Below are 144,179 nucleotides of genomic sequence, written 5' to 3' on the forward strand. Positions count from 1 at the left end.
GTGTGAGTGTTCTATCTTTCCTTCTCTTTCTTTTTGTCTTTGGTATAAACAATCCAACCGCTTAAGCATCCAATCACACTGTTGTAATTATTTTAACAAGCTAATCTCTTAAAAACAGTTTTGAAAAGATTAAATTGAGTAAAATTTGGTAGAATCAATTTATCCCATCTTGGTTTGAGAAGAATTGGCCTATCTATTTTAACAATTTTAATATTAAGTAATAAAAGTGAAGTAATAATATTGGCTTCATGAGACTTTTTTATTAAGTGATTTGTGTTAACATTTGATCGCTCTATTTCTATATTATAATGTTTTTCAGAAAGTTATTTTGTAGTGTTATTTAAATTAGGTCATTATCAAAGGTAATAATTTTATAAGATATAAAAAAGACTTTTAAATACATCATTGGTCTTAATTTTCATGAATTTTGTTCACTTTGGTCCTCATTTTTAAAATATTAAAAAATGTCTTAATTTTTGTAAATTATGATCAACTTGGTCCTTTTATCTATGCTGTTTAAATTATTAATGGAAGCTGAACAGTATTTGCCACATGTTATTTCAGCGTTTTTTTTAATTTATTTTAAAAATTTTTAATTTTAGAAAAGTTGTCCATGTGTCAAGTTAGTATTGTGACACGAGTCAGTATCACTGTCACGTGTCAAGTCAGTATTACTACCACGTGCCAAGTTAGTACCCACGTGTCAGTGTGGTAACTAATATTCAATTTAGTCTTAATTTATGTTATTTTTGTTCAATTCAATCATAATTTTGTCCCTCTCCAAATTGACCAAATTTAGTCTTTATATAAAGGGTTAAATATGTTTTTGGTCCCTCAAGTTTCAGTGAATTTTGAAATTAGTCCCTCATCAAAACTTTATACCAATTTAGTCCTTCATCTTTCAAAATGCGTGAATTTAATCCTTTTAACCAAATTTTGTTAAGTTTATATGACGTTTCAAGCATATTTCATGATAGTATTTAAGTTAACATTGAAGCAAAAATGTGTCAAACAGTGTAAATAATTTAAATACTATCATAAAATGTGCTTGAAACGTCAGATAAACTTAACAAAATTTGGTTAAAAGGACTAAATTCATGCATTTTGAAAGATGAAGGACTAAATTGGTCAAAAATTTTGATGAGGGACTAATTCCAAATTTTGCTGAAACTTGAGGGACAAAAACATATTTAACCCTTATATAAATGTTATACTGAAATTGTTATTAAAATTTAAATTTACATTACATATTTCTTTCATTATTTTTAAAGCAAACATAATTATATTATTGGAAAGAAATTATTTGATTTATGTTTGATGTTTGCTATATGTAAAAAATAGGTTTAGAGTTGGTTTAAAAGTAATGAAAATTTTTCTTCTAATTTTAAAAATAATGAAGAACTTTCCTTTTAATTTTAAATATAATGAAGAAATTTCCTTCCTATTTTAAAAATAATGAAGAACTTTCCTTCTAATTTTATAAATAATTAAGAATTTTCCTTATCATTTAAAAAATAATGACAAATTTTCTTTCTTGTTTTAAAAATAATGAATAATTTTTCTTCTAATTTTAAACCAACTTTAATCCTATTTTTTTCATGTAGCAATAAATCTAATAATTTCCTTCCAAAAATACAGTAAAGTATGGTATAAAAATAATAAAATAAATATTTAATATAAATGTGAATTTTAATAAAAATAAAATTTTCAGTATTACATTTATATAAAAATTAAATTTTGTCGATTTGATTGGAAACTAAATTGAACAAAAATAACAAAAATTGAAACTAAATTAAATAAAAGTCATGAAACACTGACACGTGACAATGATATTGATTTGACACGTAATATTTGATTTTGACTTGACACGTAGTTGTGACACTAGTCTGACACGTTCATTGACACTATCATAATAATAATAATTGATAATAATAATGACTTGATACATGAACAACTTTTTAAACTTACAAAATATATTTTAATCACCTTCGTTAATCATTTAAACAACCTATAAAAAAATCAAATTAATTACAATTTACAAAATTTAGAATATTTTTTTAACATTTAAAAAAATAGGATTAAAATAAATAAAATTTACAAAAATTAGAACGATGTATTCAGGCTTAAAAGAAATAGAAAAAAATATGATGGAATGAGAAACGTAATAAAAGGTAATCCACCAAACATTTTAACATAGGCTACCGACAAAGTTGATAGATATTTCACTTATAATAATAATGTTTATATTGTGTTTATATTAAGAAGAGTTTAAAATTATGACTGGAAGGAAATATTATAAATTATTTTATTTTATTTGCTTACGGAAAAAGTAAAAAAATATGCATACAAACACGATAAGAAATAAATAAGATTTGTTAGTATGTTTCAAACCTTAAGGTATCAATCCTATATTAGACAAAAGAAGAACCAAAAAAAAAGAGAAATCCTGTAAATTTCAATAGTTTTTAATATAAAGCGAGCTATTAAGAAATAAAAGGTATTAAAATATCCTATTTAAAAATAAAAATAAAAAATTTTAATTTTAATAAAATAAAAGAGATAAATAGAATGTTTTTACAACATTATTGATACTTGTATATAAACAAAATTTCTAGCAACATTTATTTTTTAATTTTATTCTTTGAATAAAAATTCTTCTAAATTAAAATAATTATTTTATTAATTTTATCTTTCAAGAAACATTTTTTAATTTAATTATTTTATTAAATTTAATAATTTTTAATAATAAAATTACTTATAAAATAAATAAAAATTATTTATAATAAATTATAAAAGTAATTTATATTTATAGTAAAATTACAAACATAAAAAAGTGAACAAACTTACGTGTATATTACATTTGTTTTTCATTGATCTTAATATTAATAATAATAATATATAACATAATATAATATAATGAAAATAAACTTGGTAATATATATATATATATATATATATATATATATATATATATATATATATATAAAACTTATTTTTATTCATCTTTTTTATTAAATTATCTTTTGAATCAGACATAAAAATAAAATGTGATTTAGTTTAACTTTATTTTAATTTAAAAAAGTATGAATCAAATAAAAAATTGTGATCCCTTTTGATGGGTTTCATATTTTTGTATGTTACACTATGAAAGTAAATGCAATATTTATATCTTTTTACTGAAAAATGATACTATTTTTTTAACTCATCATTTATTTCTTGATCTGATTTAGTACAAATCATTAACTAATGTATTTCTTAAAAATCAATAATACACACTGAATTAAGTAAAAAAATAAATGATAAGAGTCAAAATATAAGATTTAAGATTTAGAGTTTAGAATTTATTATAAAGCTTTATTTAGTATTTATTTGTCTTTAACATTTTTCGTCCTGATAAAAAAAAAGAAAATAATATTATAACTCTGATCATAATTTAAGTAAATGAAAACACAGTGTAAAAATCAGAATTTTCTTTCCAATCTATAAATATGATTTTTTTTTTACAGTTTTTCTCTAATACACCAAACCAGAGACTAATTTACATAATACACAAGTTGCAGTGATAAATTTTTATAATACTGCTTTGTTTGCTACTCAAAAGATACAAATGCAATTATATATATTATTTAGATTAAATCCAATAAACTTTTGCATACTATCTATTACTATTTTATTTTTTAATTATTTTTCTTAAATAGTGGATTGTAAAATGGTATATCTAGTGTAAAAAAAAACATTTTTCTTATTATAATACTTCTTTCTCAAACTAATAATCCTGAATACAAATCCTCTTAACACCATTAAACACAGGAACCCTTCTTCTCAACCAATATCGATTCAATTCAATGGGTAAGTAGGGAGAGACAAGGAAGAAGAGAGAAAGAAGCACTGCCATGTTTAAATAGGTTTTTATTAATGGTATAATGTAAAACATGAAAAAAAAGCACTATAATTGGCATGCAATTCTTGATAGAAGATTTACCTTCTTCTTCTTCTTCATACATGTTTGTTTTAAGGAAAAGGTGCATTAGAAGCATGAAGTGTGGGGTTCTTGGACCAAAGCCATATCTTGGAAACAGAGAAGCTCTCACCTTTGGTTGAGTCGCTTATCCTCTTTCCCTTCACATCACCAGATTCAGACAAAACCACTTGCAGATTCAAATCACGAACCACGTACCTATATGAACCCATGGAGTAGCATCTCCTCTCATTCAAGCTACAACTATCTCCACTCTCTAACTCCATCCCATTGTTCCTGAATTTCCCAAGCCTCACAGAAAAAACCCTTTTCCCAACCGATCTTTCACTTTCTGAAAACCCGTTCTCTTCCTCACCCCTCAACCCACTTCCCACAGCCAAGGAATTTGAATTGCCAATACCAACATTAAACAAGATAGGATTTTGGTTTTGATTTTGATTCTCCAGGTAGTTGGAGAGAGAAGCCCTGCAAAGAGGACACGTGGAATTCGAGAGAAGCCACGTGTCAAGACAGGTCATGTGAAAGGCGTGTGTGCACATAGGAAGCAACCTCAGCTTGTCGTCCTCGGAGAACTCGCATAAACACACGGCACAATCAAACGGTTCCTTTGAACCCAGCAAGTCTTGGTAATGGAAAACTGGTAGAGCGTCTATGAGGGCTTGGTCTATACCCGAATCGTGCAAGCGGAAGAGTTGTTGAAGCTGCCTCTGAAGAACACGTGAGCGCGTGGAGTCGTGGAACCTGTTGGAGTTGTAGGTTGATGAAGAGGTTGGTGTTTTCATGAAAAACCATAGAACCAAATGGACAAGTCCATACACGAAGAAGATAACTGCTAGAACAATTATGACCAGCAAAATCAGTGGACTGATTCTGCTCAGAGATGATGGCGTAGTTGATTCTTCAGTGTTACCATCGTTAGGAGCTTGGTATGCTGAAAAAGGAGACTGAGGATATGACTCATACGAGTACTTCACATCACCATTTTTCCTCGTTTCAATCTCAATGTTGCGCATTTTCAATGTAGAATGACAACAATGATGTTTCTGTCCAACACTTCATGTGAATTGTTCAAACTCTTGCTGGCTAGTAGGTTGACTGTAGTAGACTTTAGCACATGAATTTTCATGCTTCTTATAAAGAGAAAAATGAAGGAAGGGATGATAGATGGAAGAGTGTATATTAGCTTTTGATAAAGTCAACAGCCATAACCGCATTATCAGTTCAGTGGTTGGTTGGTGGACATGAAAATTTGTTTAACTTTACTTTTACACCAGAGATCCAAAACAAAAGTATAAGTTAATGGAGTGTATATATATGAACCTCTCTATCTATAAAAACACATTAAAAGTTTATATTCTGAATTATTAAAATAAATTATGTTTACAAGTTTGTGTCCCTCGATAATGCACAAATAAGAGCATCTCCAATGTTGATATGGTGAAGTGAATTGACAGTTTTATGCAGAGATTTCATTTTGACTTGTATGGTAACAAAAACACCAGATGTCTGTAAGGAGAAAAACAGAAAAGAAAGAAAAACAATAGTCAAATGATTAAGATGTTGACTTTTATGTACACTAACAATTGATAAGTTTAAGCTCCAAAGTTGTCTATTTGTAGGGTGTGTCTTCTTTTTCCGAGTATAGAATCATTGCAGATAATAATGACCATTCCACGCCAATCTTGGCATGATAGCTGCAAAGAAAATAAAACAATAAAAAGTGAGAAGGGGATTTTTTATTTATTTTTTCATACATGAATGCTGTCTAAAGATTCAGAGTTTGAATGGACCCGTGAGTCCTAAATGTTTCTGTAGAAATTTGAAAATGTTGGTGGTTGGAGGCAGGAGTTGCAACCTCAGAAATTAAAGTGTAAACCTATGTAGTGTCTTTTCCAACTTGTATCGGCGTGTTTTGTTACATCATAGAAGCATTTGGGCCACATTTAAAAGTTGAAATCATGAATGTTAATTCCTATAAATCATAATAGCAACGGGGTGAGAAGTTCACGAGGCTCTGTGTGTTAACCTTTCACATGTTGGGAGGTGATGGAAACTACAGATATCGTGAAAAGACAAAAGTAAATGGTAGGGTCGTGGATTCTTGCACGCATGGCAACTAATTAAACCTATGATTTTGTCTGTCCAAATTAGGTGTGAAATGCAAATAAATTAATGTCCAGAACCCTTAGTTACCAGCAAGAAGTCAATAACATTGGTTCTGCTCTCAAGCGTTCAGATGTTATTCCCTCAACAAAACTGTGCTCACTTCCTGTTCTCTCCAGCAATCATAATATGATGGAAAAAATAGTCATTTTAATTAATGTATATTGCACTTTTAAGTTCAAAGGGTTTTTGTTATCTTTTGTAATGATTATCTTTTACTTTTTTACTCAATAAAAGACACCACTTTACACATTGTTACACAACTATAAAAGCCATTTTTGAGGTTCTAAATTCTAATATTTGTCATTACAAAGTATTCTCTTTTGACGTACAAAACCTTTCTTAAAAATATTAATATATATAATTTTCAATGAAACATAAAAAAATATTTATCTTCCATTGAAAATTATTTTGCACTCTGATCTAATCTCTTAATACTTCAACAAATTTCTGCGTCATCCTTCAAAAAAAAAGAAATATCAAGCTCATTTGTAGATTTTGGCCAACAGTGAAGCTAATCTACTAGTTGGGCCTACATGTTTTTTTCTCGGTTTCTCACTCTTTCTTTCGTAGATATGATAAAAAAGAATCGTCTTTCTTTTTACCTAATTTTTTTTAATATAATTAAATTAAAAATATTATATTCATTTATTTTTAAAATTTAAGAACCAAAATACATCAAAATTTTGAAAAGGAACGAATTTCAATTATGGGTTAAAATTAAGTGAAAAAAAACATTCTTAAACCTTATTTATTTAGATCCATCACAAAATGCCAAATTTGCCAAGCAGTATTAGCCTGCAACCAGTGCAACCAGTGCAAGGAGGAACCTTCAGTTTTTAGCTTTTGGATTCGTGTGAATGTTATGTTCTTTCTTCTCGTTATGTACTTCCTTTCTTAAGAAACCCTCAAGTTTAGAGTGTGTGTTTGAATTAAAACGTTGAATTTGAATTATTACTCTATATGTTAAGAAGGATTTTAAGAAATTGAAATATATAATATTTGAATTAATTATAATTATTTTTTAAAATATTTTGTTTGAATAAATAATTAAAATATCTTATATTTTAATTTTTTTTTGTTTGAATAAAATAATTGAATTTCTCTTTCAAAATAAAATTTATTTTATAAATAAAATTTACAAAAAAATTAGCTAAATTCAAATATTAAAATAAAATTTAATAATTTTTTTTTCAATATGTATATGTGCATAACATTTATAGAAAGTAAAATGTTGTTAATTTAACTAAGTTCACAAAGCTTGACCTATGCATGTGTGGGTGGTCGAAGCCAGAAAAGTTGACATGATCAAAAGACTCACATAAAAAAAAATCTCACAAGACCAAAAAAGTAACAAAAACTCCAAGGGATAAGACCAACCTATGTCTCTACCTATGCAAATCAGTCTTAAGTAAAAATAGACAAAGTCAGATTAGGATCAAGTCAAGTTGATCAATCATGCTGCGTATAAGTTAAGTTGTGTCTAGATCAAATTAAGGTTGATGGAGTTCGAATTGAGTTAGATACACCTCGTGCTAAGTCAAGTCAACTCGGGTGAAAGTCAAGATAAGTTAACCTAAGTTGAAGGTCGAACTATGTTAGTCTAGGCTGAAGATCGAGTCAAGATGACACAAGCTAAAAGTTGAACCAAGTCGGTCAGAGTTGAAGAATCAAGTCAAATCAAACTGAAAATAAACCAAGCTCAACCGAGAATGGTCAAAGATTGAGATGAGTCAATTCAATTTTAAGGTCAAGCCAAGTCAAACAAGTTGAAAGTTAAATCAAGTTGGTTTGACTGAGGATCAAAACAAGTCAATCTGAGTCAATGAAGGTAAATAATCAAGCTGAGTTGATCCAAGTCAAAGATTAAGTCAAGTTTGTTAGGATCAAAGGTCGAGGCTAGTCATCCCCACTCAAAGAATCGAGTTAGGTCAATATGGGCTAAAAGTCAAGCTAAACTGGTTAGGACCAAAAGTCAATACGAGTCAACTCAGACCAAAAGTTAAAACGGGTGGAAGATCGACCCTAGTTAGTCTAGAACGAAAGTTGACACCTCTAATAAAGAACTAGTTATAAAATTTTATTTTTCTTTTTTCTAATAAATTTCAAATTCTATTATTTTAATTATTTTTAAAATGTCTTATTAATTTTTATAAATTTTAATTTTCTTTTAATTTTCTCATCTAAATAACTTATATTATTTTACAAAATTTCAAATTCACCAAATAAATAAATTACTTTTAAATTGTTTTATCCATACATACCATATATTATTTTACAAAATTTCAAATTCACCAAATAAATAAATTACTTTTAAATTGTTTTATCCATACATACCATTAAAAATCAGAAAGTGAGAAATCTAGATACCAAATGTGTTTCCTTTCGTTGTATATCAACTTGGGTAAAATGGAACTGATAAAAAATAAGGAAAGTTTCTAAACACTCTCATTTCCTTTTTCATTGAAATTGCCAATCCATCACTCAGGCTTGGACTATCAGCAGGAGAAGAATTTATACATTTTAATGCCACTTTCAATAAGTTCATCCTTTCTACACCAGCACCTTGTGAAATAACAAGGACTTGCCAGAAACTCAATCCGTCCGTTCCTCTCTAACCACCTACTTCCCCCATTTAAGCCAGATTGAATTCACTATTTTGAACTACATTTCTTGCCAGCATTCAAAGTGTAGAAAAACATTTTATTACAGTCAAACATATTTCTCAAAGAACTACTATCCCATTCGTCATCAATTGTTTGAGGGATGGAGAATTTACTCTACTTTTTATTGTCATCTTAAAAGAATTGGAGTTGCTATGTTAGTTTAGAGTTACTTTTGAGGAATTTTTTACATTGGTATAATAAATGCACCAACTATTGTTACACGTTTTTAGTAAATGACTTCTTTTTATGACCTTTTAAACCTTAAGTAGCTAAAATGTTATTCAAAAAAGGGACACGATTAAAATGTTGTGTTTTGGCTGTAAATTTTTTTAATAATTATTTTAGTCTTGACTACTTAGTCTATATACTACTGATGTTAAGAAGAAGAAAAGTTAAGCCACTATGCAAATTTGTCAAAACTATCCGTCGGTGTTCATGAATAAAGACTCCACTGACAAGAAGAAACATATTTCCATAATTGGAAGTAATATTTTTAGATAACTATACAAGAGAAAACTGAAATTCTGAACATGTATCTTCAACATAATTTTTTAAAGGTAATGAACTACATAATGTAAAATTCAATGAAAGCTCTAACTAAATATTATATTATAGCTTTTCATGAAATTACTGAGGAATGAGAACTGTAATTTTACAGGCAGAAACAGTGAACATAATCCCTACGTCTTATAATTGAACAAGTAACAATGATGTAATAATGCTTTGATTGGTATTACATGGACCCTTTAAAGGTATGATTGGGATACCATTAAACCCGCTTAAGGATCAGCATGACCAGGAATGTCATCATCACTAGATCCACTGTCTTCTTCACTGATGTCTTCCTCATCTCCACTCTCCTCACCAGCTGTAGAGTTGCTAATGTTTTCCTTCTTAGCATACCGCTCACAATACTCTGTCCCCACAAATAGCAGAGCAATGTTTATACATCTTTTTTCACCATTAAATAGCCCCCCCATTCACCAAAGCATCCTAACTTTACAAATAAATCCCAACATTAAGAAATACATGAAGCAGTCTCGGGTACAAAAAATATCATCGTGTTTAAATAATTTCCAGCCTCTGGTCAAAATATATAGTGATGAACCATTATACGGGTCCGGAGCACAAACACGGTTTTATCACTACAAACCAGAGTCCAGATGTGATTCGCACGGGAGGTTAAGCTATTCAGTCAGAAACCAATTAGTTAGGAAATTTGTATGGAAGATTACACTAAGGGTCCGTTAAGAGCATGCTAATCACAATCGTAGTTGAAATGCAATTGAATTTTGGTTTAGAATCATGATTCTTACCTTTGGATGAAGCAAAAAACAAAAGGTAAGAATTGAATTATAATTCTATTCTAACTAGAATTACACAAATTTAATAAAAAAATTGATCCCCAATTGGCGGTGGCAGTAAAAGGTGATGATGACAACAACGCGGCGAGTAAGCGGTGGTCATGGTGGCAAAAAGTAGTAACAGTGATGAAAATAGTAGTGGTACTAACAGAAATAGGAAACCAATTCCAATGTCCAATTCCCATTCTATGCACAAATCCATGCACCAAACAAACACTGGCAATCAGCAGATAATAGGCATTGCAGTTGGATCACTAAAATAGGGAAACCAATATAACGTGTCTTCAATCATCAGAAAAAGTAGGACAAAACAAACAATTGCTCACCTTTAACTTTCTGGTCATATAACTTTTTATCCTTCATCATTAACGATGCTGCATCGCCATTGAGAGGATCTGAAGCATTTGGATAAAGCAGGAGTTGTGGAAGAAAAACTTCAAAGACATTTAGAAGATCTGAAAAACACAAGAAATCTTGGTCACTTAAAAGAAACAAAAAACATAACAGATTAGCCAGAAAAAGAGAGAGGACATTAATGAAGGAGGATATTCTATATTCATGTTGAATTTTCATTCAGATAACAGAACCTTCACACGATAGATACTTGAAATTTTACTATGAAAGCATATAACTGAATTACCAAACATTGGGCTCCAAGATTGGTTAATGACATCCAAGCATACAGAGCCAGATCTGCAGTTGATGAAATGTGCAAAGCAGAATCAGTCATAATCCACTAGTGCATAAACAATAGCAAGCTGTTTCAGTGACTTGATACTCCTAAGAAATATCTTGTACAAAATCCCAAAACAATGAAACATAAACAGCAGACAGAAATTATTGACATGTATCATGGAACCCAAATATAAAGGTAATAATCCATTGACCCATATTAGTGCAGAAACTACATAGAGCAGGAGAAATATTCACCCAAAAAAATAAAGATTGACTAATAGCATATGAAGTGCTCACAACTCATCGACATTAGGGTGGAATATTTTGTTCACAAAGCCAATAGAAGGGGATTTATATGGGTAAGCATCAGGAAGCTCGACACGAATTTTCCAGACACCACCTTCATAAAGACCTGCAATAATCACGTAAATGTGATAAATCAAGGAACAACCAAATAGCTTAAAGACAAGTAATTGGTCATTGTGCTCACAATCGCATTTAAAGATAAAGAAACCCGTTTCAAGCTAGAAGATGAAGTATGACAAGCAAATATTATGTGGAAAGTTGTGTTGATAGAAATAAAGCAGCTTCTCATCAAACTCTTTTTGTCATCCATTTTTTGTCTTGAGAAAGGAAAAAAAAGGGAAATATTTATTTTTTAAAAATTGAGTGGTAAGTAATTCTTTGTACACATTTACAGTTTCATCAAACAAAAGTGTAGGTTAACCAAAGAATTTTGACAGTACTTTCTTTTGGACCATGAAACTCAACATTGAATTCACTAAGTCCATCGTTTATCGTCTCCACTGTATAATCACTCATCATCCTGAAAAGAAGTAAGGAATATTTGAGAAATATGACTACAAAAAAAAATTGCTGCGAGTAATCAAGCATACATGACCATGTGGATAAAATGCCAAGAGCAATAGTCTTGGAATTTCCGTTCATCCAACAGATATAAGGAACAGTCATCAACATGAATTTACAAATTAATACATGCATACCCTTTCTAATTCTAGACTGATGATAGTATATTAGCATCATTTGACACCATTTGGATAAACTTTTAACAAGTACTTCTAGCAGAAAAAGAAAAACAGAGAGAGAGGAAGAGAAAATGAATGGAATTTCTCTCCTAAGTTAAAATTAACTTCACATATGTCAACTTTTACACAAATGGGGGTATATTTACCTTTTTTCCTCCTACAATTGTTCGTTGGAAAGTTTACTCATACTAGGCTTTTGCGACTTTGTTTTTTTGGGTCCTAATAGAAATGCACATACTTCATAAGCCTCACCAATTATGCAATGCATTTGAAGCATATAAAAGACACTTGATATTGTTGTACAGCACAGGTTACTAAATTAGATGAAGCACATATGCCTTCATTATCAATTTCAACCATGTATTCCATACATAAATGCAGCATATAATTTAAACTTTGTCTACACTCTGTGATCATGTTCCTGTAACCATATCTACCAGTTCATTTGACAACAGCCTATAAGTACCAAGTCGCACCACATAATGCTACAGCATCCTTCAGTGTAACAACTTCTATTTAGGTAACAAAAATATGCATAAATGATAATGCTACCAACATATCATCGTTACTTAGTCAAAGACCTATATTTACTCATTACAGGACCAACAAAGTTGCACTATTTACGCGATGTCAAGAATAACAAGTATCGTATGTTATTAAGACATTTAATTTTTGGGAGGAAGAAAAGGAAAGTAGAGGGAACGGGATCGATTTATAATGAGTTTACTTGACAAAGAACTACATGGTTGCGGTTCAATATAAACCATTTACAAAAAATGTTCCTCTGAAAAATAAAATCATAAAAAAAGCAGTGGTTTAGTTCCCTACCACAGGGAAATAAGATGGTATGACACAAGAAGAGGCACCATGAGGAAAACATAAACTCCCAACAGACCAAGACTAAGTAAGAATGTTCTTTTTCGCTTCTTTTTAATTTCCTCAATTGTTCTTAGTAATTTGCAGATCCCTATTCCCACTAAAAAGGGTGAAGTTTATGTTATGAATACAAATCAGCTTATGCTAAAACGTAATGTGATGGAGAAAATCATAAGCAATTTTTTTCTTTTTAATTTAGATGTTGGATTCTATGCTTGGGATATCATGCTATGATGAATTTGATTGTCACTTCCAGGTGATTTTTCATGACAGAAACAGCCAATTCATAATCCTTCCTTCTATCATGAATGTTAATAAATGGGTAAAACAAATTTCCTATTAAGTATTGCATTTCTAAACTTAACTCCAATGTCTACTTTTTATCACTTAACCCTCTTGTTTGACTGCAACTAAAGCAGTTTTCCAAAATTCACATTAGGCCCCTTCAAATCTGGTTTTCCAGCGTCTTGTTAGCTTCTTGCCGATCAACTAAGAGTTATTTTAACTTGAAAACAAAACTACACGGCTTTAGTGATTAACAAAAACACAAATTATGGTAAGTTAGGAAAGGCCTGTACTTCAACGGATTTGGACAAATTTTAATCCTTTATAAATCTTACAAATTATTATATATAATGGGTGTTTCATTTCAACAAAGTAGTCCAGGTCCTTCTGTGTAATTGAGCTTTAGATTTTAAAGGGGCTTCTCTTTAAGCCAAATAAAACTTACTCAAATCCACCCACATTATGAACGTGGTTTCAAGATAAAATGATACCTCGAGAAAATAACCTACAATGTGCCAAATGTGCTTACTCATCACGTCATACTAACAGTCAAAACAAACTAACCATTATATATTTCAAAGAATTTGACATATACTGCTAGCCACCTACTTAGAGAAAAAATATACAATAAACAATTCAAACAGTTTAAAATAATGTAACCATAAACACTCAATAAAACAGTCCACTTACAATTTCATAACATCCATTTCTCTTCTCTTGCTTGGAGATGACATTTTGATTATACAAATCACTTATTTTAACCTGCTACAGATACAATAAAAAAAGTTTAATATCTGCCAAATGTACATATTTGTTCTCATCTCCACCAAATCAGAAGATACAAAAACAAAACCCAATTTCGATTGCAGTCCATATAAGCTCAATTCATTTGTGTTAAATTTAAAATAGGATAAGGAACTTGATGTATCCCAATATGTTTCTGGTAGTGTCCTACATATCAAACCAAAACATAATTTTGCCAACAAAAGATTCATCATAAGCTGATAAACGATGCAGATAAATGATACAGAGAAGCAGAAAACCCAAGTATAAGAAACTTTGTAATTGTCTTGATGCTGTTGGAGATCTCAAGTTAACTAAAGATAAGGCTAATCTACAATATGTACATAAAGAAGTATGTACATAAATGCAAAAATCAAGATCAAGAAGATCTATATTGATCTATAAAATGAAGCCACATCCGTAAAGAAAAACACCATATATCATACAAAGATAATACTAAACGTGAAGGAGATTATTGAAGATTTTACACCCTATACCATATAAAGATAATACTCAGAGTGAAGGAGGTGTATTCAAGATTCTGGATTATATAAATAGGAATCCTCACCTTGCGGTTCTGTGAGGTTAAACTCACTTCTTAATAGATATTGATCCACAAAAAGAAGCCAAATATGTGAAGAAAGAGACCCTATATCATATGAAGATAGTACAGATTCGAAGAAATTATCTTTTTTAATGAATGTTCAAAATATCATTCGACATCAGAAATTAATTCCATTCACTTACTCTCTTTCGACCTAAAAACTACCTCTCGATTTGGGCCATTCTATAAGAATATAAAATAAAGCAATTAACGTAGTTGACAATTTAGAGATGGTCTTTTAGAAAGAACCAAGAGAGACTTCGAAAAAGAGAGGCTGTATATATGAAGGGAAACAACTTGATTAGGATACATCAATGCGTTTCATTGCATGTCTGATATAGATTTTTAGAGAAATGGTTAGTTTTCAAGTTCTCTATATCACTTGAAAGAATAAGCAATTATTCTTCCTAAAGAAAAGCACAATAGTCATGGATCAAACAGAAAAGGACAAAGTGGACAAGGAAAATTAAACACAAACATAGACATAGTTGTTTAGGTATATACTACACAGCTCTGTTCATCACAGGGCATACATGTAGAACTTTACACTACAGGCAAAGTTACACCAAATTCTTACTCAGTAAAGAGTAATCCTTCAACTACGATGAAGGCAACAAAAAAACCTCTAATTTCAGAAGGACAGGAGAATACTTAAGCTGGTGAAAAATCCCAACCCAATTAGACAACATTACCACCCTTCCAAGTATTGAAGCACAAGGCTACCAGGTCCAAAGGAGAACACCAAGCAACAGTGACTAATGCAAGGGTCTGATGAATGTGCAGGAATAAGCTATACAAAGTGCGTGATACACAATGTGGCACAAGTGCACGCTTCATTTGGCAGGAAGTGCAAATACATGAAAGTCCAAATCTTTTGCAAACGACTGCGTCCATTTCAAAGAAAGGCAAATACCCAAAATTCCTTGTCTTACTTCGATAAACTCCCTAGCCAGCAATTCGGCAACGGAAGGCAAAAATGAGAAAAGGCATATTTGCGTCAATTGAATAAAGCGATACCGACAAAGAAGGTTACAAAAGAAGTATTCTAGATTCCGGTAGAAAGATCTATGGCTGACCCATTTAACCAAAGATAGAGGAAAAACAATGCGTGAACTGCTATTGCTAAGCATGCTTGAATTAGTGCAAAATCAAAGGGAAGAGAGGATAAGAGAGGAAAAGCTGATTGGCATAAAAGAAGTGAAACTATAATTTGGGGGAAATGATGGCTTGCCTGAAACCCTTGTAGCGTTTTGGTGATGGCGTTGTGATCAGAGAGTAATTGAAAAGAAGAGAATTGAGAAAGGAAATGAGGAGGAACACATATATAGGGAGTGGGTGGGTGTGAGGGAGATAGAATGTCGACGTGGCACATAACACGTGTTATATGAAGGTTCGGCAATGTGGCAATTATGTTTCACCATTTTTCTAGTAAGTGCAATTCCTATTAATTACCTAGCTAATTCCAATTTATTACTCTAGGAGCTACAATCACCACTTCAACTGCATTTATTATTAATTTAACATGCTATGCTCAATTTTTCTAACTATGTTACTCTCATTTTTATTCATATATAACTCTCGTCTTGTTGGAAATCACAAATTTTCGTAAAAGTAGATTTTATTTATGACTTTTATTCATGTCCTTAATTAATAATAAATAATGTATTAAATAGTATAATCATTATTTTTCTATTATATATATATATATGACAGGTGAAAAGATATTAATTTTAATAAATATTTATTCTAATTTAAATGTGAATTTTTAAGTATATTTCAACCACCTTATAATGAGAAAACTTAAACTAAAAATCGAGTTTTTTTTTTATAACATTTAAATTCATTAGTAAATATTTTTTAAACATATATATAGTTATAAAATATGTTAGGAATCTAAGTGTGAGTCTAGGTTTCATGTTGAGTAAATATAAGAAAATAGAGCACCATATAAGAACAAAGACCTCAAACTCATTGTTTTAAGGTTTTGAGTTGAGAGTGCTGTCGATATCTTATATGGTTGAACTCAGGTCTCATTAGCATTGTATCTCTCCAATAAACATTCTCCCTCCTTAAACCTAACAAGTCGTATCAGAGTCGATGTCTAGTCTTGGTGACCGGCTAAGACGAATACAATAAGAGAGTGGAGCACTATAAAAGGTTTGAATTGAGAGTAGTGTCAATGTCTTATGTTTTATATGATTGAGCTCATATCTCACTAGTATCGCATCTTCCCATTAAACCCCCTCTCTCTTTAGACCTAACAAAATAAAAAAATAATGTTTTCATAAATATTATAAGTTTTGATGCACAATGGATGGATAAAATGAACTAAATTTAACTCAACTATGAAAAATTATATTGAATAGAAATGTAGTTTGAAGAAACTAAACTAATGACAAATAATTTGTGTAAACTAAAATGAATTGTTTTTAGGGTGATTGTACAACTCCCAATGGTTTTATAAGTAGTAATGTTTTACATAGATATGTCTAATAAAGCTAAGTATTTATAAATAGTTAGTTAATAAAACATGTACTCTATAAATTATTAAAATTAAAAAGTTTAAATTTATTAAATGTGGCAGTTTTAGTAAAAAAGAAGAAGCATAATTTCACATATTTATTTTGAAAAAAAAAACAGTTTAAATTAAATTTGAACTGAATAAAGTAATACCTAAAAGAAACTATAGAAGATCACTTATCATCAAAAATAGATAGATTAGTTAATTGTCACAACCCTTAAGTTTTTTTAATCTGCTTCAATATTAACTTTCATACTTCATTTTCGACCGATTTAATTTTAAATTGCGTATCATATTATTTTTAAAATTTTATCAGCATAATTTAGTTTTAAAAGTTCAATTTTCTAAGAACCGAGTTTTTAAAAATAAAACTAAGAAACATTTCAGTTCATTTAAAAAACATAATTGAAATATTATAGCTGAATTTAGTGCAATTCATTACTAGTTCAATTGAATAGTTTTTTTAACACACAAAACGTGATATACCTTATAAAATTTGAATGCCTATTATATGGAAGATCATTTCAATAATTATGAGATATTTATATACTATAAGATAATAACATTTTCAATTTGATAATGTAATTAACCAAAAATGATAAAAGTTATTTTTTTTTATAAATTTGTCTTTTGCTTGAAAGTATATATATATATATATATATATATATATATATATATATATATATATATATATATATATATATATATATATATTTCCTTCATGTGAGTGTTGTGAATAATTCACATAGATTAAGAAAATTTATTAGCATCATTTGATTGTATTAAATTTATTTTAAAAATCTATTAGAAAAGATGGTTAAAAAGTGTCGCAATATTTGAGTAGGTACTAACACACCCATGTAGTTGTTTGAGATATTTTTCTCTCAAATGCAATAACTAATGAAATAAAAATATGAGACACAGAAGAAAAAGTTGAACGATTAGTCCATCCGTTGACAGTTAGATATAGTATTTAAACAATGAAAAATGCAGATCAAATATTCAAAAAATTATATCTTTTTTTTTTCAGTCTATATATCAGTTTTATTTTGAAAGGGAGTATGACCTTCTTCATCTTCTTCATTCAAAGCAAGACTTTGACGAGATCTGTCATCACTTCTTCAACGTTGCGCCAACAAGATCGAGAGAAAAAAATTGAAATAAGATTTAAACTGAAACTACTCAATCTTAGATAGTTTTGTTAATCATACAACAAAAACGAAGGACGCGTATTTTAATTAATAAAATAAAAAACATCATGATGAAATGAAAATACGGAAGTAATTATTTTTGTGTATACCACGTAAAATAAGATTTATACCTTCAAATCCCATATCTTGTAGCATATTTATTTTCATTTTTCGTTAATTTTGTACTTAAAAAATACATATTTGCAATTTTATGATTGAAATTACATTGAAAATTACAACGCAATGAAGTAGTTTCTCTACTTTCATTTGCATATTAAAGAGGTGAAAAAATAGGAAATAAAAGTCGTTCAATTGAAATAAAAAAGAAAGACAAATAAAATTAGATGAAACTCGCTGTGTTTTTTGTATTAGTATTGGTGAGACCGGCTGCTTTTAAAAACGTATTTCCATAAACCAGTTTCTTTCTCCATCTCCATACATTTTTCTTTTTCATTTTTGTTTAGATTACACAATTCAAAGTCACTTTTTAATTGTTTAACATAAAAACTACTTTTTGTTTCTCAAAAAAACTTAGGAATTACACAAATCAAAGTCCAGAAATATCTTTTGAATTATACAATAAAAAGTCAAATAAATCCTGAACTGTACAACCCGAAAAAGACTAAAAAAAAATATGAATGCAGGAAGAAAATTATGGAGGAGCTGATTATATATAACCATAACGATTAATAATCTTGTGGCAGTCTGTTTCTCCGGAAAGGAACGATTAATCGAGTGTTTATTTTATTATAATCTATATATTAAAAAAGTACATTGGGGTGAACTCAATCGTTGTGTTCTGATAAAACTTTAAAATGTTTGGCAAGGGTTTTGGTCCTCAAATGACCAAATAAGATATCACATGAATATAACTAAAACCAACAAGGAACCACACAGTTACAAAGTTCAACTTTTGCTCCCGGCCACTATAAATTTAACTCGATCGCCATGGATTTTCTCCATAATAAAAGGCAGTTCCAACCATGAGCGCTACTGTAGCACCTTGAACAACCACACGAGCCCTCATTAACTTCTGACCTAACTGAGAATTACCTTGTCTAAAACTGATCAAGCCAGCTGTGAGAACACCAGCAGTAACAAGTGCACCTGATATTAACACAAAAAATTTAACTAACATAAGTTGAATCACCAGGACAAGACAGTCATACAAAGAATAAGCTCCAACCAGCGCCAAACAGAAACACAAACATCAATACACCCCAGATTACAATTTAAATTTGAAATCATCAAATTCCTTGTTTCTTCCTTCGGAAACGCAAACATATAATTTTATCTGCATATTCGCATGCAGAGTGAAAGAGGATTTGTTACAAAGGGAGGCCCTGAATGCTACCATTATGCATCCCATGTTCTTCACATTTTGTCAATCTTTAAAAACAACTCTTTTCCCACTATAAAAGTGAATTCTAAGCTCAAAGTTACAGGAATCAAACACCCAAAATTAGTTGATTCAATTCAAGCATTGCACATAAAGTTCAGAACCAAGGTAAATTTCTTCCATTAACATATAAATCTTCGTGAAGTAATGGCAAGGTAATCTAAATACTGGTAACAGACATATAAGCAGATTCGGCACATCAAGAAACCAATTAAATAAGTAATTCTTAGGTTTTCAAATTATGCCTCACACATACGGCCGTGCAAATTATAATAATAAATCTATAAACTTTGATTTTTTTTCTCATACCCTCCAACTTAAGACCATACCAGTAGCGTATCACTCACATTTTGTCTTTACCCTCTTTTGTTACCGCAGTCCCAAGTCCATACAACAACCCTAGATCATACCACTTTTCCTTCCAAACATGGAAGATAGGCCCCTAATAAAGTCATATACAACAATTTCTCACTCCCCAAGTTCATCCAATATCTATCTAAAACAACAAATAGTTTCCCTAATTATAAACCCTCTGAACCTTTCTCTACATCAATCTCCTTCCAGTGAAAAAAAGGACGGAAAGAAATATTGACGAATGAAAGACGAAACGAATAATAAATGAATATAACAAATGAAAGATGCAGATTATTGCATTTGAAAGCGTAAAATTGAAATGGAGAGGTTTTTACCAATGGGGACAAAAGGGTTCCGGACTCGCTTCTTCCCTTGTTCGAGAAAATCTTCAGACATGTTGAGAAGAAAGGAAATCGAAGTGAAAATTGAGCCCTAATTGAAGAAACAGGAAGAAGGTAGATGACACCGAATCAATGAATATATGGAGATGGATCGTGACCTTGGGGTGTGCTTGGACAAAACAATGCCACATAGCATTTTATTTATTTAGGAATACTCCCTTATTTATTTTATTTTATTTTACTCGCTTTATAAAAATCATTTTAAATTTTTGCTTTACAAACTGTGATCGTTGCATGTTACATAACCGATAAATATATTAACATTAATACTACTAAAAGTAATATTCTTAATAATATTTAACTCTACAATTATTAATGTATTGTACAGTCCATTGGTGCATTGGCCTAAATGACCAAACTCAAGCGACCACATGCCGCTAGTTATGGATAGACTTTATAATAAAGTTGGAGACGACTGGTCCATCGGTCGGATGAATTAAACACATTTAATCATTCAAAGTTACTCATCTATAAAAGATAACTCGTCAGGCCGTGTGACCATCGGTCGATCAAGCAGAAATCCTGGATCAACTAGCCATATTAATTAAAATAAAACAAGTTAGTAATCTCAATTAAGGGATCATTGGGCCGTGATTAAGGAGCCCTAATTATAGGCCCACACCGGAAACTATAAATAAGGACCAAAGTTAGGTTGGTGAGAATATTTAATTCACATTTATTGTAACAGTTATAACTATCAACCGATCGGCCTTAAAACTGACTTATCTTTAGACAGGTACATCGATCGCCTGTTCGACCCTTCGAGGAAGAAGGAAGATTGCATAAATAGGAGAAAAAAGGTAATTTAAGTGTTGACTGTAGGTACTTGATCCCTACACTCGAAACAATTAATAATATCATAGAAATGAGTATTGAGTGGTATTTTTGAAAAGAAAAATAGTAAGAGTAAATTAAGAAAGTGGTAGGATTATTTTGGACAAAATACAAAATGGGTGGTTTGAAATGATAAAAATTTAACAAAATGGACATCTATCAATATTTAAGGATGAATATATGAGTTTCAACGATACTAAATTTGTATATATTGTTAGTAGAGTTTCATATAGTATTATTAGTATATTAGAAAAAATAGTATCAATAGATTTTCTTATATTGTTAGCAGATAGTGAAAAATAAAAGTTATTTTTTGTAATTATTATTAAAATAAGGATTAAATATGTTTTTAATTTTAAATTTAAACATAAAAATATATTTGAGTTTTTAAATTTTAAATAATTTTAACAGTAATCTAAAATTGTTATTTATTTAATTTCAAAGTGTGAAAATCAAAATATTTTAAAATTAAAAAAAATCAATTTTGAATTTAAATTTAAGAATTAAAAAACATATTTAATCCTTAAAATAAAAAGATATTATTAAATTTATAAACAATATAATTAAAAAAAGTTATAAATGATAAAAAGATAAAATTATTTATATTAATAAAAATAAAATTGGTAATATAAACAAAATAAACAATTATTGAACAATTCCAAAATCAATTATTGAACTATTACCAAAAACAGTTATTAATATTTTTTTATAATAATTTCTCTGGAAATTGTTATTTATTCTCTCTAAATCAATGTCACTTCTTCTATCCACCTTTGCAAACAAATAATTAGAAAATAATAAATATATAATTAATTATTTAGAAGTAATATGGTATGGTAAAATTGATAAAAACAGCTGCTAGTGACAAACTATTTTATTAGAAAATAAATTAATTGTAAACTAGTTAGTAAATATACAATTATATACTTATATAGATTTTTTTATTCATAAAAAACTTGCATTTTTTAAATAATAATAATAATAACAATATATTGTTATATAATTATAATTTTAGAATCTTTAAAATAATATTTTTTATTAATATTTTTAATACTTTTATTTATTTTACTAAAGATTGTATTATTTTATTCATTCTAACGATTATCAATCAATTTTTATTTATTTTCTTTTATTTTATTTCACAATTTAAACTAATATTAAAAGAAAATTATTTTTACAATTTCGCTATGTTTAGTTTTCATGTAATCAATCAAACATTCATTACTTCAAATATATGATGGTAAATATTTTTTTAATATAAATTTCATAAAAAAAAAATAACCCGACAAATATTAAATATAATGCATTGATTATTTATTTTGATAAAATTGAAATTTCTAATAATAGATAAAAGAAATTAAAAAATAATAAAATATATTAAAATATAAAATATAATAGTACAAGAAAATTAAGTAAGTTACAAGTAAAAAGTTAATTAAAATACTTTGTAATTTACAAGTTGGAAGTTCTTAAAATAGACTATTTTAAAATACTTATCAAATTTTTTTTTGTAGAATTAGTCATGTTCACTGTTAACCTGTCAAACATATGTTAGATTGGTCCAATAACCTAATATAAAAAACAATTGAAAATTTTAATTTGCCTACCAAAAGACAAAATTGTGAATTTTATTTTTTAAATTTCTCTAAATATATATATATATATATATATATTTAATTATATAAATATTTTTTTGAATATATTTAATTATATAAATATTATTTAAATTTTTAATTTAGTAAATTAACATCATTATTTTCTTTACTTGTTAACTTTTTAAAATATTTAAATATTAATAATTTAAATTATAATGTTATTATAAATTTTAAAAATAATATAATGTAAAATATTAACTTTTAAAAGAATTTTAATTTTAATTTATAATTAAAAAAACAAGAAGTTAATGTATCCTCTCGTCCATCAATTTGTCGGTTTAACGATGGACGAACTTTATAGATAGCTTTAAAATGGAATAAAATGTTATATGCATTGAATTTGTAAAGGAAGAAATATTATTATTGTATATTTTTCAACTAGAGAAAGTGACAATTTTGTATCTCTACAAAGATTGGAAAAAAGTATACCTCATTCTTTTATTTTATATATTAATTAGCCAATATCTGATCTATTATAACTGTTTTTTTCTTCCCCCACGAAAAAACACTTTATACCCACCTCTGTTGAATTTGTGATTTTACTATGTGGCTCATGAATAATTGAGATAAGAAAAAGAATAAGTAAAAGCTATAAAATATGAGATATTTTCATGATACCACCTACTAGAAGACTTGCAGAAATTTACCCTTCCACTTACATTTTTGGTGCATAGTTTTTCTTTATGAACTAAGAGTCATTCTAATCATCATTTGGTAAAATAATAGTACTTTCTAATTAATATCTAGTTTTAAATTTATAGGTTGATTTTTAAAATGATAGATATTTTTTTATATGATTTTTTTAAAAAATAATTTCACAAACTCAATAAATATGCTAAATGAAGAGTTAGATAAATGTGATAGTCAATTATTAACTAATTAACTTGTGAGTATAAACTAGGGAAAATATAACTAATAGTACTTCGTACAACGAAAACATTGATTATTTTAATAGAAATTAGAAATGTTAAAACTAAAATTGATATTTTAGTTGTGTAAGATTAAAACGTTTTAAATTCATTATAATATTTAATATCAGTAAAAATATTTAAAAAATTATTTTATAATATAAAAACAAAATTTTATAAATTTGAGAATTAAAATAAACGATTATTAAATCTTATGTATAAAAAATGCAGATGTATATATATATATATATATATATATATATATATATATATATATATATATATATATATATATATATATATATATATATATATATATATATATATCACTGTAATTACTATTTTACAATATTAAATTAGGTGATACTGACTAATTATATACACTACTTTTAGATGCAGACATCCAACTAAGAATCTACCACGGTTTATGTTTTAGGTTTTTATTTTGTTGTTTAACACACATTACACATTAGTAAAGTTATGGTAACTATTATTCATCATTAACTGAAATTATACATACTAGAAGAAAGAATCACCCCTTTATCTATGTTTTTTTTTTAATAAATAAAAACTTGAATAGTAACATCTCAATTTTAAAAACTTAAAAACTTAACATAATATAATTTTTCACTCTGGTATAACATGAATAGGTTATCTAGTATAAATTATATTAATACAGTTTTATAAACAATATGACTATAATAATATAATATTTATACAAATAAAAAATCAAACATAGCTTTATACATAGGCTAACCACTATACTATAATAGCTCTCCATTATCATACTCCACAAGTGCAACAAAAACATGCAACCACATACGCTCCTACCAAACAAGTGATCTTCACAAAAGAAAGATACATAACACAATATGATGAAGGATTGACCCCAACCAAGGATGGAGGCAAATGCTTAAGAAGACTAAGCATGTTTAGAAAGGAAGTTCACTAATCCTTCATCCCTTTCATTTGTGTTTGCTATTTTTGATTCCCTAAGTTGACTTAGTTGAATCAACTTTAGTTGACTTGTTGACCTTTGACTATGTTTGACTTGTTGACTATAGTTGACTTGACTTAAGCAAACATGCTAATCTATGTTTATTTGCTTTGTAGGTTAATTAGGAGTAAGAAAGCAATGCTAGGTGGCGCATGGTGATTGGGGAGCATAAATGATGTGGAAGAGAGAGTAAAGCAAAGGCATAAAGCATAAAGAAAAAGGCATAAAGCAAGTGTACCTATGTACCTTTGGTCTCCTTTGTTTTTAGCACACTATGACCACTTTCTAGAGACATATGAGACACATTCTTGGTCTCTTTTTGTGCTAGAACGAAATTAGCCTTGCACACACCATAGTTAGCTCTTTTGTCTCTCATTTTTGTAACCTTATTTGACCTAGTTTCTAGAAGCTAGGGTTAGGTTTTTGTAGAGACATCCTTAGGTATCTTTTATTTGCTTAGAGGCCCCTAAACTCTTCTATATAAGGGGTGCTCCTAGACATGTAAAAGGGTTGAACATTTTGAAGTAAAAACACTCTTGTGTCTCAACCATTTGTGAGAGTTTCCTCCTTTGGGAGTGAATACTTTTAAGCCTTATCTTGCATAGCAAGTGGCGGCACACATCCACTCATCTTCAAGGTTGCCATGGCTTCTAGCCTAACCTTGTAGTGGCGTGCTTCTCACATTTTTACCATTTCTTTCCTTTCCATTTTATGTTTTCTACTTCCTTTAATTGTTCTTGGTTTTCTATGGTTTATGTGCCTTCCATTTCCTTTTTATTTTGAATCAATCCATCATCTTCTTCTCTTGAGCTTTGTGAAAGGAACCTTCACATCTAGATAGCTTGCTATCTTAATGTCCAGTGGGGATTTCACTTAGCTTTCTTAATCAACTCACACCATATTCAATAATCTTAAAAGGAAACAAGATAATCCATCATCACAATACAAAAATACAGAAGAATAATAAGCTAATGTTCAAAAGATTGAAAAGATCAAATAATACAGTAATGATCATACAAAATCCATCACTCTATTTCATATAAAGAATTATAACTACAACTCAATTATCCGGATACAAGCATATGTCGAATCCTGGTAAATTGTGCACTTGTGGTGGCATCCAGTGCTCTATAGAGTGGTAGACAATACCACACACAAGGTTAGTCTGTTAACACCTTTTGGTCAAGGTAAAACCCCTAGGTTAGGACATTATACTCCATTCATGCTCATCAGAGCGTCAGGATAACTTCCAACCAAACTCCTAGATCAATGCTTACACTACAACAATCACTACTAATTCTCCTTGAATTAGTATTAACACATCCTCATCTCATATCATATACCAATCATTCATAAAAAAATTACAAAACTTCCAAATTTAAACCAACTAATATCCAATTCAAGTACTAATCCACTCGCTTAGCGAACATGTCATCTCGTTGGGTTAAAAGTACATTCTTGCCAGCGATAGACTACTTGTGCAACGAGTTTATCACTGGAGCTCTAGAGGAAAGTTTTTCCAAATAATTTGCCCAGTGAGTATTGTCCTGTCCAACGAGTTAAGAGTCAGTAAACCCTAGATTTGAAACTCGTCCAACAATAAATGTTCGTCCAGAGGGTATGCATAATTCTGCAGTTCCAAGGGCATTTCTAAACTTTTTCTAGACCTTCACAAATACTAAGCGCATTCATAATCACCACGTTTACACCAAACATCCATAACATTTGACCTCAATTAAAATCCTAAACATCAACATTTCCAAACAACATCGTCTAAAACTTACATTCCTCACCCCTCTTATATTATTCCACATCTCAAATACCACAATCGATCACAACACAACTATATAATTTACAATTTTAACATGTTTATGAATTAAAACAGTAAAATTAGCTTCCTTTACCCTGATATCATGCTTAGACAGTTCAATAAACGTCAAAACACCTCTAACTTCACAGGATGCTCTATCTACAAATCAAAACATTACAAGAATAATTGAGACATACTGTGATGATCATTTATTAGTAGAAACTCATACTCATGGTTACAAAGACGCATGCAAACAGAAAAGAACTCACATGCAATAGAAAATAGAAATAGACCAAAAAAAGGATGGAAACTTAACTTACACGGATGAAAAAAATGATCAGTACAAATTGAATAGCTCGTCGTGAAAATCATTCTTACGATTTTAGTTCTTCAGTCAAATGATCAGGGGGACAGAACTTTAGATAGATGATGTATTTTAAAATAATAAAACTATTTTATAAAGATTCTATTTATATTAAACCTTTTAATATTAAAATAATCGAGTTTCTATATTTTTAAACCACTATCATCACATCTAAAATACTATCTTTTAGAATTTTACATTTATGATTAAAATATATTGTAATAAATTTAAAATTGTTAATTTGACATCAAACTTAATTTTAATTATAGATGAATTAATTAATATAAAAATTTAAATTCATAATAAACTCGTGTCATATGTGTTCATTATATCAAATTTTATTAAAAAGAAAAATGGTGAAACTATACTAAAATTGTGATAATATTATATCACGCACATAAAACAAATATATTATAAAAAGAAAAAAAAGGTCATGATTTCTTTTATGAATCATTTCATATCAACCACATCATATACTATAAAAATCTATAAAAAAACGACAAATTTATTAATATATTGAAATATTTATCATTATTAATCCTATAAAAAATATTTTTTAAAGTCACATGGTGAAACTTAATAGAATATATTATATAGTTGAAGGGTGGTTGGTTGTTGATATTTTTTGTTATTTTGCTGTATATTCTATCAGAGGGTCTGTTGCTTTTGTGGCATCACTCACAGAGATTGAAGAGAAAAAAAAAATAGTACTGTGGCAATAATGGTGGTGTGGTAGGGAAAAGGTGTTACTTGAAAATGTGTTGAATAAAAAGACAACATTTATGGTCAGAAACGGGAAAGGGTGAAATGGGAGTTGGAGGAAGATTACTGGAATGGACTCCATTTGTAGCCATGATAATGGTGGAGTGCCTTGACGTCGGTCTCTCCACTTTAGGTAAAGCCGCCATGAACAGAGGAATGAACCATTTCGTCTTTGTTGTCTACTCCAACGCCCTTGCCACCCTCATTCTCCTCCCTCTCGCTTTCTTCTTCAACAGGTACCTTCTCCTCCATTCACGACTTTAACAACCTTTACCAAGTTACACTCTCATCACGCACTTTTCAAAATCGCCTTAACCTTCAACTTTGCAACTTTGCAGAACCATGAGATTGCCCCTTTCTTTCGCTCTTCTCTGCAAGTTCTTCCTCCTAGCCACTCTTGGGTATGTATGTACGTATGTGTCTATGTAATTACATTTTTACTTATTTTTCCTATTCTTTTGCAAGGAAAGTTTATGGCTTGACAAAATTGTAAGCATGTATGCAGCATAACTGTTATGCAGAATTGTGTTTTCACCGCCATTGACTACAGCTCTCCCACTCTTGGATCCGCCATGAACAATTTGACTCCAGCTATCACTTTTGTGCTAGCTGTCATCTTCGGGTACCCTCTCTTTTAATCAGATTTAATGCATGCTCTATATCTTTATAGTTTGATTCCTATGTGAACATATTTTTTTAAATCTATTATAGTCCCAGAATTGCAAAATTGTAAGGACCTAAACAGATTAAAAAGTGTACATAGAGATATTACAGTGAATAGTTTTTAGGTGTAGAGATTAAAATTTAAAGAACTACAACAATATTGAAGGTGTTTTCCAGAACAGAATGCATTCCAAGACATGGTTTGTAATTGTGTTTGTGACTCGAGTTCAATGAAATATATGTTGTTACTTTTTAGTTGTTGCACTGAACATAAGAACTGGAACTAAGATAGTGAAACCATATTGGATTATTTTACTGGTTTATTCTAGGATGGAGCAGTTGAATATTGGAAGCTCAATAAGCCAGATCAAGGTCACAGGCACAGTGCTATCCATATCTGGAGCATTACTCGTGACCCTTTACAAGGGCATTCCCATCACCAGCTTCCGAATTCAACACTCTCCATCGAAACCATTGTCATCTTTGTTGGCTCAAACCAGTAACTGGGCAATTGGGGGTGCCTTCTTTGCCACTGCTTCTGTCTCTCTTGCACTCTGGAATATTACACAGGTGAGATCGAGGCCTAGTTTGGTTAGATATTTACATCACTAAGCTAAATTGGAGCAAAGGTCTTCAATTTTTTATTTTTTTTCTGATTTGGTTGAACTTGTTTGCAGGCAGCAATTCTTAAAGGATATTCGTCACAGTCAACCATATTAGCCTTCTATTGCCTGTTTGGAACTATCCAAAGTGCAATACTGTCTCTCATTGTAGTCAAGGATTCAAATGACTGGAAAATAAGCCCCGACATTGAGCTCATCTCTATATTATATTCAGTAAGCACATAAAAACACCCCAAAAACTAAAAAACTAAGAAAGCAAGCACACAAAAACAAGCTGCAAACCATTGAGGGTTTATTGCTAAGCTCATTCCTCCTATGTGGAAAACAATATTGCAGGCTATTATAGGAAGTGTGGTGTCTTTTTCAGTAATGACTTGGTGCATAAAAAGGAAAGGACCTATTTTTGTTAGCTTGTTCAAGCCTGTTGGGATTGCCATTGCTGCCTTTTCTAGTGTCATCTTCCTTGGTGAAACGCTTCATATTGGCAGGTAACTCTCATTTCCAAAACTATCCACAGTAATTGCATACAATGGCGGACCTCTACTAGCGTGTGCAGGTGCACCCCTGGTTTTGTTAAAATTATTACTAAGTATCTAAATAAATTTTATTTTGTCTTTCCTAATCTTATATATTTGAATCTATTGGTCTGTTACTTTATGATAGTCCTGTGTGTAGTTAAGAATGTACAGATATACTACTTGACTTGCTTGCTTCCAATGACTTAAGATTGAAGATCCGCCACTGATTTATGATTTAAGATTCGGCATTGCATGTGTAAAATTTGCTTTGCTGACAGTGCTATATATTTGTATGTTGAATTTGTTATGTGTGTTTCCCTTCTTTTAGTGTCCTAGGCGCAGTGATAATCGCCATAGGATTTTACACAGTGATGTGGGCACAATCCAAAGAGGAAAACGAAAAACGCCTCCAAGTTGATGCACAATCATTGCCATCTTCTGAAGCGAGTCCTCTACTGGAGACAATCACGTGAAAGCGGTGTTTTAGCATAACCATTTACTCGTGTATACTAGTTTAGCTTCATCAATGTATTCAGCATACACGAGTGTGGTGAAAGAATCTTTGTCTTTCAGCAGAGTTCTTCACCAATATATATAGTTATTTTCTGCATTACTGCTGTGGTGTATATTACATAGGTGAAAGTAATAAAAACTCTTTACATTTGATCCGTTTCTTCACAAATTAAAACAGGATAGTGTTTCAAAGATAAACTAACTAAGCGTAAGGTAAATCTTGCATACCAATTTTTCGTCCATTTCAAAATGAGGATCAATAGCAGTAAAACGTAAGGAAACAATCTGGCTGAAAGGTAAAAGTCAAAGCCAATACATTTACATAATTGTTATCGGATATATGCATATAATGATGCAAAATCTGAAGAAAACAGTAGTAATGACCTAAAATGGCGAGTAATTACAGCTAAACAAATTGATATCATTTAAAGTGCGTAAGCAAAAGAATGTACCTTACGCCCGCATGTTCTTTGAATCTTGTTATCAATACACAATGGTATTTTATGCCGAAGAAGTAGGCTTAGTGAAAAAATATAGAGGATGCATCCAATTTATAGACGTTTATCTATCAGAGTTTTTAACGTTGAAACTGATGTGAAATTCATTACACATACTAATTGGTAACATTACTTTGATAATATATTGAGTTAGCATTCATAAATGGATCGCATGATAACCATGTAAAGAGAAGAAAAATAACTGAAAATGTATTCCCGTTGCAAACAGAACGGATTGAAAATGTATCTAATTATTTATGTGCTATTCATAAAAAGTATATGCTCTAACAAAACTTGATTCATTTATTTATTATCAAATATATGAACATGTTCATTTTTCTTCTAATAATAAATATTATTTTCTATGTATCACAGCATAGTTCCTTTAACAATAAATATTATTTTGCATGTCTCATAATATATTATTAAGTCTCGTATCTTAAACTCTTAGTTCTAATTATTCTATGTCAATTAAATGCATTTTTTCAAATTAAATAAATATGTGCATAAATAAAAAGAAAATGAATAAGAGGTTTAAAAATAATTATAATGATTACAACTTCAATAACCTAGCATTTGAGTCCACGACTACCTAGATATAAAACTTTTTAACCGAAGACATGGTGAGATAGCTTCAAAACAAAATACAAATCCAACCTCTTTAGTGGAAATAACTATCAATGTTTACTTTTTACGATTCTAGGTTATAATTTCATAAGCTATTATAAAAAATTATCATCTTTTAGTCTTTATACAGTCAAGAAAGATGGAATGCGAGTAAAATATACCCTCCAAGCTATCAATTTATAGCGTTAATACAAGCGTTAACATGTTTGTATTTATGTATTTTTTAAATATTTATGATATTATATTAGTAAATAATGATACTCTAATGTTATTAAGTTAATATACAAAATAAATTTATATTTATCAAAAGTAAAGTGGAATGAATGGAGAAAAGAATAAAAAAGAATTGTTAATGAAGAAAAAAAGAAAGAAAAAAAAATAACTCTTAGGACAGTTTTATAGAAAACATGTAAAAGAATAGTTTACAAAAGTAATAATAAATAATTTATTGCAAAGAATAAAATAGAAATAATAATTATACACACAAAAGAAAAATCTTTTCTATCTTTTTTAGATGTAGTCATAGAAGACGCATATAAATTTTTAATTCAAGATGTTACATTTCAACCCTAAATCCTAAACCTTTAATCCTATCACGTAAAATTCTTTATTCATAACTTTTCAACAATCAACGTCTGAACTCTTATTATATCTTCTAAATACAAATGCCTTTGGTGCAAACCTAAGCATATACAAGATTTTTCAACGACTAAAACAAATAAAATACTTTTCATGTACTTTTGTTCAAGATATTTTTCAAGCACATACCTAATTCAAGTCTATCACCTTCACCCTAGGAACCTTATTTGGTAATAAGTATTATACGTTAAACCTTTCTAAAACTTTGCCTCTTTGGTGACGTAGGTATCTTGATGAAAATCCCAAAATATAAGCTTAGACGACTATTAAAAAATAACATTATACTAGTGAATAAAAATTTAAATTTGTCTAATAAATAAATTTTATCTCCTAATCATATAATTATGTTATCTCTTTATCTTTTATTATTTTTTATTTAATTAAAATGAAAACAAAATTATTTATATTTCAAAGGAAAATAAATAAACAAACATTTTTATCATTGGTATAGGTATTTTGAGATTCAACACTGGTTATTTATATATTAATATTTTTTTAAAATCATATACATTTATTTAATTTAAAGGAATATATATATATATATATATATATATATATATATATATATATATATATATATATATATATATATATATATATATATATATAACCATACATTTGCAACCAGTGCATGTATAAATTAGTGACTCACCAATAGAAAAGAATTTCGTAAGATACATGCCCATTATTAATCAATCGAGAAATTTGCTTCGACATTCTAACACAATTTTCTGTTTGCCTGTTCAACCGTGTCTAGCGTGATCTTCGCAGAAGTATAGCAGCTTTCAATTCACCTTGTTTGGTGCATTTCCCTTCTTCCAGTATTATTGGCGCAGTCAAAATTGCCATTAATTTTACATAGTATTGTAAGGATTCGTAAATGTTGAAAACAATCTTTCAGCAGCTAGGAGTGGAAAAGCAGAAAGAGCCTAGGTCTGCTAGGAAAAACCTGGGGCGGTTAACATTTTGAACCCGCTGAAAGCCGACCTGCATAACCCGCAGACCCGCTGGCCCAGCTGCAAATCTTTGGTTATTCATACTATTCAATATACATTAGTTTTAAAGAACATGCAGAGAACCAAATATGCTCCATGAAATCAAACATGGTGGTCATTAGTTTCACAATACCCAAATGAATTTACTTCTGTAATAGTATATTTATATAGCTTGGCCACACCAGTTCCTTGTCACATGCAACTGGTAATGTGAAAAATGAACATGCTTGTGGAAGCATGTATCGCTGCAAGCTAACACCACTTCCTCTCTTCTCTTTCGTTTTTCAGAAAAGGCGTGGTGCATGCAAGTAGAACATTATTTTTATAGCAACTTAGAAAATACCCCATTGACAATGGAATGGGTCAGCCGTAAAAAGAACATGACAAAAAATTTGAAGAGGTTGGACTTTAAAAGTTAAAGATTCTCTTCGGACTTATTGTCCTGTTACAGAATCTTATCTGAAAAAACTATATTCGTATACTTTGTAGGTAATAATAGAGGATTATTGATTTGAATGAATCATAACATGATACTTATTATCTATCTACAATAAAATGAGCAAATCATTAATGACGAGTGAAACTCATCCCACTTAATTACAGATTCTAAAATAACACGCAATAAATTCAACCAAGAAATTCAAGTGAACAATGACTTTAGAAGAAAACTTAAGCTTATCTTAGAGAAATTATTGTTCGAAACATATCTAAATCATAAGAGTGTCCAAAACTGAGGATAATTTCTTTCTCGGATGATATTTAACAAAAACAAAATCATATGCACAATAGAGGAGATAAGAGACAAAGCATAACTCACCAAACAACTGCACCAATTTCACAACATTATAAATCACTGCGGGTCTGCCCACCTAACCTGCTTTTTGCGAGATAACTGCAGGACAAATCTAAATGGATCGGACCAATTCACATTGCCATCTTTACTTATAGTATGTTTTGCATTCCATTGAGGATGTAAGTTAACAAGAAAAAGCACGTCAAGATAATATATAAGATGCAGAAGCTATAATATTTTTTCTGTTTTAAATGAAGAAAAACCAAACATGCACTATATTGTTTTGGAACTACGCCGCTAATATTTAGTTTTTATTTTGCGTTGCCTGCTCTGGTATATGTCCCACAGGTGAAACTAATGACTCTTTACATCTCTAAGTTCCCTCAAAATTTGAGAAAAACCAATGTATCAGAAGATAATAAATTTTAATGTAAATCCTGCTTACTCTATCTCTCATCCCCTTTCAAAATGCGGAACCACGAGAGTCCCGACAGGTATTAGCAATTGAACAAAATATTACTATCACTACCATTTAGGTCAAGCCTACGCATCTGTATCATTGTTACCAGATTAATGTATATAATTACTTGAGATCATGATGCATAATCTACTACCACATATCATAACTTAAGATCATCAGACATCGCTGCTGGAATACAGTGTGTTGCAAGAATATCAAGAGTAGTTGCTTTTGCAGTCTTTGTGCGAAGGACCACTATCTGCATTCAAGACGGTTAGTTAGTTTAGTTATAAAGCTACTTCCATTTTCACACAAGCACATAAAACGGGGAAGGGTGGCTAGGGAACCTGATCATAATCTAGATCGAATTTTAGATATTCATCATTGCAGCTCTCTACCATAGTGGCCAAGCTCTTCAGGTTTTTCACTGGTTTACCATTGAAAGCGAGGACCTTCATATCAGAAAAAAAAGCGGTAAATAATTGAGTGGTTAAGCCAATATAGCTGTTAGCAAGGAAAGCAAAAAATGGAACATAACCATTAACAACCTGGATGTTAACAATATCTTCATATCCAATGTTGATATCAGCCACGAGCACCTTCAAAGTGTCAAAGAGATAATCTCACTTTCATAAGATCCTTAGGAGAAACAGCAGAAAGAAAAGACCGACAGAAGACATACCTGAGAGACCACAACAAGTTGTTCATCTGGTGATTGTGGCATTGAATGCAGCAATTTATCCAAAAGCTTTACTGGAGCTTCATATTCATAATCCTTTCCATACTGTTCATAGAAGATAAAATGGGATGTAAAAGAATGGCTCCATCCACAAGAAAGTTAGCAAATGCAAGTTGAACAAATGAATTTACTAGTCAGTGCCAGAAGTGAAGTAAATAAAAGAAGGTACAAGGTACTATATACACTCTCAAGTAATGAAACTTTAGAGTGAAACCTATATACTTATAATTTCAAAATTTTACATGTCAATATTACTGAAATAATGACAACTTTCTATTGCAATAAACACAATCACCAGCTCCAACTTTTATACAGCACCACATTCCTTGCACAGAAACTATTACATGGCATGATATTTTTTTACATATTTCTACAAAATCCAAATTATTCTGCATAACATTTTTATAGATATTAAATAATTTTAATTTCTAAGCAACTCAATGTTCTCATCAATCATGATACCGTGTTTCATGCAGCAATAATGAATATTTTCCACTTGGGCATGGATATGCCTCAAGTTCAAATTGCAGATCAGGTTAAGTTTGTCGAGTTCACAAACGTACTAAACCTTCACTTGGAAGAAGAAACTTTGGAAGAGCATCCATATCAATTAAACAATAGTTAAACAAACAGCATCACCCAAGACACCCAATAGCTGATATATATTAAGGCATAGGGATACTGGATTAACCACTGACCTCAGAACGAAGATATGGAACTGAAACTGTTGTAAAAACAAATCCAGCAATTATATAATACGAGGGAGGCTTGCCCTTGCTATGTGATGGAATAAGCCTTCTGTGAGTTTCGAGTTTAATGTCAAATTTTAAAATGTTCGCATTTCGCATTACTTCAATTGCTGCATTATCCCCAGTATATTTCTGTGAGATGAGATAACTGAAGCCAATGCGCTCTCCATGTCGAAATGGAACTGAAAAGAATACCCAAAACCAAGAGTTTACAACATTATGAACTGTTAAACTCAAATCTTTGATATATTATATATTGGCCATAGGAATGGCTTATTATATTAAGCCAAAATTATTGCTAACTAAAACAAAACAAATACAGAAAAAATAGCACACCAATATAGACAGTTACTATGACAAAGGATCTAGAATTCATACAGTAATGTACTATGACTAACAGAGATGGCAAAGTTTTGTTACTACTTGTCTTATCTAAATTGAAATCAGTAACACAAAACCTTAACCACAAAATAAATCTAATCCAAATGGAAAAAGTAGACAGATCTGGAGAGAAATACACTCCATCAATTCTATCCAATATTGAGTTTTGACATTCCTTAAAAAAGGGTCCTAGGAGTTAAGTTCTTTTACCAACGCACGTTTTGTCATAAAAACAACAGTTTATGTAAAAGACAGAAATTTGGTAGCGTGCTGAGGAGCTGAGTGTGACATGTTTAATTCAACTAATGTTGCCCTTGTTCTAAAAGAGGTCATATGTTTAATATAACTACCTTCCTCTATTAGAGTTGCCATCAAATAAGAAATGACAGCTCCACTCAAGATTTTTTTAGTTTTTAATAAACAAATATAAACTACATACTGCACATGATGCATAAAGAAACTTAAAAATGAGCACTCACCTGTTCCATCATTGGCAATATCAATCCCATCAAAACTAAGGATAACATCTGATGGCTTCAAAACCTTGGATTCTGGAGCAGTAGGATCAATCCTTCTAATGCGCACACCTTTCTGGTCAGGTCTCATGCCAGTTGACATTCGCAGATCAGGGTTTTCCATTTTCTGCCACTCAACCCCTAGAATAGGGAACCCTTACAACAGAATGAGAAAGAACCATCTCAGTATATAAAGATTCAATTCTTGAAAAAATTAGCACACAGGTTAGCAACTTGTAAAAGTGAAATCTACATCTTAGTCTGTAGCTAACATATTACCAGTGTAGCCTCCATTCTTCTCGTAATCCCGGATGAAATGCATGATAACTGGTGTTGGAATGACATAACCTATATTCTCCGCATCTTCGTGCTTAAGGGACTGAAATGCAATCCCCACACAGTTTCCTTTATCATTAAATGCAGGTCCTCCAGAATTGCCAGAATTTATAGCAGCATCTATCTGCAAAAGAAACCTTAACGAGGGGAAATCAGGATACATTTAATGAATCACAACTAAAGATAAATTTGGTTTTGGGCTATACAACTTGATTAAATGTTTCTTTAGTGAGCTCCAATCACATGAGGGCTAATTCAATAAATTTGACTATGAAAGTACGGAACTCTCTGGAATAAGCTAAAAAGAGCTTCTTTTGATAAGCTATATAACAAGAAACTTATTGAGCTTTAGGTAAAATGAGCTCCTGGGAATCTTAGGCTATTTTCATAAGCTCAAATAAGCCCTCCCACAAGCCCTTCCAAACAGACATTAAATGATAAAGATGAAGACTAATAATTTCAACCTAACCTGTAAACCTAAAAGCTCTGTAGAACCATGAACATAAGATAGAATCTCAATGCGTGATACAACACCACTGGTCACCGAGATAGTATCTCCACCAATTGGGTAGCCCACAACAGTTACCGCATCTTGAAGTGCCGGCAACTCCCCAAACTGAACAGGTGACATCCCTTGCCAGAACTCATCATCATCCACTGTAAGCATGGCTGCAAGTGTAAAATCAAATATATCAATTAGGAGTATTTAAAATCAAATATATCAATTAGGAGTATTTTAGAAAGTATAACCAAAAGCCTCCTATGTAATATTTTAGAGACCCTGGGACAACAGATAGTTGCTTTTTCATTGATTTTAACATGATTTTATAGTTAACATAGATTCCCAATGTGTTAGCAAACACGCATTATGAGTATACACAACCAAAAGCACTTAACGAGAAAGGTTGACACAATATTTCATAAAATAAATTAGAATATCAACAAATCATTTTCAAATATTGAATTCCAATTTGTTGATCCTTAATGAAGTCATCGTGCAGATAATATATTTGTATACATTACTCTAATCTCATTCATATAATAAGCATGTGCAGTAACAAATATATGTTGGCTCCCTTCACTTATTCACTGCGATTGTGATAGATTTAAAGGAGGGAAAAGAGGAATAACTCAAATAACAGTTATAACCTCTGCAGCTGTATTCTTTTCTTTATAACTATCATGTAAGTGACTATTTTAAATAGTCAGGGGTTAGGAGGAAAAAGGGGTTGTTGATATTCTAGGACCTAAGTGGTTGTAGGAGAGTGAGGATGAAGTCCCTCAATTTTATTCTGGAACACTGTCTTCTACCTCTTTGGCAGAAGCAGTGCTGTTATAATAATTTCAGTCATATTTTGGTCTTTTTTGTTCGATATTACTAGTTGATCTTATCATATTGTCTTATTTTAATTTTAATTTTCATATGCACCCTCTTTCGGAGGCAATCATGACTCAAACCTCACTAGTTATTGTCTAATGATTCCACTCCTCCATTTCCTAATTTTATCCCATTAAAAGTAAATAAAATTACAATTAAATCGAGAAAGCTAAATGATTTTGTTCTCTCCTCCGATAACTTCTCTACCTCCTTCCTGGTAGATAGGTTAAAAATACACTCTGGTCCTTTTTCAAACTTAATCCTTTCAATCAAATAACACTGCTGGAAGTAAAGATGATTTAGTTTGTTCCATTGAATGCCAACTTCCGAAAAAACTACAAATGCACTATGCTCAGACAAGAAGAGAACCAAGCATCGCGAATCACAATCCAATTTAAATACGAGTTCCAATTTGACATACATAAAAAAATATTGCAAACGGAAATAATAAATAAATGAAACAAGTTAACAAGGAGAGTGTGAGGTAAGGAGTTAGTTACCAATATCACATTCGGTTCCAATGGCAAGCACAGTGGCCAAGTACTTAGTATCAGAGCCACGTTTCTTGAGCTTGACCTGTGTGTAGTGTTCCACCGAATGCGCATTAGTCAGAACCCTTCTCCCGCCAATCACAAACCCGCTACTACTCGAGCTGTACTGTCTCTTCCGCTGCCACGGCAGCGAAAAATTCGGTTCCGTGTGGACACAAAACACCTTTACCACGGAGTCCATCTCCGGAATCACCCGCGCTTCCCACCCCTTGTCCACCTCCATCGCCACCAAAGTGGACACTCCGGCGTCGCCGGGAACCGAGAAGTCTCCTTTGTCCAGTGGACGGACAAGGCGGCGCCCCGTCGCAAGAGATAGAGGTTTTTCGGAGTGAACGGGGAGCTTTCTTGGGCGGCCACGGGCGCGGCGAACGCGGGGAGAGGCGGTGTTGTCGATGAGCTCGACGTTGCCGACGGAAAAGACGTCCTCCATTGAGGCAGCGTTGGCGGCGGAATTAGGCGCGACAGCAGCGGTTGCGGTGACGAGGGCAGGGGAGGGAGCGGGGATGGCGAGGTCTAGGGTTTCGGGGGCGGAGCTATTGGGTTTGTGTGCTCTCTTACGTTTGTTACCTGCCATCTCGTATTTGGGAAGTGTTTGTTACTGTTATTTGATATGGGAGAAAGATAGTGTGGATTTGTGCTGAGCAGAGGGAAGTGAACAAAGGAAGCAGAAGCAACAAAATGAAGGCGGAGGAGGGAATCCAAATCAAACAGAACTTCGTTTTATGCGGGTCTTGTCACTTTTCGATTTTTCCCGAGTAATTCACTCATACTAATTTAATATTTATAAGGTTAAAATACTTCCTTCCTTTTTTTCAAAAATCTCAAATAAAATCTAATATTTTTTTTTAATCTCAATTAGGTTTATACTTTTTAAAATGTATAAGAATTAGATTCATTTCGTTAGTACGGTATTAACAATATTAAGGATATATCATGTGTCAGCTCTTTATTTTTTTGAATTTTATTTTTGAAAACTATTCATACCACGTGTCATATTGTATCACATGTCAAGTCAGTAAGATTATATGTGTCAAGTCATTCTTTGAATCTCAATTTGGTCAATATATTTATTATTTTAATTATATTTTAGTCAATTTTTTTTAATTTTTACATCCTCTCTAAATAGAGGTCAAATTTAACTTTTATATAAATTTTATAATGATATTTTTATTAAACATTTTAATAATATTAAGTTTATTTTATATTTTTTAAAAATTTTAAAATATTTATTTTAACTTGTTACAACATTGTTTTAAATTATTTATATACAAATGTTAGAGTTGGTTTAAAAATAATAATTTTATAAATTTAAATATAAAATTTTAAAACAATTTTGTAAAAAGTTAAAATAAATATATTTAAAAAATTTTAAAAAATAGACTGAAATGTAATAAAAATAACAAATATATGGATCAAATTGAGATTCAGACAATGATTTGACACGTGTCACCTTACGGACATGACATGTGACATAATATTGACGTGACATGTGGCATGAATAATTTTCAAAAAAAAATTAAAAAAATAATCAAAAAAATGTGGAGCTGACACGTGGCACATCCTTAACACCATACTACGGAACAGGCCTAATTGTTACACATTTTCAAAAATATGGACCTAATTAAGATTAAAAAAATCTTAGAACCTATTTGAGATTTTTCAATAAAAACATAGACCAATGGAGTATTTTAACCTATTTATAATTATAATTAGAAGTTTAAAACTTAACTTTTCTATAAAAACAAATTAAGTAAAGAATATAAATATAAGAATAAATTGAATAGATTATAGATAGTTATTTTAGGTTTTTTTACCATAGTGGTGCAATATATTTTCAAATATATTAAAATGCACAACTTTGCAAAGAATTATAACTTCACTTTTAATATGTTTGAACTAAAGTACTGCCAGTTTAGTTTCACTTCATCGTTTTAGTTTAAAAATTGTGTGAACTGAGTATGACTTTTTTATAAAAATGTCACTTTCATATTACTTACATATATTTGTAATTTTTTAAAAGATTAAATATGATTTTAGTTTTTGAATTTAAACACAAAATTAGAATTTGTCTTTATTCATAATTTTGATACATTTTAGTTTCAAAACTTTAAAAATAAATGGATATAGTCATTTAAATTTATTTAGGTTAAATTCTTTTTTACAGGTCAAAAGTGTTTCACAGTAACATTTTAATTATTTATGTTAAATGGATCACTAATTTATTGGGCCCATATTGATTTGATTAAGAAAAATAAAAATAAGGTATTTTGTATGGGTTCTCAGCCCAAAATTTTAAATATACAATCCTTGCATGAGGTTTGCTACGAGAGAAGATAATAATCCAGTGAGAGACAAAGAGACAGAAGTTGAGAGTGCTTGTGATGAAAAAAAAAAGTAAAGAACTGAAAAAAAAAATAAAAGAGTAACCAGTTTATCCTATGCAAGTATATGTAGAGAAGCTACCTTAGAGAGAAGGTCTTATTCCATATCTCATATGTTTATTTAAAGTACCCATTGAGGTATGTTATCCACCTTGTTGGTGAATAAAATAATGCTATGTTGATCATTAGAATCTCCAAAAGAACTTGTGGTGTACCCATTAATTTTATTAGTGGAAGATTTTACTGAACTAGGTCTCGTGGGTTTTTCCTCCATATAGAGGTTTTCCCACCTTAAAAAATTTTGGTATTTGCTGGTTCCTTCCTTTTCTGTTTTATACATTTTATTTATTTTTCATAATATTTATTTAGGAAACATTTGATTTGGATTTTGATTCCGCTTGTTTATGTGTTAATTTTGAGATCTTCCCAACAATTTATATGATTTGACATGTTTTTACTTCAATATTAACTTCAAAACGTGTTTGACACGTCAAAAAGATGCAACATAACGTAATTGATCTAAAATGATTATATTTATTTATTTTTAAAGTTTAGAGACCAACATGTATCAAGTATCAAAGTTTCAATCATGGACAAATTTTAATTTCAAGTCAAAGTTCAGGTGCTAAAACCATAATTAGCTCTTTTTAAATAGTTGTCCAATTTAGTATATTTGAAAGCAAATTATACACTAGCTATACTACTATGAAGATTAGAGATATCAAAATAAACCACCTGGCCCGGATCACCACGAATTAGCCACTTAGTGAGTCAACACATCCTAACTCACTTATTAGCGAGCCAAACAAATTTGAACTTGACCTAGCCCACCACGGATTAGTGGGTTAAACGAGTTGACTCACTAACTCAATTAAAAAAATACAATTATTTTTTCTTCCATAAAAAAAAAACTAAATTATAATTAGGATTAAAATATAAACAAACTTCAGTACAATCTAAAAGGATGTTAAACTCTAAATACAAACCAAAATTACAAATTATCAATGTGTTGGCTAACGAAAAACAATTCAACCTGGCCCAAATGCAAAGCCAACACAATAAAAAAATACTTGTATGACCTTTTATTTGAGGGTTGACTCGTCAACCTGACTCACCATGTGTTCAACCCGAGTGAGCCGAGTTCTTGGTGAACCAAGTCAAAAATTAACTCAAATTGAAATTTGTAAAAATAATTTAACCCAACCTGATTCGAATTCGTGATAGACCGAGTTGGCTTACGAATTCTAATCCATTTTGACATCTTTAAGCATTATGAAGAAAAAAATGTAGTTTACTGAAAAATAGGAGATACATTGTTTTGAATTGAAAATATACATTCTCTTACTGATAGTTTCACATTATTAGTTGGAAAAAAATAGATCAATACTACAATTACCACTCACACCCATTCAAGAATTTTTTATATGATATTTTCTATTCATGTCAGCGTTACATATAGGTAAAGTGAAATAGGAGAAAACCATAAAAATGAGATGAGATAAATAGTTAGAAAATAAATAGTTGTTTTAGAGAATTGTGACTAGAGAAACGGTATAGCCCATGTATCCGTAGTTATGGTTATGTCTTCGTCAAATGAGTTTTATTTTATGTGAAAATATTAGGATATTGGTTATTTGTCACAAAATAAAGGTTTAATTACTTGTTTTTTTTTATCCAAAAAGTCAAGTTTGTCCTATAATTTTTTTTTCAATTTAATTTTGATTTTTGAAAAATTGCCTAGATGATAATTGTATTGGTATAATGCTTTAATAGTGTCACATATTAGTGATAGTGTTTGAGTAATGTTTTATTTTCAATTTAGTTTATATATTTAAAAATTTGACACAATTGAATTTTAATTTCATTTTAAGGTAAAATAATGTTGTCATTTTTCAGAAATTAAATCAAAGTAATAACGGCTTTAGTTTGTTTGAAGGAAAAAAGTTTTTACATAAACTTTCTTTAGTTTTTAATAGAAACAAATATTTATATTTTTTTCAACAACAAAATTTTTGACCTCAAAAATTTAAATTTTTTATAAAACAAATAAAAACATGACTTCATTATATCTTCCTTTAACTCAAATAAAATCACGTGTTCTCCCATCTAGACTACTATTTTTAGACTCATGAATTTTTCTATAAATTCATTCACAGACTGTAACGGATTTTAAATTCTAGCCATTTCATTTCTATTATTTCAAAGTTATTTTATGATCTATAATACTGTAATTTGGTATGTTACATGTATCCTTGTTTTACCTTCTTCGTAGAGAGATGGAACTCAACTATCTAGTGGACAGAAGTAACGCATGCAAGAGCAATCCTGAAAGTTCCAAAAATTATAGTTTTAGATGAAGTGACAATTATAACATCTCGTATAACAAAGTTTATAAAATCTTATTCCAATCTTCACATGATTAAAAACTATACATGCTAATAGAATGTCTGATAAACTAACTATTCATTTCTCACTTTAAAAACACACCATCCCTTTCACACTCTCGTTACTCTTTTTTTTAATTATAAAACACATTGGCTTTTCTAATTTAATAACGAAGAATTTGAATGAAGTCAAATAAAAATATATTAATTTACTGTTTAGATATTTTTACAATAGATAGAAAAAAAAAAGTCTACTCATATCTTACTTTTAAATTAGAGGTGAAAAGAGGAGCACTTTACCAATGGAATGGAAATAGAATGTATTCCATTCCATTTTATTTAAATACTTAAATGATAAAAAAGCATCCCCACTCTATTATTCTTTTACTTCATTCATTTTATATTTTGCTACCAATGCAGTTGGGAATGGTCATTATTGCTAGTATTCAAACATAAGCATCATAAAATGCTCGAATAGAATGAACAATACGTTGGTTTATATTTTTCATATTTATTATAAAAGATATTTGACATCAATTTTATTTCAAAATTTTAAAATAATATGATTATAAATTTTTTATTTTATATTATATTTAATTTTGTCAATTTTATCTAATGTGAGACTTTTGATTCACACTTAAATTATTTTTAATCAAATCCAGTAGTATTTGGAGTTAAAAAAAAGAAAAAAAAAGGTAAACGAGAAAAGAAATTGTGTGCACACCGTGTTCCTTGATCCACTTGTGGGATCCCCTTTTATTATTCATGTTGCTTAATGTTTACTTAATCACCCCACCAACCTGTTAATGTCAGTAATAATGTGTAGCCCCTCATCCTTTTCTCACCATAAAGTCACCACAATTGCATAACCCTTTCCTCTGCTCATCTTACTGAACATTGACTTTTTTTTTTGTTTTTTTTTTTATCTTTTACGTTCTATGGATTCTATATAATAAAATATAATTTATCACTAATGTGTAAATTCTCATATTCGTATAACACTGATGAAATACTATTATAAGAACGTATTTCTTTATTGGTTTATTGAGCTTACAAAAACATAGTAAGACACAAAAATACTTCACTATAAATACTCGGGCTTGAGACACTCTTTGTGACAGTTAAGAGCAAACTAACTTAAGAAAATATGCGTTTTTTTTAGTTCAGTGAGCTTTCATGAACCAGAAAACATTGCTAAAAATGCTTCGATTCGATTACTGCTCTGCTACCCCTTTTGCGCAATACAGTATGTAACAGTGAATGTTACCTGAGATTTGAGACACGTGTTTCGTTTGTAACAAATCAAAATTTGAGAACATAAATAGAAAAGTTAATAGTACTTACAGATATTAGTCCCCACGACGATGATGGGTACAGCACAGACATGGTAATGGTGACCACCATGGTTGTTAGCTATAACTTATAAATGCACCTAACCACCTTCACCTTCACCCGCCTCAGGCCTCATCACCCTAATAAAAAGAATTTCAAATCAATCTCTCCACGTGATGAAACAGTGGGTAACAAACTCATTATTCCAAATTAACATGATACATTCACAAATTTATCTTTATGATTCATTATGTCATCTTCATGTTTTAACTGTGAAATTTAATTTTTCCAAAGCCGAAAAATAAGGCAACCGAACATAAAAGATGGTACAAGCGGTCTCAGAAATGAAAGGGACAGCAGAATCATGTGAAGTGCCGCCACATACTACACACACATATTCACTCACTCTCTTTCTCTCTCTTAACTAATCAGTTAAATTCAACAAAAACACACCTTTCGTGAGAACTTGTTGCTGTTGTTCTGTGGTTGGGGTGTTGGGAGCAATTCGAGTTCAATGGCTGCAACAGCTTCAAGGTTCATCAAGTGTGTCACAGTTGGGGATGGAGCTGTAGGCAAAACTAGCATGCTCATTTGCTATACAAGCAACAAATTCCCCACGGTATCAACTCTCTTTTAGTTATGCGTTGTTGATGATATCATGTTATATTTCATGAAATCGATGTTTCTGATTTTCGTGCATTCTGGTTTGGGAGAAGGGAATTCTGTAATTCTCTTTGAAAGAACTAAACTTTTTCATGTGGGTTGTGCCTTAGTATCTTGTTTCGGTTGAATTTCTCTGCCTTTAGTTTTTGGAGTCTAATTTTTCCCTTTTGCCCCCTATGGTTTGTATCTTTGCTTGGGGGGTGTTTGGCTATTATCAGGACTATGTTCCAACAGTGTTTGATAATTTCAGTGCAAATGTGGTTGTTGAAGGCACAACTGTCAATTTAGGTCTCTGGGATACTGCAGGTATGTTTCCACAGACTTGTCAATTTTTGTAGCATATAAATTTTATATGTAGAGTGGTTAGGGGTGTGACAGATGAGAGTGGTTACTCTTGACTATTCAATGTTGCATTGATGAACAAGACTAGTTTTTCTGATCCAGATAAAACCAATTTACATTAAGTTAGAACGAGTCTCACTTTTCTACCTCGATTCTATATGATTAAGATAAACCTAAATTTTATTTTTCAGTTTATGCAGTTTAATTTCTTATTAGCCTGCATGAATTTTGTGATGTGCAATATTAGGGCAAGAGGATTACAACAGGCTTAGGCCTTTGAGCTACAGAGGGGCAGATGTGTTTGTCCTGGCTTTCTCTCTAGTTAGTCATGCAAGCTACGAAAATGTGTTGAAGAAGGTATTATAGGTTCTCAGCTAGTTACTCATTGCTTCTTGAAACTGGATTGGTTATTCAAAGGGTAAAGATACATTTTCAACTTCATTAAATTGTAGTTGAATGGTATTAATGAAGTATTCAGAAAGCTACTAAAACACTTTTACTTAATACTTGTTAACATAACATGTCCATTGATCCAATACTTAACGTGTCTTACTGGTTTCTCTTGCATTTTCTAATTTGTATATACACATTTCAGTGGGTTCCTGAACTGCAGCATTTTGCTCCTGGCATCCCAGTGGTGCTAGTTGGCACCAAATTGGGTAACTCTCAAGAACTGGTCTTGCAATCTGTCTCCATCATCTGTTTTCAGTCTTTTTTGTGATGCCCATTTCGTTCATAAGGCCTCCATAGCTTAATGCAGTTTAGATTTTATCTGTTCAACCACAACCCATCTATATTGCCACCATATTTGATTCAAGAACTATAGGCTATGGCTATAAGCCCAGGCTATATAGATTAGATTCTGCATATGATACTGTATTTATGGTAATCTTGTAGATCTCCGAGAAGATAAGCACTATTTGGCTGAGCATCCTGGCATGGTGGCTGTGACTTCTCAGCAAGTAAATTTCTTACTTAATCAGCCTCCTAAAGAATTCAACACAGTGTTTATTGAAACTTTCTTTAACAGGGTGAGGAATTGCGTAAACTAGTAGGAGCTACATATTATATTGAGTGCAGCTCAAAAACTCAGCAGGTATGTTTATTGTACCAGTTAATGTCTCAAGCAATATAAAGGCAACTTTTTCACACTAAAGAAAATGATCTCAACATTGTTCACCACTGCATTACTGAGTAAAACATACTTCAGACATTCTACTCATTGTGATGGGAAATGCAAGCCTATAACAGCATTTCTTTTAGATAACTTTAATCATAGTATTAATGTATTCAAAATTTGATTCTTGTTAAAGATCAATAATGGCAATGATCCATTTGGTGGCTGGTGAGACAGGCTTAGTTGTTGTGTGTGGAAAAAGTTGAATCAATTATGTTATGGGACCATACCATATATCAGTGGTGGTGACCATAAGTGTTGATTTCTGTACTCTTAAGGAAATTTAGTTCTCTGAAGAGAATATGCGAAAGAAGTGAATTGACCCGAATGATAGGTTTGGAATTGAAATATATGCAATGATCAAGCTATGCTTCAGAAAATAATGTTTGCCACTTTTGCAGATAAATATAGTCTGTTATTTGTGAAACTCTTCTGCAAATGACCCCATTGTCAATGCAATTAATTGCAGAACGTGAAGTCAGTGTTTGATGCTGCTATCAAGGTGGTCATCAAGCCTCCAACAAAACAAGAGAAGAAGAAAAAACCACGTCGAGGGTGTCTTCTGTTAGTACACTTTTTTCACATCATAATAAATCCTGCACGTGAAACTTTCTTACTTGTGAAAAGGCATTCATCATTAAGTGTTTACCACTGTTTACAATCAAAATTTTCCATACATGTGATGCAACTTCAGAAGGTATTCAACTAAACGATCTAATAATAAACATTACAATTTTTTTATTTATATGTTTAGTTTTCAATGAAACATTAGTTATTTTTCTACAAAATTATGTTAAAAAAATTATATCAATGTTGTTATTCTTGTTTGTGTATTATGATGCTTTATTTAATCCATCTCAATGAAATTGCAGAAATGTGATGTGTGGAAGGAATTTAGTTCGTTTTAAATGAGACATTTGATCCAAAGAGTTTTCTTGGGAGGGAGAAGGTCTGTTGTGAATGGAGAAATACTAAGCTTTTGGTGCAAATTCCTTGTATAGATGAATCACAAGAAATTTCAAATTTATTTCTTACTACTAGTGAACAGCATTATTTTTTGTCAATGTTTTATTATTCTATATTTAACTTTAAAGTGGCTAAATTAAAAACGCCAAAACTTAGTTTCAAGTCCATCTAGGTCACGTCAAGTTTAGTTTATTGAAAGCCCAAAACGCAAAATATTTTTTTCGGATCTGATTTTCATTAGTCTCGTCAGGCCCAAAAATTAAACACGAATTGAACTGAAAATGTATTATGGATTATGGATTATATGGACACAGATGAAAGTTGAAATGAATTTGTAGCCAAGTTAATCTGTAGAAAAAGTAATTATATAACTTTTTAAAATTTACTTTTGAAAACATTTGTGAAAAAGATTATAAAATGGTAAATGGAATAAATATATTTCATAATCAATTAGTATAATTATTAAAATGAGATAACTTTATCTATTTTAAATATGTATTTTTTTTCGTGCCGATACTTGTATTTCTCTCGTGTTTCTAATTTGTTCATTTTTTTTCGTTAGAAAGAATTAAAGTACATGAATTATTACTTAATTAATCATATTCATTAATTTAAAATAATTTATTGGTGAAATGGACATGTAAAGACGTGCAACCATAAATTAGAAAAAAGTATAGATGTCATTAAGAAATGTAACAAGTGGCAAAATGACTATGGGTATAGACTATTATATATAGAAACCATTAGTTAAAATTTAAAATAATCAAATTTTGCTTTTAATGAAAGCAATGTAGCACATAGAATTAAACAAGGTGACAAATAGTGAATCATCATCCTTTTTCTATATTTCCTTTTCCAGTATGGTGATTTTGTTTTCTTTAATTTACTCTCATTCGTTACTTTATTATTCTACTATTATCATTACTCATTTTTTTCTATTATACTTTTAATTTTCTTTCTCAGTTGTTTGAGACTTTGTATTATTTTTTATTATTTCTATTATTTGGTAATAATATTGCCAATAGTTTTAGCAGTAATTCATTTACAATTTCTCTAAAAGTATTTCAGCAAAGTTTGTTTAAGTTATTTTTTTTATTTAGCAATTAAAAAAAATATAAATAAGACAATCAATATCTTTTTAATTAGTTTTATAAAAAAAAAATCAACTAAATTTGCGTAACTATAACTTTAAAATATGTATAAACGTATAATGTTTCGATATATTTTCAGTTTGAACCAATTTGGTTAATTGATATATTTTGATGAATTTTTGGATTATGTAAAGTCATTGGACGACTCCTCTCGTCAAGCTAAATTCAATTAATTTAAAAGTGGGAGAGAATTGATCATTTACAAAATTCAATTAATTGAAATAAAATTCTTAGTGGGTTTAGTTGTTGGGTGATCCAATCCTTTATCGAAAGAAATTCTTATAGAAATTCATTTATTTGAAAATGAGAGAGTTTGAGTCGTTTGATGAACCATTTTGCATCGCACACGTCTTTCATATTAAAACTCACAAAAAATGACTCATTGGGCGAATGAGCCTTTGGCTAAGCAGTTTGATTTTTTTTTAAATTTAACATTGTATATTTGAATGTTCTTAAATGTGATGGATGATTAATGGACGTTAGTAATTGAAAATGAAATGTACATGATCCAGAATGTGTGATGATTTGATTGTAGAATGATGTGTTATATAATTTGAACATAGTTAGTTTTAGGAAGTATTATGTTGAGATGATTAAGTTTTGTACTAAAACTGAGGTTTTGAAGAAGACAATCCTAATCTTGTAGACGCTGGACTTACATAAAAGAAAATATTATATGGTGAGCGTCGAAGGAAGTTTCGATAATTTACTTTGCGGTATAAAAAATAATTGCGTCTGTAGATTAGTGGATTTATCCTGTCATATAATATTAATGAGTTTTTTTTTTAGAAAACCTTTTTCTTCTTTATGAACTTAGATTTCTCCAAAAACTTTCCTTTCTCTTCCAAAATTTTGAATCAGCTTTCATTCTTTTTGAAGAATCAACACTACTGAGTAATCTATGCGAAGAATTCTATTAAAACCCTCAATCAATTTATCTTAATAGTGAGTTCAATTATACAATTATACCCATCCTCTGAGAACAATTTGTTTTCCCTTACATGCAAGTCCATATTGAATTTCATGTCGTCTTTTTCGTTCTTAATGAATTCCTATCTGTTTATGACTCGAAAAAATTAAAATTTGCCTTGATCATTGATCGGACCTTTGACTTTGTAGATATTGATTTTGTCACGTGTGACACTGTTTAAGTGAGGAGAGCAAAGTTAGATAAACTTTATCAAGTAAGGGAAGCTAATCTTTTTTAAAATTTTAATGTTTTATAGTTAAATTAAAAAATTGTGATACAAATGGTGTGACTACTTGTTTGCATAAAGTTGAAAATATTTGAGAAGAGTGAGTTTGATAAATAGTATTAGTAGTTTGGTATTTTATGAATAAGGAAGGTTTTGAAAATATGAGTAAACATGTTTGATTTGAACTCTAAAAGTATAAATATATGATGGTGAAAAATTGTTGAAATATAAAAATTAGTTGTGAAAGAAATATTGACAATATGACATTGTATAAAGAGATTAAAGAAGAATTGACCTATAATAAAAGTGAGGAATGAGTGTGACCATGATGATGTTATAATGAAGTTATTGTTGGTATTTGAAAGATGGAATGTATTTGATGTGGTATAGTGATTCTTATAGAACTGATGAATTAATTAGAAACATGAAATCTTATAGTGTGTAAAGAGTAGAGGTGTCAAAGTGAGTCAACCGGCTCACACGAGTTGGCTTACCACGGGTTGAGTTAAAAAATGTCAGCTCAACCTAGCTCACTTTTTTGGAAGCAAATTACAAATATTTTTCTTTTTGCAATTTATTTTATATATTTATTGCATTACAATGATAGTGAATTGACTTAATTTATTTTTTATAATAGTAGAAACAAAATGTTCACCTAATTATCGAAATATTATTATAAAGAAATAGTTAAAGATTAAAGTATCGACGTATATAACTTGACAAACAAATTAATTAAAAATTCAAACTATTCAAATATTATTGAGCGATGTAGGTGTGTTAAGTGAGTCAACCCACCTTCAAACCGGTTCAAACCCGTTTAACCTGTGGGTTAAGTAAGTTGAGTTTAGTTCAACCCACTTTTTTGAAAAAAAAAATGAATTTTTCTCAACCTAACGCGACTCGAACCTTGGTCAGCGGGGGTCAGCTAGGTAGACTCATGGTTTGGAACCTATTTTGACATCTTTAGTAAATAATATAAATGGAAGAATGCTTTGAGTAATGTAGAATTGAATGTGGCACATTGTTTATATTTTTTAAGAAAGTAGTAGGTTTATGTGATTGTTATAATGCTGTGAAATTCCATTTTTTATTTGGAATTGTCTATATGTTACTAAATAGTTTGTATGCCACCAATTATATGTATGATTATATGATTATGTTGAGTTATGCTTGATATTGTATGAATAATTATAAAGATTGTGTGTTTGAATTGTCAAATTAGTTATTTCCAAGGAAAAATGTTGATCTATGATGGATCCAAGTGTGTTGAAAGAAATTTGTTATATGTAACTATCATAACTCTACTAGTGTTTAATTCACATATAGAAAGATAACTACGGCGTGAGAGGCAAAGGAGACTCCATCTGACAGACAGAGATGAATCTCGAAAATATGATTAAATTTTTTAGAAAGATTTTTATTTATATAAAATATAATATTTAATATTAATAAATAATAAATAATAAAGTGAGGAAGTTTTTTAATCTCATAATATGATTATTCTTTTCCAAAATTTATTAAATTTGTTATTTATCTATCTCATTGTTAATAACATTGTTTGAAAGTAGAAAAGAGAGAAGAAAAAAATGAAGTTGAAAATTGGCGTAAGGTTGGTGTGACGTGAAGTTGAGTGGTGAGATTTTCTTCTTATATTAAACCCTGCAATCATGTAACAGCGACAAGGACATTTTAACAAAGACCTAATGCAATTACTAGATTAACTTTTCAACACATAGGACACCTCCAATTATCTTACGTCAACAAGATCGCATTCAATATTTATTAACGCTTTTATACAAGAATGGGTGACGGAAAGTGAAATTATATAATATATAATTGAGGGGTATTCTGGTAAAATAAAACTTCATTTTTTTACGGAACATGGTACTACGTAATTAAACTATATCTTCTAAACTTTAACTCCTTTACTTTCGCTAAATGTTTTAAAGAAAGTTATTTTAAAATAAGTATCATTTCAAATATTTTTGCAAGACTATCTTATTAAAAGCAAATAAACAGATCAATAATTTATAAATCTCAAATATAAATATCATTTTTGAATAATTATGTCAGAACCCGCGTAATGTAAAGTAGAGGGAGTAGTAAAATTCTATTATGCTATAAAATTTGATTATGAGATTACTAAAGTAAATTTTTTTTTTCATAATATTTTCAAAGGGAAAAATAAGTTAAAATTATAAATGATTTATGTAAGATTATTTTTTGTGATTTTTCTGAATGTCGCTATAAATAGTGTGGATATACTTGACCTTAGGCAAATGGTTGAGTGAAAAGGACAAAGATTTGCATTTAGTATATGGAAGGTTCGAGTTTTTATTGTCTTATTAGGATGAGACAACATAAGTTTATCATCTATAAGTGCCGTTTCTCATTAAACCATCACTCTCCTTAAATTAAATTTTACAAAATACATAAATAAAAATAAATGATGTCATCACAATTCACAACGTCTTAAATAGTGTTTTTCTTTTATCTGTTAGATCCTTAAATTTTTTCTTTCTTTTTTTTTTCAAAAGAAGGAGATTAAGCAACTCCGTACAAACTTGAGGTCATGTTTAGTATTTTGTTTTAGGTTTAAATACCTTTTTGGTCCTTATTTTTGTAGTGTTTGTTGCGGATGGTTCTCATTTTCATAGAATGTTTAAAATGGTCTTCATTTTTACCGAATGTTTAGAATGGTCCTCATTTTCGCAATTCGTGTTTTATTTGGTCCTTTTCTGTAACGTCGTTTAAATCATTAACGAAACATTGTACAGGTGGCACGGTTTGTATTAGGGTGTGTTACGTGTACCGTACAGGTGGCTAATTAACGTTAATTTTTTAATTTAGGGAAAATTTTACAATTAGGGAAATTTCTTTATCTTCGTCTTTCTTAAGTTCAGATTTGCAGAAGAAGCAGCTAATACTTGCCATTTCATCATTGGATTACAGTTGCACTCTTCATTTTAATTCTTTAGTTAATCATCATCAACGAGGTAAGTGGGTTCAGGGTTTTCTGGGTTGTGTTTGCTCGTGGGTTAGGGTTTTCGTAATTCTATTTTTGGGTTTGTTTGTCTTTCGATTGTTGTGATGTTCTCCATGGTTTCTAAATTACTTCCATGATTTTGTGTAGTTTGTGTCTGTAGGTGGGGTTCAATGGGGTATTATTTTAGTTGGTTTATTTGTCGGTTGTCGATGTTGGTGTAATGGTTCCCATTATTTTATTTGTAATTGATTGTAGCAGTGGTCCCCCATTGTGTTAAAGTAGGCTTAATAATACATCTTTTTTATCTGTTTAATTTACTTTAGGGCAATGAGTGATATTTATAGGTTCAATGTTATTGTCCACCACGGTGGTGAAGTAGAGGCCCATGACTGCTGAAGTAGAGATTAGGGATGCTAGTGGTCTGAATAGTGATGTTGAAGTGGAAGGTGAAATTGAAGTGGACATCCTTTTCCAAATCATTAATCTGCCTCATTTGTGTCATGATGATGACATCTTTTTCATCAACTCCACCATTTGAAAAAGTTGCAACCCACATTATTAGAACCACCACTCTGTAAATCAATAAACCAAAAATTAAAACCAATTTATTATTAACACAAAAATAAAAATAGATTGTACCCAAAATTTTTTACCAATATTCTTTGGAGTTCTTGCCATCCTCAAAGCAGCCATCTCTCTGCAACTACAAATCGGGGTTAATTCCGTTTCTCGTTGAACCACCAATAGTGCACGAAGTGATACAACACGGTTGCCTCCAACGATTACAACCAGAGGTAAAGGAAGAAGATTGGGACTGTAACATACCTATATAATGGGATTGCAGGAAGAAGAAGATTGCAGCAATACCAATTGGGAATGGAGGAACAAGATTGCCAAAACTCACTAACTGCCCAAACATTCCCTACCAAAATCCTAGCTCACTTATTTATCCCCAAATATCTAATTAAGCCACCTGTACAGTACACGTAATACACTCTAATACAAATCGTGCCACATGTATAATGTTCCGTTAATGATTTAAACGGCGTTACAGAAAAGGACAAAATAAAACACGAATTGCAAAAATAAGGACCATTTTAAACATTCGGTGAAAATGAAGACCATTTTAAACATTATGTGAAAATGAGGACCATTCATAACAAACACTACGAAAATGAGGATAAAAATGTATTTAAGCCTTTGTTTTAATCATACAGTATTGGTATTTTTGTAATGATAATTCTTTTTAAAATATAAACTCTCGTTTTAATTTCGAAGATAATAATTTGTTTTTCAAATTATAATTTACCTCTCGCTTTGCTCTAAATTTCAGAAAGTCATATAATTAACTTAAACTATTAATACACTTTACTTCGAAGTACTAAAATGAAAACATACGTTGTCTTTTAAAACAATCACGTTGCGTCTTCTCTACTTTCTCTTGGCCCATCATCAACCTTCTTTTATTTTGTCTTTACACCAATATTCCTAATCGTGCTTTTGGAGAGGTTAAAATGTATTAATACTTTGATTGTGATTTGGCATTAATTCCTACTCCTTTATAATATTAATTACCTACTTTTGTGGTTATCCAATAGATAAAATAACATACGTATATGGCAAGAGACACAATCACATGGGGCTAGGGGTGGCCCTACAACCCCTATATTTTATAATTTTAACTATGTATACACACACGATACTAAAAAATAATTTATATTTTAAAATTAAACACTGTTTTTTATAAAATATTGTATTTTACTATTATTAGTGTTATCTATTCATCTTTGTCAACATGCAGCTTAATTTTAAATGAGATTTATGGAACGTTTATATCGGTATATATATATATATATATATATATATATATATATATATATATATATATATATATATATATATATATATTATAATATGTTTCTTCTTATTACATATTTCATAGTTAAGAGTTATATATTTGATCATAAAAATTGTTGTTCCATACACATCTAGAATTGGACTAGGCACATTCAACAATTCAACCAGAACAAAAATATCAAACAAAATAGATATTAAACAATCTTTCCGCTGTTACATGCGAAGAAAAACACATAAAGTTGTTTTTCCTAATTTTTATAATAACTAATATTCAAAAATTATCTCATTAATAATTAAATAAATAAATAAATAAAATTAATTAAAATTGATTTTATTCTAATATAATAAATACTTAAAATATATTAATAAAAATAAAATATAATTAATTAATTGGAATTTTGATGTTGTAAATATATTTTTATTTGAAATTTTGATATTTTCAAAACATTTATTTCAAAATTATAATATAATAAACAATTAAATAAATAACATTATAATAATAAATATAATTTAATATTTAATATTTAATTTTAAAAATATATTAATTAATTAAATTTATTTAAATTTTTATTTATTTATCGATTCATCAAATCATTCTCAAACTCTCTTTTCATTTTTCACTATTTTTCTCTTAATGCAAACAATTTCATTTTCACATATTTTTACCTTTAAATCCACTTATTTTCACTCTCTTAAGTTGATCATCAAATCCAAGACATACCCTTTTTTGTTATATCTCCGAAAGTTGAATTTGAGAGGGAGTGATTTAAGGGAATACAGAAGAGAAAGTGAGGTTGTTTGTTTTAAAGGATGAAGATCCAAAAAAAATAAATTTGAAGGTAAAATTTATAAATGATTTGATAGATATAATAAATATAAAAAATGTTTTAATAGATAAACTTGTTAGATTATGGTTTTAGCTCTGTGGTTAAAATTAATATAAAATAAAATGTAATTATTATTATTATTTTTATGATTAAATGTGTTTTTATTCTTTTAATTTTTAGTGAAAATTAAAATTAGTGTTTATTATAAATTTCGGTTTAATTTAGTCCCTTTGTAGATAATTAAATTTAACTCTTTTAACAAAAATTTCTTAAATTTATTTAACATTTGAAAATAACATCCAAACCAAAATACTAATTTGATGATTGAGATCCGCGTTTTGAATATATTCTACAAATTTGACGACTATTTATTTGTTCGATAAATTGATCCCAAAGTCCCTGTCTAAAACTTTGAACGTCTTGAAGCTGAAGATAAAGAAAGGTGATGTTTAATGATTATTTATTATTATATGAAAAAAAATTCAAATACTAAAGGACAAACTAGAGAAGCTTCAGCTCTATTTCTTGAATTCCAAGCTTCTACTGTAATACTTTTTTTTTCTCCTTTTCTTCTCTCCAATACAATATCTCCAGTGCACATATGGGGAAGGAGCACACTGATTTGTTTGAAAAAAAAAAATACACACTAAAAAACTACATGATTAGTTGTGATTTTTATGTTATTTCGAATCTTGATCGAAATATATATCTTATTATAATTTCAAAGTGCTAACAATTTTTCAGAGTTTTTGGCTTGATAAAGTGGAATAAAATTTTCACAGAATCTGATCCGAGTGGATAATTCGCACTTTCAACCTCTTTTGGGATAAGGATGCAATGACAACTAATGTAAAATTTTTGTGATTCTGGTTTCGTGTTCCTTCCTTCTGTTTGCGCAATTGAAGTTGGTAAGAGGGAAGAAAATGAAGAATGGAGAAGCAAATAAAAATGGCACCCACAACGAAAAAGCACCTTTGTGCATATTTTTCCACTTTACCACTTATTTCCCTAACACAGTAAACTCTTGCGACACCATCCTAGTCCCGAAAAAGGACAACTTATGAGAAAGGAAAAAAGAAAAAGGGTAAAGAATCCTTTATCGTGAATCACCTTTTTCGTGTTTTGTATACTTTTAGGCGAAGGGGTGATTGAAATATTTTAACTAGGGTGCTGTTACGAGGCTTTATTACATCAAAATAGAAAATATTTCAATTATTAATAAAATAATAAAGGTACATCTCCATCAAGATATATTTAATGTACACTTTCACATGTTGATTAATCTAGGTCAAATTAATATAATTGTTCATTAACTTTATATTTTGAGTTAATATGCTAATTGTAATACATGTAAACATATCATATGACTATTAAAAGGCTTTCTAAAACTCGTATAATGTGATCACTCATGAAAAATCAATTATCATTTTATTATGATAAAAAAGTTGGACGCTCTAAATCTCTTTTTGAATACCACGGCATTTGGTTAAACCAATGCAATATTTTGATTAAATTAATATAATTGTAAGTTAAAGTCTAAATAAATAAGGTCAAAGTTGGTATGTGCAATTTTATTAAAATCCATTAGAAACACAAAAATATCCAATTTTTATTCTCGTAAGTAATTCAAAGTATTTATCAGGATTGAAAATTTAAGTGAGTCTAAGTCTCACATTGAGTAAAAGTGAGAAAGTTGAACACCATATAAGGATCATAACCCATAAACCCATCACCTTAAGGTTTTGAGTTAAGCGTGGTGTCAATTCTTTATATGTGGGTTGGGCTCATGCTCATTGGTGTTATATCTCCCAGGTGATCCTCTCTAAACAAACTCAGACAAAGGGGTACTCGGTAGTTTGTCAATCCCTTATATGTGGGTTGGACTCATGCTCATTGGTGTTGTATCTCCTAGGTGATCCTCTTTCGAAAGACCCAACAATCAGTATATATTTATATAATACATTACGTAGTTTGATCAAACCATAATAAAAAAGTAATTTTATTTTCGGAGGAAAGTATAATAATTAGTTATGAACTTTAACACTATCCTTTTAAGGATGCAACAAAATAAACAACATGATAGATTACTCAAAATTGAATTTTCATTAGTGCTTCGATACTTAATAATAATGATTATATCATTTTTCTTCTCCTTTATGGATGTTTGGTAAAAGGGACATGTTATTAGTGTAAGAATTAATAGTCGGGGGTTATCAATAGTTTTATTGGATTTTAAAAGTGTCAAAAGAAAAGTTATAGCTAGTAGATACACTATACATTGATAAAGGTACTTAATATTTGTACCTAATCAATGTTTTGATATTTTGATGTACAAAGAAAGTGTTGTTTGAATTGTTATATGAGAGTGTGTCAAAGAGAGTAAGTGAGTTGATATGTGCATAATGTTAAATATAATATTGGGATAAATATTAAGTATTTATAATATTAGTAATTCATCTCGGTACGCTTATGGTTATAATATATTTTGAATGAAGTAGAATATATTAAGATGTAAAAAGTTATATATTAGTGTAAAAATTAGTGCTCTTGGAACAAATGTCGCGACAACTAATAACTTAAACAACATCTAAATGATGTATAAAAAATCTTTACTGCTCACAATCACTTTAATGATAGTATGAATATTCAAGTGAAGGAGTGTGTAGTTTTATTAAGAGTAGCGAGAGAGATTCAAATACTTATCTCTCTAATGGAAGACTTAACTTTCAAACAACATATTAGTCACCTAAGTGAAAAATGTGATGGTGTTGCATTAATTTTGAAACATTGAAGATCATGCAACTAAGTTAGGACACTAAAGCAATGATTGTTACTCAAATGTTGATGAAATATATGTTTCATGTTTTTAGAACTCATTGAAAGTTATGTGACAAGTATAACACTTAAGTGTTGTAATAATATTCAAACAATGGATGCTCAAGCATTGGATTCAAGTATAATCTATATTTTTCTTAAGCAACATGAGACCAACTGATTGAGATGTCTTTTTTTGAGTTTTGAAAAGTAATGTGAATTAAGTGAAAGAAGTTTGTGTTACATGTGAGTGTAATGACAATGTATATGTTGTTAATTATATATAAATTGAGATATATAATGAAATGTATATAGTTGAAAATAATGATGTAAGTTGTTTATGTAATAAATACACACTCTTGATGTGTGATGAGATGTGTGTGCATGTGAAAGAAATATACCTCATGTAATTGTGTGATATTTTTTAAGTATATCATCATTTGTGGATATGTATGTGACCCTTCAATATTAGTGTAATATTGTAATGGATAACTAAGATGATATTAAGAATATCATTTATCATGTAAATGATCTCCTAAATTATATTGATAATCTAATCATTCAAATTAAGATATGATGCGATGAAAAACTAAATAAGATTTATATTTTGTTTAATAACATAGTTTTATATTTTATATAAACCATTCTAATATATAAAATTGAAATCGGTGTTGATTAATGGTATTATTTCTAATATTTTTAGTGTTATTGTCTTATTAGCGAGTCATTTAAAAACATTGTATCATAAACTTCACTATACATTAAAAATGTAATTAAGTATTTTAATATATTATTAACAATATTTTCATCTATATTATTCATTTGGTCGAGATATTATTAAAAATTTATTTTATTCAAATAACAAGAAGGTTCTAATATAATATTATATATATATATATATATATATATATTTTATGATTAAAATTAAATTATCTCACTTATAAATTATAAATGTCTATTTGAAAAATAATGTGATGGTACTATGTAAAAAATATATAATATTACAAATCAATATATAGAATATAAGAAATTGTCAACTTTACTTTACGTGTAAGATACTTTACAAAGTAATTTTTTTTTTCATGCGTGTGGAGGGTTGTGCTCTCTTCTTTCTTTTTCTATTTATATTTTTTTATTGGCTTTTGCTGCTTTCATCATTTTTCCATAAATAGATACTTTTTTTTATCTACACAAACACAATTCAAAATATTTACAATATTATATATAGATATATTCGAGACTTAAAAGTCACAGTAGTAAAATTTGTCTAGTGATCGCATTTTACTATTACTCAATCTTTTAATTCTATTGTATTTTAAGTTCATCAACATAATTTAGTTGTTGTACTTTTGAACACAGTAGTTTTATAGAAACAGACCGTACATAAAAGATTTTTGTTCTCTTGATGCACACTGTGTATACAGTACTAGTGGTTACCAATCTTGGGCGGTTGAATGGTGTTTCTCCTTTCACATTACTATTGCTGCTGCATTTTATTTTCATTCATAGCAAAAATTAAATTAGATTCCTTCCATTCTGCTCATTGCTGTCTTCAACTTTTTAATTCTTCAACCTTGTTCCGACACTGTTCCCAATATTCAACTCCAATTCATTTATTTTTTCAACATTTTCAAACTCCCAACTCTTCAGCTTTTATGAATTTTCACAACCAGCCTTCACTGTTTCCACCATCACAGCGCTCCTCCTTTAATAACCTCAAATCAATTTTTAAAACCTTGTTCACCTAAAACAAAGGACCACTACCACTTTAATTAAGCTTTTTTTAACCCAAACCAAAAGATCTTTTTAAAATCACAGATAAAAAGAAATTTTATTAAAACAATGATAATTAAAAAGAATAAAGAAGTATATTTAAAGTTTTAATAAATCTTAATTAAAAGTTAATATAACCAAACAATCATAGTGTTTTTTTATTGGACAGTGTGGAGTTGTAAACTGCTTAACATAATTTCTTACTATGCACTTAATGATTAAAATTAATGAACATGAGAGAGAAAGACATAATACGAAAGTAGTGTATAGTTTAATACAATCATCAAAATATATTATACTCTGGTTCATAATTGTTCATTAGAAAATTTTAACAAAAAAAATAGAGTGGTCAGAGTATTTTCTTTTTCAAATTTGTCTGACCTTTTACATTCATATTGATAAATTTGGTCTTTTTATTTTTTAATTGTGATTTTAGTAATTCCTTAACCATTATGTTTAATATTTAGTGACATTTTTTTATTGATAGAAAAATTAAATTTACATATTACTTGATATTATTTATATGATACTTAATTACTAGAGTTGCTAAGTTAATACAAGACATTAGGTTTATTTTTTCTTATGCATCATTTATTGTATAAGTAAACAAATTATTCTCGAATGATTAAGACTATGACACGAGTCTTGTTTTCCTTATACTTGGCAGTCATATCATATGCCACTGTCGCAACCAGACGACAACAGGGGAAAATATATATATGTATGAAAAACAAAAACATTGTCGGAAAGTAAAATTGGATGTATATGAAAATCAGAGAAAGAGAAAAACATACGAATACGATTATAATACGATTATACTTAAACTGTGTAACTCGTGGTCACGCGGTGTATACGGCTAGAGAGAGAAAATCGAAAATCTAGTATCTAATAGAAAGTGAAGAAGGAGAGAGGGTCTTGAGTTCATTCTGTGTTCGGGTTTATCTTTTCCTCTCTCAGACTTTGGACTCTGTTTCACTCCACACTCTACACTGCCCTATAACACCACCACTGTCTGCGTTTTCATTAATCTTTTCAAATCATTTTTTTAGTCTATTTAGTTTTTGGTTGGTGTGGGTCATCTGAGTTTTTTGACTTTAAAGTCCCCTTGTTTTGCACCCTCAAACACCGTCAAAAGGTGCTTTTATTTTTCTCTTCTTTTCTTGGAACTGCACAATTATTGTTGTAACTATTGCTTACTCAAAGAGACTCTCTCCTAGTCTCACTCTATCGTTTTCTGCTATTATTGGCCTCATTCCATTTTTTCCCTTTACCTTCACTGTTAGGTAGCTCGTATGACTGTGCTTTTTTAACTTTTTTTTTTTTTTCAGATTTGGGTTTTGATTATTGATATTTGCAGTTTGTTGTAGAAGGTGCGTGAAAGAGAGTTATGGCAGGAGGTGGAGGAGCTCCGGCGCCTAAGATTGATGAGCCACAACCACATCCACCGAAGGATCAGCTACCGAATGTTTCCTACTGCATTACCAGTCCTCCTCCATGGCGTGAGTTTTTTGTTTTTGTTTCTCTGTAATCGTAGATTCGGTTTCTGTGTGCTCTTGCTTTGAACCTGATTCCTCTGTCATCTTTATCGATATGGTATATATTTAAAAGCATGCTTTGTGATTCTGACATTACTTATTTGCGCATGCTGGCTTTTTATCTGCTTATTAAAGTGGCTTTCAGTAAATTCTTTCCTTTTAGGTGTTTTGATGAGAAGAGAAAAAAATTTTCCTTTGGAAAATAGAACTTTTTCTTAAACCGATTGTAAGATTATGTTTGATAAGGATTGTGAATGAAATTAAGGGGAAACCAGAAAAGAAAAAAGATTTATTGACGTTTAATTCACGGTGTTGGTTCAGGGACTTGGGTTCTGGTTTATGAAATTGCAGTCAAAGGTTTTCTTACCTCTGAATCACTTGATTGAAACCAATTCAATGCCCTATTTGGGTGATTCCAAACTTCCATTTGATTGAAATTCTTATAAATTGAACTCTTGATTTTGCCCATCTGAGACACTATTCAAATTCTATATTGGTATTGAGGCTATTCCCAGTTATTTCCAGATCCGGGTTTGTTACTTTATATTTAAAAATCTAATTCTTGCTTCTGCTGTAATAATTTTAGAGTATTTTACTCATAAATAATGTCTGTTTTCAAAATGATCTGTTATCAATTTATTGAATTTCAAAAGTTCATGCAGTCAACATTCAACAACTTTATTAAACAATGTGGATATTATGGACAAATAAATGATGTATTCTGAAATGACGCCTAGTAGTTGATTTTTTTAAAATATACATCACTACTTCCTCGGCTTATGTTATTGAAAATATGGCTAAATGTTGGTGCCAATCTGATGCAGCTGAGGCCATACTTCTTGGGTTTCAACACTATCTTGTGATGCTCGGTACAACTGTGCTAATTCCCACTGCTCTTGTTCCCCAGATGGGAGGTGGCAATGTAAGCTTTAGCAAATTAAATATACTTAAAATAAACAATTCTAAATGGAATAATTTGAAAGTTTTCTCCTAGCCAAAAATCATATTTATAAAAAAATAGAAAATTGAAAGTCCATTTCTTGCAGGAGGAGAAGGCAAAAGTTATTCAAACTCTACTCTTTGTAGCTGGAATTAACACATTGCTGCAAACTCTGTTTGGAACTCGATTGCCTGCAGTAATTGGAGGGTCTTATACTTATGTTGCAACAACCATCTCTATTATTCTTGCTGGCCGTTTCAGTGATGAGCCAGATCCCATAGAGGTCTTGTATTTTATTGGAACGATTTTTTTTTTTAGTTGTGTGGTTGATATACTTGCCAAACAAAGGCTTCCACATGCTTTGTAATCTGTATAGTTTTTGGCAAATTTATTCCAATGAGGGGTGGGTTAATCAATGCATTAGAAACTGTGTTAAAGAGTAAAGTTGGGTTCAGTTCCTGGTGTTTTGTAGAGTACCTTGAAATTATAAGGAAACTATTTATAGAAAAAAAAAGTGTAATTCTAATTCACGGAGCTGAATATGACACTGGGTCCTGTAGCTTATGTGACGGAGTTGCTTGATCACTATTTTGTTTTTTGGGTGTACATGAGCAGTTTAATCACTTTCTTCCTCTGCCTTTTGGATTTATTTTGTCTTCTTTTCAGAAATTCAAGAGGATAATGCGGGCAACCCAAGGTGCTCTTATTGTTGCATCAACTCTTCAAATAGTACTAGGTTTTAGTGGGCTTTGGCGTAATGTTGCAAGGTTGGTCTCAAGTCCTTAGTAAGTGTCTGTTATATTAGTCTTCATATATGGTAAAAAGTGTCTAAACAGAAATGTAATCTAGATTTATCGTCTTTGCCATGAATGCTCATTTGACAGTTTTTACTCTGAATTGAAATTTGGTTTGAAGTAGAAATTATGTTGACATGCTTGACTTTTTTGTGTGATGGAATTTGTATCAACAATGTAGTCCCAGTGAGCTAAAGATATTGAAAGAACTGAATATTCCTGAAATTGAGAGTAATATTCCTAGTGATGTAAGTTTCCAATTTCTTTTTCAGGTTCTTGAGTCCACTTTCAGCAGTTCCTTTGGTATCTCTTGTTGGTTTTGGGCTTTACGAGCTCGGCTTTCCTGGGGTAAGTACACATTTCAATGGCTTGGGTTCAAACCTAATGTAAATGTTGACGTCTTGCTGGTGTGTAGGTTGCTAAATGTATAGAGATTGGACTGCCGGAGCTCATATTGCTAGTATTTGTTTCACAGGTACAGTTCTTTATAGTGTCAAAAACTCTTAGCATCATGATCTCAGTTCATTTTTTTCTCTTGATCTCAGTTCTATGAATCTTTGTTAACAACACTTATTGGTTTTCATGCAGTTTGTACCCCATGTTCTGCATGGAGGAAAACATGTCTTCGAACGTTTCACTGTTTTATTTACTGTTGCAATTGTGTGGCTATATGCCTATCTGCTCACTGTTGGAGGGGCATACAATCATGCTGCCCCTAAAACACAAGCAACTTGCCGTACTGATCGTGCTGGTTTAATAGAATCTGCCCCATGGTTAGTAGTGAAGTTTCATTGATTATTTCTCTAAATGGTATTTTTTCGCTTGCAACTGCTTATTTAATTACCTTCTTTTTCTTCTTAGTTTGCTAAATTTGTATTGACTTTTCTTCCCAAACCTATCTGTTGATACCAATTCCAGGAGCAGCTCCTTCTATGCTGGAGTGTGCTGAATTAGGAATTGTGAATTGATGTTTTTGAATAATTGTCACCTTTGTCCTTTTTGGGGAAGTATTCAACATGTTTTTTGGGTTTGCAGGATACGTGTTCCATATCCATTTCAATGGGGAGCCCCTACATTTGATGCAGGTGAAGCATTTGCCATGATGATGGCATCCTTTGTTGCCCTTGTAGAGGTAATTTCATTTTGTAGATCAGTCTTGTCTATATTTAAGTTGGAATGAGATACCTTTAATTTATTAACTGGTATCGTTCTTCTTCTGTAACAAATACTTGTCCTATTAGTTTAGCTTTTATCAATAATCACTGAATGTATATAATGGCTTTATAAGAAAACCTTAGCAACGATATGAAAATTGCTACATAATAGGCGGCTATATTGGGTTGGAGACTGTGGTTGGTAGCTTAATGAATGTCTGGAAGAATTATACAGGGTAATGGAAATAAAAGGAGGGAGATATCTAAATTCTTTTTCTTAGTTTATCAGTCATGTTCGACCAGTGGAAATAGTAATGATATGCATGATGACATACTGAGCAAGAGTCTCTGGATTCTATTCTATACCAATGCTCTAACTCTAAGTTAGTGTTATACAATTGCCAGTTTACATTGAATGATACTGATTCGCTAGAACTAATTTATATATTCACAATTCATTTGCTGCAAGCAGTCCAGTGGTGCTTTTATTGCTGTCTATCGGTATGCAAGTGCAACACCATTACCACCATCTATTCTTAGTCGCGGCATCGGTTGGCAGGTACAAAGATAACTACTAGTATGCCTGCATTTTTTTTTTCACATTTATAAAACAAAACTTAAATCGAGTTCCTCAGATCCTTGGGATCTAATTTTCAAATCAAACAGCAACACGTGGGTGTATTTTCATAATTGTTTAGCCTCTATTAAAAATATGTTTCTTAAGTAAAAAGTTGTCACGTTTGATTTAAGAATTTGTTGACTCAGATAAGGGAATTGATCTAATCCTTATAATCAATGGTAGTTTAAGGTGTTTTGATTATGCTGATATTTATGCATCATATTTCTTATCTTCAGGGAGTTGCTATTTTGTTATCGGGATTGTTCGGAACGGGCAATGGATCCTCTGTATCAGTGTAAGACTAAAATCATTCTGCTTGTATGCGCTTACTTCAATTTAGGTAAACAACTTTCTTGTTTATGAGGTGTTTGTTTGATTTCCGTATAGAGAAAACGCTGGTCTTTTGGCTTTAACACGAGTAGGCAGCCGAAGAGTGGTGCAGATATCGGCTGGTTTTATGATTTTCTTTTCAATTCTTGGTGAGTTGAAGATGAAGCTCGTTGCAGTGCTTGTAATTTCAATATGTAGTTTGCCTTAACAGACTAAATCTTGTGCCTTCATTCCCTTCAACTCTTGCTAATTTTTCTTTTCCGGGTAGGTAAATTTGGAGCTGTTTTTGCATCCATCCCACCCTCTATTGTTGCTGCACTGTACTGCTTGTTCTTCGCATATGTTGGTAAGCCTCATTCAAGATGTTTTCATATGACATTCAAGCTTTGGTTTAGTTATATACTTACATCAAACAGCATGTAATGTTCCACTTTCATTCATTATTTGTAGGATCGGGAGGTCTAAGTTTTCTTCAATTCTGCAACCTCAACAGTTTTAGAACAATTTTTGTACTAGGCTTCTCCATCTTCATTGGTCTATCTGTGTCACAGTACTTCAATGAGTACACAGCAATTAATGGTTATGGTCCAGTTCACACCAAAGCAAGATGGGTACTGAACTAATCTGTGGATGGGATGTGTAAAACCTTGGATTTGTTGTTAGCTTTTTCCATGAATTCACTCACTGACAATTTTATTTACCTTGGCAGTTCAATGATATAATCAATGTCCCATTCCAATCAAAAGCATTTGTTGCGGGTTGCATGGCGTATTTCCTTGATAACACAATACATAAGAAGGATGGTGCTATTCGGAAAGACAGAGGAAAACATTGGTGGGACAAGTACCGCTCCTTCAAGACTGACACAAGAAGTGAGGAGTTTTATTCACTGCCTTTCAACCTAAACAAATACTTCCCATCTGTGTAACTGTGTAGCTGAACCAGAGTCTTTGAAAGGTCGTAATTTGACTTGTTCTGATATGAGTTGGATCTTATTACAGGTTATAGTTATATGAAGTCCTCTTTTGCTATAGGATATTCTAAAACATTTGTTCTATTGCTTTTCATTCTGTAAATGCTGAACTGGGAAAGTGGATTCACTGTAGTAAAATGCACATGTTATTTATCTTTCATTATGTATCTTCACTTTTGATCTTTATTTTTTGACAGAAACAGGCTTGTATCATTCTCTTACCAGTAGCAGAATCAATAAAAATGGGAACAGAATAATAATTACAATAATAATAGTAATAATAATAATAATAGAGGTGGGGATTGGCCTCACATCTAGCAGCCCTTGCTGGAGTGAGAGTGAGCAACCATAATAAGCTTGATTCTAGAGTTTTAATCACGTTTAGATCCATTAGTGTTACACTTAATTACGTGGTAGCTTACGTGGTAGCTTGATTCTAAACGTGATAACTTGAATCATGCTATGAGTACTAGTATTTTTTGGTTAGTGATGAACTTTTATGTCTTTAAAGATAAAATCTTGAAGGCTATTCATGATTATTTGTGTTAATACAAATAGAGACTTTGGTGTGGATAATAATAATGTGAAGGAATACAAACCAAAAAGAAAGTTTTCTTCATCTATTCATATCCAACCATAAATTATAATTATTTATTTTTAAAAAAATTGTTTTTCATACGATTCCTTCTCTTTCATCTAAAAAACAATTTTTTAGAAATAAATAAATATACTTTATTTTGTATAAGGTTGATCTTTATATTACTTTGGATGAAGAAAAAAAAATTAAGAAAATAAGACAAATACGCAGGATATATATATTTTGTCCTGGTATATGATTTGAAGGTGTGTCTTTTGTAAATTTTGCATTAACAGTTATTATGAGGTATTTTAAGAAGCTTGTGAAAAAAAAACTAAAATATCTTATGAACTTGATGTGACCTGAGTTGATTCGAACCTAAACAAGCAATGATCAACTCAAGCATATGTCACCGACTTCCTAAAAACTGATTATAAGATATTTTCGTAAGTTTTCTTAAACATTTAAATTTATTTTGATAAAGTTTTCTATTAGCACCTATAAAAGAAGAAAAAGAAAATACATTTCTTTTTGTAAACTAAAATTATCTTGTATATAAATTAAAAAAATAAACTTCTTAAAAGGTTAATAGAAACTCATATAATTAACTCTTACTCTATCTTATTTCTTTACATGTTAATACGAAATAAATTTTACAAGATTAGCTAATTATTTATTTACATTTTTGAAAATCTTTATTCATTATTATTCTATTTAGGTACATAACAATTTTACATTATTTTCTAAATTTTGCATAATAAACTATTTTAACAAGTGTATATTGCTTTCAATGAAAAATAACACCAGAACCTCATGTTTTATATATTTAAATTTGTCTTAAAATATTTATTATTCTAATTTTTTTTAAAGCATTGAGTATTTTACTTTCATCTTCATTTGCTAATATTTCTTCTAAATATTTAAATACATTTATAATTATATGTATAAAAAATAAATAACACAAATGTTAATTTCTATAGACTGTCAGCTACTTATAAAATGTATCAATATAATTTTAAGGTGATTATTATAAATTTAACAAGTTTATTAGTTTTCTTAAAAGAAAAAGAATGACAAGTCCAAAGCAAAAAAAAAAAATGTGAAGTCTAAACTTAAAATATACTTATAAATATTCTGAAAAATCGATCCCATAGAAAAGTTCACGTGATCTTGATCGAACATTTATGATGATTTATAATTAAATGATACTTTTCACACTAAATACATATTACTACTCATCATCATCATAATAATAATAATTTTAATTTTACAAAAAAAGGTAAATTCTTAATCTTAAAGTGCTTGAAATAGAACAAAGTTTTGTGTGCTTCAATATTTTCTTCCGCCGTGGAACTCATTCTTCTTAGACTAGTCAGAAAGATGTGAATAGTTGATTCATTCCAAACCATTCACTCACACACCAGATCAACTTTTTATGTGTGAATATTTTTAAGAAAGAAAAAAATTATGTTTCGAATTAAAAGTAAATAAAATGATATGAGATTTTTTAGTTAAAAATAGCATTTTGTGGATGATTGAAGATGTAAGAAGCAAAGCACTTGAAGAGCTATGGCATAAAAATAATGGCACATAAAAGTTGGAAGTTTGATTCTTGGGCTGAAAATGAAACCCACTAGAATTGTTTATTAGGGTTCTAGTCTTGTGTATGTGTGTGTCCTCTTTTTGAAATTAGTGTCCTTTTATCTACTTTAGTCTAGTGATTATGCACATTCTCATTCTGGTAGGATAGAGAAATAACATGCAGAATAGTCCCAAAACAAGTGATTGAAATTTTGATGCATCTCAACACAACATTTTCCACTGTCATTGGGCTACTTGTTCTTGTCAACCATGGAATGCATGTTGTGATCCTTCATCTGTCTCTCTCACCGTTACCCTCTCTCTCTCTCTCTACTTATTCTCTCCTCTTTTGATGCTTCAGTCACACCATTTTTTCATTATCAACTTTCATAATACTTATCTATCTTCTTCTTACCCTCTTCAATATTTTTACATAATTTGGTAAAAATTAAGAATAATTTAAATTTATATTATTTATTTAATTTTTTAATATGTTTTTTGAAAATAAAATATTATCTTGTATGGAACTAAATTGTCTTACAAAATCACGTGTGTTCTTATTCTAACGTGTGAGATGTTTTCAAGTGATCTTTGAATGAACATAAAGAGGTAAGATATTTACAAACACTTTGATGTTCAAGTTAGTTAATATAATAAGTAACATATGTATTTGTATAAAGTTGAAGATAATCTTTATCTAGTGGTAGGTCACCTTTATATACCTTACTATTTAGACTCTAACTTGATTGGATTCACCATCATCTTCATTCTAGGAATGCACTCTTATTTGAAGAAGGTTTAGATGCTATAATAAAAGTTGTATGACATATTATTATCATATAGGTGTAATTTGACATGATATATGATCTCTATTTACATGTAGAGATTCTATCCTAAGTTAGAATGACCTGATCCTACAAAATCAAAATTTTAAAACAAATAATACCTCAAATAATTTTACTATTTATCAAAAATATTAAGTCTCGTCAAATATCGATAAATATGTATTTTGTTCATTATAAACCAATAAAGTGTTTAGAAAATCTTAAATAATATTTTCTAAAGAAAATAAAAATGATGAGTAAGGGCCTTAACGGCATAGTGATGAGAGAACATACACATGGACTATGTCCGTTACTGTGGCAGTGCCAGGCTATCATCTCACAAATTTGTATTTCTATTATTCATTTAGGAATTCCATAATATAAGCAATTTGTGGTGTTAATTGTTATTTGCATAACTATTTGTTTGTATTATTAAACAGTAGGAAAAAATGTCAATACCTACTTTCCTTTCTGTTAGCTCGTTTGGCCTTCTTATTTTAACAAAAAATATATTTTTTTTCAGTGTAATTTATGTCTAATTTTTGCTTGAACAAAAATATTTTCACTCATGCTAAAAAAATATTTTCTTATGATATCTTCAACTCATTGAATACTTTGTTTTTATATACACAAAATGAAATTTAATTTTTATGATCGATAAATTTATGATTTTATTTAAAAAAGTTATATTGTATTATAATGTTTCTTGAAATTGATGGAACTTGTATGAATTTAAAATCACACATTATTGATGATGTGTGAACTATTGTTTGAGTTGTCGATTAAGGATTGACACCTATGTTATAACATATATTTCTTAGTTTCGTTGATGGTCCAAGTCATAAACTAGGATAAATGGTTATATATATATATATATATATATATATATAAAGTATTTGATCCCACTTTTACTCCAAAATCTTAAAGCAATGGTGTTATGGGTCTTTATTCTTATATAATATTTAACTTTGTCTTTTCTATCCAATGTGAGACTTTGACTCACACTTGGACTATTCCCAAGAGTTGTGATATCGGTAAATGCGTGGCTTGGGTTGTGATGAATTTATCCTAATATCATGATTCACATATTTGCTTATAAATCTACTCGTAGATTTGATCAGATGTTAGTCTCTGATAGGACATACTTAAAATAAATTTTCCAAAAAACATTTGTCATGTGGAGCCTCCTTCGACTCACACCACCTAGATATGTGACTTAACTCTATGTGAGTGAGATACTAGTTGAGTTAGAATAATCTCACTCTCAAAATTCCTTTTTAAGACTCAACCAAAATTAGTATTTTCCCTTGAAAATACTAATTTGACTAGCACACATAATAAAACTTTACATATAAACACATACACTAGCAAAGACAATCATAATTTTCTTAAGTAACATACAAGGAAACTATTTAACAACATTATAAGGAGCTACTAATTCACACTCTATAGCAATCATATAAACATACCACAAAATCTCAAAAATACAATGCCACATTCAATGCTACATCATTGTAATACAAACATTCAGTCAAACACATTCAAAATTTTTGCAACAATATATTTCAAATTCATATGTTTTTAATCTCTTTTAAACTAAAGTGTTCAATTACTTTTACACTTATAAAGAAAAGTTATTATACCACACCAAAAACATTCAATCCTACAAATCCAAACAATTGTTTTACCATAGTAAAATCAGAATCACACATATTCCTTTCTCTTCTTATAGGTTGGTTCTTCCATAATAATTATTACATTTCATACTAATGCATTATCAAAAACACTTAACATCAATTTTATCAATTTTTCTCATAAGTCAGTCTCTCTGTAATCACATTCATACCCACTCCATTAATAAAAAAAAAAACAGTACAAACAACGTTCATCTATCAAAAATAGTAGTTTCTCAACACATTCTATAATTTCACAATTCAAATCAAAATATCCTTCTCCCTTCTCATAAAGATTATTCTCAAATTTCAACAAGCAAATAAAGACAAAATTCATACAATTTTTTTTTAAAATTCAACAATAAGACTTTAAAATTTCAATTAAAGTAGTTTCTCTTACCTGATAAAGTTTGTCTAGCTTTGCTCTCCTCTCTTAAATCGTGTCACACACTCGAAAACCATTCTATCTACAAAATTTTAGTATCTCCAACAGAGGAGATCTCAACAAAAAGGAAGGAAAATCACATGCAATGAGAAAATAGTTGCATGAAAAGAGGGAGAAACAAATTACTTCATAGTAAAATGACAGAAAATAAGATTATCAAAAGGAAAAGATCGATGGAAAGCTTTGGTAGAGTTTTTCGCATACATCACTCTATTGTTGTTGGATTTTCAAAAGAGGATGAAGTGGTTAAAGATTTAAGGGAGAAAGAAAGATGATTGAAGGAAATTATGATTTGAAATAAAAGGGTTTGCAGAACAAAATTGGGGTTCTCACATAATATATTCTCAATTTGGTTTTATAGTTATTAATCATCTAATTAAATTTGTTTTATGTTATCATTTTAAATCGTATTTAGATCATATATATATATATATATATATATATATATATATATATATATATATATATATTAAATAATCCAAGTTTGTATTGTGAAAATTCAACATAGCTACACTACCAGCAAAACATAGCTACATGAGACATACAGATTTAAAAATATAGAAACGTTTAAAAATTGTGCATTTGATAATCCGAAAAATGAAATTGCTTCCGTGTGGATGATTTTAAGGAAAAAAAAAAACTATTCCTACTCAATTATAATTAAATAAGAAGTAATTTATGACAACAATAATCTCAATTTTTTGTTTTTGCTAATATCCACAAATTACATTCTCCATTTGAATTTGCTGAGTTATAACAGTTAAATGTTTATCTCGTTTCATGAGTTTCAAAATGTATCTTATATAAGTATATATGTATTTCAGAATTTAAAGGTTTAAGCCAATCGTATCTGCACGTGATATATGCATAGTATTGAATGAATATAATGTCGTGTAACTTTGGATAAAAAAGTGCTATTCAATGATCAAACTAAGAATCTAATGTATTTATATGATCTAAATTAAAAAAAAAATACATAAATGACACGCACTTTGAAAATAGGCAACTGAAAAAGAAGGTAATGTTGTTGATGTATAGTTATTGAGAAGTGAATGTGGCAGTGACAATATAGTAGAAGTTGGGTTGAGTAATGGCGCTCAAAGGAATTAGGCACCGAAACAACTAATGATCCGTGGCAGTTTTCCATCCTCATTTATAAATGCAACTTGCCTATAAATAGAAATAGAAATATATATATATATATATATATATATATATATATATATATATATATAACAATTATATTTTAACAACTTTCTCTATTAATTTAAGATAATATTTCTTAAAATAATTTTGAAATATACAAAAATTAAAAAATTAAAAAATCACTTAAAAAATATCATTTCAAATTATAAAATATATATAATTTATACACTCAAATCGTACCAGCTTTGTACAAGCTTTATCCTAAAGACTAATCAATATTAAAGCTTCCTGATACCTTCACTCCTCTGATTGATGGCTCTCATCACATAACTCGTTCTACTTTATTTGAGTGTGAATAATAATTATTAGAGTTTAGGATACATCCTTCCAAACATCTCCTATATTAAGACATACACTAAAAATACTATCACAAATAATTTTTCTTGAAACTCTGTAAACATCATTCCATGTGCTCACAAGATCATTCTCACATTCATTATTATTCATAAAACAATTAACATAATAACTTAATTAATAAAAAACATCACCAAGGATACCAAAGCAAAAAAATAGAATAAGTAGGGCAAACTGGCGCTCAACGCCATTCTCCTCGCAATAAATGCTGCTCAGCATCACATTGGTGCCGCTTAGCGCATAAGCACTTGCAAATTTCAACACTTAGCCGTATAAACCAACGCTAAGCGGCTTGAAGGTTAAATGCTCCCAAACATGCACAACGAGACTGACGCTCAACGCCAATCTTCCATCAGAAACCAGAAATCAGAAAATGCACTTTATGATATAAGGGAAATTGGACCTGTTTAATTGTTCAATTACTCCTCTCTTTATACTTTGGTTAAAAAACATTTTTAAAATATTGAGGCTCGTATCAGATTGCTCAATTACTCAAATTTTAATTCTCTCAAATATCACAAGATCAATCAAAGCAAACACATATATTATAACATGCAACTTTCAACTAAATCATAAAAATCACTTCAACAATACAAATCAAACCAAATTTATTCGATAATTTAGATTTCATCAACATATAAAACATCAAATTTATCAAACTCACAAGAACTTCTAGATAGAAGTCAAAAAACCCTCAAAGAATGATATAATGATTATAAAGAAATTGTGTATTTTAAAATAATAAAACTCATTTATATGAAACTATTTTATACTAAAATTTTTTATTATTAAAATAATCAAATTTTACTATTTTTAAAATATTATATTTTTAAAATGTCATATTTTTGTAAGTCTTTACCGTATGTACGTGTTTATTAAAGTATAGTTAAAAAATTGATAATCTTCTAAAGTTCCGTACTTATTCTATTCAATGAGAAAGTAATAGATTAAAAGTGTATACTCGTAGAGTGTTGAAAGGTGAAAAGGAAAAGAATATTAAAGAAAGAGAGAACAAAATACAAATATTACAAGTGACATAATGTAAAGAAAAACCAGTGTACGAATATAGTTATTATAAAGATCATGCACACCGTAGATGAATGTCATGATTTTATGTATAAAACTCTTTTGTTTTTGCATGTACCCTTGCCATTACTTTAATGACCACTGTTCTTTGTTTTTTTTGTGGAGTTTAATAATGGCTTCTGTTCTTGCGTCAATGTCGGAGTCCTGAAGTCCAAAAGGTCAAATGAAAAAAAAAAAAAAGTTATACCCTATAAAGCAGGGTATAACCTATGGATAGAGGGTAAGTGGGTGACATGGAGGGGAAGAGTTTAACCTTATGAACAGAGAAACATATGATTTTACATTACCCTAAGAAGGTAGACCACGAGAATGTAACGTGTTAGAGGAGCACATCACATCACCTAAGCTGCCAAGGTCCCCTTCTACTTTACTCTCTTTCCTCATCTTTGCTTCTATCTTTTTCCAAAAATCTATCTTTTTTAATCCACATATTATTATCGTTATCATTTCTGTAAAACTTTCCAACTTACCAACCACTATTTATAGCCCTCCTTCTTCTGTAAATCTTTGTTTGCCCCTTTTCAAACTTGTGGCTGCTATAAATGTTGCAGTAACCCACCTTCCATTAGTGTTATCCTCTTCTTGTTGCGTGTGTGTGTGTGTGAGAGAGAGAGTTTTAGAGATGGGAAATTGTCAAGCCGTTGACACTGCAACTCTGGTCATACAACAACCCAATGGGAAAGTGGAAAGGTTGTATTGGCCTGTCACTGCTAGTGAAGTCATGAAGACCAACCCTGATCACTATGTTGCTCTTCTTATCTCCACCACATTGTGCACGTCCAAGGACACTGAAAATTGCCAAATTAAGAGTGAAAACAACAACCCCAATACCACCAACCCCGTTCGTCTCACCCGCATCAAGCTTCTCAAGCCAACGGATACCCTTATGCTTGGCCAAGTTTATAGACTAATCTCAGCTCAAGGTTAGTTTCAACTTTCTTTGATCACCCTCTGGTTTTTTTAACTCTTTTATGTTGTTATTTCCCCTTAAAGTTTTCAAATTTTGAATCTTTATGTGGTGTTTTTCTCAGAGGTTATGAAGGGTCTCTGGGCAAAGAAGCAAGCAAAGCTGAAGAGAAACTCGCCAGAATCAGCACAAAAGCCAAATCTGATGAAGGAAAGGACAGACAAATCAGCAAGGAGGTCTGAGCCGGAGGACAACCTGGTAAATCTCAATCAAACTTTGGATTTTACTGTTTCTACTTCCTTACTTGTTTATGTTATGATTGTCAAAAAATAAATCTTTAAAACAGGTTCCTGGTGTAGTATTTGTGCTTATAGACAACCAGTTTTTCGTTAAGCAACATTAGATAATGTATTTCTACTAACTGATTCAGATGTATTTCTACTAACTAAGGTTTTGCTAGTTCGTTTGGGAGCTTGATCCTTCATGGTATCATTTTTCTTCCCCGTTTATTCTCTAGTAACTTGTATAGAATCAAGAAAACTTACATGAATGGCAAGGAATTATAATAATGGATTTTATTGAAGAAAGGAAGGAGAGAGAGATTTGTTTAAAGATAATAATATGTAGTTGGTGGTTTGAGGTATGTGATTCTTAGATTTTGAATTATGATTTTCAGGAAACGAAAGGTGAAAGACAGGGGTCAAGGACAGCATCAAGTAATAATGCTTCTGGTGCCACAGCTAAGTCAAGAACATGGCAACCCTCTTTACAAAGCATCTCAGAGGCAACAAGCTGATCTGTGTTTTCAATCTTTCCCACATGTGATGTGAGGGACAGACAGAGGAGCATTCAGCGACACTCAAACCACCAAAATCAAATTAATCAATCCTTCTCCATCATTGCTTAGATCTGTGCAAATTAAATTAAATTAAATATAGTACATTTGGGGAACCCAGAGAAAACTCAGAGATCATAAAACTCCCTTCGCTTCACCACCTTCATGCATAATAATTCTGTATAGTAAAGGTTGACATATTGAACATCAATTTATGTATTCAGATCTTACTTTCTGGTGAAAACACCCTTCAACAGCATAACTTCACCGTTTTTCTTATCTGTTTTTTGTTTTTATATATATGGCTCATAATTAATACATCAGCATCAGACAGATAATTACCGAAAAAAAGTAATATGTTTGTGAGCACCGTCACACAAGGCTTAAAGCAAATCATGGTTGCTCTCTTATCTTCTTTTCTTAATATCAAGCCACCAGAATGTTACAAAATACTTAAGAGCAATGTTTAAAGTACTAATGGTTTGGTTATTTAACAAGATCTACGACCTGTTAAGTGTATAACAGAAATTTTTTAACTCTGGCAATAAAGCACTACAAAGAATATTGATGTACGGTTACTGTTACTACTTTTTTCAGTTGAAGCTTAATAAACCAAAAACCTACACGAGGCATGTGTGGCAAAAGAAAAATAGAGGGTACTTTTTAATAAATAAATAGATGACATTTGAACAGTATTAATGTATGAAGGAATAATTATGAGATGGGGTAAGGGCTTGGTTGTCTTGAAGCATCCACTTGTTTGTGTAATATAAAAATGAAGAAGAGGTTTTAATGAGTATGAAGAAAGTAGAAGTAAGATAAAGAATGTGTGGAGTAGAAATGAAAAGTAAAAGGAGTGAGGAGAAGGAAGATGTGACACGACATAACACAACACAACACAACACAAGGTTTACTTTAACACAGTTGCAATAGATGTGCCTATGCAGTTCATGACTTTAGACATGCATGATATTTTTTGTTGCATTAGAAGCAGAACATTTTATTTTTGTTGTGGCCCATTGAATTATTCGTCTCTATACTTTCTCTCTGTCTATTGCTGGTAAAGCAAAAGAGCCTTTATTTTTGCTTTGTCTTTTTTAATTGTTTTCTTTCCCTTACTTAAAGATTTTGCATCAAGAAGGATTAAAAAAGCATGAAAGAAAAACTATAGAATAGGACAATTGCAACCAGCTCACCACTCGTGCACTTCCTACGCATGAAATTTAGTTGCACTGCACGAGGGGTCTCAAGATTCCATCATCGACTACATAGAATTCCTTCCACACGGCCCACCAATATTTGGCTTCTTTAACTTTTCTTCCCAAAGTGCTTTCCTTGTGTTTAAAAAATCCATAACATCACCCACTGCATTCTTTCTTTCCTGCTTTTTCTTTGTCTGTTTATTTTTTTTCCCACTTTATTTCCCTTCTGTATGATGAACAATCATTCGAGCAAAACCTTCCTTTTCTCTCTCAGATTGCAGTTATGTATGTTTGGGTCATTAATTTGTATTATCTCTTTCACACCACAGTTCCACAACAATACTAGCTAGAGATGCATGTATGTGATATCCATACCTGAAAAAGAGGAAGTGGATGTCTATTTTGTCTCTTTTTTTTTGCATTGATTTTTAAATTATGGTTTCAAAGAGACGTTGATCTTTGTTGGAAGCAAATTCAACCAAACATTTGTTAAGAGTGAGAGTGAGGATATGTGTATAAAGTAACCAATTGTGGTTGGACAGCAGAAACAAACAGCTAGGAAAAACAACTTAAGAAACCGCCTTCAAAGTTTGACTGATAATGTCTGATTTTTAGATTTTTGTTTTCTCTCTCCAAATGACATGTAAAAGTAATAAGTGTTAAGTTTTCATTGTTAAATCATTTTCCAGGCTGCACAAAAAAATGGAATAAATGAGAAAAGTGTATATAATCTTTGTCTTGGAAACAAATCCCTCATACACAGGGCAACTAGAGTGGTTGCGGATTTCTCGGCCATGGACATGTTTACAGCTCGTGCACACTCAACCCACATGTTAGTTGTACAACAATTCAAAATCTTAAAATCAAAACCTGGACATTTGGGAAGGACTTAATTTGACTGTAGAACACACATTTTTTTCAAATATCATCTTATTTCAGACAGAGATACATTAGTTTTGAACACCCTTTTAACAAAATTTTGAATTACGTGAAAATGAATCTTTTAAGTAAGAGAGTGTTATTTTCACACTCTTTTGGAAGAGAAAAAAAATCAATTGTCATATTAACAATACCCTCTTAATAAAATTGTAATTTTTGTTTTGTTTGATCTGAAATTTTCAAAATAGGTTGAAGACATAAAATTTTTCACTTCATCGATCGAATGTACGTGGTCATAAAAATCAATTTCGCATTATTATTTTATTTTAATTTTGTTCTTTTTAGAATATTATTGTTTTGATGTATTAATTAATTGTAAACATATTTTCAATTTGACTTTTTTGTACTTATATTTAACCTTATATTTAATCTTAGAACTTCATTGATTGACTTGTATATTTGTTTCTCTCGGTGTAACATTGAGTAAATTTTTCTACATTAAAAATATTGATATATGTTTTTGTGAATATTGTCATTTTCTTTTGTTACTAATTCTCACTTATTTTACTAAGAGGAATTATTTTCACTACATACTTTAATATTTTTATATTGTGTTTTTTTTTCATGACTCGGTGAATACATTTTGATTTTTTTTTCTATATATATATATTTAAAAAATAAGATAAAATAATTTTGTTTATAACTTAAAAAGATTAATTTGTGCATGAGTTAATAGAAAAACATTTACAGTAATCTTAATTTATATTTTTCTACCTAAAATATTATAAGTTTATTCAAATATTCATAGTATATGCACCAAGCGGCCAACAATAGGACTTTAATGGAAGTATACATGAATTCTTTCTGAACGCAAAATAACAAAAACAATCAAAAATAAGTTTAAAGTTGTGTTTACAAGCTTGCCACACAACTATTATAACATAAATAATGAAAGAAATAGAAGTTGGTAGTGTAACAGGGACACTTGGTGAAACCTAAGAAGAGTGATGAGGTGGACTTGCAGTGCCATTAGTTGCAGGTTGTGTGGTGTTTTGAGTGGTGAGTTGGAGATTTTCTTGCTTCACTAATTGGCTGAAGTTACCCTTTTGCTTGAAGAGCTGGGTATGGTGGTGTCTGCAATAAAGAAGATGTTCATGAGCAACATAATTTGATGGACTGATCACACAACCTCCATGGGTGCATCTGAAACAAGATTTGTGGTAACATTTTCCATCAACAGCCACCTGAAGAAACAACTGTGCCATCAGTAAAAAAAGACATCATCTAATTTAGTTTCAGGTAGTTAAGTTTTTCATTATGCTGTTTATGGTCACTCTTTTTCTGGGGTATATCTTGGGATGCCAAGTGCCCTATGAATGTGTGCATTTGACTTCGTAAAATTTTAAACAAATAACTTAATTTTTTTTTATTTTATCTTCTCTAGTATTATATATTTTATTTGAATCTACTGTCTCCTATTTTTTGTGTCTCCATTGCAAAAATGGATGATGATAATTGATTATTTTTATATGCCAGAGTGTGAGATGCGTTATTCGCTGTTATTTCTGGCTCTTTCAATTCGTTTATTTCCCCTTTTTAAACAAATACTGGAAAATTATATTTTTGTTTCTAGTGCTTCTTCCACGTTTAATAATATTAAGCTAATGATTTTGTATAACTAGAATAATCATCTTCCAAAGTGAATTTGGTTTTAAAATAAGCACTAAGAACGTATCTACTGCTAATTTAATTTAAAGCCTGTTATGATATTAATCTTTTAAAAATTTAAGTACATAGATTCTTAGTTGTTCATTTCTACTACAGACACTTGTTTTAGAGAAATATTTAACAATGGGAAGATCTGAAGATCACTAACAATATTATATACCTTTTCAATTGGGTACACTGTTTTCTTGCAAACAACACACTTTTCCTGAGTTCCAGAAAACAACCTTGAAACCTTGTTGTTGATTTGGACCTGTGGAATTCCCAGAGACAATACAAAGGGAATTAATTTTTTTTTACTTGTAGCAAATGCATTTTCCTACAATCCTAAACAAGAATCCTAACGATAGAAAGATTTTTTTTGTGTGTATTAAGAATGTGTAAAAACCTGATCTGCAGATCTTTCAACTCTAGCAATTCTTGGAATACCTTCAAACATGAATATAACAGAATAACTTGAGAAGAGTGTACATTGCTAAAACTAAAAGAAGTATTTGTTTTCAAAAAATAACTGCATATATAGCATTAATTCACCTTCAAAACTTTTGTCCAAGCTTCCAGTCATCTTAAACAGTTGATCAAAATGGGGCTTGCAGTATAGGACACCCTCAAAGGAACAATAATTACCCAGCTGCAGGATGCACAACAAAAACAAGTTTCTATTTTAAATTCTGCGTGTAAAAAGTATTTTATTGTTATGAATTAATGTTTGAGAGCAACAATGATAAATAAGAAAAATATTGTTGAGAAAACAATAAATAAATTTTTATTTTAAAAGTGTTATATATGTGAAGTAAAAACAAAGTTTTAAAACAGATAATATGGAATAGAAAGTTGTCACATGATTCTAAAACTTCCTCCACTGATCAAGTCAGTGTCTGATGAAACAGGCTTACAAAACAGGCTTACAGATTCAAAGTTTTTAAAAGAAAAACTAAAATTTGATGAGTGAGTTGGACAACCATCGACGTGGATTAAGTAACGTGCATCCAAATCTCAAACATCGAGAAGAAGATAGCTGTTAGATAAATGGTATACTTTCAGAATCCAAATATGAATTCTTAAATTACTATTAGTAGAATAAAATAAAGATACATAAAGCATCTAAGATTAGGTTCTTTGCAATTAAATGCATAACAGTTATCACAAGAGGAAAGGTACAAAAAGTTTATCAGATATAGGAAAAATGCAATCTCACACAGTAATTATTCTACCAGTCAACCACGTCAATTAGTTTAAATTTCTTGAAAATTTTGTTGTGAAAAATAGGATTTTCTTCCTCATGGCTAAAGATGGAAATGGCATCTGGAGAATAGTGTTGGGCACTCTTTGAAAGATATGAAGTAGAAATAGGAACAAATTCATCTGAAATTAGTGTCCAACAGGAATATCCTTTTATTCTACACTTTACTATATGGATTCGCCACATGGATTCATCTTGGCCTCTTCCCTACTCAGGGCCACATTCTCCTTATTCAGATTGAAAAACAGGTAACATATCTCAATCTGTTATTCACACTGGACCATTCTCTCTAAGGTACAATAGATATCATCAATTCTGGTCTATTTCCAACCCTCAATTCTAGGATTACAATGCTCCTTTTTCCTATATCTCACTCAAGTCACATTGTATGATTATTACTGGAAACAGAACATATTTTTCTAGCAGATACTCTTAGCAACGTGTCCTCATAAAGGAAGAAAAGATACACTTTCCATGCATTAAATCATACAAATCATCATCAATCCACCAGAAGAACAGAAAACAATCATTCAACCAATCTAAGAGTAAAAACTCAAATGAAGCTTTGATCAAATTCGGAGCAAAGAAAATCTAAAAGCACGATCCTATGTTTGGTCTGACCTTGAGGGTGCCCTTGCAGTGGTGACATCTGAAACACGATTTATGGTACACCTTGTTGTCAGCAGTAAGCTGTTCCACCCAATATACTTTCTTTTCACAAGCTGTGCACTTCTGGGTGGTGCCTGCAAATGATGCCATCTCAGTTGGAGAATTGAATAGAGGGTGAATACTTTCTTTCAAAATTCTGGGATGGGAAAATTTTCAAACAGGTGGTGATCATGTTGAATTGTCCATTGGTCTAATATTTAAGAGTTGAACAAAAGACAAATATAAAACAAAGTTAGCTGTATTCATAATGGCCAGTTTGATGATTTGATTTGGGACTAGCTGATGACGGCTTTGGGCCACCAATGGCACCGGCAGAGCCTCTGCTGAAATGACCATTCTACCATCAACCAGACAGATGTACATGTCTCAATCATTCAGGTGTATTCACATTTTCATCTGCTGCAATATACCTTACGTGTTTTTCCCTCTCTTTTCTGCACTAGAATTACCTTCTAAACTTACCAACCAACCATAAAACATTTTTTAGTATTACTTTAGATGTTATATTGAATTATTAGTCATTTTATTAATGTTTGTTCTACCCCGATTGAATCTTTTTGAACTAGTACTTTGATGAATTTGGTCTAGTTTCAAAAACATCAACTAAAAGTAATATCAAATCACAAATGATTTTCTTACATCTAACCTAAGATAAAGACTAGGAAAAGGAGTGAACTATTTCAGTAAGAAGGGTATTTATAAAAATTTCCGTTGACCAATGACCTTGTCTTGTTAATTTTAAAAAATTAATCTGTGAAAAATTGCTTGGCCGAAATATCTGACTTTAATTTTATTATTATTATTAGGTAAAAAAGGTGTGGTTGATGAACAATTCAAGAATTGAAAAGCAAAACATTAGTGGCCCATCATTTTTGAATAACTTTTTTCGTAGTTTTTTAGAGAGGTTCTTTTCAAAAACAAAATATTTAACTTTAAAACTTTATTTGAGAGCCAGGTACCATCATGATCTAGATATGCTTTATTTTGAATCACTTATGAATTTATTTGAGAGGCTCGTACTATCATTATCAAGATAAAAGAATAGTAGGCAAAATCCATAGAATGCAATACTCAGCAGCTTAAACTTCAACGAATACTTCAAAAGTTAATAAAAGTAGAATTGCGATAAACATCCTAAAATTGAAGGTTCCAAAATGTTTAAATATATGATACATGATTTCATATACAGAACAGACACTAAGAATATTCTTTTTTTGTTAATGGAAGACTAAATTATTGCAAGCATATATTCTCGTACTTCTTCAAACTCATTGTTGCGACTTTAATGATGTTGACAAATCGTGAAAACTGTACTAACTACGAAGCTAAGGCATTTGGCGTTAATGGATAGAGAAATAGTACCTCAATAAAAAAATAGAAGTGATTGTGTGTGTGGATAAGTGAATAGATCAACTTATGTAAAAAAATCTTATATTTACATAGTACATGGAATATAATTATAAAGAAATAGAATATTATTAATTTTGGAACCACAGAAAAGAAAAATAAACTTTCATACACTATTGTGTTAGCTGAGAACTTCATTCAATACCTCGATTTCATTTTTAAAGCTCCAACATTAATTGCAAGTAAAGGTTTAATTTTTTTTTATCGTTGTTGTCCATATTTACACATGGAGAGAAGAAAAATATGATTAGCCTACTTAAATAATTAAGAAAAGTTACGTTGTAATACATATTTTTCTCTAAAAAATAGAAAGTATAAATTCGAATGTTAGAAAAATAAAATCAAATTGAAAAACATAGAACACAATTGGACTAGCTGATAAATTTTTAAAACATATATATTCACATATTGTGTTTTTCATGCTTTTTAAATTGGATTTAATTAGTTTAAATTCTTATGGTGTAGATTATTTATTAAGTAATTTATATTTCTGGACTAATAAAATATTGAAAAACTAAATATACTAAATATCTTGAGAATATACAAAGTTTTTAATTTTATTTATTTTTAATTTAAAATAAATTTGCCAATCTTTCTGTTATAATTGGTTAAATCAGTAATAATTGTTTCTCTACATTAAATATTTGTTTACGTTAACTTTAAAATACACCTAGAGAAAGATTCTTGTGAAATATTTTTTCTTAAAACATGGTCTTTGGTTCAATAAGATAATATAAGTTATAAATTTCTTGTATATACTTCTACAAAAATTCGTACGCCCATATGTTTTTACTGAAGAAAAAAGCCTTTTTGCTTACATATATTTCATGAATCAACTCGTAGTTTCATAATAAATACAATCTTTTGGTAATATAAAAATCTTTTACATTAGAATTTGCCATAATCCAATTGAACAAGCAGAGAAAAACGTATAGAAATAAATAAGTACTTCAAAGAGGAAATATTTCACAATTACTTTACAGAGATAACATGTTTTTTTCTGAAAATCAACTGACGAAATTTTTAATAACAGGTTACTTACGGAACGATTTTAAGATTTTATTCACAATTATGGATAGAAGTATTAGCATGTGTAACAAGAAATGTGCATTGTTTACTTTACAAATTTAATTAGATTTTTTTTTTTTTTCATTAGGATTGTCTTGGAAGGATTTCCATATTTGTATTAGTCAAATTTTATCTAATGTCCATAATTCTGCCATAGTGTTCGTGATCAAAGTTATATAAATATTGATCCTTCTTGTACTCTTTGAATTATCAAAAATAATATTCACTTTTACTCACAAGTCTTATATAATAAAGCATTATTCTATTTCATTTAGATTAGATTTTCAACTAATTCATTATAATTTCAATATTTTAATTCAAGATTGCTTTATATTTAGAGATTTTATCTTAAATAAGATCAGTTTCTGCGCGTTTGGATCTGCATCTAGAAGCAACTGAACCAGATCTGGAATTACTAGGTTCTGTGTGAACACTTTTACTGTCCTGTATAAAGAACATCCAGATATCTGATAAAAGTTTTCATGGTGAACCAACATTCTCGGAAAAAAACTGATTTTATTAGACAACATGCTTACAAAAATATGATCCAGAATAAAGGTAACTGGATCTTGAAATTACTAAGCATCTGCCAACAACCAGAAATCCTCTCCTGACCGTAAAATACAAGTATATACAAAATTAATAACCAAAGGGTAGAGCAATTCTATGACATCTGGCAAGCTTTAAGAACAAATGCACAGATGTATTTACTTACATCTAAGAGAAACCATAACTTTTTCTCTTTAAAAGGGGCAGAATAATTTTTTGTCGCATTCATGAGCGCAATGTACATTAGTAACTGAACTTTCATTTTCTTCACAACCTTACCTGTATTTGGTTTCCTCGTTTCCTAACCATGAACCATTTTAGGACGTTGCATACCTTTCTCCATCTCCTCTGCGCACCACCATTGGCTGTAGAACGTGCGAGCATGAAGCTATCAACAGCACTCTGTAAGTCAGCTTCAACGTGAGATTGAAGATCAGTATCAAAAAATTGCAGATGATCTTCTTCACTAAAAGCATGAGCCATTGAATCAGTGTCACAGATCAAAGAGTTGGAGACTTGGACAGGAAAACTGAGGGTCTGATCATATCTGAGGCCCATGTTGTCGAAATTAGGCAAGCAATAGTCATCCAAGCTACTAGTTCCACCAACAGAATAAATGGATGACATGATATCTGGAGAAGAGGCATTTGTTTGGGGGTAATTGAATCCTCCAGTTTTTTGGGGACCCAAAAGCTTGTTGGCACTTGATCCCTCAGTCTTGGGAGAGCTTGGGGAGTGAGAGTGAAGTACATTAGTTAAGTGTGAAGACCCTTCCATGAGAGAATCTTCATCTTCAAAAGTTGCATATTTCTCCCCTTGTCTTAATGCAGTAGCAACTGTGTTTTGAGCCTCAACCTGATGGTGGAAAATCATTGCTAATTATTAAAGAGAAATAAGAGAAGGGAAGAGTAAAGCAAGTAATAGGTGATGAGGGATAAATGCCTTTTCAGTTTCAGACAGCTTATCTACTGTGACATACTCGCATTCAGAAAGCAGTCCAGTCACTTGTCCCACAGCATTGAAGACCACACCATGTTGCTGAGAATTAGAAGGGAAGTACACGTGCCTAGTTGTATCAAGTACACAAGTTCGAGCATGCTCCACAGTTACTTCCCACATCTTTGCAGACATCCCAGTGCCCAGTATCTGCACATTTCCAACCAATGATTAGAATGTTTACCATTCAGAACTTTGGTTAATCAAAGGAGTGCTTTACTTTTATATAATGATAATGATTCACCCATAGAGCCTAATCAAGCTAGTGACAGTAACAGAATGGGATGTCTTCATCAATGTATAAACCTATTACCTTGGAGGTTTCTGATTTGATAATTACAAAGCTAATCTAAATGCCTTGACAGTTAACATGACTGGTGAAAACTAAACAGTGCCAATGAAAGTTATTGCCAAATCCCTTCAAATGACAAACTACAAAAACAATTTGAAAGTAAAAAAACACTTTAAATTATTACACTGCGCAGCTTTGCTGGATCCAGATTGAGAAGCGTGAGAAACTCTCTAACAGTAAGGATCTTTTCCCGACTCAAACGCTTGTGGAAAGCTCCATCCTTGCCTATCTTTTCCAATCTCCAAACTTCATCCGACATACTAGGAGGATGGTGCTTCTTATACACTGCAGCCATAAATCAGATATTCAAACTAAGTTTAAATTACTCTCTTGTTAATATGTTCTATTATACATATATATTTACTGTAATCAAGGGATTCAGTTTTTTAGACTTTCAATTCATTTCCAAAAAATAAATATAGAATGAAGATAAATAATTGATTTTATACCAAAAAGAAAATCATGGAAATATCAGATTAAAAAATCAGGACCAGTAAACAGCATGTGTCCTGGTTTTTTGTTACGATATTCTCCACATAAAAATATTTTAAGCAAACCTATCACCGCATTATGTCAATTGCATACATTTTCGTATCATAAACATCTCAGCCTTCTAGAGTTCAAAATTAGTCTAAAAGGTAAATTTTGATAGCATCTGCAAACATCAGATCTTAATACGTCTAAACAGATATAAATACTCACATTCTCCCCTGTGATCTCTGACAATAAATGATTCTGTCTTTGCTTCTCTTATTCTAACACCATCAAAGTTGTCCAAAACTCTTGCCCCAAGCCTGAACCTGCGGCTCCTTGTCCAGCTTGAATTATCCGTATACGAAATTTCACCCACCATACCAACACCATCTTTAAGATATAAGATTACATCTCCTGTAAGAAGGGGCTTTTTTCCTTCCCTCTCTCTCACAATATTGCTCTTGAACTCTTCGGGCATCCAAATATCACTTTCTTCTTCAAAATCACCCTCAAGAACTACAATTTCCACCTTAGCCATGGATTCAGGTCCTGTACAGACAACCTCCCCAGTTAGGCCATCAACTAAACTTATTCTTAGGTTAGAACCATCCTCTCCTTCAATCCGACCTCCAGTAAAGACAGGCAGAGAAATGCTGTTTTCAAACTGCAGCTGCAAATTTCTTAATTCAGTAGTATGCAACTCCTTCCCACAGGTCCTGAAAACAAGTAAAAAGGTTGCATAAGAAATAACTTCAGTCAAGCTACACAATTTCAAATCATTCAATTACAGCATTTTTTCCAAGTCCATTCTTTTAGCTCAATACCACGTCCAAGTTACTGGAATTTAAATAATCAGCAGGAGATTATTTCTTACTGTTTCATGCTGGTTAAATGCCTCTTTAGGGCAGCTTCAACTTCTTCCTTAACCTGTAAAGAGATCACATACTTGATTGGTGTCTGACATCAACTATCAGTAAAAGTGGAACTAACATTTATAGGATCAAAATTTAAGCATGCTACCTCATAAGAGAGAGAGAGAGAATTAACATATGATTTCCATAAAAAATCACATCCAATTGTTCATAACATTAATGTCCTAGAAAGGGAATTATGTTTTGCTGCATTACTGGACTTAACACTCATTGCCCAATATGAACAGGACTTCATCTTATTGGTTCACTTATCTCACAAATATAATAAGCAGGGTGCAGGGTTAAATTATGAAATAAATAACCTAAAAGAACTAGTATTTTGTTTGTGTAAATCAGTATATATGCTTTCAAGATACAGGAAAAATAATGGAAGCATAAAATTCAGTTTTTGTAAGTCCTCCACATGATCGTCCCAGTCAAAGACCAACCAAAAAGAAAGGTTGACATCTTAGGAGATAATTGCACGAGCACAAATTCAACCAGGTAAGTTCTTCAAGTGTTTTCTTTTTTCTTTTCCTTCGTTTTTCCTGGTTTTTCATTTCATTTATAGATTTATAGATATAGACAAGTCTAGGAAACTAGGTGAGTAGCTTAATTTTATCAAATTAAATATTTCCTAACTTGTTTCAGTACATCAAAGTCAAATGACAGGTTTTGAAATGAGTCAAATCAAAGTAGGTCTAAAGTATATCTTTGGTTTGTGAGTCTTCTTCTGTGACAATACTCAAAATCCAATAGTCATTGCATTCGATAGAACTAACATTCATAGGCTTTTATATGGAAAATGGTTTGGTTAGAAAGCAGTCTGAAGTTTTCCACAATGGAGAATGGTGGCACCTGGTGTTGGGCCAACAAGGTGAATGCAACACAAGTTATCTGCAGCCTGCAAACCATGGTGATACTCACAAGCACTAATTTAATTGTCTGACTAAATGAATTCAATTATTCCAAGAAGAACAATCATGTCCACAAACCATCAAGAAGCGCCCAAGAATAATGAACATATCATATCTTCACGAAACAGCATAAACAGAAAACAAAATTGAAAATCAGAAACATAAATAAATGCAACTAATCCATAATGTTATGACAGGTAAAATTCATACCACTTTCCGAACCAATGGTTCAAGAATTGGCTCCAGCAAATGCCCGAGTGATTGTAATCTCATCACGTCACGCACCACACTACACATTATTCATTACAACCAATGTCAGAAAGAAAAACTTCACAGTTCCGTTAATAAATTATAGCACTTGACAAATTTAATGTGTTTGATTTGCCATCTCCATTCGCTATTGAGATAACTTCCATTTTTATTCTACATTCCAGGTTAAACAATCAACAAACAAGAGGGTTGAGTCTGCTTTACATTTAAACAAACACGTGGAAGTCCCTGAAGTCCCTGATCCCACGAGAGCATTTTGACAGGGACACCCAGAACAAAATTGAACCTAAAGAAGACACATTCAGCTGGAATTGAAAAACCCAATTGGGGAGTTTCCAAGTGGAACACGCACCTGGAGAAAGGAGGCGGCTTCCTCCGCTTGTCGTCTGGAGTCTTGCCGTCATCGGGGCGGCGCTTGAGCGACATGGGTGAGGGAATAAAGAAAAAATGGGTATGGTGTGTTGTTGGGTATTAAAATCGAGCAACATGCGACAGAGAGCAGAGAGTGGAGAAAGATAAAGAGGAAGAAGAAAGGGAGCAGAAAGTTACATATATAGTGTGTGGATACGACAGGGAAGAGAAGCAGGAAACAATAAAGGACAAGAAAAACAACACGGTAAGGTCCAAAAAAATATATGATAAAAGGGGTAGAGAGCCCAGCGTGCGTTCTTCTTCTCTCCTTCTCGTAGTTCGACTTTTTAGTACTTCCGTGTCATGTTTCTAACCATTGTCCGAGTCTGGGATGCTTCTCTGCCTTCAACTTTCCTCGTCATCTACTGCCACCTTTGGATTTTGATTGTGCAAACAGCGACAACGCCACCATCACTGTGTGATGATTGAGTTGAGTCAGGGGAAGGGAGGAAAGAAACGGTTAAGTTAAAGTGGGTGAAAGAAGAAGGAGGAACAACACAACAACAACATCTTAGCCAAGGTAGAATGAGTGGGTCCATTATAAGCGCGTTATACGACTTGGTAAAACTGGGCCCACAGTAGTAGTAGCTCCACATACATATCCCCTTCAACGCGCTTCCCGTGACTGTAAGTGATTGAGTGAAGTATATGTGATATACGTATCCCCTTATAAGTTTAGGACCAACCTCTCTTATCCCTCCTTCAAACCTTGCCATAAAAATAACTATCCTTTCATCAACAGGGCATCACAAAAATCCAAACTTTTTCACCCTCCTATTATTTTTTGCAATTACAGATGATGATAGTGTAATTGTGGTATTAACTCCTTTGATATGGGTAAAGTTCTGAGAAAAAATTGTTTTAACAACCAACACTGTGTTTGAACATGCTTTAAAGTAACTACCTTTAACAACAATTCCTTAGGCAGTGGGATTAGTATTTGGCATGCTTGTCTTTTTTTATCAACCACATACCTAAAATAAAGACTAACAATGCCGGTCCCAGACTCGACATTTGTTATTCAAAATTTAATAAATCATGTTTTTTATTTCATTACAAATTTGTTCAACATTTTATATTAACTTAAAATTATCTTATTTATAGTTTATATATATATATATATATATATATATATATATATATATATATATATATATATATATACTCAAATACACATTATTTAACTAATATTTTTTTATAAGTTATCAATTTAAAAAAAATATATTGATAACAAATATTCATGATTCAAATATTGAATTGGCAAAATTCAGTGATGTAACAATTTATAAGGTTACACGGTTATAACTTAATACTTTTATACTTTTATATATATATATATATATATATATATATATATATATATATGTGTGTGTGTTTTATTGAAATTTGAAATTTAAAAATTTAATTTATTACCTAAAAAAACTATTTTTAGAAACAGAAAATTTAAATCAAAACAATTCAAATTTCAAAATAACCTTTTAAAATTATTCCTTCAAAAGCAAGTTAGAGATAGATATATGATGTTAAGATTGACCTTAAAAAGTAGGATTACTTTATATTTGTTACAGATTTAAATATATTAAAAAAGTATAATTTGTGATTGGAAAACATTAAACACTAGTTTATTGTACCATCAGTATTGTTAATTCAATTGATTAATTACATCTTTTTATTTGGAATGATTAAATATTTTACACACAGTTAAATACTGAAACAGGTTTAGTTTGAAAAAAAAAATTTCTATATAAATTTTTAGAGAAAAAAGAAAAATATATCTTTCAAAATTAAAATTATTTTATACTAAATTAAGAAATATATTAATTTTTTTTTTAATTTGCAGGGAGACGGTTTGCAAACAAAGTAGAGTAATTCGTATTAAAAAAGTTTTATTTTATTTTATTTGTTCAGATAACGAACACAATGACACATAACCATGGCTGTTGGTTGTTGAAATCGAAAAGCATAATATAATAAGAGTGCTACACAAAACAAAGTATAAAGTTTAAAAATATACTTACGGGTATGCCAAAAATACTTACTTCGACAAAACTTATCTTATGTTATCTTGTTTATTACAAATTTGGTTTTACAAAAAAAACATAAATTAAAAAAATATATTTTTTATAATTATAACTCATAATCTTAATAAAGTTTAGTATGAAATTTGGATTGGAGATATCCAAATAAATTAAATTTATTAAAAAAGAAGAAGGATATCCTACCTCAATAATATTGTAGGAATAAGGGTTGGGTTTATCTTTTTGATTTTGTGTCTGAGATTCCATCCTAACGAAAACTGAACAGAGAAAAGGAAACATATCGCTATCCTATGCCTCTTTCTACTATTCCCATGCCTACACAAAGTCATGTCATATAGGTTAAGGGCAGAGGAAAAACAATACAATTTTAAAACAAATATTGTGTGAATATGTGAGCATGACGGAACTACAAATCATAAACAAACTAACTTTCTCCTTACAATTTTATTAAATTTCATACATTTTTTTTATTTTATTATTCTGTCCACTGTTTAAAGATCTTTATATTACTGCTTAATCATAATTTTGTATTATCATCACCTAACAAGATGTTCGGTCAACAGTTGTTTTTTATAATAGTTATTTAAAATCTTGTGAAAACATTTTTTTAATTAATTGATGATGTAAATCAGGAAAGAAATATGTCTTAGTATGCTTCTTTTTTTTTCTAGCCACACGTTTTTAATTGTGGTTCTGGATTAAAGTAATAAAGTTGTTCTTTTAGACATTTAACGTAATTATGTAACTAGAAATTAAGATTAATGATGTAACTAGAAGTTAAGATTAATGATTACAGTATAGGACTTTAAATAGTCTATGATAAATCAAAATAAAATTATGTTTTAAATTGATACATCAAATAAGTAATAAAATTCCAATTAGTTGGAAAAAAAACATTTCAAAAATTCTCTCATTTTCTTTGAGTAAATATAAATGTTTACAATGAAACTGTTGTAAAATCAATATTTTGAATTGTTATGGTAGACATATGAAAGTTGCAAGAGTAATTTTGATTTTGATTTTGTTATTATTGTTGTAGCGGTTTTGATTCGGTAGTTATAGCAATAATTTGATCATTATTGTTATCTCAACTCTTTCTTCATCTTTAAACAAGTGTTTTATCCTTTCTCCAAAAAAAAGCACCTCTTATATTTTTTTACTTTTCTTTCTTCAAGTTCTATTCTCTCTTATTTCTCATTCTTCTTTTGTTATTCTGAGTTATATTAATACTCTTTAAATCTTTAATAAATTTTATTTTTAAGGACAATACACTACATGTCTCAAGAAGATGATTCGTGTTTTCAATTTTTTCAACAATCCTAAGGACATGACGATATGGACTTTAGGAAGAAGAAGATTTTTCTTTTTTTTTTTTGCGTTTTCAATAAGTTGTCTCTCACGTGGAAGAAACAGAAATAGAGTGAGAGTAGACCGAGAGTTCTTGTTTACCAATCTTAAATATTCAATGTGGAGAGTGTCCAAAAATTTTAAAAATTTTCATGTGAGTGAATTTAATCCCACTTTTAAAGAAAAATAAATTATTTTGATGGGTTTTCACTTAAGGATATTTAAAGAGAATGTGTATTTTATATGTGTAAATGATATATTACTGATTGATATATAAATTGATACAATCTCTAAAACTAAATTGTATCTGGATGTAAATTTGAAATGAAAAATATAAGTAAAATTTGTTTGATTTTAGAAGCTAGATAAAAAATATAGATAATATAAATTGTGACTTCATATTTTTTTATGATACTAATTCTCTAAATTAAAAAATAAAAAATAGAAGAAAATTATTTTGTCGACCTCTAAATATATTCTTTGTATTAAAAATAAATTCTTTTCAAAACAGCGTAATAAACCTATCCACTTTACGTGTATGGGTACATTAATAGTTAATATATATACAGCAAAAATGTGGATTGAGTTCGATGTCATGGCTAAACATGATATGTACTTGAATGATTTAAAACCTTACCAAATAATCCACTTATTAACTTCCAAAACACAGAAAATTTAGTTGATTAATTTGGGTAAGATAAAGTGGATAAGTCAAATTTCTAAAAGATGAAACTAAGATTGTTTCCTTCACAAGAAGGTTGTAGTATTGTCTGACGTAGTACTCACACGTTACATTGTGGTGTTTATCTTTTAGAAGAAAAGCGTAACGTTTGTCAGACCCACAGATTAGTCGCAAAACTACAAACTTTGCCGTTGGACTTTGATTCCGAGGCATCCTATGCTCACAGAATCGCGTTTTCAGGATTCTGCATGCTGCTGCCTAAATTCCTGTCACGTCTATTGTTTTATTTTTATCCTTCTCAACAACACATTACACATCAGAGTTTTTAAAAATAAGTAAATTGTTTTCTCTTAAAACTGTAAAAAACATAAATCATAAAATAAATAAACGTCACATATAATTATATATATTTAACTAAACATACCAACAAAAAATGGGATGTTTTCTTTAAACTCAATTTACACATATCTCTATTATTATGACATACTAATATTCATTTATGTAAAAGGTGAATGAATTAAATTTTAAAATAAATCTTTCAGACATATTTTACTTTCAGATACCGGTTTGTCTTACATCTATATCGTAACACCATAAGAGTTGAATTCAAAAACTTTAAGTCATTACTTAATACCATCAATAAAAAAAATTGTCATACATATCTATATAAACAATTTTAAAGATTATTACAATTTTTAACATTAAATCTCAAAATAACTTTTTCTAATACTTCAAAATATGAGAAGTATATTTGATATGGTTTTTTTTAAAAGAAAGACAAATAATTGATCTTCTAAATTAATCACTTTTCTAAAATAGCAGTGACTGACTCCTGTTCTTGAGCTATTAATCCCATCAGTTTTTATCTTTGCTCACTATTTATATACGATCATCGCATATAAACAAACAACACAAGGAAAAAAAGAAAAATGATAAACTAATGCTTTTAAAATGGGATCAAAAACTAATTGGATAAAACAAAAGAACATACAAGAATTTTAAATAAATCTTTTATTACAAAAACAAACTTAATGATTTAGTGTTAGGCTTTTACATAAATTATTACTAAAGTTTCACTCATCATTACAAAACACTAGCACACACATCCAACTCCTATCACAATTATATTGACACACATTTACTTGCGAAAGATTAGTGTATTGAACATACTCGTGAGAGACTTGTCATACTTACTCACTATCTTTAAGGTTATCATTAGAGAGGGATTAAAATGAAACAAAATCTAACTTAATAAGTGTTGGGAATAGTCCAAGTGTCAGTCAAAGTTCAACATTGGATAGAATAGACAAAGTTAAACACTATACAAAAATAAAGGTTCATAACTGTCAGGTTTTACAGAGGGGGTTTCACTGGGGAGAACAACACCAATGAGATCTGAGCCTAACCACATAAGATACTGACACCACTCTCAACCCAAAACCTTAAGGCGTTAGGTTTATGGGTCTTGATTCTTATATAGTGCTCTACTTTCTCATTTCTGGTCAATGTGGGACTTAGACTCACACTTGGATTCCTAACAATCTCCCCCTCAAGGGTGAGTCCCTTCAACCACATTGGTACACTCCCCCTCCAGCGGAAGCATTCCCAACCACGAGTACTCATTTTCTGCCCTTTTCTGTACCGCTGTTATTCTTAACGGGACACGCTTTACCTGGAACCCTTACCTGGGACCTTTGTCAGGAAGACTTTCGATACTAGGACCATACTGGAGCATCCCCAACCACGAGTACCCCTTCTCGTACCGCCGTTCATCTTAACGGGACACGCTTACCTGAAACTCTTGCCAGGAAGACTTTCGATACAGGGACCTGCACTCGTCTAAGCCAATTTTAACCATCGGCTCTGATGGGGAAAACAACAACAAACAATATACCAGAGAATGCAGCGGATATAATTTCCCCTAACTTGCAAGAATCTATGAGGAGCAATAATCAAAGAGCAGCAATAATAACGTGAAAAACCAAGATTTTTAACGTGAAAAACCCCTCAAATCAAGAGTAAAAACCACGAGTCGTCCAGACCAAAGAAATAACTCCACTATGATCAACAAGAGTACAAAAAGAGTCTCAATCAATAGCACAAATTAGTGCCAACACCCAACCAAATAACAAAGCAACAAAGCTTTCAAATAGAGAAGAACAAGAGAGGAAAACCTCTACAAATCACTGCTGCAGTGCGAAATTAATATCTCCCAACTCAGACCTCGTATCAAAGATCCGACCGGTCAGAATGAAGAGCAATGAGTTCCGAACCTGCTGTAAAAATTTCAGCCCAATCCAACGGTGAACGAATCCGCAGCGCCGAATTTACTGCGACAGCTCTATGAAAAACGTGAACAGAATTTTCCCTCTACCTCTCCCTCTATGTGTTAGGGCTTTCAGTGTATTCTAACTCTATTGTTCTGTCTCTCTCTTTTTATAGCCTCCTCTCTACTAGGTTAAGTGAGACATGGGCTTCTCAAATTTTGGGCCTTTTCTCCACATAGGAAGGGAGCCCAATACCCAACCAATCTCCCCCTCACAACTATGTGGAGATAACCGCCAAACCGGCAATCTCACAACAAACTTCAAACTTTCCTCTTGGCAATGCTTTAGTCATCATATCAGCACCATTATCATCTGTATGAACTTTTTCCAACTCCAACAACTTAGCATCCAAAGCATCACGTATCCAATGATACCTCACATCAATATGTTTGGATCTAGAATGAAAGGTTGGATTCTTACCAAGATGGATAGCACTTTGGCTATCAACGAACAATGAATAGTTATCTTGCCTAAAACCAAGCTCCTGTAAGAATTTCTTCAACCATAATAACTCCTTGCATGCTTCAGTAATAGCAATGAACTTTGTCTCTTCAAAACACTCAGGTTCTCCACCGTCAGTCAATGTTATGTACTCATCACAAGAATACCTTGTAGAAGGTTGTTTCTGTCTATTAGACCTCCTGAGTTGGACTTGAGGTGATTCAGGTATATCACCAAGATCATCATCATCATGTTCCTCTTGAGCATCATCAATTGGAACCTCTACTCCACTTCCAACCTGTTGATCATCAACATCATCATGTTGCTCATTGTCTTGAGCTTCCGTTTCAACATTTTCCAAATTGTGAGCGGGCAACCTCATCGAATTACCATCAGTGAGATTATTGTCTTTCTCGGGTGTGGTCTTTTCCACCTTATCAATGTCTTCAATGGTCTGGTCTTCCATGAATTGTACATCACGGCTTCTAACAAGCTTCTTCTCAACAGGATCATAAAACCTGTAGCCAAATTCATCCTCACCATAGCCAATAAAGATACATTGCCTTGTCTTTTTATCTAACTTGGATCTTTCATCCTTAGGAACATGAACAAATGCCCTGCAACCAAAGACACGTAAATGATCATAGCTAACATTCTTACCAAACCAAATTTTGTCTGGTACCTCAGTATTCAAAGCAACTGCAGGACTGAGATTAATAACATGCACAGCTGCAAGCAATGCCTCTCCCCAAAAGTGCTTAGGCAACTTTGCTTCCGAAAGCATACATGTAACCCTTTCAACCAAGGTCCTGTTCATCCTTTCCGCTAGACCATTCAACTGAGGATTTTTAGGAGGAGTCTTCTCGTGTCTAATACCATGCTGCCTGCAATAAACATCAAAAGGTCCACGGTACTCACCACCATTATCACTACGGATGCATTTCAGCTTCTTGCCTGATTGCCTCTCAACCATAGCATGAAATTCCTTGAACTTTTCAAGTACTTGACCTTTCCGCTGAAGAGCATAGACCCATAGCTTCCTGGAACAATCATCAATAAAAGTAACAAAGTAAAGTGCACCACTAAATGACTTTACCTTTAATGGGCCACAAACGTCAGAATGCATCAATTCAAGCAATTCTGACTTCCTTGAGGGAGGATGCTTCTTAAAAGATACTCTGGTTTGTTTACCAGCCATGCAATGAGAACATTTCTCCAATTCTGCATTTCTCAATCCCATAAGCACATCCTTTTTAGCTAAGCAGTTAAGCCCTTTCTCACTTATATGACCAAGCCTCCGGTGCCACAAAGATGCCTCCATATACATAGCATTCACACTGTCTTTAGCAACCAAAGCTTTAGTCCAGTACAATTTAGATTGTTTCTCCCCTCTGGCCATAACCAAGTTACCTTTAGTGAGCTTCCATTTACTAGAACCAAAGTGATTGTCATAACCACAATCATCAAGCAACTGCACAGAGATTAAATTAAAACGAACATTTGGAGCATGTTTGACTCCTTTAAGCAACAACTGCACTCCCATGTTGGTTTGCAGGCAAACATCACCAACACCAATCACTTTAGACTCACCATCATTACCCATCTTCAACACTCCAAAATCACCAGAAGTGTAAGATGTGAAGAACTCCTTCCTAGGTGTAACATGCAGTGTAGCACCACTATCAATAATCCACATGCTCTCATCAGATACAAGATTAACGGACTCAAAGTCACGAAGAAGAACAAGATCACCATCTGTAGCAGTAGTGACACGATCATCATCATGGTCATTCTCTCTCTGTTTGCCCTTCTTGTCTTTGTTCTCCTTTTTCCACTTAAAACAGTATTTCTGAATGTGCCCAGTTTTATGACAAAAATGACACTCTAAATTCTTGTATCTTGACTTGGACTTGCTCCTACTCTTCTCTCTACCACCTTTATGTTCCTTTTTCTGACTTCTCCCCCTAGCTTCTGTAACAAGCATCTCAGACTGAGATGAAGAACCATGTACCTTCCTTCTCATCTCTTCATTAAGAGCACCGCTTTTTGCCATCTGAAAAGAAACAACACCATTCGAGGCAGAGTTCGTAATTGAAACCCGAAATACCTCCTAAGACTCTGGTAGAGTATTAAGCAACCATAATCCCATAACTTCGTCATCAAACTTTATGCCCATTCCTGACAATTGATCTAGGAGCCCTTGAAACTCATTTAAGTGATCAGAAATAGAAGAATTCTCCCTGTACCTCAAATTCATCAAGCAATTTAACAAATATAATTTATTATTGCCCGACTTAGAAGCATACAAAGACTCAATCTTCTCCCACAAAGCTCTGGCATGTGTCTCATTAGCAATATGATTATAAACATTATCTTCAACATATTGCCGAATAAAACCACATACCTGTTGGTGCTCAAAATCTCATTCTTCTTCAGACATAGAATCTGGCTTCTGTGTAGTAAAAACCGGAAGATGCAATTTCTTGACAAATAATAAATCTTTCATCTTGTCCTTCCACAAATGATAATTTGTACCATTCAAAGCAATCATCTTTGCATTTGCCTCCATCATTCAAGCAAGTAAATATAGCCCAACCAAGAGCTCTGATACCACTCTGATGGGGAAAACAACAACAAACAATATACCAGAGAATGCAGCGGATATAATTTCCCCTAACTTGCAAGAATCTATGAGGAGCAATAATCAAAGAGCAGCAATAATAACGTGAAAAACCAAGATTTTTAACGTGAAAAACCCCTCAAATCAAAAGTAAAAACCACGAGTCGTCCAGACCAAAGAAATAGCTCCACTATGATCAACAAGAGTACAAAAAGAGTCTCAATCAATAGCACAAATTAGTGCCAACACCCAACCAAATAACAAAGCAACAAAGCTTTCAAATAGAGAAGAACAAGAGAGGAAAACCTCTACAAATCACTGCTGCAGTGCGAAATTAATATCTCCCAACTCAGACCTCGTATCAAAGATCCGATCGGTCAGAATGAAGAGCAATGAGTTCCGAACCTGCTGTAAAAATTTCAGCCCGATCCAACGGTGAACGAATCCGCAGCGCCGAATTTACTGCGACAGCTCTATGAAAAACGTGAACAGAATTTTCCCTCTACCTCTCCCTCTATGTGTTAGGGCTTTCAGTGTATTCTAACTCTATTGTTCTGCCTCTCTCTTTTTATAGCCTCCTCTCCACTAGGTTAAGTGAGACATGGGCTTCTCAAATTTTGGGCCTTTTCTCCACATAGGAAGGGAGCCCAATACCCAACAAATCTCCCCCTCACAACTATGTGGAGATAACCGCCAAACCGGCGATCTCACAACAAACTTCAAACTTTCCTCTTGGCAATGCTTTAGTCATCATATCAGCACCATTATCATCTGTATGAACTTTTTCCAACTCCAACAACTTAGCATCCAAAGCATCACGTATCCAATGATACCTCACATCAATATGTTTGGATCTAGAATGAAAGGTTGGATTCTTACCAAGATGGATAGCACTTTGGCTATCAACGAACAATGAATAGTTATCTTGCCTAAAACCAAGCTCCTGTAAGAATTTCTTCAACCATAATAACTCCTTGCATGCTTCAGTAATAGCAATGAACTTTGTCTCTTCAAAACACTCAGGTTCTCCACCGTCAGTCAATGTTATGTACTCATCACAAGAATACCTTGTAGAAGGTTGTTTCTGTCTATTAGACCTCCTGAGTTGGACTTGAGGTGATTCAGGTATATCACCAAGATCATCATCATCATGTTCCTCTTGAGCATCATCAATTGGAACCTCTACTCCACTTCCAACCTGTTGACCATCAACATCATCATGTTGCTCATTGTCTTGAGCTTCCGTTTCAACATTTTCCAAATTGTGAGCGGGCAACCTCATCGAATTACCATCAGTGAGATTATTGTCTTTCTCGGGTGTGGTCTTTTCCACCTTATCAATGTCTTCAATGGTCTGGTCTTCCATGAATTGTACATCACGGCTTCTAACAAGCTTCTTCTCAACAGGATCATAAAACCTGTAGCCAAATTCATCCTCACCATAGCCAATAAAGATACATTGCCTTGTCTTTTTATCTAACTTGGATCTTTCATCCTTAGGAACATGAACAAATGCCCTGCAACCAAAGACACGTAAATGATCATAGCTAACATTCTTACCAAACCAAATTTTGTCTGGTACCTCAGTATTCAAAGCAACTGCAGGACTGAGATTAATAACATGCACAGCTGCAAGCAATGCCTCTCCCCAAAAGTGCTTAGGCAACTTTGCTTCCGAAAGCATACATGTAACCCTTTCAACCAAGGTCCTGTTCATCCTCTCCGCTAGACCATTCAACTGAGGATTTTTAGGAGGAGTCTTCTCGTGTCTAATACCATGCTGCCTGCAATAAACATCAAAAGGTCCACGGTACTCACCACCATTATCACTACGGATGCATTTCAGCTTCTTGCCTGATTGCCTCTCAACCATAGCATGAAATTCCTTGAACTTTTCAAGTACTTGACCTTTCCGCTGAAGAGCATAGACCCATAGCTTCCTGGAACAATCATCAATAAAAGTAACAAAGTAAAGTGCACCACTAAATGACTTTACCTTTAATGGGCCACAAACGTCAGAATGCATCAATTCAAGCAATTCTGACTTCCTTGAGGGAGGATGCTTCTTAAAAGATACTCTGGTTTGTTTACCAGCCATGCAATGAGAACATTTCTCCAATTCTGCATTTCTCAATCCCATAAGCACATCCTTTTTAGCTAAGCAGTTAAGCCCTTTCTCACTTATATGACCAAGCCTCCGGTGCCACAAAGATGCCTCCATATACATAGCATTCACACTGTCTTTAGCAACCAAAGCTTTAGTCCAGTACAATTTAGATTGTTTCTCCCCTCTGGCCATAACCAAGTTACCTTTAGTGAGCTTCCATTTACTAGAACCAAAGTGATTGTCATAACCACAATCATCAAGCAACTGCACAGAGATTAAATTAAAACGAACATTTGGAGCATGTTTGACTCCTTTAAGCAACAACTGCACTCCCATGTTGGTTTGCAGGCAAACATCACCAACACCAATCACTTTAGACTCACCATCATTACCCATCTTCAACACTCCAAAATCACCAGAAGTGTAAGATGTGAAGAACTCCTTCCTAGGTGTAACATGCAGTGTAGCACCACTATCAATAATCCACATGCTCTCATCAGATACAAGATTAACGGACTCAAAGTCACGAAGAAGAACAAGATCACCATCTGTAGCAGTAGTGACACGATCATCATCATGGTCATTCTCTCTCTGTTTGCCCTTCTTGTCTTTGTTCTCCTTTTTCCACTTAAAACAGTATTTCTGAATGTGCCCAGTTTTATGACAAAAATGACACTCTAAATTCTTGTATCTTGACTTGGACTTGCTCCTACTCTTCTCTCTACCACCTTTATGTTCCTTTTTCTGACTTCTCCCCCTAGCTTCTGTAACAAGCATCTCAGACTGAGATGAAGAACCATGTACCTTCCTTCTCATCTCTTCATTAAGAGCACCGCTTTTTGCCATCTGAAAAGAAACAACACCATTCGAGGCAGAGTTCGTAATTGAAACCCGAAATACCTCCTAAGACTCTGGTAGAGTATTAAGCAACCATAATCCCATAACTTCGTCATCAAACTTTATGCCCATTCCTGACAATTGATCTAGGAGCCCTTGAAACTCATTTAAGTGATCAGAAATAGAAGAATTCTCCCTGTACCTCAAATTCATCAAGCAATTTAACAAATATAATTTATTATTGCCCGACTTAGAAGCATACAAAGACTCAATCTTCTCCCACAAAGCTCTGGCATGTGTCTCATTAGCAATATGATTATAAACATTATCTTCAACATATTGCCGAATAAAACCACATACCTGTTGGTGCTCAAAATCTCATTCTTCTTCAGACATAGAATCTGGCTTCTGTGTAGTAAAAACCGGAAGATGCAATTTCTTGACAAATAATAAATCTTTCATCTTGTCCTTCCACAAATGATAATTTGTACCATTCAAAGCAATCATCTTTGCATTTGCCTCCATCATTCAAGCAAGTAAATATAGCCCAACCAAGAGCTCTGATACCACTCTGATGGGGAAAACAACAACAAACAATATACCAGAGAATGCAGCGGATATAATTTCCCCTAACTTGCAAGAATCTATGAGGAGCAATAATCAAAGAGCAGCAATAATAACGTGAAAAACCAAGATTTTTAACGTGAAAAACCCCTCAAATCAAAAGTAAAAACCACGAGTCGTCCAGACCAAAGAAATAGCTCCACTATGATCAACAAGAGTACAAAAAGAGTCTCAATCAATAGCACAAATTAGTGCCAACACCCAACCAAATAACAAAGCAACAAAGCTTTCAAATAGAGAAGAACAAGAGAGGAAAACCTCTACAAATCACTGCTGCAGTGCGAAATTAATATCTCCCAACTCAGACCTCGTATCAAAGATCCGATCGGTCAGAATGAAGAGCAATGAGTTCCGAACCTGCTGTAAAAATTTCAGCCCGATCCAACGGTGAACGAATCCGCAGCGCCGAATTTACTGCGACAGCTCTATGAAAAACGTGAACAGAATTTTCCCTCTACCTCTCCCTCTATGTGTTAGGGCTTTCAGTGTATTCTAACTCTATTGTTCTGCCTCTCTCTTTTTATAGCCTCCTCTCCACTAGGTTAAGTGAGACATGGGCTTCTCAAATTTTGGGCCTTTTCTCCACATAGGAAGGGAGCCCAATACCCAACAAATCTCCCCCTCACAACTATGTGGAGATAACCGCCAAACCGGCGATCTCACAACAAACTTCAAACTTTCCTCTTGGCAATGCTTTAGTCATCATATCAGCACCATTATCATCTGTATGAACTTTTTCCAACTCCAACAACTTAGCATCCAAAGCATCACGTATCCAATGATACCTCACATCAATATGTTTGGATCTAGAATGAAAGGTTGGATTCTTACCAAGATGGATAGCACTTTGGCTATCAACGAACAATGAATAGTTATCTTGCCTAAAACCAAGCTCCTGTAAGAATTTCTTCAACCATAATAACTCCTTGCATGCTTCAGTAATAGCAATGAACTTTGTCTCTTCAAAACACTCAGGTTCTCCACCGTCAGTCAATGTTATGTACTCATCACAAGAATACCTTGTAGAAGGTTGTTTCTGTCTATTAGACCTCCTGAGTTGGACTTGAGGTGATTCAGGTATATCACCAAGATCATCATCATCATGTTCCTCTTGAGCATCATCAATTGGAACCTCTACTCCACTTCCAACCTGTTGACCATCAACATCATCATGTTGCTCATTGTCTTGAGCTTCCGTTTCAACATTTTCCAAATTGTGAGCGGGCAACCTCATCGAATTACCATCAGTGAGATTATTGTCTTTCTCGGGTGTGGTCTTTTCCACCTTATCAATGTCTTCAATGGTCTGGTCTTCCATGAATTGTACATCACGGCTTCTAACAAGCTTCTTCTCAACAGGATCATAAAACCTGTAGCCAAATTCATCCTCACCATAGCCAATAAAGATACATTGCCTTGTCTTTTTATCTAACTTGGATCTTTCATCCTTAGGAACATGAACAAATGCCCTGCAACCAAAGACACGTAAATGATCATAGCTAACATTCTTACCAAACCAAATTTTGTCTGGTACCTCAGTATTCAAAGCAACTGCAGGACTGAGATTAATAACATGCACAGCTGCAAGCAATGCCTCTCCCCAAAAGTGCTTAGGCAACTTTGCTTCCGAAAGCATACATGTAACCCTTTCAACCAAGGTCCTGTTCATCCTCTCCGCTAGACCATTCAACTGAGGATTTTTAGGAGGAGTCTTCTCGTGTCTAATACCATGCTGCCTGCAATAAACATCAAAAGGTCCACGGTACTCACCACCATTATCACTACGGATGCATTTCAGCTTCTTGCCTGATTGCCTCTCAACCATAGCATGAAATTCCTTGAACTTTTCAAGTACTTGACCTTTCCGCTGAAGAGCATAGACCCATAGCTTCCTGGAACAATCATCAATAAAAGTAACAAAGTAAAGTGCACCACTAAATGACTTTACCTTTAATGGGCCACAAACGTCAGAATGCATCAATTCAAGCAATTCTGACTTCCTTGAGGGAGGATGCTTCTTAAAAGATACTCTGGTTTGTTTACCAGCCATGCAATGAGAACATTTCTCCAATTCTGCATTTCTCAATCCCATAAGCACATCCTTTTTAGCTAAGCAGTTAAGCCCTTTCTCACTTATATGACCAAGCCTCCGGTGCCACAAAGATGCCTCCATATACATAGCATTCACACTGTCTTTAGCAACCAAAGCTTTAGTCCAGTACAATTTAGATTGTTTCTCCCCTCTGGCCATAACCAAGTTACCTTTAGTGAGCTTCCATTTACTAGAACCAAAGTGATTGTCATAACCACAATCATCAAGCAACTGCACAGAGATTAAATTAAAACGAACATTTGGAGCATGTTTGACTCCTTTAAGCAACAACTGCACTCCCATGTTGGTTTGCAGGCAAACATCACCAACACCAATCACTTTAGACTCACCATCATTACCCATCTTCAACACTCCAAAATCACCAGAAGTGTAAGATGTGAAGAACTCCTTCCTAGGTGTAACATGCAGTGTAGCACCACTATCAATAATCCACATGCTCTCATCAGATACAAGATTAACGGACTCAAAGTCACGAAGAAGAACAAGATCACCATCTGTAGCAGTAGTGACACGATCATCATCATGGTCATTCTCTCTTTGTTTGCCCTTCTTGTCTTTGTTTTCCTTTTTCCACTTAAAACAGTATTTCTGAATGTGCCCAGTTTTATGACAAAAATGACACTCTAAATTCTTGTATCTTGACTTGGACTTGCTCCTACTCTTCTCTCTACCACCTTTATGTTCCTTTTTCTGACTTCTCCCCCTAGCTTCTGTAACAAGCATCTCAGACTGAGATGAAGAACCATGTACCTTCCTTCTCATCTCTTCATTAAGAGCACCGCTTTTTGCCATCTGAAAAGAAACAACACCATTCGAGGCAGAGTTCGTAATTGAAACCCGAAATACCTCCTAAGACTCTGGTAGAGTATTAAGCAACCATAATCCCATAACTTCGTCATCAAACTTTATGCCCATTCCTGACAATTGATCTAGGAGCCCTTGAAACTCATTTAAGTGATCAGAAATAGAAGAATTCTCCCTGTACCTCAAATTTATCAAGCAATTTAACAAATATAATTTATTATTGCCCGACTTAGAAGCATACAAAGACTCAATCTTCTCCCACAAAGCTCTGGCATGTGTCTCATTAGCAATATGATTATAAACATTATCTTCAACATATTGCCGAATAAAACCACATACCTGTTGGTGCTCAAAATCTCATTCTTCTTCAGACATAGAATCTGGCTTCTGTGTAGTAAAAACCGGAAGATGCAATTTCTTGACAAATAATAAATCTTTCATCTTGTCCTTCCACAAATGATAATTTGTACCATTCAAAGCAATCATCTTTGCATTTGCCTCCATCATTCAAGCAAGTAAATATAGCCCAACCAAGAGCTCTGATACCACTCTGATGGGGAAAACAACAACAAACAATATACCAGAGAATGCAGCGGATATAATTTCCCCTAACTTGCAAGAATCTATGAGGAGCAATAATCAAAGAGCAGCAATAATAACGTGAAAAACCAAGATTTTTAACGTGAAAAACCCCTCAAATCAAAAGTAAAAACCACGAGTCGTCCAGACCAAAGAAATAGCTCCACTATGATCAACAAGAGTACAAAAAGAGTCTCAATCAATAGCACAAATTAGTGCCAACACCCAACCAAATAACAAAGCAACAAAGCTTTCAAATAGAGAAGAACAAGAGAGGAAAACCTCTACAAATCACTGCTGCAGTGCGAAATTAATATCTCCCAACTCAGACCTCGTATCAAAGATCCGATCGGTCAGAATGAAGAGCAATGAGTTCCGAACCTGCTGTAAAAATTTCAGCCCGATCCAACGGTGAACGAATCCGCAGCGCCGAATTTACTGCGACAGCTCTATGAAAAACGTGAACAGAATTTTCCCTCTACCTCTCCCTCTATGTGTTAGGGCTTTCAGTGTATTCTAACTCTATTGTTCTGCCTCTCTCTTTTTATAGCCTCCTCTCCACTAGGTTAAGTGAGACATGGGCTTCTCAAATTTTGGGCCTTTTCTCCACATAGGAAGGGAGCCCAATACCCAACAAATCTCCCCCTCACAACTATGTGGAGATAACCGCCAAACCGGCGATCTCACAACAAACTTCAAACTTTCCTCTTGGCAATGCTTTAGTCATCATATCAGCACCATTATCATCTGTATGAACTTTTTCCAACTCCAACAACTTAGCATCCAAAGCATCACGTATCCAATGATACCTCACATCAATATGTTTGGATCTAGAATGAAAGGTTGGATTCTTACCAAGATGGATAGCACTTTGGCTATCAACGAACAATGAATAGTTATCTTGCCTAAAACCAAGCTCCTGTAAGAATTTCTTCAACCATAATAACTCCTTGCATGCTTCAGTAATAGCAATGAACTTTGTCTCTTCAAAACACTCAGGTTCTCCACCGTCAGTCAATGTTATGTACTCATCACAAGAATACCTTGTAGAAGGTTGTTTCTGTCTATTAGACCTCCTGAGTTGGACTTGAGGTGATTCAGGTATATCACCAAGATCATCATCATCATGTTCCTCTTGAGCATCATCAATTGGAACCTCTACTCCACTTCCAACCTGTTGACCATCAACATCATCATGTTGCTCATTGTCTTGAGCTTCCGTTTCAACATTTTCCAAATTGTGAGCGGGCAACCTCATCGAATTACCATCAGTGAGATTATTGTCTTTCTCGGGTGTGGTCTTTTCCACCTTATCAATGTCTTCAATGGTCTGGTCTTCCATGAATTGTACATCACGGCTTCTAACAAGCTTCTTCTCAACAGGATCATAAAACCTGTAGCCAAATTCATCCTCACCATAGCCAATAAAGATACATTGCCTTGTCTTTTTATCTAACTTGGATCTTTCATCCTTAGGAACATGAACAAATGCCCTGCAACCAAAGACACGTAAATGATCATAGCTAACATTCTTACCAAACCAAATTTTGTCTGGTACCTCAGTATTCAAAGCAACTGCAGGACTGAGATTAATAACATGCACAGCTGCAAGCAATGCCTCTCCCCAAAAGTGCTTAGGCAACTTTGCTTCCGAAAGCATACATGTAACCCTTTCAACCAAGGTCCTGTTCATCCTCTCCGCTAGACCATTCAACTGAGGATTTTTAGGAGGAGTCTTCTCGTGTCTAATACCATGCTGCCTGCAATAAACATCAAAAGGTCCACGGTACTCACCACCATTATCACTACGGATGCATTTCAGCTTCTTGCCTGATTGCCTCTCAACCATAGCATGAAATTCCTTGAACTTTTCAAGTACTTGACCTTTCCGCTGAAGAGCATAGACCCATAGCTTCCTGGAACAATCATCAATAAAAGTAACAAAGTAAAGTGCACCACTAAATGACTTTACCTTTAATGGGCCACAAACGTCAGAATGCATCAATTCAAGCAATTCTGACTTCCTTGAGGGAGGATGCTTCTTAAAAGATACTCTGGTTTGTTTACCAGCCATGCAATGAGAACATTTCTCCAATTCTGCATTTCTCAATCCCATAAGCACATCCTTTTTAGCTAAGCAGTTAAGCCCTTTCTCACTTATATGACCAAGCCTCCGGTGCCACAAAGATGCCTCCATATACATAGCATTCACACTGTCTTTAGCAACCAAAGCTTTAGTCCAGTACAATTTAGATTGTTTCTCCCCTCTGGCCATAACCAAGTTACCTTTAGTGAGCTTCCATTTACTAGAACCAAAGTGATTGTCATAACCACAATCATCAAGCAACTGCACAGAGATTAAATTAAAACGAACATTTGGAGCATGTTTGACTCCTTTAAGCAACAACTGCACTCCCATGTTGGTTTGCAGGCAAACATCACCAACACCAATCACTTTAGACTCACCATCATTACCCATCTTCAACACTCCAAAATCACCAGAAGTGTAAGATGTGAAGAACTCCTTCCTAGGTGTAACATGCAGTGTAGCACCACTATCAATAATCCACATGCTCTCATCAGATACAAGATTAACGGACTCAAAGTCACGAAGAAGAACAAGATCACCATCTGTAGCAGTAGTGACACGATCATCATCATGGTCATTCTCTCTTTGTTTGCCCTTCTTGTCTTTGTTTTCCTTTTTCCACTTAAAACAGTATTTCTGAATGTGCCCAGTTTTATGACAAAAATGACACTCTAAATTCTTGTATCTTGACTTGGACTTGCTCCTACTCTTCTCTCTACCACCTTTATGTTCCTTTTTCTGACTTCTCCCCCTAGCTTCTGTAACAAGCATCTCAGACTGAGATGAAGAACCATGTACCTTCCTTCTCATCTCTTCATTAAGAGCACCGCTTTTTGCCATCTGAAAAGAAACAACACCATTCGAGGCAGAGTTCGTAATTGAAACCCGAAATACCTCCTAAGACTCTGGTAGAGTATTAAGCAACCATAATCCCATAACTTCGTCATCAAACTTTATGCCCATTCCTGACAATTGATCTAGGAGCCCTTGAAACTCATTTAAGTGATCAGAAATAGAAGAATTCTCCCTGTACCTCAAATTCATCAAGCAATTTAACAAATATAATTTATTATTGCCCGACTTAGAAGCATACAAAGACTCAATCTTCTCCCACAAAGCTCTGGCATGTGTCTCATTAGCAATATGATTATAAACATTATCTTCAACATATTGCCGAATAAAACCACATACCTGTTGGTGCTCAAAATCTCATTCTTCTTCAGACATAGAATCTGGCTTCTGTGTAGTAAAAACCGGAAGATGCAATTTCTTGACAAATAATAAATCTTTCATCTTGTCCTTCCACAAATGATAATTTGTACCATTCAAAGCAATCATCTTTGCATTTGCCTCCATCATTCAAGCAAGTAAATATAGCCCAACCAAGAGCTCTGATACCACTCTGATGGGGAAAACAACAACAAACAATATACCAGAGAATGCAGCGGATATAATTTCCCCTAACTTGCAAGAATCTATGAGGAGCAATAATCAAAGAGCAGCAATAATAACGTGAAAAACCAAGATTTTTAACGTGAAAAACCCCTCAAATCAAAAGTAAAAACCACGAGTCGTCCAGACCAAAGAAATAGCTCCACTATGATCAACAAGAGTACAAAAAGAGTCTCAATCAATAGCACAAATTAGTGCCAACACCCAACCAAATAACAAAGCAACAAAGCTTTCAAATAGAGAAGAACAAGAGAGGAAAACCTCTACAAATCACTGCTGCAGTGCGAAATTAATATCTCCCAACTCAGACCTCGTATCAAAGATCCGATCGGTCAGAATGAAGAGCAATGAGTTCCGAACCTGCTGTAAAAATTTCAGCCCGATCCAACGGTGAACGAATCCGCAGCGCCGAATTTACTGCGACAGCTCTATGAAAAACGTGAACAGAATTTTCCCTCTACCTCTCCCTCTATGTGTTAGGGCTTTCAGTGTATTCTAACTCTATTGTTCTGCCTCTCTCTTTTTATAGCCTCCTCTCCACTAGGTTAAGTGAGACATGGGCTTCTCAAATTTTGGGCCTTTTCTCCACATAGGAAGGGAGCCCAATACCCAACAAATCTCCCCCTCACAACTATGTGGAGATAACCGCCAAACCGGCGATCTCACAACAAACTTCAAACTTTCCTCTTGGCAATGCTTTAGTCATCATATCAGCACCATTATCATCTGTATGAACTTTTTCCAACTCCAACAACTTAGCATCCAAAGCATCACGTATCCAATGATACCTCACATCAATATGTTTGGATCTAGAATGAAAGGTTGGATTCTTACCAAGATGGATAGCACTTTGGCTATCAACGAACAATGAATAGTTATCTTGCCTAAAACCAAGCTCCTGTAAGAATTTCTTCAACCATAATAACTCCTTGCATGCTTCAGTAATAGCAATGAACTTTGTCTCTTCAAAACACTCAGGTTCTCCACCGTCAGTCAATGTTATGTACTCATCACAAGAATACCTTGTAGAAGGTTGTTTCTGTCTATTAGACCTCCTGAGTTGGACTTGAGGTGATTCAGGTATATCACCAAGATCATCATCATCATGTTCCTCTTGAGCATCATCAATTGGAACCTCTACTCCACTTCCAACCTGTTGACCATCAACATCATCATGTTGCTCATTGTCTTGAGCTTCCGTTTCAACATTTTCCAAATTGTGAGCGGGCAACCTCATCGAATTACCATCAGTGAGATTATTGTCTTTCTCGGGTGTGGTCTTTTCCACCTTATCAATGTCTTCAATGGTCTGGTCTTCCATGAATTGTACATCACGGCTTCTAACAAGCTTCTTCTCAACAGGATCATAAAACCTGTAGCCAAATTCATCCTCACCATAGCCAATAAAGATACATTGCCTTGTCTTTTTATCTAACTTGGATCTTTCATCCTTAGGAACATGAACAAATGCCCTGCAACCAAAGACACGTAAATGATCATAGCTAACATTCTTACCAAACCAAATTTTGTCTGGTACCTCAGTATTCAAAGCAACTGCAGGACTGAGATTAATAACATGCACAGCTGCAAGCAATGCCTCTCCCCAAAAGTGCTTAGGCAACTTTGCTTCCGAAAGCATACATGTAACCCTTTCAACCAAGGTCCTGTTCATCCTCTCCGCTAGACCATTCAACTGAGGATTTTTAGGAGGAGTCTTCTCGTGTCTAATACCATGCTGCCTGCAATAAACATCAAAAGGTCCACGGTACTCACCACCATTATCACTACGGATGCATTTCAGCTTCTTGCCTGATTGCCTCTCAACCATAGCATGAAATTCCTTGAACTTTTCAAGTACTTGACCTTTCCGCTGAAGAGCATAGACCCATAGCTTCCTGGAACAATCATCAATAAAAGTAACAAAGTAAAGTGCACCACTAAATGACTTTACCTTTAATGGGCCACAAACGTCAGAATGCATCAATTCAAGCAATTCTGACTTCCTTGAGGGAGGATGCTTCTTAAAAGATACTCTGGTTTGTTTACCAGCCATGCAATGAGAACATTTCTCCAATTCTGCATTTCTCAATCCCATAAGCACATCCTTTTTAGCTAAGCAGTTAAGCCCTTTCTCACTTATATGACCAAGCCTCCGGTGCCACAAAGATGCCTCCATATACATAGCATTCACACTGTCTTTAGCAACCAAAGCTTTAGTCCAGTACAATTTAGATTGTTTCTCCCCTCTGGCCATAACCAAGTTACCTTTAGTGAGCTTCCATTTACTAGAACCAAAGTGATTGTCATAACCACAATCATCAAGCAACTGCACAGAGATTAAATTAAAACGAACATTTGGAGCATGTTTGACTCCTTTAAGCAACAACTGCACTCCCATGTTGGTTTGCAGGCAAACATCACCAACACCAATCACTTTAGACTCACCATCATTACCCATCTTCAACACTCCAAAATCACCAGAAGTGTAAGATGTGAAGAACTCCTTCCTAGGTGTAACATGCAGTGTAGCACCACTATCAATAATCCACATGCTCTCATCAGATACAAGATTAACGGACTCAAAGTCACGAAGAAGAACAAGATCACCATCTGTAGCAGTAGTGACACGATCATCATCATGGTCATTCTCTCTTTGTTTGCCCTTCTTGTCTTTGTTTTCCTTTTTCCACTTAAAACAGTATTTCTGAATGTGCCCAGTTTTATGACAAAAATGACACTCTAAATTCTTGTATCTTGACTTGGACTTGCTCCTACTCTTCTCTCTACCACCTTTATGTTCCTTTTTCTGACTTCTCCCCCTAGCTTCTGTAACAAGCATCTCAGACTGAGATGAAGAACCATGTACCTTCCTTCTCATCTCTTCATTAAGAGCACCGCTTTTTGCCATCTGAAAAGAAACAACACCATTCGAGGCAGAGTTCGTAATTGAAACCCGAAATACCTCCTAAGACTCTGGTAGAGTATTAAGCAACCATAATCCCATAACTTCGTCATCAAACTTTATGCCCATTCCTGACAATTGATCTAGGAGCCCTTGAAACTCATTTAAGTGATCAGAAATAGAAGAATTCTCCCTGTACCTCAAATTCATCAAGCAATTTAACAAATATAATTTATTATTGCCCGACTTAGAAGCATACAAAGACTCAATCTTCTCCCACAAAGCTCTGGCATGTGTCTCATTAGCAATATGATTATAAACATTATCTTCAACATATTGCCGAATAAAACCACATACCTGTTGGTGCTCAAAATCTCATTCTTCTTCAGACATAGAATCTGGCTTCTGTGTAGTAAAAACCGGAAGATGCAATTTCTTGACAAATAATAAATCTTTCATCTTGTCCTTCCACAAATGATAATTTGTACCATTCAAAGCAATCATCTTTGCATTTGCCTCCATCATTCAAGCAAGTAAATATAGCCCAACCAAGAGCTCTGATACCACTCTGATGGGGAAAACAACAACAAACAATATACCAGAGAATGCAGCGGATATAATTTCCCCTAACTTGCAAGAATCTATGAGGAGCAATAATCAAAGAGCAGCAATAATAACGTGAAAAACCAAGATTTTTAACGTGAAAAACCCCTCAAATCAAAAGTAAAAACCACGAGTCGTCCAGACCAAAGAAATAGCTCCACTATGATCAACAAGAGTACAAAAAGAGTCTCAATCAATAGCACAAATTAGTGCCAACACCCAACCAAATAACAAAGCAACAAAGCTTTCAAATAGAGAAGAACAAGAGAGGAAAACCTCTACAAATCACTGCTGCAGTGCGAAATTAATATCTCCCAACTCAGACCTCGTATCAAAGATCCGATCGGTCAGAATGAAGAGCAATGAGTTCCGAACCTGCTGTAAAAATTTCAGCCCGATCCAACGGTGAACGAATCCGCAGCGCCGAATTTACTGCGACAGCTCTATGAAAAACGTGAACAGAATTTTCCCTCTACCTCTCCCTCTATGTGTTAGGGCTTTCAGTGTATTCTAACTCTATTGTTCTGCCTCTCTCTTTTTATAGCCTCCTCTCCACTAGGTTAAGTGAGACATGGGCTTCTCAAATTTTGGGCCTTTTCTCCACATAGGAAGGGAGCCCAATACCCAACAAATCTCCCCCTCACAACTATGTGGAGATAACCGCCAAACCGGCGATCTCACAACAAACTTCAAACTTTCCTCTTGGCAATGCTTTAGTCATCATATCAGCACCATTATCATCTGTATGAACTTTTTCCAACTCCAACAACTTAGCATCCAAAGCATCACGTATCCAATGATACCTCACATCAATATGTTTGGATCTAGAATGAAAGGTTGGATTCTTACCAAGATGGATAGCACTTTGGCTATCAACGAACAATGAATAGTTATCTTGCCTAAAACCAAGCTCCTGTAAGAATTTCTTCAACCATAATAACTCCTTGCATGCTTCAGTAATAGCAATGAACTTTGTCTCTTCAAAACACTCAGGTTCTCCACCGTCAGTCAATGTTATGTACTCATCACAAGAATACCTTGTAGAAGGTTGTTTCTGTCTATTAGACCTCCTGAGTTGGACTTGAGGTGATTCAGGTATATCACCAAGATCATCATCATCATGTTCCTCTTGAGCATCATCAATTGGAACCTCTACTCCACTTCCAACCTGTTGACCATCAACATCATCATGTTGCTCATTGTCTTGAGCTTCCGTTTCAACATTTTCCAAATTGTGAGCGGGCAACCTCATCGAATTACCATCAGTGAGATTATTGTCTTTCTCGGGTGTGGTCTTTTCCACCTTATCAATGTCTTCAATGGTCTGGTCTTCCATGAATTGTACATCACGGCTTCTAACAAGCTTCTTCTCAACAGGATCATAAAACCTGTAGCCAAATTCATCCTCACCATAGCCAATAAAGATACATTGCCTTGTCTTTTTATCTAACTTGGATCTTTCATCCTTAGGAACATGAACAAATGCCCTGCAACCAAAGACACGTAAATGATCATAGCTAACATTCTTACCAAACCAAATTTTGTCTGGTACCTCAGTATTCAAAGCAACTGCAGGACTGAGATTAATAACATGCACAGCTGCAAGCAATGCCTCTCCCCAAAAGTGCTTAGGCAACTTTGCTTCCGAAAGCATACATGTAACCCTTTCAACCAAGGTCCTGTTCATCCTCTCCGCTAGACCATTCAACTGAGGATTTTTAGGAGGAGTCTTCTCGTGTCTAATACCATGCTGCCTGCAATAAACATCAAAAGGTCCACGGTACTCACCACCATTATCACTACGGATGCATTTCAGCTTCTTGCCTGATTGCCTCTCAACCATAGCATGAAATTCCTTGAACTTTTCAAGTACTTGACCTTTCCGCTGAAGAGCATAGACCCATAGCTTCCTGGAACAATCATCAATAAAAGTAACAAAGTAAAGTGCACCACTAAATGACTTTACCTTTAATGGGCCACAAACGTCAGAATGCATCAATTCAAGCAATTCTGACTTCCTTGAGGGAGGATGCTTCTTAAAAGATACTCTGGTTTGTTTACCAGCCATGCAATGAGAACATTTCTCCAATTCTGCATTTCTCAATCCCATAAGCACATCCTTTTTAGCTAAGCAGTTAAGCCCTTTCTCACTTATATGACCAAGCCTCCGGTGCCACAAAGATGCCTCCATATACATAGCATTCACACTGTCTTTAGCAACCAAAGCTTTAGTCCAGTACAATTTAGATTGTTTCTCCCCTCTGGCCATAACCAAGTTACCTTTAGTGAGCTTCCATTTACTAGAACCAAAGTGATTGTCATAACCACAATCATCAAGCAACTGCACAGAGATTAAATTAAAACGAACATTTGGAGCATGTTTGACTCCTTTAAGCAACAACTGCACTCCCATGTTGGTTTGCAGGCAAACATCACCAACACCAATCACTTTAGACTCACCATCATTACCCATCTTCAACACTCCAAAATCACCAGAAGTGTAAGATGTGAAGAACTCCTTCCTAGGTGTAACATGCAGTGTAGCACCACTATCAATAATCCACATGCTCTCATCAGATACAAGATTAACGGACTCAAAGTCACGAAGAAGAACAAGATCACCATCTGTAGCAGTAGTGACACGATCATCATCATGGTCATTCTCTCTCTGTTTGCCCTTCTTGTCTTTGTTCTCCTTTTTCCACTTAAAACAGTATTTCTGAATGTGCCCAGTTTTATGACAAAAATGACACTCTAAATTCTTGTATCTTGACTTGGACTTGCTCCTACTCTTCTCTCTACCACCTTTATGTTCCTTTTTCTGACTTCTCCCCCTAGCTTCTGTAACAAGCATCTCAGACTGAGATGAAGAACCATGTACCTTCCTTCTCATCTCTTCATTAAGAGCACCGCTTTTTGCCATCTGAAAAGAAACAACACCATTCGAGGCAGAGTTCGTAATTGAAACCCGAAATACCTCCTAAGACTCTGGTAGAGTATTAAGCAACCATAATCCCATAACTTCGTCATCAAACTTTATGCCCATTCCTGACAATTGATCTAGGAGCCCTTGAAACTCATTTAAGTGATCAGAAATAGAAGAATTCTCCCTGTACCTCAAATTCATCAAGCAATTTAACAAATATAATTTATTATTGCCCGACTTAGAAGCATACAAAGACTCAATCTTCTCCCACAAAGCTCTGGCATGTGTCTCATTAGCAATATGATTATAAACATTATCTTCAACATATTGCCGAATAAAACCACATACCTGTTGGTGCTCAAAATCTCATTCTTCTTCAGACATAGAATCTGGCTTCTGTGTAGTAAAAACCGGAAGATGCAATTTCTTGACAAATAATAAATCTTTCATCTTGTCCTTCCACAAATGATAATTTGTACCATTCAAAGCAATCATCTTTGCATTTGCCTCCATCATTCAAGCAAGTAAATATAGCCCAACCAAGAGCTCTGATACCACTCTGATGGGGAAAACAACAACAAACAATATACCAGAGAATGCAGCGGATATAATTTCCCCTAACTTGCAAGAATCTATGAGGAGCAATAATCAAAGAGCAGCAATAATAACGTGAAAAACCAAGATTTTTAACGTGAAAAACCCCTCAAATCAAAAGTAAAAACCACGAGTCGTCCAGACCAAAGAAATAGCTCCACTATGATCAACAAGAGTACAAAAAGAGTCTCAATCAATAGCACAAATTAGTGCCAACACCCAACCAAATAACAAAGCAACAAAGCTTTCAAATAGAGAAGAACAAGAGAGGAAAACCTCTACAAATCACTGCTGCAGTGCGAAATTAATATCTCCCAACTCAGACCTCGTATCAAAGATCCGATCGGTCAGAATGAAGAGCAATGAGTTCCGAACCTGCTGTAAAAATTTCAGCCCGATCCAACGGTGAACGAATCCGCAGCGCCGAATTTACTGCGACAGCTCTATGAAAAACGTGAACAGAATTTTCCCTCTACCTCTCCCTCTATGTGTTAGGGCTTTCAGTGTATTCTAACTCTATTGTTCTGCCTCTCTCTTTTTATAGCCTCCTCTCCACTAGGTTAAGTGAGACATGGGCTTCTCAAATTTTGGGCCTTTTCTCCACATAGGAAGGGAGCCCAATACCCAACAAATCTCCCCCTCACAACTATGTGGAGATAACCGCCAAACCGGCGATCTCACAACAAACTTCAAACTTTCCTCTTGGCAATGCTTTAGTCATCATATCAGCACCATTATCATCTGTATGAACTTTTTCCAACTCCAACAACTTAGCATCCAAAGCATCACGTATCCAATGATACCTCACATCAATATGTTTGGATCTAGAATGAAAGGTTGGATTCTTACCAAGATGGATAGCACTTTGGCTATCAACGAACAATGAATAGTTATCTTGCCTAAAACCAAGCTCCTGTAAGAATTTCTTCAACCATAATAACTCCTTGCATGCTTCAGTAATAGCAATGAACTTTGTCTCTTCAAAACACTCAGGTTCTCCACCGTCAGTCAATGTTATGTACTCATCACAAGAATACCTTGTAGAAGGTTGTTTCTGTCTATTAGACCTCCTGAGTTGGACTTGAGGTGATTCAGGTATATCACCAAGATCATCATCATCATGTTCCTCTTGAGCATCATCAATTGGAACCTCTACTCCACTTCCAACCTGTTGATCATCAACATCATCATGTTGCTCATTGTCTTGAGCTTCCGTTTCAACATTTTCCAAATTGTGAGCGGGCAACCTCATCGAATTACCATCAGTGAGATTATTGTCTTTCTCGGGTGTGGTCTTTTCCACCTTATCAATGTCTTCAATGGTCTGGTCTTCCATGAATTGTACATCACGGCTTCTAACAAGCTTCTTCTCAATAGGATCATAAAACCTGTAGCCAAATTCATCCTCACCATAGCCAATAAAGATACATTGCCTTGTCTTTTTATCTAACTTGGATCTTTCATCCTTAGGAACATGAACAAATGCCCTGCAACCAAAGACACGTAAATGATCATAGCTAACATTCTTACCAAACCAAATTTTGTCTGGTACCTCAGTATTCAAAGCAACTGCAGGACTGAGATTATAACCACAATCTCTCAATGATTATAACCCATATGAAAAAATATATTAACTCAACAACAAGTCATGACAGGGTTAATTTCACTAGATCCCTAAGTATGACCCAAATAATAAACTAATCCAAACTTCTGCAACTCGTGAATCTTCGAGCACTATCTTATTCAATGTTTGTTCAATTACTCTTTTACCAGCAAATACAATATAAGCGTTTGGTTCGACGGTAATGATATCCCCCAACATGCCAAAACTAGTTGTCACCCCACTAGTAGTAGGAGATGTAAGTATCAATACATAGAATAATTTTTGAATTATTTGATAATAATATAAAGTAAAAGAAATTTTATCCATTTGCAAATACTCAAAGAATATAAGTACGTTCTGTTATAGATAAGACAAAATAATTGATTGACATTAAATCAGACAAAGTAATGGGAGTTGCATTAAGATATTATGTGAGAAATCACAAAATTAAGAAATAATAGAATGAATAATTATAGGATTTAAAATAGGGTAGGACTTTCTTAAGATTCTAAAACAAAAACAATACTTAGTTCTTATCAGCCAAACCAATAAAAGAAATAGAATGAACTGCAATAATTCTTTATCTTTATAATCAACTAATTTTGAAGGCTATTTCAACTCTCACCACCTATATATCATACTCTATGTGAGTTAGATACTAGTAGAGTCAGGGTAGTCTTACTCTCAGAATTCCGTTTCAATATAGAGACATCCTAAATAGTGATATTTTCCCTTAAAAATAGCTATAAAGAACCAAACTTTTCATTTCTAAGCCAAAGAGGACATAAACAATTCAAACAAAAATTTAGAGTTTTTCTAAACTTCAGACCAGCTGCTGAGTGCCTCCCCTTGCTACCTAAGGGTATTTGGAGCCGCCCAATAATGGACACGACACAACAATAAAAAAAAAAAATTCTTCTAAACAATTGAATTTTTCCTTCCACCATAATCTCATACTCAGCTTATCAACATTATTATTTAAAATAATACCAAACTCTCAAATTTTCTCTTTTTCAACAATGTTAACATCACATTTGGTCACAATAAATACAAGAACTCATAACAAATTAACATATCAGTTTCTATCATCTTAATTTCTCTCATTCTATAACACATCATTCATATACATATCCATTTCACCAAGAATTAGTTTCTTTTAGTACTCATCAATATAATTTTCATTCATACTATTAAACAACCCAGTCATGTCATCACGCTACAATTCATCAACCACAAAAATATACCCAACTCAGAACAGAACACAGATCATTAAAAACTCTACAAAAATTGCATCAAATCAAACTTCACAAAAACCATTTAAAGGTTATGCAATTACAAATTCTCATTTTAAAATAATTTAAATTATCAGCTTCTCTTACCTTAAAAAACTGTTATCATTGTTCTTCCTCCTACCCAACATTTCATTTACAATTGTCCTATATTCACAACTCAAAGACTAAAATCAACAATTGAACAATGATTTAAAAAATCAAAGGAGAAAATCTTGAACTTACCCTAATATATGGTATGGTAAAATCCTTGGCAAGAAGAAAGGAAGAAGATTGAGAACCGAAAATTAAATAAGTTTTCGTAAGATTTCTGTAGATGACCTCTGTTTTCTAAGATAAAAACCCTTTTCAAAACTTTTTTTAATTTTTTCATAATATATAAAACATGCTATTAATAAGAAAAACAGAGTATTACTATAATAATATAATTCTACTCTCTTTAAAATTTATGATCAGGTTCTTATGTATTTTCATATAGTAATCTAACCCGTATTAGATTTCAAAATCACGTCATAACTATACAGGAAAACAAAAAAAATTAATATAACATAAAATTTATTATATTTATACTTATCTTAATACAATTAAATTAATAACTGCTAGATTTTAAAACTTTTTGAAGACATCTTTCTTTTTCTTTATAATAAAAAAAATTATTATTACTATAATTATAAAAATAAATATAAATAAATTTTACAATTTTATTATATATAATTTAATTTAAAAAATGTCAAATAAAAAACATTATCATTTAAAGGATATAATTGATAAAATAATTACTTTAATTTTAAAAAACATTTATTTAAAGGATAAAAATGAAAAATAAATATATACACTAAAAAGTGAAATTTCCTTATTATATAATAATATAAATATATGAAACTAACACCATCCATAATATATTCTCTAAAATATTTTATTATTCTTGAATGATTTTTTTTATATGAGAATCCACTTATTTCTTGAACTCAATTTAACATGTGGAAAATTAACATAACTCATTTTTAAATATCATTGATATGTCAACATCCGATATTTTTTATCTACATACTTTAGATTATAAATAGTCTGAATATGTCATCCATATATTCTATAACCTAATGTATATATCATATTCCTACAAAATAGTATTATCTCTAATAAATATCATTTTACACAACGTGTGAATGCTAATTTCACTTTAAGTGCCACACTTGTGTTTATCAACACCTTTTAGTATAACTTTAATTAAATCAAACTTTGGTAAGGAATCCTAGGGATTCTTAGATAACTTCAAAACCCAAAACATATCCATCAAATCATAAAGTTATTTCAAAATAATGTGTCGCCTAAAAGGAAAAGACGAGAGGAGAAAACCTACCCTAAAGTGAAAATCCAAACTAGAATTTCAATATATTCTTTCACTTTCACAAAGATTAATTTCAAGGTTGTAGATCCAAACTATACTTTTTTTTCTTAACCCACATTCATGAATAGTTATAGTTTAACAATGTCTCTCCTAAAAGAATGTAGGAATTGATAGTTAAACTTTGAGTATTTTTTATTCATATTCAATCATACTTCTATTTGATTTAATGGTTCAAAGAAAGCTTATAAAAACATAAACTCAAATTTTCGTTTTTAAAGTTTGAATGAACAAATATTTTTGTTGTTTAATACATTATAGTTCATTTTTACATTGAACTTGTCTTTTTTCTTTCCTAAATCTAAACCCACTTATCAAAACACTCTGCTATCGTTGTAAACTTTGGAAAAAAAAGTAATTTGTTTTAATTTGTTTATGAACTCATCCTATAAAATATTTATTGTAACATCCCATTTTACTAGCTTAAAACTAATATAATAAAACACTTCACCATAGTATTCAAAATAAGTAATCTAGTGTATAAAGTATATTAATACAGTTTTACAAAAGATAACACTATAAAAATATAATATTTATACAATCAAACTAAACCATATGCTCTATACAAGGGCGGTGCAGTTAATGTGTTAGGTGAAGAACTGATGAGTATTTAATGTACTTGAAGTGGGTGAGTTAAGTGCATTTGGTGTAGGAAATGTAGTGTGAGTTGGGTTTTTTGAAGGAGGGTGCCCTTTAAAGGGTCGTAGATGAGAAATGTGAAAGACTGGGTGTATGCGAGAGGTGGGGGAGTTTAAGTTCGTAAGCGATTGCCTATGCAGCAAGCGACTTGGTAGGGACTGGAATATCTTGGGACTAGCTTCGGACAAGGGCAGCGGTGCACAAAGTGTTGATGGTATGGTTGGAGGCGAACCCAAACCCAATCGACGATTTTAAAACTCATGTTAGTGCGATGCTAGGCTTGGTTATCCATTTGTTGACGAGTGCAACGAAAATTACTTTTTAGATTGTGCAAGACCAATGTGTGTTGGTGAAGGTCTAAAATAGTGGTGTCGTCTCTAAAGGTGTGTAACATGTTAAGGGTTGTCGGTGGAGGGCGCCTATAGAGCGCGTGAAAGGGCGATGTGCCAGTGCTCAAGTGGTAAGTTGTGTTGTACCAAAGTCCTGCCAAGTGCAAGTATTGGTACCAATTGTGGGGGTGGTCTCCAGTGAAGCATCTCAGGTAAGCTTTCAGGCCTCTATTTAAAACTTCTCTATGTTCGTCAGTTTTTGAGTGGTATGAAGAACTGAATTGTAGGGTTATTCCTTGAGCTTTAAACAGGGTATGCCAAAAAGTCCTTAGAAAGAGAGGATCCCAATCAAATACTATGGTTTTAGGCAAGTCATGGAGGCAACATATCTTAATGGAGGAACGACGGGCAAGGCTTTGAGCGATGAAATGTATGGGTAATGCGATGAAGTGGCCATATTTTGTTAGGCGATCACATATGACCCACATTACTATATGGCCCGTTGAGGAAGGTAGGTGTGTGATAAAGTCCATGGATAAGTTTTCCCACACTTATTATGGATGTGGTAATGGTTGAAGTAACCCCTGTATTTTCTATGACAGGTACTTGTTGCATTGGCATATGAGGCACTATTGAATGAAGTGCTTAGTGTCTCGAGTTCACCTAAGCCAATAGAAGGAGGCTACAACCCTAAGTGGGTTTGAGGTCAGAGTGACCTGCCATAGGTGTTATGTAGGACTCGTGGAGGATGTGTTGTCTGAAGTCCTTTGGTGAAGGTAGAAATATTTTAGGCGAAAAAACAAAAGGCCTTGGCAAACAAAGAAAAGGTTAGGCAACGGTTGGTCCTGTGTGCACAAACGAATTAATTGTTGACCCTTACTAGTGCAATGGAATTGTGTAACTCCTGGAGGATGATCGAAAAAAGCAGAAGACAAGGCGAGCAAAACAAATGGTGTTGGTGCCTCTTGGCAGAATAGAGCGTCTGCGACCACATTGTGCTTACCACGTTTGTATATAATTTGGAAATTATACCCTTGTAGTTTAGTCATTCATTTTTGTTGTTTGGGGGGTTTGATGGTTTGGGACGAAATGATGATGTTTAGGCTTTGTTGATCTATATAAATTTTGAAGTGATTTTCCAACAAATATTAACATCACTTTTTCATTGTTTCTGTGATTACATATATCTCCCTTACAAACAGAATATGAGAACTCTTAGAGAGAAGTAAAAAACTTTAGAAAAATAGTTTATTGAAAATTATTTGTTTTAAAATAATAAAACTCATTTATAATAAAACTATTTATTAGACTCTTTTAATATTAAAATAATCAAATCTTACTATCTTTAAACTATTATTAATTCTAAAATACCATTTTGTTACATCTTACATTTAACATATTGAAATTTCATTGGAATGTTGTCTTATTTTATAAGTTTAATCTAATTAGAATAATCTATTATAAGAAACCACTTACGTGGAGTTTATAATTTCTTACTCCAGTACTGTTACCATTGCCTGCATATCATATGTTTGCTCACATACTAAATACAATTGAAAGAAAAAAAACAAACATAAGAGTAAGCTAGCAAAATAAAGTATATTTATTCATCAAGATATCAAATACATTTTGTACCATTCATATTCTTAAAATAAATAGCGTAACATTCACAAATTAAAATTCACAACATTAAAATTATCTTGTTTAACCAGAACTTTTAAACAATGAAACAAATTAGAATAAAATAAATTTTAAATTTAATATATTTAAATATTTTAAAGATTGTTATATTTTCCGTGGAAACATGGATTCTTCTTGTATAAGCATCTGGCACTCTTACACTTCCTAAGAAGACTCTAAATATTTTATTTAAAAACATGTATCTTTGTATAATTTAATTTTATTCAAAATGAATAAAATTATTAATAAATAATAAAAAATGTCTTACGACCTGATGACGACATGATGATAAAATAATTACGTACAATGGGTATTTAAGTTGATTAACAATAGAGTTAGTGTCGTTTTGTGAAGCGTGATATGTTGTTGATGAAATAAGGAAGATGGTGCAAATAATTAGTATTTGTCTCATTATTATTTTTTGTAGCGTAAGGTACAATAAACCTTTTTTATCCCTTTTCATCTTCCGGGAATCTTCCTTCATAAATCATTGTTTCGGTTTAATTCATATTTTACTCATCCCTCCAACATTAGGCATGCCAAACCCAAAACTACTACTTTTCCTCATCTTTCATTCAACACAAATCGACAACAATAAAACCCTTCTACACAAACTTACGTTTTTCAACTTCAAATTATAAATCCTAAGTGTCTTTCAAAACTAAGCTGTTTTCGAAAAACAAGAGGAAATGTTTTTACTGTCAATTTAGAGTTCAAAGTTTGAATTATGATATTTGATTGTCTTGCATTTTACAATTAAAAGAATCGATGAAATGAAATATTTTTAACTTTTAACTAACATTGATTTAAACTTAAAGGAATATATATATATATATATATATATATATGACCTGAAATTTATGCATAGATACCGAATTTGTTAAATTATTTACTAAAAATAATTTTCTTAGGTTTAATTAAATTTTTGTAATACTTGACGATAGTAAAGAAATTCAATGGGTATAATTAAAATTTGTAATATTAACATTACACCATAATAATATTTGTAATATAAAAGAGTACAATAAAGACTTTGCCTCTTCGGGAGATCTGACCAAATAAGATAATGTTTTTTCTTTTAATTATGTATATTGTGGAAAGATTGTGAAGAGAGTAGAATTTATATTATTATATTGATATTCAGTTTTCTCTATTGATAACATATTATATATTATAAAAGTAATCAATATTTTTTTTTAGTAAATTGATCTTCTGCATTTTTTCCTCTTGAAGATCCAAGCCATAGAAATAATTAGTGCTAAGAATTCTATTATACAAGTCAATCAATTTCATATTCGGATAAGTTCAAATTTTTCTCTCTAATTTTAGTGCATGCAGCTTTCTCTAGCTGCATGTGATTTTTTCTGTTTTCTATATGCATCTTTATCTAGTCGTTGTCCTTAAACCATCATTCGATCGTTGATTTTGATTTTAGTGTATGGGTTATAAATATAGTACCATGGTAAGTGGAGACGTTGTGTAATGGAAGAAGAGTGATAAGAGTCTTCCTTAAGATAAGGAAAACTAATCGTTTAAATTGTTTTAAGATGAGAATTTATAACTCCATAACCTTTAAATGAATTTTTGTGAAGTTTGATTTGATGCAATTTTTTAGAGTTTTTAAGTATCTGTGTTGTGTTTTGAGTGGGTATCTTTTTGGTGGATGATGAATTGTAGACCGATGACATGACTAAATTGTTTAATAGTATGAAGTGAGTCTGAATGAGAATTATATTGATAAGTACTAAAAGAAAATGATTCTTGGGAAAGAGAATGTGTGAATTCTGTGTTATAGAATGAGATAAATTAAGATGGTAAAAACTGATATGTTAATTTGTTATGGGTTCTTGTATTTGTTTTGACCAAATGTGATGTTGATATTGTTGAAAAGGAGTAATTTAGAGAGGTTGGTATTATTGTAAATAATAATGTCGATAAGCTGAGTATGATATTATGGTAGAAGGAAAAATTCAATTGTTTAGAAGCAATTTTTTTCTATTGTGTGTCCACAGTTGAGTGGCTCTAAACACTGTTAGGTGGCAGGGGAGGCACTGAGTCGCTGGTCTAGAGTTTTAGAAAAAACTAAGTTTTTTTTTTTAATTGTTATGTCTTTTTTGGCTTAGATATGAAAAGTTTGGTTCCCAGTGACCATTTTCAAGGAAAAATACCATTATTCAGGATGTCAAAGTGTATTGAAAGGAGACTCCGATAGTGAGACTATCCTGACTCTACTAATATCTAACTCACATAGTCACATAGAGTATGATATCTCTAGGTGATGAGAGTTGAGGGAAACTTCACATGACATACAATATGATAGGAAAGAGAATCATACTTAGGGAGCTAGTGAAATTAATCCTGTCATGACTTAAATTATATTTTGTTTCATCTTAATCCCTCTCTAATGATGGTCTCAAAGATAGTGAGTAAGTATGACAAGCGTAGAGTCTCACGAGTCCGTTCAATACGCTAATCTTCTAGAAGGAAGTAACGTACGTGAGTATAATTGTAATAGGAGTTGGATGTGCTGGTGCATTGTAATGATGAATGAGACTTTAGTAGTAATTTCTGTACAAGCCTAATAGTAAATCTTTGAGATTATTTTGTGGGTTGTCACTATAAAAGATTTATTTAATATTCTTGTATGTTATTTTGTCCTATCCAATCAGTTTTTCCTCTCCTCTAAATGCATTAGCTTACCTTTTTTTTTTCTTTTCCTTGTGTTGCTTGTTTTTATGTGATGATCATATATAAATACGTGAGCAAAGGTAGGAACGGATGGGGTGAGTAGCTCAGGAGAAGGAGTTTGTCATTAATAGTATCTCTGATAGTTTTGAATAGTTATTAGTTCAGTAGATGAAGTCTTTGTCTTTGTTTTAGAAAATTGTATCAAACATACTTATCATATTTTGAAGTACTTTGGGATGTTTAGGAAAAGTTATTTTGAGATACAATGTTAAAAGATTGTAATAGCCTTTAAACTTCATATATATATATATATATATATATATATATATATATATATATATATATATATATATATATAGGGTTAAATATGTTTTTGGTAATCTCTCTTTGAAACTTTAACCTAATTTAGTTTCTCAACTTTAGAAATGTTTGAATTTAGTTCTTTTAACCAAATTTTATTAAGTTTATTTGACATTTCAAATGCGTATCATGATAGTATTGAGTTAACATTGAAGCGAAAATGTGTCAAACATTGTAAAGAACTCAAATATTATCATAAAGTATGTTTGAAACGTAAAATAAATTTAACAAAATTTGGTTATAAACACTAAATTCACATATTTCTAAGGATGGGAGACTAAATTGGTTCAAAGTTTTTGAGAAGGATTAATTCTAATTTTCATTGAAAATTAAGGGATAAAAACATATTTAACCTCTCTCTCTCTCTCTCTCTCTCTCTCTATATATATATATATATATATATATATATGACATTTTTAATCTTGATATTTTATTAAGTAATTGACTTAAAGTTTTTGAGATCAATTTTTAGGATGTTACAGTTATGGCTTACTTTAACTCCATATAAAAATTTATTCTTAATTATTAAAAATATTTTAGATTATGTTTTAGTCTTTGAATCGTGTATAGATTATGTATATTGCTATTAAGTGTATGTGTGATGTTTTTAAGTTTTTGATGATGTCCATAATAGCATGACAATGATTGACATGATATATGTATGTGATAATTTGAAAATATTAATATGTTGTTTTGATAATCGATTAAACTACTAATCTAGTTAGCTAAGTTAGTTCTGGATCTTGATTTTGGGTCCTGTCATAATGTAGTCGACTAGCCAACTAATCTTGTCGACTAGACTCGTGCTGACAGCAGCTGATAAGATAAAAACAGTCTTTGCACCTGCTGAAAAAAGAGTTGTGCAACCCAAAGAAAGAAAAAAAGGTGTGGAACAGGTTCTTGGAGCAATCTTGGAAGGTCCTCTTGAGAATTTCATCAAGACACATCAAAGTTGACTTGGCAAGATGAAGAAATTTCAGACTTGGAAAATGTGTACTCAATATAATTTATAGGTTGTGTTCTTGTGTTTTAGTACAGTTTGAAACTCTCTGTTTTTTATGTTTTCTGTCTAAAGCAAGTGTGTGTGATAGCCTTGTTGTTTTGTTTGTTTAAGCAAGTGTGTGGTAGCCTTGCTTGTGTGTTCTTTTTGTCTTAAAGTTTAGATTTACCAAGTGTATATGTAAATCTTGTAATTCTTGAAATATAGTGAAAATCTCTAGCTAGTTTGCTAGGAGAAACTGGATGTATAGATTTTAAGGAATCCAACCAGTATAAATATCATGTGTGTGATATCTCTTCTTCTCTATATTTTTGACATGGTATAAATGCTTCAAACATTAAGCATCCAATCACATTATTTTAATTGATTCAACAAGCAAATGTTTTATCAAAACAATTTCGAAATTGTTAAAACTGAATAAAATTTGTTAAAACCAATTCACCCCTCTTGGTTGTGAAATATTGGTGGATCAAAACTAACGATGTATGAATTATATATCCATAATATCAATATACTCTTACACGGTGAATTTTTTTTTTTTTTCATCCCTTAATTAGACGTCAATGTATAAGTATAAGGAAATTATAACTAATTGAAATTAAATTTTTATAGAAATTTAAATTGTTATTGTAAATAAAATATAATCAATATTTTTAAAGACATTTATAGAAATTTATTTGTTATTATTATATATTTTAAAAACTTGATTTTATATTAAGAGATCTCTTAGGAATCATAAACCGTATGTTGATAATTATGTGTTTCTTCATAATATTTATTGAAAGAAAAAACATTATAATACAAATAATTGTGGAGGATTAAATTAAGATATATCCACTTAGAAAAATTTATATCTAAGCAATCTAAATCTATTCTTGAAAAAACCATGTATAATACAAAAAGGTAAACCATTAAATTAATGAAAATCATAGTTCATATACATTTTAAGATGGTCAAATTATTCACACATTCACTTTCTTCTTTATGCAATATCGACTGATCTGTTCATAGGATTACTTTGTGCACATATATTGAGAGTAGCAGAGGATAATACATCGAAGATAATATATATTATTCACATATTTATTTTTTCAAACATTAATTAGATAATATTTATATAAAAAATATTAACAAATATTTAATATCATAATTATACATTTTTTTAATATCAAGTATTTAAAAATTAGTTATAATTATAATATTATATATATATATATATATATATATATATATATATATATATATATATATTAAAAATAAGATACAAAATTAAATAAAAAAATCAATATATATTATCTAAAGGGTTAAATATGTTTTTTGTGCTTCAACTTGCAGTGAAAATTGGAACTAGCCCCTCATGAAAATCTTGAACTAATTTAGTCCCTCAATTATGTAAATGTGTGAATTTAGTCTTTTTAACCAACTTTTATTAAGTTTATTTGATGTTTCATTGTAGTATTTTAGTTTGTTTACACCATTTGATATATTTTAGTTCCAATGTTAATTGAGAAACGCGTTTAAAATGTTAACTAAACTTTAAAAAGAAAATGATTTAAAAGATTAAATCTACATATGTCTAATGAAAGAATAAATTAGTTCAAAATTAAAAAAAAAAAACACTTAATTTCAATTTTCAGACAAAAACATATTTAAACTTTATCTAACTTATGTGATAAAAGTGTACTAGTAATTTAATAGTGAAACTGAAAACAAATGTATGTCGTCCCATATCTTCCATTAATGTGAAGATTATTTATTATCTCCACTCTCAATTTTGTTGTGTACAAACAAGAAACAAAACCATTATTATTTTCCCTCAGAAAAAAACTATAAGTAGGCATAATCACTCCTTTTACAATAATTAGAAGTACGATTACTTTAGTTAATGTAATAATACCTTGAAGATACAAGATAACACACCAAAACGAAGAGGCCACGTGTCTAATGAGGTTGTTTTCATGCATGACCAACTGAGCCATGTCATTGATTAACAGACAACTACTGATGTGATATGAACGATGGATAAATTATTGATTTAACAACACACTTGGATTTGTAAACTCATCCACCATCATCCTCATGCAAATTGCAACATCGCTATAACGATCTAGAACCTAAACAATCAACCCAATAACGACACGTGTAATTGCATTGGAGTGATACTATTTTTTAAAACATAACAATAAAAATAATATTGTAGCATAAATTTATATTTACAAATATATAGTTTTTTTAATTGTAAAAAAATTCTTACATAAATAATCTTTTTAAAATATTGTTTGATCCTAAAGGGTTTATGTGGACTCTCCAAAAAACATAAATTTATTTATCCTAAAAGCGATTAGACCGATTGAATTAGGGGAAGTTTTGAATATACATTATTTTTATCGTTTATTAGTTGTTATTATTTTGTTAATAGGAAGATTTGAATTCAAATTTTTTCAAATTAATCTTATAAATCTAAACTTGCAATCTTTTTTATCTTCTTTCTATTTTTACAACTAATTTATTTTATTATTGTTTTTTTTTTCTTTTTGAGCTTGATGAGAGATGTGAAGTGAGAAAAGTCGGAAAAGTGAATATATAGTTTTGGTTGATGTATATGTAGGATAGTCTAGAAAATTGTTATTAGAAAGTGGTGAAGCATTAGGTTCCAAAGTAAACAAAATGTTGCATCTTCCATTGTGAATGAAGTTGGACCACATCAGTTCCTTAGAGTATTCGCAATTGTTAAGAAGGTGATATAAATTCTGGACCATGCACATGCTTCTATTATTTCATCACATGCATCCATCATTTACCTACGTACCTTCTTTCTCCACATAAGTTGTAGCTACCTTCAACTACTCCAACTCAAATCTACACTTAATATTCTTATAACTATGTTTTCCTCTTTACATGCTGTCTACCAAGTTTTTCTGTCATAGCTCGTGGAATCATTATTATTGCAGAAAGACACACATTATTTCTCAAAACTCACTTTCCCAGAGAGGAGAAACATAACTTTCCAATGATTTCCTTCGTACCTTAATAACGAAACTTCAACCACAAAAATAATCAAGCCATTTCTTTGCACTTTTTCAATATAAGTAAATTTTTATTTTATTTTTTTACTTCTCTAATCTATTTATTTAAAAATAAACAACTTTCTATTTATTTGTATAATCAGTTTGCTTCTTGAATTAATATTTTTTTTAAAATGACATGTTTCAAAAACACCCATTTTAAATTTAAATCAATTGACTCAATAGTTGACAAATAATATATGTGGGGGAATTCTTAATCAGTATCATGAGAACCAAAACATTTATTAAATTTGTAAATATTAGTGGAACTTAGTTGATAAAATTTAAAAATATTTCTTAAAAATATAAAAGAAAAATAAATATTCAAATTAAAATTATTTTAAATGTTTGTTTATTTCAATTTTTTAAATTCTAATAAATCTCATTTTATACACTACTAAATACATCACTTGATCAAAATCATGTAAAAAATAAATATTAAACTAATAATAATAAAATTTTAAGATAGATCTTTTAGCTTTTGAACTTCAATATACGTTAAATGGTGATAAAAAAATTCATGACAATTACATTAAATTTTTATATTATAGTAAATAAAATTTATTTATACAATTATAGAGACAAAATTACAATATGATTGATAATGATTTAGAAAATAAAAAATAATTATATAAAATATATCAAAATAGTATTCTACTTGATAAAATTAAAAAACAAATAAGAATATTAAAAATTTATCAAATGTGTCTTAAAAACAATCTGAGAGACTATTATATAAAATTGTATAAATGAAAACAAATGTATAATTAAGGATATGATAAAATGAAAAATACCTTAAAGATTAAGAAAATTTTTCGAATATCAACATAGTCAATGGTTGATAAATAACAAAAATTGTTTCAACGAAACAAAAGAGTTCTTCAAATGAAACAAAAATTAATAATAATAGAGTAAATAAGATAATTTTTTATAATACCTAATAAATGAAAATTCTATGCTATATATTAAACACCTAAAGTGAGAGTGTTAAACATTCTCATGTGAAATGAAAATATATGATAAATAAAAATATTTAAATGTGAGACATAAAAAATATTAATTTGATATATATTATTTGAATATAGTTACATAAAAGCTATGATAAGATAAAAAAATATATATTAAAGATACTTAATTAAGTGTGAAATTTAAACAGCTACAAAATATGATGGGTATGGAAACAGGGACTAGGTCAATATGTACATCTCCATACTCAATTGAAAAGGTCGAAGATACTCCATATTCATACTCAATCATATATTCTTTGTTAAAATCGGATAAACTCACAGAACAAATTTATTTTCATCCTAATTTATATATATATATATATATATATATATATATATATATATATATATATATATATATATATTGAATGGACATATGATTTATGATTTTATTAATTATAATTAAGAATTTCAGTGAGACAATTATAATATTTATAATAGTAATATTCTTATAAATTGTGTTAGTAGTTATTTCTATTAACTTAAATTATTTTTAAAATTTATCTAAAATCCTAGAAATATTCTTAAAATTAATACATTTTTATTATGTTTAATTTATTAATAAATTAAATATGTTAAATTTAATAATTCAATAACCTTTTATATATTATTTTTTTCCTACAGTGATAAACATTCCCAAGTGATAATATAATTAATACAACGTAAAGAACACGCGATATGCGTCATGAGTCGGTGGGTGGGCTGTGATGAAATAGGCCTATGGACGTCACATTGGGTTATGGGCCGGTGTTAAATGGACCCACAAACCCGAAAGGTTTAAGAACAAACAAAATAAGAGTCCACGCACATCTTTAAAAGTTAGACACTCCCCAACAAAGTTTATGGGTACTTTTATTTAAGATAAACATATACTACAATTTTTAATATATTTCAGTAAATTAATTTAAAAAAGCAAAAAGTATATAGAAAAACAGTTTTCCAATTAAAACTTTTGTTAACATAAAAAAACCTATATTCTTTACATACCAATCGTTTAAAATAAAAAAGTTTGTTTCGAAGAGCAAGTTTGTTTTTAACTTTTAATTGAAAATTGATTTTTTTCACTTTATGTAATTTTATAAAATTAATAGTTTTTAACGTATGTCAAGAAGTATATCGTTAAATTTTTTATTAGATTAAAAAGTTTAAATCGTTTAGGCGATAATATGCTTAAATTTTGTATTCTTATTATCAAATACTATATTGTATATTTAGGTTTCTTTTAAAATTGTTACTTTAATGAAATTTAATTTATAGACGTTTAAAAGAATGTTAAAATAATTTTTTGAAATTACAGAATTTAGAAATTAACTTTAAATTTTAAAGCTAAAATAAGGTCCATCAATAGTTTTAGGAATTGAGAAATTGAGGTTAAAAACAGTTTAAACATTTCTTCTTTATGACAAATGCTATATTAAAATATTTTATTTATTTTTCTTAGAGGTGACAATTCAGTGGGATAGGCGAACTGGTTTGCTTACTAGTCCGCATAAATTGAATGTTTGTGCAGGTTTAAAATGAGACGGGACGGACTAGCTCGTTGACCTATTTACAAAATGAAATAAATTTAATGGGACAATAAAGCAGTAGTGGTAAAAAAGTCATAAAACTCTTTGCTATTCTTCTCTTAGGATCTCACATCGTTCGTCACGTTGTTTCTATAAGTTATTATTATTATTATTATTATTATTATTATTATTATTATTATATATAGTAGTTGTATATAAGATAATGATTTTAATTATCGAATAGAAAATGTCTTTTTATACATTTTTAGGTTAACAAATTTGTATATATTTTGTAATGTGACATATTAATATTGTATTTTATAATCTTTAGTGTTATTATTCCTTGTCTATGGTTAGTTGAACTAATTAAAATCATTTTGATGACAAATGAATAAAAATTATTATGAAAAAATAAAAAAAAATATATTTTGCTTATTACAAATAAGGACCCAACCCATGGACCACGTAGCAAGATGGGAAAAAAATAAATCCGTTTTTAAAATTGCGAAACAAATTATTATGAAAAAGTAAAAAAAAAAAATATTTTGCTTATTACAAATAAGGACCCAACCCATGGACCACGTACCGAGATGGGGAAAAAAAATAAATCCGTTTTTAAAATTGCGAAACGAATTAATCTTATCCACATTTTGCATGTCAAAACATGAACGGTCAAAATGGGTTAAATAACCCGTTTTTGTAATCTCTAAATTTTACATAAATAAAAAATTTATTAAGATGAATGTGATTATTTAAATCGATTTACTTTATTTTTATTTTCAAATCTGAAGTAAATTAACGTAAAAACTTAATTCTAACTTTCAAAATTCAATATTTAATATTTTCCTTCTATTTGATTGACCTTGTAATCTTAATTAATTTTATTGCTTATTATATTATTTTTAATAAATTAATAAATTAAATCAATATGACGTATGGAATTTTATATATATATATATATATATATATATATATATATAAATAATAAATTTAAGATTGAGCAAGTTAAAATTTTAAATCTTATATAACTTAAAATCCACTTATAAATAAATAAAACATTAAAAATAATATATATATATATATATATATATATAACATTAAACATAGCACAATAATCAATAAATTAAATTAAAAATTAAAAATTTTATTATTACTCATAGTTGATCCATATCAACCAATCTTTTATTAAATTGATTTCGTTCATATTAATAAAGAAAGAAATCCTGAAGTACACCGAAAAAGCGGAATATTGTGAACAAATCCATTTCTCACCCTTAAAGGTACAATTTAGAGCTAATTTGTCTTTTGTCATTTCTCCAACAAGTGGGCTCACTTAAATCAAAGTCAAAGAAGGGTTGGTTTCTTGCTGCAACCCTAAGATTTGTTTTTGCACCTTCAAAGTTTTCCCCTACTTGGGAGAGAAAATTTTCCATAGATATCCGAAAGTCAAGATTCAAAAGATGATTTTTTCAATTGACTTCTGGAAGTCAAGATTCGAAAGAAGATTTTTTCATTGACTTTTGAAAGTCAAAATATAGAAAAAGATATTGAATGTTTGAGATTTAATTATACACTTTCAAAATTCAAGTTCCAGAAGATGAATTTATTGAGTGATTTCTTAAAAAGGAATTTTTCCATTAATTTCGAAAGTCAAGATCTGAAAAGAGGATTTTTCAATTGACTTCCGAAAATCAAGATCTCAAAGAGGATTTTGAATATTTGATATCCAAACTATACACTTTCAAAAGTTAAGTTCCAAAAGAAAAATTTATTGAGTGACTTTTAAAAGAGAAAATTTTCTATTGTCTTTTAGAAAGTCAAGATTTGGAAAAAGATTTTTTCAATTGACTTTCAGAAAAAAAATCTAAAAAAGAAAAAATTTCATTAATTTTCGGAAGTCAAGATTCGGAAGAGAATTTTTAATGTTTGAGATCTGAGCTAATACACTATTAAAAGTCGAGTTTCGAAAGAGAAATTCTTTTTAGTAACTTCATGAACTCAAGATAAGAAAGAATAATTCTTTTCTATTGACTTCCAGATATCGATATAAGTAACCTTCATTGATGGACTATATATGGAGTAGGGAGGGGCCATGGTCCCAAAATATTTTTGATTTTTTTTAGTTATGTATATACTTTTGATTTTTTTAATTACTTATATTTTTAAAATTTTGAAATTTTTTTAAATTATAAACAATGTATTTTAAAAATTGATAGAAATTTAAATTGTGTCTTTTTAATTTTTTTATAAACCATAATACTTAATTTAATAAATAATAAAATATAAAATTAAATATAATAAAGAATAAAAATATTTAGGTTGAATTATTTTTCATCTTTATTATTATCCAATAAATGTCAAATTTTGACTAAAAAATCAAAACCAAATTGAGACTAAATCAAATTAAGGACCAACTTAAATTTTTGAAAAAAAAAACTAAAATAATAATTAAAACAAATATTTATTAAGATATTTTTTATTTTATTTTTCATTATTTTTTTAGGTTTTCATAAATTTGTACTCATTTTTTGGTCTCATATGTTTTTCTTTTGTTTTTGAAGAAAAAAAAAAGTTAAACACAAATTTATTGCTTTTGCTCTTATTTGTCATTTATTCTCTTTTATTCTTGAAGAAAAAAAATAATTTTCTTGTCTCACTTAATAATGAACTATTAGGTTAATAGTTATTAACACTATTTTTTATTTCATAAACTTTATATATTTATTTTTTTATGAAAATAGAAAAAAAATTAATGTATTATATATTTTTCAAATTAATTTTATAATTTGATTATAATATATTTTTCTTTTAGTAATTACGACTCTCAATTTTTCATTCTCAAATTTTCATTAAATTATGATAAATTAATTTTTAATATTAATTTTTAAAAATTATATTAATAAAAAGTAAAATCATAAATTTACTTTTTAAAAATAATAAAAAGAAAGTTATTGATGAAAATAAAAACAAAATAAATTTTATTCTTTTACATATTTTAAAATATTATACTAATTATTCTACCTAATGATCAAATTATTAATAATTAAATTGTTTAATTAAATAAATTATTTTTAAAAAGATTATATTAATAATTTAATTTAATAATCAAATAATATTTTGACCCTTTATAAGTAAAGATCCGCCACAGGTAACTTTTTTCCTTTTGATATCCATGCTTTCAGGTCTTAAAATATTTTGTTCGTGAATGAGCACATTCTTTCCGAATTTCAAACAATCACCACACTACTCTACGATTTCAAAAACATGACATCATTAACATGACAGCGACATGAACAAGTAAACATTAATATAATGTGTCTGTTAATCTATCAATGGTGTGAGTGAACGAGGGAATAAACAACAAAAGAGAGAAGACACCAGGGTAGAGAGAAAAGGAACAATGAGGTAAAGAGAAAAAGAACAATGAGAAAACATAATGAGTCATGTATGGTGGTGGAAGTTGAGGGAGTGAGATGTACGCGCTGTTAGGGTTGGGAAAATGTTAAAGGTGAGGTTAATTTACATTAAATAGAGTGGTTCAATTTTCAAAATTAATTATTATTGCTGGTCAAATAAGATAAAGGCTCAAAGGTTATTCTTGAAATATAAATAAAATTTCAAAAATAATTATTCAAGTGGGATTAAATGAATTGCTCCAAGGTTACTTTTGGAATATAAAAAATATTTAGAGATGCAAACAAAATCTTGAAGGTGGAATCCGGAGGAAGAGACCCGTCAAAAACTAACCTTTGTTTTTATCCTCTTTATAAACAAGGTTTTATAGAGGCCCAAAGGCTGTTTTATAGAGGCCCAAAGGCTGCTTCTTTCTGTATCCTCTATTTTATACCTACACCCTCTAACACCCATAAATCCTAAATTATAAAATTACCCTTACACCTCGTCTTAGTTTTCCATTATATTTCAGAGAAAATACTTTTAGTTCTGAATTAGACTCTCTAAAATATTTTTTTAAATACATTTTAATTCACCTCACAATTAAAGAGACCACTGATATGGTGCAAGATACCAAGTTGGCTAAGCAGCGTGCTCACTGATAATGTAACTCAGACAGATTGGAGGAACGAACTTGAACACTTCGGAGGCGAATTCATGATGCTATTTTTGAAATATATTTAAAACTAAACTGTAATTTCAAATTTGAAAATAGATTGCAAATTACTCGATTTAAATTATTTTTTAAATACCTTTTAAATTACAAATTTTAAAATATTTTTCTTAAGAAAAATTATACTTCGAATATGTATCGGCGTGCTTTTATAAGACTTACTATCATCACTAAGTTAATATATGATAGCAGACTCAATCAACCACTAAATGGACAGGTTATATCATATTTATAGATTATGACAAGATCCACAACTAAGAACACGGTGTGTGCACTATAGGTTAAAGAAAAGTACCATAGCATTATAAAAAAAGGCAAAATCAAGAACACATCTTAAGACTCAAACATCATATTTTTGTACTAAAGCAGAACACGTTTGTACTGAAGTAGAACTAGAACTTGGTTGTTGAGATGAGCTCAGATACGAGACCAATTAGATTGGACTGAACCTTGGTTGGGGTTGTTAACATCTAAGGTCTAAGGACACTTGGTTTTGTTACCATGAGTGGTCATGTCAGTGTAGCAAGTCCCACAGAGTTCCCTATTACCAGAAGTACCAGGTGGAACACACTTGCACCTCACACAGCACGTCCCACATGCTCTGTGGCACAAGTTTGGCCTGGAATGGGCACCACACCTTGTTTTGCACAACCCTCCACAATCTTGTACACACCAGAAACAAAAAAAAAAAGAAGTTAATCACTCATGTCATCTAATAACACACATGTACACAAACAACCTTGTTTGTTTGTTTTTTAGTTTGTGTAGTTAGTAGTTATTTATTATACAACTATGAGAATGAAACTTGAAAGCACAAGAACAAAATTAACAATCTATATGCTTACCTATGTCTTGCATTAGCCTTCTGTTCCCGTCTCTCACTATAAGCTGAAGAGGGTTCCAGTGAGGATTTTATAAGTATATTGTAACATCAAGCAAAAATGGAAAAAAAAAACATTTTGACTGATATTTTGTCAAGAAAATAAAACATACAGGGTCATCAGGAAAGCCAATTTCCTCGTTTTCTTCTTTTTCTGAGTTAACATCAGATGAAACCTGTGTATAGCAAAACAACAACAAAAGAAGGAAACTGGTAAGTCTCATCTTTTTTTATTTTTACCTAAACATAAAAACAAAAAACAACTTGAATTAAAAAGTTGAGTATCTGAAAGACAAAGATAATGCTAATTTGTGCACCTTGGCAACACAAACTAGAAGTAATATTCCTAGCAGTACAAGCTCGCGAAGTGCCATTGCAGCAGAAATTGTGTCTGCGAATGCTGAAGTGTTTGGACTCAAACGTTAATGATTTGCTCACTATACATGCTAGCATTTATATAGGCAAGAGGGTAGTAAAAAAATTACACCTTGCAACTTGAAAATACCAAAATGCCTAATCTTTGGCTTAATGAAACCATATTTTAAAAGAGATTTTTAATCTACCAAATGTCAGAAGGAAAAAGCTAATGTTTTACGTGTCATTGTCTGTCACAGTGGTAGCCGGTAAGTACACTGTTTCAGCGCGTGTACGATTTTTTCATATATATCTTACTATCTACTAATATATATAAATATTGACAACATTTTTTTATATATCCTAGCATATTAAATGCATTTATTTTAATATAAGAGAGTTATTAAGATTATAGTATAAGAAGATATGAAACCGACTTCAGTAGTCACCGGTAATGTTGCACAAGTTTTTTTTTTTTTTTATTTGTATTATTAAGTTGCATGTCTGATTTATATGCATAGATAAAATTGAAGTTGTTGAGGTGAAATGATGAATTGCATACAGCTGGATGAAGGCTGGAAGCAGTGTTATCGGGTTCTCTGCAATCCTTATCCCAATAGTTGGTGAGAACAACAAACACTGTTACTTTCAGTATCAGCAGTCAGCAAAGGAATTCAGAAACAATATAAATTATTTCGTGGGGAAAAGTACGTTTCTGTACGATTCCTTCCATCAAACCACAGTCCAAAAGAAAAAAAATAAAAAAGTTTTTACAAAATTATTTCATGCCCAAAACGATTTTAAAGAGCTGTATTTACGTAATATGTTTTTTATTACAATAAATAAATACATACAATATTTAGTTTTAACATTCTAACATTCATTAAATATTATAAATATATATAATTGATTTCTATTAGATATTAAGAAATTAAATTATAGTCAATAACAATATTTAAATAATTGGTTTTATATATTTTATGTAATATCCACTTTCTATTTTAAAAATATTTTTGGTCTCGTGTTATTTTTAAGATTTTCTTTCAACAATTCACTTCCTTTCTCTCCTGAAATAAAAATTCTGCTAAGGCTTGAGTTACGATCTCCTCCGAGTTTATTAAACACTCCTTTTCCATGTAAGTTAATTGAACTTCTGTCCTTTTTTCTTGTTTTTGTTTCGAAGTTTTGGCATGATTCTGTTTATGGTCATGACTCCACATTTTCTTTCTTGATCTTGGTTGTCAGTTCCTTAAGTAGTAATCGTGTTGTGGTGCTCTGCTGTTGGAGCTTGTTTGGTTGAGTTAATCTCTGTTTAAGGTAAGGGAAGCTAGGACTTTAAAACTTTTTTTTAAAGTGTCTTGCATGTTTTTGGTTTTGAATCATGCTTAAAATGTTGGTTTGATGTTCGTGGTTGTGTTTTTTAGTTTTGTTGTTTGATATTTTTGATTTTTGCATGCTGAAAGCAGTGAAAACCTATTATTTTAGCTTAAGCGAGATCAATCTAGCTTAAGCGAGAATTTCTAGCTTAAGCTAGAATAGCAGAATTTCACATTGCTCTCTGTTCGAATCTTAGCTTAAGTAAGAATTTCTAATTTAAGCGAGACTAGTCTAGCTTAAGTGAGACCAGTCTAGCTTAAGTGAGACCAGTCTAGTTTAAGAGAGACCAGTCTAGCTTAAGTGAGAATCGCTGCAGAATTTTAATTCCTTGTTTTAGCTTGTGACTAACTGAGTTAATGTTTAAAATATATGATGTATGAAGCTATGCATGAATGACGTGGCATTTTTTAGACCTGTACTTGATGTGTGTAGCATGGGATGATAATTATTCTGAGATAATATGTGGAATGTTGATGATTAAAGAGTTTCGAGGGAAGGTATTCTGAACTCTGATAATCATTCACACTCACATAGAGTAGAATGAATTATGTGGTGAGAGTAGCAGGAGATCCTAGTCTTGGGACGTGTTTGGGCCTAAGGCATAATGAGATTAACCTTGTGTGTGGTTGGGTGATAACCCCTTGTGTCTAGACTCTGCGAGTTTATAAACCAGCACAGATGCATAGTTCCTTTAAAATTCTATATCAAGCGCATAATTAGGATATTTGAGTTTGAGGGTCTTGCTTTGTTTGCCTTCACATGCCTTGTGTGCTTACTGAAATGTCTGTTTAAAAATCTGTCTGTATACATATATGATGAAATTTTATTTTATTTTATTTCTAGCTTACCCTTTCTATCTATTGTGTTCTTTGTTTGATTTTTCATTTTTTCAATGATCACCAAATACTTTTTGTGAGCAGTCGTGGAGATTCTTAGGGATTGTTCAGATGGTGGTGATGTTGTTGTATAGTCTTGGTGTGGTAGCTAATGCTCTTTTGAGCACCTTTTGTCAAACGATTTTATTTTGCAACTCCTTGCTATGTGAGAACTCTGAAGTTAAACTGTTTCATGTCTAACTTAAGCTTATGACTTTGTTTTATGCCTTAGTACTTTTCCTTTCATTATATTATGGATAACTATAAAAGGTTAATTCTGATATATTTGGTCAATGCTCTATTTTTGTACTATAAACACACAACGTTTTATTTATTATAATTATTCTATTAAATTGGGACGATACATATTGATTATAAATTTTTATTTAGTGATTGGTATTATTTTTAATGTTGTAAGATTTCCAATTAAATAATTGTTGAGAGATTTCAAGTGAAATTATTTAAATGATATTTTTTTAAATCATTCAAGAAAACAAATGAAAAGTTTGACTGTTTTTTCAATCATAGAGTAGTTGTGTATAACTCCACCAAAAGTAACTATTATCCTTTAAGTTAAATCTACAATTCTTTTTTACCTTTCATTTCATTTTATTATTAAGTCAATCTTGTAACTCTTTGTGATCTTACAACTCTGTAATAGAGATGCAAAGTTGAGGTGGAGAAACAAGGATGATAACAAAGGTGACACAATAAAATAGTTAGGGTTAAATATGTTTTTTGTCTCTTAAGTTTCAGTAAATTTTGGAATTAGTCATTCTTCGAAACTTTATACCAATTTGGTCATTCATCTTTAGAAATATGTGGATTTAGTTCTTCTTATCAATTTTTGTTAAATTTATTTGATATTTTAAACGCATTTTATGATAATATTTGAGTTAATATTGAAGCAAAAATGTGTTAAACGGTGTAAACAACTCAAATACTATCATGAAATGCGCTTGAAACGTCAGATAAACTTAACAAAATTTGGTTAAAAGAACTAAATTCACGCATTTTTAAAAATAAATGACTAAATTGGTATAAAGTTTCGAAGAAGAACTAATTCCAAATCTGATTAAAACTTGAAGGAAAAAAACATATTTAACCCAAATAGTTATAACAAAGAAAATGAATGTGCATCTAAGTTAGCCAATAATAAAAAGTGTAGAAAGGCATTGTGATTTCTTTCTTTTGTATGAAAATATAAAAATAAAATAACATAAAGAAATAAATGAGTCAATCTCTAAACTTATGTATTAACCTTTATATAAATATCGGATTGAACAGATAAACTAAAAAAAGTTACTTTTTTTTTCTTAAAAAAATACTTAATTTTGAATCATAAATCACACATTAATCTATTAGACCAAACTCATTTTAACAACTAATAATAAGTACAAAAGACTAAAAGAAAATAATTTTAAATTTTAGAATCAAACAACTAACAAATAAAAATTAAAAAAAATATAAGATTAATTCTAATGATTGGATTCTAAACAGTGTGGAGTTTACATATAACTCAATTCCACAAAATCAATTTGTAAGGTGAAGTTTGCATTCACTTATATACTATGAAATCATATTATACTTAGCTAATGTGGAACTTTTAACACATTCCCAACGTCAAGGTATATACATCTTAATAAAGAGACTAAATATTAATGAGTGGTCTGATAGTGGGTGGAACAACATGTCGAACAAACAACAAACTTTTCGATAAAAGATGACACAATAATCCAAACAAATATCAAATCTCGCTAGGATAGACTTTAATCCATAATTCTGATATCATGTTAAAAAATAAAGTTTAAACCTAACTCAATTCCATAAAATCGGCTTATAAAATGAAATTTACATCTATTTATATATTCTGAAATCACTTTATTCCTACGTTAATGTACGAGTTTCAAAATTTCATTTGCAATTAAGGGAAAATCTTCCATTGGACGTGAAGGTTGCTCTAACGGCATATCTAGAAGAGTCATTTGAAGAAAGATTGTAGGTATTCATGAACATGTTCCAAATGACAGAGAAAATGGGTTCTAGAGGAGTAGGGTTGGAGAAATTAGGCAATAGAGGGGTGAGATCCGAAGAAATACTTTTATTGTTATTTCATTCTTTTTATTTGCTATAAGTTTATCCTTTAAGTCCTATCCATTTATTTAAAATGATTATATTTGAACGTTTATCGTACACTACATTGTTCTTATCTTATCAATATTTAAAAAGTTTGGAATTATGAGATTTCTTGTATAAAAAAAACCGTGAGTGTTATTTTAATTACTAACTTAATAACTCAACCTAATTATATTGGTTTGGTTCAAATCAAATTGATACATAAGAAGATAAACTCAATTTTTTAATAACATTTTTTTTAGTTGGACTGTTAACTAGACTAAACCCAACCCAATTAAAAAAGTCTCTTCAAAATAATGTTTGAATCTTGTAAAAAATAAAAATATGTTACTTAAAAATAATATTTTAACTTAAATGTAATGTTAAATATAATTATATATGTGTGTGTGAATGTGTGGTAAACCACTTTAGACTGGAAACTCAAAGTGAATTGTTTGCCACAAAAAGTAATGCTCATAAAAGTATAGTAAATATTAAGTATGTGTAAATATGCGTAAAGTAATGTAATAAAGAAGTGGTAACTACACTTTCTTTGCAATTTTTAATGAGTATTCACATGTGAGAATATGTGATAGAATCCGTGAAAACCAAGATGACCTGTGAATGAATGTGTTGGTGAGTGCAAACGTGTGTAAGAATTTTACTCATTCCAAAATAATGCATTTCTTTCCATATCACATGTTGACGTCATCGCCATAAATAAAGTTGATTTAAAACAAAAACTAAAAGGTAGATGCTTAATTTTAAAGTTATTCAAGGATTGAAGAAAAATAAAGCTCTTTGAATTAAGTACTTATAACCAAATATTCCTTTATTAATAGAAGTAAATTATAAATGAATAAAGTTATTTCTCAAAATGACTTAGTGTGTTGACAAGTTGATAAATTATATTTATGAATTAATTGATCATAAAAGTTAACAGGTCCTTTTTTGTGTAACTGGTGAGTTATCGTAAGTGTTAAAATTAGGATTTAGCGTGTATAGTTCTTTTTTATTCTTTATTAGGTTTTTACCCTTTTATTTTCTTTGAAACTTCCTATTATATATATATATATATATATATATATATATATATATATATATATATATATATATATATATATATATATATATATATTTAATTTTTAAATGAGTAAAAATGTATTTGATGCAACTATCTTAGACATATATTCATTTGTCACCTTGGTATCTTAGACATATATTCGTAAATTTAAAAACTTGAATACATGTCATATAAAAATTAGTTAGAATTATGAATAATATTTCTTCACAACAGCTTATAAATAAGATTTACACTTCATACTCCATTTATATATTAGGACTTATTTATATTTCTTGTCTAAATTCGCTATTAATATTACCTTCATTCCACAATTATTCTACTTTTTTATTCTTCTCCAACAG

The 144,179-nt window shown here is 31.3% G+C and overlaps 11 protein-coding genes across 23 annotated transcripts; 4 read left to right on the plus strand and 7 right to left on the minus strand.

Moving 5' to 3' along the window:
* Positions 1 to 3,896: 3,896 nt before the first annotated feature.
* LOC114178122 (RING-H2 finger protein ATL47-like) lies at positions 3,897 to 5,246 on the minus strand. Its single transcript, XM_028063847.1, has one exon. It carries the CDS (start codon positions 4,990 to 4,992, stop codon positions 4,012 to 4,014), a length of 981 nt encoding a protein of 326 aa, XP_027919648.1. The 5' UTR covers positions 4,993 to 5,246; the 3' UTR covers positions 3,897 to 4,011.
* A 4,014-nt stretch (positions 5,247 to 9,260) lies between these two features.
* On the minus strand, positions 9,261 to 15,738 carry LOC114178123 (ubiquitin-conjugating enzyme E2-23 kDa-like). 3 transcript variants are annotated; one of them, XM_028063848.1, is made up of 7 exons: positions 15,673 to 15,738; positions 13,745 to 13,816; positions 11,594 to 11,673; positions 11,145 to 11,259; positions 10,813 to 10,865; positions 10,499 to 10,627; positions 9,261 to 9,724 (listed from the first exon to the last, which is right to left on the minus strand). In XM_028063848.1, exons 2-7 carry the CDS (start codon positions 13,786 to 13,788, stop codon positions 9,588 to 9,590), a joined length of 558 nt encoding a protein of 185 aa, XP_027919649.1. In that variant the 5' UTR covers positions 13,789 to 13,816; positions 15,673 to 15,738; the 3' UTR covers positions 9,261 to 9,587. The 3 variants fall into 3 exon arrangements, with proteins under 3 accessions (XP_027919649.1, XP_027919650.1, XP_027919651.1); XM_028063849.1 differs by having other exon boundaries at positions 13,745 to 13,819; positions 15,673 to 15,727; XM_028063850.1 differs by lacking the exon at positions 15,673 to 15,738 and adding an exon at positions 12,040 to 12,112.
* Positions 15,739 to 18,860: 3,122 nt separating this feature from the next.
* On the minus strand, positions 18,861 to 20,453 carry LOC114178124 (RING-H2 finger protein ATL48-like). The gene is made up of 2 exons (XM_028063851.1): positions 20,241 to 20,453; positions 18,861 to 19,259 (listed from the first exon to the last, which is right to left on the minus strand). The coding sequence occupies exons 1-2, from the start codon at positions 20,299 to 20,301 to the stop codon at positions 19,087 to 19,089; spliced, it is 234 nt and encodes a 77-aa protein (XP_027919652.1). The 5' UTR covers positions 20,302 to 20,453; the 3' UTR covers positions 18,861 to 19,086.
* A 7,096-nt stretch (positions 20,454 to 27,549) lies between these two features.
* LOC114176688 (WAT1-related protein At5g40230-like) lies at positions 27,550 to 30,106 on the plus strand. Its single transcript, XM_028061800.1, has 7 exons — positions 27,550 to 27,872; positions 27,975 to 28,037; positions 28,142 to 28,258; positions 28,629 to 28,869; positions 28,977 to 29,135; positions 29,259 to 29,410; positions 29,769 to 30,106. Exons 1-7 carry the CDS (start codon positions 27,682 to 27,684, stop codon positions 29,911 to 29,913), a joined length of 1,068 nt encoding a protein of 355 aa, XP_027917601.1. The 5' UTR covers positions 27,550 to 27,681; the 3' UTR covers positions 29,914 to 30,106.
* A 2,242-nt stretch (positions 30,107 to 32,348) lies between these two features.
* Positions 32,349 to 39,351, minus strand: LOC114179420 (protease Do-like 9). 2 transcript variants are annotated; one of them, XR_003603466.1, is made up of 10 exons: positions 38,563 to 39,351; positions 37,154 to 37,353; positions 36,628 to 36,808; positions 36,313 to 36,504; positions 35,402 to 35,634; positions 34,647 to 34,748; positions 34,513 to 34,563; positions 34,312 to 34,416; positions 33,529 to 34,223; positions 32,349 to 32,732 (listed from the first exon to the last, which is right to left on the minus strand). XR_003603466.1 is itself a non-coding variant. In XM_028065761.1 (9 exons), the coding sequence occupies exons 1-9, from the start codon at positions 39,185 to 39,187 to the stop codon at positions 34,125 to 34,127; spliced, it is 1,788 nt and encodes a 595-aa protein (XP_027921562.1). In that variant the 5' UTR covers positions 39,188 to 39,351; the 3' UTR covers positions 32,349 to 34,124. The 2 variants fall into 2 exon arrangements, 1 of the variants encoding a protein (XP_027921562.1); XM_028065761.1 differs by having other exon boundaries at positions 32,349 to 34,223.
* Positions 39,352 to 44,902: 5,551 nt separating this feature from the next.
* On the plus strand, positions 44,903 to 47,956 carry LOC114176870 (rac-like GTP-binding protein ARAC8). 2 transcript variants are annotated; one of them, XM_028062052.1, is made up of 8 exons: positions 44,903 to 45,329; positions 45,592 to 45,679; positions 45,963 to 46,072; positions 46,311 to 46,374; positions 46,613 to 46,677; positions 46,746 to 46,811; positions 47,362 to 47,589; positions 47,765 to 47,956. In XM_028062052.1, the coding sequence occupies exons 1-8, from the start codon at positions 45,225 to 45,227 to the stop codon at positions 47,798 to 47,800; spliced, it is 762 nt and encodes a 253-aa protein (XP_027917853.1). In that variant the 5' UTR covers positions 44,903 to 45,224; the 3' UTR covers positions 47,801 to 47,956. The 2 variants fall into 2 exon arrangements, with proteins under 2 accessions (XP_027917853.1, XP_027917854.1); XM_028062053.1 differs by having other exon boundaries at positions 44,916 to 45,329; positions 47,362 to 47,456.
* Positions 47,957 to 61,295: 13,339 nt separating this feature from the next.
* Positions 61,296 to 66,972, plus strand: LOC114178209 (nucleobase-ascorbate transporter 6). 7 transcript variants are annotated; one of them, XM_028063978.1, is made up of 15 exons: positions 61,296 to 61,597; positions 61,820 to 61,961; positions 62,822 to 62,919; positions 63,044 to 63,220; positions 63,604 to 63,704; positions 64,004 to 64,079; positions 64,147 to 64,206; positions 64,320 to 64,504; positions 64,767 to 64,863; positions 65,358 to 65,444; positions 65,741 to 65,799; positions 65,892 to 65,983; positions 66,103 to 66,180; positions 66,285 to 66,445; positions 66,544 to 66,972. In XM_028063978.1, exons 2-15 carry the CDS (start codon positions 61,850 to 61,852, stop codon positions 66,760 to 66,762), a joined length of 1,602 nt encoding a protein of 533 aa, XP_027919779.1. In that variant the 5' UTR covers positions 61,296 to 61,597; positions 61,820 to 61,849; the 3' UTR covers positions 66,763 to 66,972. The 7 variants fall into 7 exon arrangements, with proteins under 7 accessions (XP_027919779.1, XP_027919780.1, XP_027919781.1 ...); XM_028063979.1 differs by having other exon boundaries at positions 61,303 to 61,745; XM_028063980.1 differs by having other exon boundaries at positions 61,303 to 61,745; positions 61,830 to 61,961.
* Positions 66,973 to 75,010: 8,038 nt separating this feature from the next.
* On the plus strand, positions 75,011 to 76,574 carry LOC114175661. The gene is made up of 3 exons (XM_028060435.1): positions 75,011 to 75,476; positions 75,585 to 75,718; positions 76,137 to 76,574. The coding sequence occupies exons 1-3, from the start codon at positions 75,176 to 75,178 to the stop codon at positions 76,254 to 76,256; spliced, it is 555 nt and encodes a 184-aa protein (XP_027916236.1). The 5' UTR covers positions 75,011 to 75,175; the 3' UTR covers positions 76,257 to 76,574.
* Positions 76,575 to 79,188: 2,614 nt separating this feature from the next.
* LOC114176930 (LIM domain-containing protein WLIM1-like) lies at positions 79,189 to 82,528 on the minus strand. The gene is made up of 5 exons (XM_028062134.1): positions 81,966 to 82,528; positions 80,636 to 80,732; positions 80,490 to 80,530; positions 80,265 to 80,354; positions 79,189 to 79,620 (listed from the first exon to the last, which is right to left on the minus strand). The coding sequence occupies exons 1-5, from the start codon at positions 82,101 to 82,103 to the stop codon at positions 79,372 to 79,374; spliced, it is 615 nt and encodes a 204-aa protein (XP_027917935.1). The 5' UTR covers positions 82,104 to 82,528; the 3' UTR covers positions 79,189 to 79,371.
* A 2,456-nt stretch (positions 82,529 to 84,984) lies between these two features.
* On the minus strand, positions 84,985 to 89,877 carry LOC114177722 (calmodulin-binding protein 60 A). Of its 3 annotated transcripts, XM_028063202.1 has the most exons (8): positions 89,310 to 89,876; positions 89,162 to 89,243; positions 88,898 to 88,976; positions 87,734 to 87,786; positions 87,088 to 87,575; positions 86,510 to 86,670; positions 85,980 to 86,183; positions 84,985 to 85,892 (listed from the first exon to the last, which is right to left on the minus strand). In XM_028063202.1, exons 3-8 carry the CDS (start codon positions 88,958 to 88,960, stop codon positions 85,305 to 85,307), a joined length of 1,557 nt encoding a protein of 518 aa, XP_027919003.1. In that variant the 5' UTR covers positions 88,961 to 88,976; positions 89,162 to 89,243; positions 89,310 to 89,876; the 3' UTR covers positions 84,985 to 85,304. The 3 variants fall into 3 exon arrangements, with proteins under 3 accessions (XP_027919003.1, XP_027919002.1, XP_027919004.1); XM_028063201.1 differs by lacking the exon at positions 89,162 to 89,243 and having other exon boundaries at positions 89,310 to 89,877; XM_028063203.1 differs by lacking the exon at positions 89,162 to 89,243 and having other exon boundaries at positions 85,574 to 85,892; positions 86,017 to 86,183; positions 89,310 to 89,877.
* A 47,486-nt stretch (positions 89,878 to 137,363) lies between these two features.
* LOC114177102 (snakin-2-like) lies at positions 137,364 to 138,569 on the minus strand. The gene is made up of 4 exons (XM_028062347.1): positions 138,351 to 138,569; positions 138,147 to 138,209; positions 137,999 to 138,041; positions 137,364 to 137,815 (listed from the first exon to the last, which is right to left on the minus strand). Exons 1-4 carry the CDS (start codon positions 138,405 to 138,407, stop codon positions 137,631 to 137,633), a joined length of 348 nt encoding a protein of 115 aa, XP_027918148.1. The 5' UTR covers positions 138,408 to 138,569; the 3' UTR covers positions 137,364 to 137,630.
* Positions 138,570 to 144,179: the final 5,610 nt, after the last annotated feature.

The sequence above is a fragment of the Vigna unguiculata genome, chromosome 3 (genome assembly GCF_004118075.2).
Source record: "Vigna unguiculata cultivar IT97K-499-35 chromosome 3, ASM411807v1, whole genome shotgun sequence".
Taxonomy (NCBI): Eukaryota; Viridiplantae; Streptophyta; class Magnoliopsida; order Fabales; family Fabaceae; genus Vigna; species Vigna unguiculata.

What these genes read in the sequence shown, in the direction of transcription:
- LOC114178122 (XM_028063847.1), bottom strand. Translation starts at nt 4,992, where the DNA reads ATGCGCAACATTGAGATTGAAACGAGGAAAAATGGTGATGTGAAGTAC.
- LOC114177722 (XM_028063201.1), bottom strand. Translation starts at nt 89,383, where the DNA reads ATGTCGCTCAAGCGCCGCCCCGATGACGGCAAGACTCCAGACGACAAG. An exon ending in CAGAGATCACAGGGGAGAAT is followed by an intron (nt 86,671 to 87,087) that starts GTGAGTATTTAT and finishes TTATGGCTGCAG; the next exon opens with TGTATAAGAAGCACCATCCT. An exon ending in ATCCAGCAAAGCTGCGCAGT is followed by an intron (nt 86,184 to 86,509) that starts GTAATAATTTAA and finishes GGAAATGTGCAG; the next exon opens with ATACTGGGCACTGGGATGTC.
- LOC114176870 (XM_028062052.1), top strand. Translation starts at nt 45,225, where the DNA reads ATGGCTGCAACAGCTTCAAGGTTCATCAAGTGTGTCACAGTTGGGGAT. An exon ending in CAAGCAACAAATTCCCCACG is followed by an intron (nt 45,330 to 45,591) that starts GTATCAACTCTC and finishes GGCTATTATCAG; the next exon opens with GACTATGTTCCAACAGTGTT. An exon ending in ATGTGATGCAACTTCAGAAG is followed by an intron (nt 47,590 to 47,764) that starts GTATTCAACTAA and finishes ATGAAATTGCAG; the next exon opens with AAATGTGATGTGTGGAAGGA.
- LOC114177102 (XM_028062347.1), bottom strand. Translation starts at nt 138,407, where the DNA reads ATGGCACTTCGCGAGCTTGTACTGCTAGGAATATTACTTCTAGTTTGT. An exon ending in TTGGCTTTCCTGATGACCCT is followed by an intron (nt 138,042 to 138,146) that starts GTATGTTTTATT and finishes AACCCTCTTCAG; the next exon opens with CTTATAGTGAGAGACGGGAA. An exon ending in AAGGCTAATGCAAGACATAG is followed by an intron (nt 137,816 to 137,998) that starts GTAAGCATATAG and finishes GGTGTGTACAAG; the next exon opens with ATTGTGGAGGGTTGTGCAAA.
- LOC114175661 (XM_028060435.1), top strand. Translation starts at nt 75,176, where the DNA reads ATGGGAAATTGTCAAGCCGTTGACACTGCAACTCTGGTCATACAACAA. An exon ending in TAGACTAATCTCAGCTCAAG is followed by an intron (nt 75,477 to 75,584) that starts GTTAGTTTCAAC and finishes TGTTTTTCTCAG; the next exon opens with AGGTTATGAAGGGTCTCTGG. An exon ending in CTGAGCCGGAGGACAACCTG is followed by an intron (nt 75,719 to 76,136) that starts GTAAATCTCAAT and finishes TATGATTTTCAG; the next exon opens with GAAACGAAAGGTGAAAGACA.
- LOC114178123 (XM_028063848.1), bottom strand. Translation starts at nt 13,788, where the DNA reads ATGTCATCTCCAAGCAAGAGAAGAGAAATGGATGTTATGAAATT. An exon ending in GTTTCATGGTCCAAAAGAAA is followed by an intron (nt 11,260 to 11,593) that starts GTACTGTCAAAA and finishes TGATTATTGCAG; the next exon opens with GTCTTTATGAAGGTGGTGTC. An exon ending in ATATGACCAGAAAGTTAAAG is followed by an intron (nt 9,725 to 10,498) that starts GTGAGCAATTGT and finishes TTGTGGGGACAG; the next exon opens with AGTATTGTGAGCGGTATGCT.
- LOC114179420 (XM_028065761.1), bottom strand. Translation starts at nt 39,187, where the DNA reads ATGGCAGGTAACAAACGTAAGAGAGCACACAAACCCAATAGCTCCGCC. An exon ending in CAGAGCTTTTAGGTTTACAG is followed by an intron (nt 36,809 to 37,153) that starts GTTAGGTTGAAA and finishes TTTCTTTTGCAG; the next exon opens with ATAGATGCTGCTATAAATTC. An exon ending in GAAGAATGGAGGCTACACTG is followed by an intron (nt 36,505 to 36,627) that starts GTAATATGTTAG and finishes TTCTGTTGTAAG; the next exon opens with GGTTCCCTATTCTAGGGGTT.
- LOC114176688 (XM_028061800.1), top strand. Translation starts at nt 27,682, where the DNA reads ATGGGAGTTGGAGGAAGATTACTGGAATGGACTCCATTTGTAGCCATG. An exon ending in TTCCTCCTAGCCACTCTTGG is followed by an intron (nt 28,038 to 28,141) that starts GTATGTATGTAC and finishes GCATGTATGCAG; the next exon opens with CATAACTGTTATGCAGAATT. An exon ending in GTGCTAGCTGTCATCTTCGG is followed by an intron (nt 28,259 to 28,628) that starts GTACCCTCTCTT and finishes GGTTTATTCTAG; the next exon opens with GATGGAGCAGTTGAATATTG.
- LOC114176930 (XM_028062134.1), bottom strand. Translation starts at nt 82,103, where the DNA reads ATGGCATCATTTGCAGGCACCACCCAGAAGTGCACAGCTTGTGAAAAG. An exon ending in TTGAAAGATCTGCAGATCAG is followed by an intron (nt 80,355 to 80,489) that starts GTTTTTACACAT and finishes GGAATTCCACAG; the next exon opens with GTCCAAATCAACAACAAGGT. An exon ending in CAGTGTACCCAATTGAAAAG is followed by an intron (nt 79,621 to 80,264) that starts GTATATAATATT and finishes TTGTTTCTTCAG; the next exon opens with GTGGCTGTTGATGGAAAATG.
- LOC114178209 (XM_028063978.1), top strand. Translation starts at nt 61,850, where the DNA reads ATGGCAGGAGGTGGAGGAGCTCCGGCGCCTAAGATTGATGAGCCACAA. An exon ending in ACGAGCTCGGCTTTCCTGGG is followed by an intron (nt 64,080 to 64,146) that starts GTAAGTACACAT and finishes GCTGGTGTGTAG; the next exon opens with GTTGCTAAATGTATAGAGAT. An exon ending in TTCACACCAAAGCAAGATGG is followed by an intron (nt 66,446 to 66,543) that starts GTACTGAACTAA and finishes TTACCTTGGCAG; the next exon opens with TTCAATGATATAATCAATGT.
- LOC114178124 (XM_028063851.1), bottom strand. Translation starts at nt 20,301, where the DNA reads ATGTCTGAAGATTTTCTCGAACAAGGGAAGAAGCGAGTCCGGAACCCT. An exon ending in GAACCCTTTTGTCCCCATTG is followed by an intron (nt 19,260 to 20,240) that starts GTAAAAACCTCT and finishes TGTTAATATCAG; the next exon opens with GTGCACTTGTTACTGCTGGT.